Raw genomic sequence first — 125583 nt, forward strand, 5'->3', positions numbered from 1 at the left:
GCCTCCAGCCCTCCCACCATGGTTCTAAAACTCCAGATTCATTCTGTCTGGAAACATGCACACCCCAGCTTGGTCTTACCAAGTGGATCCCTCCAGGTACCCACTGGAGGGAGCAGCTCCCGCTCGCCCACCACCTTCCCCCCCTCCTGCGCTTGCGGATCTCTCAAAAATAATAGGGGCCCTCGTGGATCTCTGTCGCTTCACCAAGAAAGATTATGTTACTTTAAATAACAGAGCAGCAGAGATAGAGATGAAGGAAGAGACGGCCGTGCCCCCAAGCAGGCTTTGGCCAACTAAGAGGGTCTCGCAGACCTCACCTTTACCTTGCCGTCATCACGGTGTCCTCTGGGGTCCTGGCCTCTAGGCTTGGAGGCCAGCTGGGAAGGGTCCCCATCAGTGCTCTAACAATGACCAAGGACATTCAGAGCTGCTGCTCAGGCCCCTGGGGCTGTCATAGTTCATCTGATTCCATGGTTTGGTTTTGGGGAAGTAGAAGACAACCACCCCGCCCAGTCCAAGTGGGTGATGGAATTGTCCCTCGGATCGCTAACCCATCGCTGCGGTGGGGATGCTGGCTAGTCTGGGTCGGCCACTGCTGCTGCTCTGACATGGGGCTGGGAAGGCAAAGCATCAGGGTGTTGGAAAGACAGATGTTTGAAAAGAACCATATTGCTGTGATCTTGAACTTTTGGTGAAGCGACAAAGACACTATCCATTTTCCTTGTCATAAAAAGCCCACTTCTGGGGCACCTGCATGTCTCAGTCGCTGGGCGTCTGCCTTTGGCTCAGGTCCTGATCCCAGGGTCCTGGGATCAAGCTCCACATTGGGCTCCCTGCTCACCGGGAGGCCTACTTCTCCCTCTGCCTCCTGCCCCTGCTTGTGTTCCCTCTCTCACTGTCTTTTTCTCTGTCAAATAAATCAATAGAAATCTTAAAAAAAAAAAAAAAAAAGCCAACTTCTAAGACAAAAGGCATGGTTGGTACACTCCTTACTTATGGCTGCTGTAACAGATTACTATCGACATGGCTGCTTACAACTCAAATTTATTCTCTTCGCGTTCTGGAGGTCAGAAGTTCACAGTCAATGTCACCGGGCTAAAATCAAGGTGTTGGCTGGGCTGGCTTATCTAAAGGCTCTAGGGGAGAATCCGCTCTCTTCTCCTCAAGCTTCTGGAAACCACCCTCATTCCTCAGCTTGTGACCACACAGGCCCAGTCTGTTCCTGTCACCACATCTCCCTGTGTCTTCCTAGGAATTACACTGGGCCCACTGGGATGACTCCAGGTCACCTGGGGAGATGGAAGTGAGACCACCCCATTGTATATGGTGGGGCTCAGGACATGTTACCCCAAAATATGACACCTTGGAATACTGAGTATCTTGAGCTGAAGGAGTTTGAGGAAACATCAGAAACAGGAAGGTCACTCTGATGCCCCCAACCTCCTGCCCTTCTTCCTTGAAACAGGTCATAAAACTCCCACGGGAAAGGTAGCTTCCCAGAACCAGGGGGAAGGAAGACATGCTTACCCCCAGACGGGGAACTTGGGGCTGAGAAAACTTAGCTCTTATCTTCCCAGTTCCTTCTTCACCATTCGTGCCTCTAGACCGAATCCCTTCGCCTCGTCAACTGTTCAGTTGTTTTTGTGTCGAAAAGGCATAAAAGCTTCCTGTTTCTCGTCACTTCCTCAAGTCTTCATCCTCTCATGAAGGCTCCCCCGTCCCTGGGCAAATTCAGCACAACTAGTCTGCGTTTCTCCTGCTGATCCCTCTTTACCATCGTACTTTTCAGGCCCAGCCGGGGACTCTGTGAGGGTCAAGGAGAAGGTTTCCCTCCCCTACGTGTTCTGAGAAGGCAGCATCACGCCAGGTCAAGCTGGTGGATGAAGGCCTGTCTGACAGCAGGAATTTGGGGCTCTGAGAGTGAATCATGGGCACACGGGACAGAGGCTTGGTGGAGCCCACGGCATGGTGTACCTGGGGGCTACAGGAAGCCAATGGGCTTCCCCACCCAGTCTTCAGGGTGCGTGAAGCTAAGATGGGTGGCATAAGAAAAACATTTCACGAACTTCAAGGCCCTGTGCGAACATCGGACCTGAGGTGGCGGGGGCCTCTGCCGCCACCCATGGGTCCGCAGCTCCTCTTCTCTGCTCAGAGCCAACAGTCCTGATGTGACCTCAGAGAGTGTAGGAGGGACAGATGAAACAAAGCGACAGGCTGTGAAAAAAAATTCGTTAAATGCCAACACATAATGTCATGGTCACTCTCTCTGTTAAAAACCTCCTGGAGCTGCCTTCCCTCTACCACGGAAGCTAAAATCTCTTCTGCAGGGGCCCCAGCTCTGGCCCACGCTACTCAACTGGGTGCATGTGATTCCTCCACTCTCCCCCTCACCGGGGCCCCAACTCCTTCCACCTCCAACCACACACTGACCTTCCCTCTATTCCTTGAACACCCCCGAACACATGCTGCCTGAGGATTCTGATCCTTGCTGTGTCCTCGGTGTGCGCGGCCCGGCTGCCCAATCCCCCAGGCCTGCTTTTTCCTTGTTGTCCCTCTTCAGAGGCCTCCTCTGTGGTACCCGTTGCTCCCTATCACTTCACACCCCCGCCACCCTCAGATTCTCTCTTCTTTACCTCATGTAACATTTATCATTGTCTGGAATTACTTTCTCCCAGGACTTACTTGTCTCCTGGTGGGATTAGAAGCTTCAGGAGGACAGGCACCACGCCATGTTTGCTCACCCCTGCCTCCCTGGTGCTTGTATGACACCTTCCAGAGCAAGGAAGATAGTCAAGGTTTGAAAGAATAAAATCCCAAGGGAAGAGATGAATGAGTGTAACAATGCTTGCAGCCCTTATTGGACAAACCAAAATGGCTATTTGTTAGCCTTAGAGCCTTTTTCTATCAAACAGTTAGTTTGGTTCTCCCTTCAGCTGGAACTAATGCCCAGGCATCCTGGAGGGGGAGAAAAATGAGAATATCGCTCGGGAATTTATGAAGAATTTCAGCACATGTTATCTCATTCTTCTTTCCATGGTAACCCATGCGTGTTAGCTGGTGTTTCAACAGATGAGGAAACTGAGGCACAGAAAGGCTGTGTAACTTGCCTGAAGTCACACAGCTCAATCATGGTGGATCTAGGCTCCTAGGAAAAACTGTGTTTGAAAATACCCTACACCAGGCCCATCTCTAAAAACACTGGTATCTGTCTTTTGTTCTGCGAAAATTTCCTCATTAATGCACTCCTTTGGTTGTTGTGGTTGTTACTGGCATTGTATTCTAGAAGCATCCACCCCTCCTTCCTTTGGTCACTGCCCTTGAATTTCTCTTGGGAAAACTCCCCAAGGTGAGCGTATGTCCTTTTCCTGGTCAGTTGAAGGCGCAGTGACTGAGTCAGCTTAGGTCCCTGATCCAAACCAGGCCAGCAAACCCCAGTGCTGGGAATTTTCTGGAAGTTTTTCTTTTTCCAAAGGTATTGCTTATTTGGGGAAATATGAGTTTAAAGTTATGATGGCTATTTGAGAATAAGCCCAATACAATGAAGCAATTTCTCATTTATTTCATATTAGTACCTGGATCAAGCCATGCCTGAAGATACAACTCTCTTGTTAAGGCCAGTCAGAGCTGGGCTTCTGATACTTACAACTGAAAAGAGTCCTGGTGAACATGAGATGTTTGAGTCATCACTATCGCATGCCCTAGGAACACACAGTATGAAGGTTTGCCATTTGGAGGCCAAGGAAATTCTCACAGAGGTGGGGACATTTGAGGTGGAACTCAAAGGGTAGGAAATCTTGGGCATATCTCTAGATGTTGGGACTAGTATACAGAGACACACTGCCATGGGATTCGGCAGGCCCAGTGTTGCTGGACTGCAGCATGAGAGTAGAGCATGAGGAAGGGCCGAAAGGGGCTCTGGAGCCCCTCACCAAGGCCTTTGAAGGCCATGTCAGGGTTTGAACTTTATTCTGTGGGCAGTAAGTTCTCATCTAAGAACATTCAAAAGGGAGGGCTGGGTCTCTGAATCTGCCAACCGTTCAGAAACCCCACTGGAGCAGGTGACCCCAGCCTTCTCCCTCCTGGAACCCTGTCAACCCTGTCATCCCCTCCACGGGCAGGTCCACCACCCCCAGGCCCACCACACTTCAGCAGCTGAATGGTACTGGTGTAATTAAGCCATGCTAGGCCTATTTCCAGAAGAGACCCAGCCGAGGCCAATGAAAACTGTGATTCTATTAGAGTCTCAGATTTCTTTACACTCAGAAATTCTACTTTTCCTCACTTTCACCTCAGAAACAAAACCCAGTCCACCCGAATTAGGCTCTGCCTGAGGTGGGGTGTGGGGCTTTCAGGGACCATGACGAGATCATCTCTCTGGCAGCACCAGTGGGGCTTCCTCTCAGGGTACCTGAATTCTCTAAATAAAGGGTGCGGGTGTCCCTACAGCTGCCCCCCTTTTGACAAAGGAAGCCTCTGGACAGGGAGTGGGCAGATGGGGAAGATGACCAGGCCACACTGCCCTCCAGGGGAAGAGGGTCTTCATTAGCCTTTTACTGGTGGGCACCCGGCTGAGGGGTTGAAGACACAGCACCCTGATCTGCCCTGGGGACAAAGGCCTGCTCTCACTGTGGCTTCTGTGGGTGGAGGAGGCTATCTGTGGTAAGAGCCCGAGGAGGCTGTCAAGATAACCCAGACTCTCTGAGCCTGGGAATTACCTGGGAAGCGTCCTGACGGAAGCCAGTAGTAGGGTGATAAGGCATCATTACCCTAGTCCCCCAAGCCTCCCCCACAGCCGCTCTCCTCTACCCCTGCTCCCACCCACATGGGTCCACTGCCCTTCCTGCAGCTTACTGCACTGCACCTGCCCCAAGCCCGCCATGGATCTGGGATCCCATGCGGATCTGGGGGCCCATGTGGCTGCTGAGCCTGAGAAGAAAACGACCCACAATGCTGGGGCCGGGGGCAGCCCTGGGGGCTTGGAGATGGTGCAGGTGGGCTGAAGATGGAGAAGGTTCCAATCCAAACTGACAAAGCCAGTTGCCCTCGTGTTTGCTCAGCTTACCGTTCCCTCTGCTCCAAACCATTCCTGCCGCAGAAATGCATACGTTCCCTCCTCCTCCTCCTTCTCATTCCTTCTGCATCGCTTCCTCTTCCCTCCTCCTCTCTCAGATCATGACTCAGATGTTCCCTTCTCAGTAAACCACTCCCTGACCACCCTATTCAAAAATGCACACCACCCCCTCCCCACAAAGTGAACACCCCCTTCATTCCCCCCACCGCCCCCCCTCCACACACACACAGCATGCACACACTCCCAAGAACTCCTTCCCTGCCCTGCCTGCTTTATTTGTCTTCCTAGCACTTACTGGCAATATAGAAACCCACTTGGATCATGTACATACATATGTTTCTCATGACAACCACTGTCCTTCATGAGTCACTCGTGGTATTCTGGTCCCTTCCCAGAGCCCCGTGTGCACAGCACGTGCCCTCTGATGGCCTCAGGAGAGAGCAGGCATCACTGCAGGAACTGTCCATGGCAACGTCCCCAAGGATCTACAAGTCCACAGGGTCTCAGAGGCCGGGCCCCAGCCTAGTTGGAGTTTCTGCTCAAGGACTCCGGCGGCTGAGCTCAAGAATGTCACCTGGGGGGCACCTGGGTGGCTCAGTGGGTTAAGCCTCTGACTTCAGCTCAGGTCATGATCCCAGGGTCCTGGGATCGAGTCCCACATCGGGCTCTCTGCTCAGCAGGGAGCCAGCTTCCTTTCCCCTCTCTCTTCCTGCCTCTCTGCCTACTTCTGATCTCTGTCAAAAAAAAAAAAAAATCTAAGAAAAAAAAAAAAAGAATGTCACCTGGGGTCTTATCAGAGGGCTGTGTCTATTCATAGAATCCATTTCCTGTGACAGTAGGTAGGACTGAGGTCCCCATTTGTTTGCTGGCTATTGCCTGGGAGCTGCTCTCTGCAACTAGGGGCTGTTCTCCGGTCCTGGTCACAACCCCTTGGCAGACGCACCCACCACAGGTACAGAGACATCCGCAAGCTCACTTATTAATGCTCTCTTCCTACCCCCGCGTTCCCCTAGAACAGAGATTCTGTGTGGGTGAGGATCTGTGTTGGTTTTGTTCGCTGCCACATCCCGCAGCACCTAAAAGATCACCTGATACACAGTAGTTGTTCAACACGTGTTGTTGGGATCAGTGGCCATGTTGCTGAAGGATGGGGACTCTAGAGGCAGATGGGGCTCAAATTCTAGCATTAGCATTGACTGGTTGCATGGTGGGGGCTTAGCCTCTCTGGGCTCAGCTCCCTCATCTATGAAATAGGGGTGGTTGGAATAATAATCTCTTCCCTCTAGAGTAGTTGAGAGGCTTCATGAGATCCTGCATGGGAGGCATGTGACAGGTGTGCGGCGCCATGAGCATGGGGTACTTTTACCTACTGGTGTCATGACTTACATCCGTCATGTTGGGTAACTGGCCATTTTCTTACAAGCTTTCCGCCTGTAGATAAAGAAAGTAGCATGTGAGAAAGGTCTAGTAGTTTCCTCGAGGTCACAGGCTGAGTAAGTGGCCAACAGAACTAGAACCCGGAACCATGTTCCTCTAGGACAGACACCAGGAAGTGGGGACAGGACATAGGGAGGAGTGTGGGAGGGACAAGGCAGTGGGGAGGCTGTCATAAGAGACAGGAGAAGAGACGTGACCTCCTGTTCCACAGGCGCACTTCAGCCTATCCTGTGGGGCACACGCTTGGAAGGTGGGCTCTTCCCTCAGAGACCCAGTGGAAGAAAGGCCATACCACCATGTTCTTGTACAATGGTCTACACATGTAACTAACTGCATATTGATTCTGCTTCCATCCACTGTGTGTATGTCTTCCTCTGTCTGCCCAGCATCCATGCCCTACTCCTCTGGTCCCAGGGTCCCGATTTTCTTTGTTAACCAGGGTTTGCCCATCCTCATCCCATGTTGATCTAGTGAGACTGATCACAACTTCTCTGCTTCAACAGTGCACCTTGACAGGTATTGGGTCAAGGATAGGCATGTGACCCAGCCTGTGTAGTGAAAGACAGTGTCGGGGTGATTGGTCAGAAGTTTGGAAAAACAGGCTCTGTCAGGGTTGCTAAGCTAGTAGGATATAAGCAGGAGCTATGCAGGATCCCCATATAGAAAGAGTATAATTAGGAAACTAAAAAAGCTCAAACGGAAGAAAAACAATGGGGAAACATGAAGAGAAAGGACAAGTAAGAGAAAGAAAACAACTTGGTGACATCATTTGAGTCCCTGGATCCAGCTGTGCCTGAAGCTAACACTGTCTCTGTGCTTTTCATTTGCGTGAGTCAATACATTTCTTCTTTGCCACGTCAGTTGATAATTGAGTTGCTGTCACCTACCACCAAGAAACTTCTGGTTAATGTACCAACTCCCAACATGACTTAGCTATTAAGCAGTCTGTAATGTGGTCAGAGGTTTAAGAACACTTGAGAGAAGGAAACTACCAACTACTGAGGGCTTATCATGTCCCAAGGCTTTACCAAATCATTGAATCCTTCTCAAACCCTAGTAGCTAGAAGTTGTTACCCCAGCATTACTGACGGAAGAACTGTAGCTTGGGAAAATGATTTCCAGAGCCCAGTTGCAAAGCAGAGGTTCAAATCCTGTTCCTTCCTCTTTCTAATGCAGGCTTCCAGGGAGTAGGGAGGAAGGTCCTTTAAAAGATGGGTCTTTACAGGCTGGTCAAGAAGAAAGAATATTGTCCTTTTAGGCCAAGAGTGGTAGGAAAGGTAGGAGTTCTGAGCAGAGGAAACCACACAAGCCAAGATCAGAAGCAGGACCACTGAGAGTTGTTTAAGAAAACAGCATGGAATCTGAATGGACTGAAAGCTAGAGCTCACAGAGGGACCAGAAGGTCACCAGGTGGCAGAGGAAGGCCTGGAGTATCCCCCTAAAGAACTTGGGCTGTAACCTCTGTTTTAGCAATTTCGTAAGAGCCTTATAAAGCCACCGGGTGGGGTGAGATAGGGTGTGGGTGCTTGTACATGGCCCTGGTGAGAAATCAGGAGGCCTGGACCAGGAAGGGTAAGGAGGATACAGGCGAGGAGGCATATGGAGAAAAGATGTAAAGAAAAAAATATCAATATATCCTAACAACAAATGGATTGGAAAGAGGAATCAGAGACACCTCAAGTTTGGGGTTATTTATGGGAAACACAGTGAGGTTTTTCAGACGTCAGGAAGTCAGGCAAGGTAAGATCAAGCAGCAAAGATGATGATTTCCCCTAGCTGTACTAAAAGACTGGGAGGCAGACTGTCAGGTAAGCCGTGGGATGGGCAGGTAGTAAACAGCTGGACTGGGGAAGGAATATCATGGCCGTGGGGTCAGTCTTGGAAGGCCAATGACTTGAAAGCACACTCATGATCCCTGCCCTTCCACATTGCTGGCAGACTGAAGAAGACCACATGGAGAAAGGAACCAGGGGGTACCCTGTTCTCAGGGTTGGGTAGCAGGAAAGGGCTCCTGCCCTCCCACTAATGAGCGTGTTTCCATTCCAGCCCTGCTGTGTGGGTCCCCAGCTGTATGATCTTGGACAAGTCACTTCCCCTCCGTGAGTCTCAGTTTCCTCCCCTGCAAAATGCGGATCAGAACCCCCGCCTCCAAGGGTGGCTGTAAAAAGAGATAAGCACAGAGTATAATCACAGCCCTTTGAAGACAGTTTCTCTTTCAGCCTTGCTCCCTGCGAAAGAAGGGCTGTTTATTCAGGGACTGAAACTTACCTGCCGACTTGGTCTGGTCAGAACAACATTTTTATGGCCTCATTCCTCTTGCTGCCAGGACAGGAAAGGCATTTTATAGTGCAAGAACATTTTTGCTCAGTTCTTTTAAATCTTCCTTGCAAGGCTCTGCACAAAATCACTCAGACCATAAACAGAATTGAACAAAGAGCTGAGGCAATTTCCCCCGACACTGCGAGCCTCCCACTCACCTTTGCACAATGTTCACATTTCTCCCGCAGCCCATGGAGGACTGTTCCTGGAAGCCCGAGGGCCTGGATGATACAGCCCATGAGGATTGATATATATCTGGTAAAATAATAATAATAATAATAAAATTAAAAAATAAATCACCAGTTATCTGTACATGGTTTGGTCCTGACCAAATAGTTATTAGTGAATGTGGCTTTGACCTCCCAAGGAGCTGCTGTACTTGGCCAGCTATGCCCCTTTAATATGCCAATTTCAAAATACATTTCTTGTTGTTGCAATTTAAGCCCTAAAGCAAGGAGCACCAATTCTTATTTCCACAGGGACCAAATGGAGAAATAAATAGTGCTTACTGGGTGTGGGACAATAGGGCACAGTGGGGCCTCCGGTCAATTACCCAGCTCAGGCTTCTCAAAGGATGCAGCTGCCCCTTGACCCCCACTCACTCCTCTTTAATCACCCTGTATAAATGTGATTCTAGCACTGCCAGAGCATTCCAGTCTTCTAGAGAAACTGGAAATCAATATTTTCCCTTGACTGTGTGCTGCTGGGTAGGTACTGTGTTAAGTTAAATTAATGTTTATAACAGCCTTTTTGAAGTAATTGCTATTATTTTAGGCCCATTTGATAGATAAAGAAATTGAGGCTTATAAGAGGTCAAGTCATTCACCCACCAGGAAGCAGAGGGACCAGGATTCAAACCAAAGAGGTCTGATTCAACGGGACGCTCTCAGCCACCACATTTGACAGGTTCCCGGGACCCAAGCCCAAGGCAAAGGAGACCCCTGAAGAACAGAGGCAATGTGGCTTTGCTTTCCCCGGGTCTGTGTTTGAATCCGGGCTGTGTGACCTTCAGCAGGTCACTGTACTTCTCTGATGTTCCAGTTTCTCACTTAGGAAAAGAGAAAATAGTGGCAATGTTCTTTTTTTTTTTTTTTTTTTTTGGTAGGATTTTGTTGAGTCTTTTTTTAAAATTAACATATAATGTATTATTTGTTTCAGGGGTACAGGCCTGTGAATCATCAGCCTTACACAGCTCATAGCAATCACCACAGCACAAACCCTCCCCAATATCCATCACCCAGCCACCCCATCCCTCCCACACCCCTCCACTCCAGCAATGCTCTTTCAGAGATTCAGCCAATCTGTGCACACATCGTCCAGTTTCTGGAACATACGCAGTGCTCAGAGAAACAGCAGCCCTTGTCACACATTATGAGAATGTGGCCATTTGGCTGGACATTGGAGGGTCCCCAAGGTCATCAGCATTGCCTGTATGACTTAAAAAAGGCTTACCAGATAGGAAGGTCAGCCCCCAGATATTTCATTAATAGCTGTTCAGATCTTTTATAACGTTGGAAGACTATCAGACAGGTTCATCCTCTGCCAATGGGTGGTCCCTCAACCGTGAAAGGACTTGCATTCCTCCACACTTTGTGCTTGCACAGTGGAGAGCTGGTGAGGAGCTGGGTCCGTTAGATGTAAGAAATTGAAGGGAGAGGCTCATCTACCCTCAACCCAAATCCCTTGTCTTATCTGGGAATGCCTTAGCAAGGGAGATACCGAAAGTAAATTCCCCAAACACATTTTCTTTGCATCCTCTAGCTGTTTCCTTTTGGCTCCAGTCAGAGTTGGCAGAATTGCTTTGGGTTTCCAGCCAGAATCATAAAGAAGTTATCACACATGAGCATACACACATACGGTTTTAGTAGTTAGATCTTTTTAACCATTCAGCTTATAAATGCCCCCTCCTCTAACTTTGTACCCCCTGCTCCCTTCTTACCCATGAGTAAACTCTGAATCCAGCTGAGTTCAACAGACACTCATGGCACATCTGTCCAAACCCTGGCCTCTGGTTGGTACAGGGCATCTCAGGGACAGTTCTGAGTTCTTGCCTCAAGCCCCACCCTTGAGGAGTGCATGGGCTTGGGCAGATCAGATCTGGTCACTCCTCTGCTTAAGACCTACCAAGGTGTCATGGAGGCAACTGACTGTTCACCAAGTCAGTTTCCTCATCTTGCTGGTACATCATTGAACTACATTTCCCAGCCTCCTTTGCAATTAGCTATTACTATGTGCTAAATGTTGAACTGCATCCCATAAAAATTCATATGTTGAAGACTTGGGACTTAACCCCCAATACCTCAGAGTGTGACCTTATCTGGAAATAGGGTCATTGTAGATGTAAGTGGTTATGATGGAGTCAGACTGAAGAAGGGTGAATCCCTAACTGAATAGGACAGGTGTCCTTACGGAAGGGGGAAATTTGGACACAGACACATATGCAGGGAGAACACCACAAGAAGATGAAGGCAGGTAGTGCTTCCATGAGGGAAAGCAATGCCAAAGATTGCCAGCAAACCACTGGAAGCTGGGAGACAGGAGACACGACCCACAGATCCCAGAACATGGCCAGGAGCATGGAGCACATTCTACATCACAGCCCTGAGAAAGAGCCAACACACCAGCACCTTGTTCTTGGACTTCCAGGATTCCGACAATGAGACAGTCCATTTCTGCTGCGTAAGCCACCCAGTCTGTGGCACTGGGTCCTGGTGGCCCAGCAAACTGACCACATCACTGAGCTGGAGCCCATGAAACGTGAGGGCAAGCACTGTGTGCCCAGGCCAGCCCATGCCAAAAACACATCTGAAAGGGCCCCTCCCTGCTCTGTCCTTCTCCCGGAAGTGGTCATGCAGACGACTTGGAAGCCGCATGTTGGAAGGTGTCAGGGCCGCTGTCCACCTGGGTCTCTGTGTGACGGCCACCACCCAGTGACTGGAACTGATGGAATAGAGAAACGGACTCTGATTTATTAAAGCCCCAATATTTAGGGGTTTGTCTGACAGCCCTATTTAAAGCCGCCACTCTCACTTCCCTTTGGAGCACGAAGCACAATTTCGGCAATGCGTCTAGTTTGCCAACGTGCCCATTTTCCACCTCTGCTACCAGATCCTCAGCTTCACGAGGGCAGAGGGTCTGCCTGCTAACTGCTCCCAGGCCAGGCACGGCCCCCTTTTCGTTTTCCCGGACAGGATTCAGTCTGGCGGGAGAAAAGGGCAGGTCAGACACACAAGCGCTGCTTGCAATGATATAAAATGACCGGCGTGTGAACAGCTGTGGGGAGCAGATTCTTCAGGGGAAAGGAGAGAGAAAAACTTCAGAGTGGATTCTATAGGAGAGAGTGGTGGGTGGTGGGGGGAGACAGTGTGGCTGGGGATGGATGAGAGGCTCTGCAGGCTGAGGAATGCGGACCCCAAATGTTCTGCAGTGAAGCAGATGGTACACCGGCCACCCGCTGGGAGCAGTTAATTCCGGGGGGGCGGGGTGCAGCTGGACAAGCCTGCGGGAGCAGGACCAGGAAGGCTTGGATGAATTTTCACTTAATCCACCGACCTTCAAACCTCTCAGACCATACTCCAGAGAAGGAAAACACATCTCACATTACGATCCAGGACCGATCCATTCATGTCTGAATACAATAAAAATAACAGTCTCAATAAGTAATACTGGCCCTTATAATTAAAAAAAAAAAAAGTCTTTTATTTCCTTTCCTGTCCCATACTACTTTAAAATGCTAATCTCTGATGCTAAAAGAATTTCATATTGACTATAGGGTTGTGACCCAGAATTTGAACATCTCTGCAGCCAGTGCCTGGTATTCCTTTAAGTGGGTTCAGAGCCAGGGAGGGGGCAGATGAGAGGCTGGAGGGGTGGGAAAAGGGGAGGGAAGGGCAGGGTGGCCAGTCCCCCAGCAGAGGGACAGCAGCCCCGGCCAGGGGGACTCTGCACAGGGCAGGGATGTTAGCAGGCAGGATGAGGGATGGGACTCTGTGAGCAAATGCATGCCTGAGGGTGGGGAGGAACCCAAATACAGGAAACAGCTCTAGCTCTTTCTGAGGGGGAGGAACCCAAATATAGGAAGGAGCTCTAGCTCTTTCTGAGGGCTTGGCTGAGCACTGTGGCCTGACTCCCAAGCCAGGGTGGGGGCCGTTGGTTGGTTGATGCTTGGATGGCTTCTTTGGAGACGAGGGTCTACAAAGGGGCTGGGAGCCGGAGCCAGAGGTACAGGGAGAAGGGAGGGTCTCCAGGGATTCTGGGCACGTTTGTGCCTCAAGAGTGGCTGGGAGGCTTCAGTGCCTACTGTCAGTATGAGTAGCAAACCGTCCACACAATACAGGGCTGGGTGTGGGGGCAGGTGTGCGTGTGGGAGTGTGTGAGAGAGTTGTGCATGAGCACCAGTAAGCATGTGCAAGAGCGCTGTGAGAGTTGCTGGTGCGCGTGCGTGAGAGTGTGTATGTATGAACATGTGAATGTGTGTGTGTGCACGTGCATGTATGAGCGTGTGCGAGTGAGCATGTATACACAGGTGTAGGACCCCCTATGTATACTCAGGGGTCCTCCTCTGGCCATGGGGTATGAGTCACACCTCTGGTGGTGGTCTAACCTGGGGGTAGAGTCAGACAGAATCCTTAGTCAGATCCTGACTGGCCCGTGCTCACATGTGACTTGAGCATGATGCTTCTCTCTGGGCCCCAGTTCCCACACCTGTGAAGTGGGTATAGAAATCCCATTCCAGAAAGGTGGCTTGGCAAGGCTTTTCGAGGTAAGGTGTGGCACAGGCTGGCATCCTTGAAGCAGATGGAGGAAGGTTCTGGTCTTTACCTCATTTCCACTGGGACCTCAATTTGCCTCTTTTCTAAACCCCTCTCACTGTGGAGGCTACTGGTTTAACTGTTTGCTGTCTTGGTGCCTTTCCCCACTCTCACTGGCGGCTCCCTCTCTGTCCTGGAGACCAATGAATCCTTGAGTGGCAGACATCAGGACTCAGGGTTCACCTCTGCTTTCCTGAGCAAAGCTTCTTGAAGCCTTCTCATCTGCATCTGTGCGATGGGTGCAAGACTCAACCCTCCCTTTGCAGCGCTGTTTTGAAGAGCTGATGAATTACACATTTGGAAAGGTTTGCCAACTGTGAAAGCAGCTTGGGTGGTGACGAGATAATCAGAGATCATGGGGATGTTGGCACCTCAGAGAAGCCCCTGGCAAAGTCCCTGGGGAGAACTGGGAGCCCAGAACAACTCGGGTCTGCTCAGGGTGCTGGGTGTGGGTGCAGGCTACTCGAGGCTGCAGAGAGATTTCCCTCCTTCCTGCTCCTCCCCCATCTCCTGGTTATATTTGGGGTTGGATGTGATTCAAAGGAAGGGGAACAGAGATCGCTCCAAAGAGGGCCCTGAGTCCTCCCCGACATCAGCTTGGACCCGATAGTACCCTCCTTTCCCTGGGGGGGGGGCTGTGGAAAGACCTAGAACAGCATCTCCATCGCCCCCACCCCCAATCTTTGCAGCCAGCTCTGCTTCCTGAGCAACAAGGGGAATAAATCTGCAGCCTTCGAAGGGCTAGAATTCTCCGGTTCTGCTGGCACCCGGTTCCCATGGCAACCCAAAGCTCTCCTTTGCCACCCTCGGGAATGTCATTAGGGCTGTGATGGGGAGCAGGAAACAAAGAGAGACATGTCGATCTGTGCAGTGTCTGCTGGGAGCAGAAGCCTTGCATGTAGCAGGGGCTTTTTCCTCGTAAAGAAAATACACAAACCATTTCATTACATCAGACCAACTAAGGCATTTCTTTCCTAAGGGGAAAAAAAACAACAGAACTAATAAAATGCGCCTCAGAGCCCAGTCTGAGAACTGGAAAATACATGCTGATGTGTGAACCACGACAACGCTGAAAAAACAATAAGGATTTTACATTGAACCCTCCCAAACGCATCCTCGCAGAAGAGGAAACTGACTGAGCTCAGGAATGGCCAACACCCCCTTAAGGGTAGGGGGGTGGGGGGGGAGGATACAAGCCCGGCTCTGCACCAGATGCCTCGCCAACACGCCCTCCTGGGAACCCATGATTATGGCATCAGTGCCTGATTTAGGAGCCAGGTGCCTGTGGAGGAAGGGGAGGGATGCTGGATGTCGTCTTGGCCCTCCACCCCCAGGTGAGCTTGATACAAACCGGGATGTAGTCCAGATTCCAGACATCTCTGGAATCCATGTTGATGCCATCTTCCAACTGGACGCCTTGAGCTTTCTCTGCTTTGCTCTCCCTAACTTCCATTTCTTCATCCCAAGCCCCTCTTCACTGAGGCCACAGAATCTGTGCAAACGCATTCGGGCCATGTCCTCCCCAACTCTGCCTAGACGGCACAAGATGCAGTCCAACCCCCTTACCATCAGCCTCTGGGGCCCCCGCTACTGGGTTCACCGTAGACCTTCCAGTGTCACCCTCCAGAGACGAGCCCATTGCTCCAGCCAGACTGAGCTCCGTGCAGCTAACCAAACTGTTCCTGTGCCTTTTGACCTCTTGTCCTTTTATTTAAGTTGATTCCTCGCCTGAATAGTAACCTTCTTCCCTAGAAGCCACGTAAACTCCTAGTTAAATACCCAATTTCAGCCCGTGCCACCTCCTTTGGGAGATCTTCCCTACTTTCTGATCTCCTCCACCTCCACGCTGATTTAGTCCAACTCTCCTCTCCGCCCTTAGAATATTTCGACTCCAAGCACTTTCTTCATTTACTGAGATTACCTACTTAGATCTCTACCCCCATCTCCACCCCCAACTGTGAACACTTGGAGCACAAGGACCACCACTGGTGCATGACTGTGATTTCAGCCTGCTGCAGACGCTGAGGGATTTTTAAATGGGCGACTGGCACTTTTCCATATACAAACACACAGATGGACAGTGGAAAAAGGAGAGCATGCAAATGTGAGTAAAACTTGTTTTAAGCTAAACCAACAAGAAGTGATGCTGGAATGAGCTGCTTTCTGATTTGAAAATCTCTTTGGAGTTGTGTGGGAATGTGATTTGCATGAGATAAGCCAGTCTGATCTGACGCTGGACCCATGACCCGGCTCATGGCATATGGTTATCCAGGCAAGTTGGAGAATTAGCAGGATTAGTCCTATCTTGTTCAGCAACGTTAAGATCTCCGGCCAGTCCACTCACTTAGACGAAAATCTATGGCCGTAAATGCATTTATTAAGAACCACAAAGGTTGACAAGAAAAAGACTTAGCTTGCATCTAAAAAAAAAGCAGAAAAGAACAAAATAGCACTCTCTAACCTGAAGGAAACAATTAAGAAAGATGACAGCAGAAATTAATAAAATAGAATGCAAACCAAACAAAATCCGTAGATTTGATCAGTACAACCTGATATGGTCTTTTGAAAGGACCAATATAATAGACAAATTTCCGACAACTCTTATCAAGAAAATCGGAGAGAAGATATTAAAAAATAACTTTGGAAATGAAAGAAGTCAAAGAACTATAGATAAGAGTGATAATAAAAATGCATTTAAGAATGCTAGGAACTAGTTCTCATCAATGAATGTAAGCATCTCCATGAAATGAATGACTTTTTAGGAAAATATGAATTATTAAAGTTGATTCAAGAAGAGGTAGAGAAGTTAAGTAGAGGGGCACCTGGGTGGCTCAGTGAGTTAAACGTCTGCCTTTGGCTCAGGTCATGATCCCAGGATTCTGGGATGGCGCCCAGTGTTGTCAGGCTCCCTGCTCAGTGGAGAATCTTCTTCTCCCTCTGCCCCTCTCCTTGTTCATGCTCTCCCTCACTCCCTCTCTCACAAACAAATAAATAAGATATTTAAAAGAAGAAAAAGAAAACCTGAATAGATCAGCAAACAGAAGAAAAGTCTTAAGTAACTAAGCCTGTCCCTTAAAAAGAAAATAAACTCAAGCGGTTTATGATAAGTTCCACCAAATCTTCAAACAAACAAACAAAAAGGCTATCTATGATATATAAACTGTTTCAGAGCATAGATTAAGTTGGAGATTATTTCTCTTTAGCCTCTGAGCGAATCCTGATATTAATATTAAAACAAGGAAATAGTAGGCCCTACTCACTCAGAAACATACATATAGATGTGCTGAATAAAATATTAGCAAATAAAATCTAGTATCTTAATATTAACATTCCAAGGATATTTTACTATTCAGTATCTATTCAATGCTACAAAAATCTGTTTATATATTTTACCAGCTTAACAGATAAGGGAAGAAAATCATACAATTGTTTTAATAGATGCTACAAAAGCACAATAAAATTAAACACCTGTTTCTGCTGAAATAAAGTAATGATGTAATAGCTGATGTTTCACAAGCATCAAAATTCTAAACAAAGAAAATTGTCATTATTTGTAGGCAATATTATTATCTCCCTAGAAAATTAGCTAATAACAGAACTAACAAGAGACATCAATGAAGGGGCAGTAGATAGATATTACACAGCATTTTAAAAATTAACAATTTCCTTTACTACATAATAATCAACTCGAAAATGTAACTGAAGTTCCCATTCATAATAAGAAAAAACAAAAAAATACATACAACAGCTAGGAATAGATTGATAAGAACCATGCAAAACCCACATAAAGAAATTTATTAAACCTAATGAAATGAATGTTAACAACAATGAAAAGTCCTATGTAATGAAGATTCACGCCGCAATCCTCGATAAAAGACAAATTACAAAGGTGTCAATTCTCTCCATATAACCTTCATATTTAATGTAATCCCAATCATAATTTCAGTGTGATGTTTAATGAAACTTGGTGAGTAGATTCTGACCTTGACATAGAAAATGCATAAAGATTATAAGGAAACTTTTCAAAAAGAAGAATGATAAAGAACTTGCTCTACCATATATTAAAACATGCTATAAAGCTATAGTTATTAAAACAGTGTGTTTAGTGGCTCTGAAATAGACAATAAATAGAACAAACTAGAAAATATGAAAACCAAACTATATACACTTAAGAATTTTATTTCATGATAATACATGGACTACTCAGTAAACAGGGTGTCTTTCTCAGTAGGAAAAAGTGAAGATGATATTTAAAAATTTATGGAATGCAATCATTGAAAAATAATGAAAAAGATACTTGTGGACATGAACAATTTCCAGTGCCTATTTAAAGTGAGACGAGGTAAGTCATGGAACAATAGGACCTACTGTAATTCCATTTCTGATTTAAGATGCAGGTCATGTTGGAACGTAAAAAGCACAGAAGAGTCTAGAACATGGATTCTTTCACAGCAGATACTTTGTGGGAAAGAACTGGAATGGGGAGGGGGTGTGAAAAAATTTCCCATTTTGTTCTGTATTCTAGATTATTTTCATCTTTCATGCTGAAAATGTATTCATGGATTTCTTATTTTATGCATTCAATAATAAGTATTCAGGAAAAAATAATTTCCATCATACACCACAGAAAAGACCCTGAATATCAGCAAAATAGATTTGGAAGCTACAGGGAGCTCAGGAAGCTCTCCCCCTGAGCCTGACTGCTGTCCCCAGGCACAGTCCGGACCTTCTGGAGACAGTTCAAGTCTCAGCCTGGCCTTCACGCAGAAGACCACCCCATTTCTGGGACTGTCTTTACTGCTGGGCTCCATTCTTCTGACATTCCTAAGCATTATTCCCCACTCCTAAGCTAGTCCCACCTCATCCAGCCCAACGGGGGAAATTCAGAGCCTCCCAACCAAAGTGCGTGTCAAGTGAATGTCAAGGCCACTGAGCCTCAGACACGTTCCCCTGAGGAGAAGCAAGAAGCCATATGGCAACCTCTGAGTTTCCATTTATCGCGTGCTTCCCATTCCTTGACTTTTATGGCATCATGATTTTATAAACCAAACTGTTTCCCGCTGGAATGAGGAACTGCAGGGACTTCATGTTGTTCATGGTCTGTCCTCTCTCCAGCACCTAGAAGGGTTCCCGGCCTCAAAGGCACTCAATGAATACTCACTGGATGACTATTCCTGTTAAGATGCCCGTTGGGGACACTTCCCTCTGACTTGTGACCTCCCAGGGTCAGGGGCAGTCTCCCTCCTCCCTCCTGCAAGGCAAGGCTCATTTCTTCTTCCAGAAGTTTTCAACAATTCTTGAGCCACCAAGATTGTAGGCCTGGGGCCATTTTTCTCCTCTGCGTCTTAGTTTCTGCTTCCCAAATAATGTAATTCCCAAATCTCCATGTCAAGGACAAGTCAGGACTTCCGCAGCTGGCACCATCCGTGGCTTCTGGGACAGCAATCATAGAATTTGCATTTTTCAGCAAGTTTGATCTCATAAATTCTCCCCGCACACCCTGGCTGAAGATTCATCGGACTAAAGATTTTCTCTATCTCCTTGCCACCACCAAACTCAGGGAGAATTTCTAATTTTCCGTGGAGTTCCTGCGCTCAGTGGGTTTCTTCCCCAGGGTTTGGGCTCACTTGATTTTGATAAAGGTGCTAATGAGAAGTGCTTCAACCAACCTGAGCCGCTGTCGTTCTGGGTCATGGTTAACTGCCCCCCTTTGCACCAAAGTGACAGTTCAGGACAAGGCATGGAGAATAGAGGACAGAATAAGGAAACTGAGGCACACGCCCACCCCACCCCCAGGCAAGGAGGCACTGATGACTGTAATTCTCAGAGGGATTTGCAAGAACCTGTATGCGTTTAACTCCACAGTTTAAAGAATAGGACTGTAATTTCATAAACCATAATCACGATCACAGCTAACATTTCTGAACATTTGCCACATGCCAGGCACAGATGGGTTTTATCATTTTTAACCCTCCCCGTTCTGTTAATCCCTTTGCCCACTGTCCAGAATTGGAAACCGAGGTCAGCTCACTTGTCCAGATCACATGCTACATCCCTGGTTCCACTCTTTACACCCAAAGGACTTCGAGTGGAGGAGGGGTGTACAACCACACAAAGCTCTGTCACCTGAAGAAGGAAGAGTACCTGCCAGGGAGACCTGGACCCTGGCCCGTAGCTCAGTGTCACCGCAGACACACTGGAATCAAATGCTTGCCTTTAGCACTGAGTGTATTCAGTGAGATCCAATCCAAAATTTTGCCTTAACTAAGACTTTTTGTGTTTTAGTTATAGTCACTAAAAGTAAAAAAAAAAACCACTTACACACACAAAACAAAAACCTAGTTGCAAAGCCACTGGCCCACGCTCCATGTACCCAGCCCCTGAAGGCATGTTTTCACATTTTGCATTTTCCCCAGTTCGGTTAAAATTGTTCTTTGTGAAAATTGGTAAAGCACTTTCCCTCAACCTAAGAAATCTACTTTTTCTTCCCCTTTGTATCTCCTTGAAAACAGGGTGGGTAATTATAAGAAGCTAATTATCAGCTCTTTCAAAAGAGTTGGGCTGTTCAGGCTGTGTTTGTGGTGTTGGACTTAACTGCTTGAAAACTCTACTGCACAATATTATACTTACCATAGTCAATCATGTTACCCTCAAAGCACGAAGTGCCGACCTTTCTCTGGAAGAAGACAGAGCAAACCCTTTCTCAGTGTTAAATAAGTAGCAGAACAAGAGGCAGTTAGCTTAGTGGTCTGAGTCACACAGATGATGGTTCCAGTCCTGATCCTGTCCTGATCAGCTCTGTGACCTTGGGCAAGTCACGTGACTTCTGAGTCTCAGTTTCCTCATCTGTAAAATGGGGATGAAATGGCTTCCTTCACACCATCCTGGAAGGTTAACAAAATAATGCATGTCAAACATCTCCTAGCGTGTGTGGCACAAGATACAACATTCAGTCAATGGTAACATTATTTCTATCTCTCATCTTTGTGTTTGTATTAGGTCATTGAATTAAGAAGATAAACTCTGCATGCTCTGGGTACATTGTCAACTCCTCTCCATATGTTCTCTGCCAGTGTCTATCTAAGAAGGTTACTTCTTAGACCTGGAAGTCACTCCCCTTGCTTGGGAGAAGCAAGGATCCTAAAGCTGAAAGAGACATGGAAAGACCATCAGCCTGGGATCCCAGGATGCAGATTTCCATCTATAAAATTAGCTGGTCATCTCTACCTCACCACTTTGTCATGACTATTGATGAAAATATATGATGTGCCCTCCTCAGTGCCCAGCACACGGTAACTGTACCAGAAAGGAGTTTTCTTCCTTCTGGTACTCACTAAAGCCAGGCACTCTGTACTCTTAGGCAGGAAGCCAGGCAAGGATATGTGTTTCCACTGGATCACATAGAGAAACTGGCCTGCTTGTGGCCACTCAGCCAGATTAGGCTGGAATGTGAACCCGGTCTCTGAGTTCCACTCCTGTGATCTTTCCAATGTTCTGTTCCCTCACTCAGTAAAAGTCTACAGAGTGCCTCCCCCATGCCAAGCTGTGGGCTGGACTACTGCAACGGTCTAGGCTTGATATAAAGACAGCCTCACCAAGGCCAGTGCAAGAGAAAAGGGCAAGGGGGCAGCTTCTGTGCCTCTTCCTCTCTCTTCCCTGTTTATTCCTCCTCTCTTTTTCTTCTCTCCAGGGCTGCACCACCCACACAACCAGCCATGTTCTGATGAAGTTAATAATCAGGGTGTCAGCTTTAAATACAAGTTAACTCAGGGGAGAGAACCTACTTGCCAAAAAAAAAAAAAAAAAAAAAAAAAGCTTAACAAGAGGAAAATTCCATCTGAGCTAACCCATTACCACAGCCCATGTACCCAGTCTTTAGTACTGTTTATATGCCATTCATTCACTCATTCATTCATTCATTCTTGAAACAAGTATTTACAAGAATCTACTAGGTGGTAACCTTCATCTGGGACAGAAGTGAGCAATTTTTTTTTTCTGTAAATGGCAAGATAGTGAATATCTAAGGCTTTGTGGATCAGACGGTTTCTGTAACAGCCACTCAGTGTGACTGTTGTAACACAGACAATATGGAAACACATGGGGTGACTGTGTTCCGGTCTGACTCTATTCACAGAAACAGGAGGCAGGCTGGGCTGTGCTCACTCCCGCTCTGCACTCTGGGACACAATGCAGAAGACCCAGGTGCCCCCACGGAGATCAGAATAGAGACGTGAAGACAGACAGTGGTGCACTGTGGTAACAGGGAGCATAAAGGAGGCAGTCATGAGGATAAGCAGTAGTTTGCTATATGGAGCACCTACTGTGGGCCAGAAACCTTACCTAAGTTATTTATCTTCCAACAGCCCTGAGAAGGAGGTTTTACATAGGGTCACTTACAGAAAACAGGCTTCAGTGGGTGAGATGCCTTGCCCGGACCATATGACAGGGACCAGGCAAGGGGCCAAGAATTTAAGGCAGGCACATTTGACTCCAGTGTTCACACTCCTGGGTGCAGCCTTTCTGTAGAAGCTCGAAGGAGGGAAGAGTCTGTTGATTTGGGCAGGTCGTGGGAAGCTTAGCCAGAAGGATGATAACTTAACATCTTCAAGGACTTGTTTGATGTCCCCACACAGGAGGGCACAAGGGGTGGAAAGAGTAGACAGGATGTCCAATGATAAGGTTACCTACCATGGACCAGGCACTATTCAAAGAACAATATACCAGAAAGCAAAACAAAGTACCTGCCCTTGTAGAGCTGATATTCTTGCAGGGAGAGACATACAATAAACGAATAAAAATAAAATAGATCAGAGGGTGACAAGTGCTTGGTAGGCAAAGGAAAACTGGTAAGGAGGCAGAAAGTAATCATAGTGGGCCTGTAATCAGAGCTGATACTGGAGAGACACAATGAGAACGAGAAGTCTAATCTAGGTAATGAGAATAGCATGTGAAAATGTCCTGAGGTAGAAACATGCCTGAGTGCTTGAGTAGCCAAGAAGGGTCAGAGATGAGTCTGCCCTTCCACAGCCCAGAGAAACCACACTGTCTCCACCTCACAGACCCAATAGCATGCTGGCTGAGATGGGCATAGCCAGAAATGCTGAGTGACCCCAACACTTCCCTGGCCACCCCTCCATTACCCATAGGGTGCTGAGAGGGAGCAGCCTCCATGGAAGCCCAAATCAGAGGAGAGGAAGATGAGTATGCCCTGCTTTCAGGACTGAAGGCCACATTCGGGGTTTCCATTGAGAGAGGGGGGCCAGGAGCAGGACATGTAATCTGCAAAGTTCTCTGTAGCCTTAGCAGAGCTGTCAGAAGAAGAAGTTAAGGAAGGAAAGGAGAACACAACACACACACACACACACACACACACACCACACACACGTCAGAACACTCACTTCCTAGGAAATCCTAACTGGTAAAAGCTAAGTCAGCCAACACTTCCATAAATAAAACATCACATTTGTCTTTTGTGAATCCATTCTGACTTCACTCTTCCCCAGTACTGCAGGCAGATGTGTGTAGAGTAGAAACAACCCTCTGGGTTTGTTTATTCCTTTCCTTTTGAAAAATGAGCAGACATAGGGGCACTGAGTGGCTCAGTAGGTTGAGTGTTTGAGTGTTGATTTTGGCTCAGGTCATGATCTCAGGGTCATGGGATCCAACCCCATCCGGAACCCCACCTATAGCCCCTTGCTGGGCTCTAAGTTCAGAAGGGAGTCTGCTTGTCCTTTCCCTCTGCTTCTTCCCATGCCCCCCCCACTCTCTCTTCTCTAAAATAAATTTTTAAAAATCCTTTTAAAAATGAGCAGAAACAGTGATCAATTTTTTTTTTTTTTATCCATCAAACATTTTGCTTTCAAAAAATATTTTCACTAAGGTCGGAAATGCACAAGTCAGGTGAAATTAATTTTTTTTTTATTTCTGTTTTTCACTCTGCAATGGCACATTTGTGAGTTTCCTGGGAATGAAATGTAGTAGTCTCTGGTTACATTTCCAGCCCACAGCATTGATTATGGTGAAGACTGCTTTCCCGAGGCGTGTGCTCTATTATGGTGGGTGGAGAGATGAGCAGAAGGCGGGGGAGTCGAAAGAGGGACACATTTTAAATCACTGACTTCAAGCTTGCTGCCAGTCTGTTTCTGAACAAATTCTTGTATATGTCACAGAAATCTGCAAGGAATTTTAAAGAGCTAGAAAGTGATATATTCCTTTTGACAATATCTGGATGCCAGAAATAAGTTTCTGGACCTCATCTCAAGTGGTGAGCCGGAAATATAGCATTATCCTTCAGGACTCTTAGCAAAAGGACTGTGTGCAAGAGCTTGTGTGTGGTAGGATTTGGTCTGTATTCAGAAAGAAGAATTTAATGCATTCGTTATCACAATTCTTCTCTCTAGGGGAAAAGCAGGCTGTAGGGATGCCAAAAACTAGATCTGTGTCTGCTTACAAACCTTTTCTCTTGTATATTTATCCAAAGAAAGGGATCATAGGGGAGACCTGAGCTTCTCAAATTTTCTCATTCCATTCCTTCCTACATGCAGATCCTTTTCCCTTCAATGCTCTTTCCCTCTATTTGCACGTAAAGAACTTAAGCTTTTCCTTTAAAATCCAGCTCAGAATTCTATTTGGAATATGGTGCCTTAACTCTTAGTGGACATCAGTCCTCTCAGAAATAGTAACTGTAGACTGTGGATGTAATACAGAAGGTATTCTATGTGGAAGAGGTAGCTGCTCCGAAGATTCTGGAGGATGGTCAAAGCAGTCAGTTTGGGAGGGGACTCAACATGGAGCAGACCCACAGATGTCCTCATTGTGGCCTCGCTACAACTCTAGGAGCCGAGTGCTATTCTGATCAACATCTCTGTGCACAGAGGAGACATCTAGGGCTCTGAGAGATATATCTGGCTTCCCACCAAGTGCCCCTTGTGGGTTTGGGGTGTCTGAGATTGTACCAATGCCCTCAGGATTGGCAATAGTCCAAGTCCATGCCCGGGAGCAAACTCATCTGTTCTCTCCAGGTTGACAGTGAATCTGAGCTTTCTCTGTGTGGCCTTGATAGGGGAAATAGTGGGAAGCAGGAGGGCAGTCCGTTCCCCCAAGGTCATTCACTGGGCAGTGGTGGAAGGGATTCAATCACACAGCTGGGCTCCCAGGCACCCCCTCCAGGGCAGGGAACCCCGTTGTGCACAACCCCAGCCCCAGGCTCTCTCCATGCCCACCCAATTCTCCTTGCCCTTGGGAGGACACAGTCAGCCATGACCCCCTCAACCCATCCACAGGCCTGGTGTGGTACATGCAATCCCACCCACTGTGCAGACCAGGAAACTGGTATGAGGGCATTCCCTCTCCCCACACATAGAACCTCATCCTGTGACTTCTCTGTCTATCTGGGACAGGGACTGGAGGGTTGGGTCATTGAGCTTGGTTCTAGAATTCCTGGAGCCTTCAGCCAGAAGCTCCTTTGGGTCAATGACCAGCTCCTCACCCACTCTTCCAGGAGAGGCTCAGATGTCTCCCCCTTCATTATAGGATTTGAGTCCCCTTAGTGCCCAGGTTCTGGGTCCCACCACTTTGAAGAATGAAGACGTAGACCAGACGAAGAGTGGTGGGCAATAGAGCAAAGTTTATTCAGCAAGAATTCAAAGGTCCCAGAGAGGGAGGGGGATCCGAATGGGCTTCCCTCAGAGTTTCTAAGTTAGGGGTTTTTAGGAGATAGTTTGTGGAACTATCTTAACCAGTCAGGGTGTGCTGAGTCATGCCTATCAAGGCTCTGGTCACGTATCTGTCTACCTATTAGGTTCATGTCACGTGCTGATGGTCTTTTTCTGCTGACATCTAGGAGCTTAGGTCACTGACTGTACATCAGCAGCATCCCCTCCTGGAAGGAACTTTGGACGGAAAGATGGGGGAGTGGGGGAGCCATGCACGGGGCTGGGCTTTATCGGGAGGCAGAATGTATAGAATGTGGAGATGAAACAGATGCAGGATGCTAGAGAGAGGAGGCAGGAATACATTTCAGGTAAATTCCAGGGTGCATGACTCTGCCATTGGCTGAGATCAGGTAGAAAAGGGTAGCTGGGACATCATGGAGGGAAGGGACAATTAGAAGTCCCCTGAATGCGGGAGTCCTGCCATTATGCCTGCCGACAATCTCACAGCAGAGAGATCTCGACAAGTACTTGAAACCTTTGGAGACAGAGTCCCCCATCTTGTCCCAGCTATTACATATCAAGGACCCTTATTTAGGTGGTGGAAGCACCTGGAAAGAAATGGAAACAGGGCTTATGGGAGGCCTCATCAGGGTTCAGATTGCTGGGAAATCACCTGCATTTTTGATCCTGACTATGTCTAATGAGGGCCCAAGAGTGTGGAGAGATGAATATTTAAAACACAAGGGGACCTGGGTGAAGCAAACAGCCAGCAAACAGCCAGACCTCAAAGCCGGGGGTCTGGGTTCTGGTCCACTGCAACCTTTAATCATGGCCACAATCCTGGAGTCAACATCTCCAGGCCTGTCCCCTGGAGTGCCCCAGCCGGCCTGGAAGCTCTGCTCATTCCAAGATGGTTTTCTGTGACCCTCGTCCTGCTGGAAGAGGTAGACATCTTTCTTCTTGCTCTTCATGTCCCTCTCATTCCTCAGTTACAGCAACTACCACGTTTAATGACGGTCACTCCAGTTCAGTGTCACAAAGGAGGGAGACACAGGAGATCAGATGGTTTGGGGCTCCCTTTCCTAACACTACTTCTCACACAACATGACCTTGGGCAAGTCCCCTTTCTTCTTTAGGTCTCCACCTCCAACTGCTGGGAGGTTTCAAACATGAGAAGAAAATGCCCATAAACTGCTCGTCATCATGACTGGCACATGTGAACAGCACAATGAAGATTAGTCCCCCACCCCAAGAAGATGTTCTGCTCTATGAGGTCAAGGCTCTATCTTGGGCATCTCGAAGGATTTGGACTATGCCACCAGAATGAAGTATGTTCATGTTCTGACTTTGCCCTTGACAGACACATGACCTTAAGGCAAACCATTTTACTACTCTGAGCCTCAGTTTCCTAATCTGTAAAAGGGTGGCTTTTGTTAGGAATAATGCAGATTATAAACATGAAGTGTCTGTTAGTGTCTGGCACTTAGTATTATAAAAGTCTCAAGTTGTTGAATTCGGCCCCCTAAATTGTTCTGATCAGTACATCTGTGAGATCAGGAACTGTTTCTTTCTTATTTACTAACATATCCCCAGGACTGCCAAATACAGTTGTGTAAGTTGTGCACTGAGCTATTCCAGAGCATTCTTCATATAGATTTTGATGGGAACCATGCTCCTTGGAGTTGTACAGTACATCATCCCTGCCAACATAGTTCCTGGCGTTGTTCTAGGTGCTGTAACAGAACCAATTCCTGCTCTCCTAGAGCTTATATCATAGTAGGGAGGGGGAATATTAAAGACAATACATAAGTTTCCAATAAATAGGATGATGTAATAGTTCCCAGGAGAGTAAAGTCCTCATGGCTACAATGACAGGAGCTGAGGCATGAATGTCAGCTGTGTAAACACTGGATGGGGTGTTGCAGGAAGAACATAAAAGCAAGGGCCCTCGGGCAGGCATGAGTGTGCCAGGAAGCAGTTGGAAGGCAAGCCGTCATGAGCACGCAAGCCCAGATAAGGACAGCATGCTCTTCTAAGTGGTTCTTCTGGTTGCCATGGGAAGATTTCCATCAGTGACGGGACATGATTGGATTTGTGATCTCTAAAGGGGAGGGAAGCAAGCAGGGACCAAGAGGGAGGGAGATGCAGTCACTCTGGCTGAAGATAGGGGCCACCAGGACCAGGGAGCGGGTTTTGAAATCAGAAACAATGAATCCAGGCGAGAGGTACCTGGGACATGGAGGAAACAACAGACACAAATGGGCTGCATGTGGAAGAGAAGAACGGAGACGGGCTCTCGTTCCTGGGGTTTCCAATGGAGAGCTACGCATGAGACAGGAAGGCTGGGAGTCTGCCATGCCCAGAAGGCTCCTGAGTGGAGGTGTCCAGTGTTCAACTTGGGTTCAGTACACTTGTCGGACGCGTGAACCGATGAACAACTGAGGCTCCAGGTTCTCTGTAAATGGAGCAAATAGGGCTCCTCGGGTAAAATTGAATGAGCTCTTGGAGATGGTGGGTAGAGGAAGGAGAGGAAGTTGCCTCTGAGGCTGCCCTGAAGAGGCACGAAGGGTCCCTGTGATCTGACCTCTCCTCCCCTCCTCCTCCTGCCCCCCTACCCCCCACATAACCCTCTGACTGTCCCAGAGCCCACCCCACCCATACGCACACACCAGGCTTCGCCAAGCTCCAAACATCTCCTACCCCACTTTGTGAGGAGAAATGCTGCAGCCCAGGGATGGGTGAGGACCCTTCTAAGTCAGGGAGGCCCTGCTGCATTCCTGGGCTGCAGGGTCAGAGGGCCTGAGGGTACAGAAGCAAAAACCGTGATACCAGGCCCCTCGATGTGTCATTGTGCCATGCACTTTGGTTGGGGTCACTCTGAGCATGCTGGGGTGGCGGTAGGGGGAGGTGGGAAGGGTTCTTGCGGTGGCCTGGGGAGGGCCAGCCCCCTGCAGGGCAAACCTGCACTCCGCCACATTTTCCTCCCATAATCCCTCACCCTGCCATTCTCCACACTCCTCTGCTCCCACCCTCAATTGGCCTTTTCATTCTCTGGCAGGTGCTGTCTCTGAATGAAGGTGTCTGCGCATACTATGGATATGTGGAAATGTCAGGGTTCTTATTTCTGCACCGTTTCCTTGCAAATGCTCTCCAGAGACCTGAAAATTCACAGCCGAGGTGTGGGACCAGATCCACTAGAGCTCGGATCCTGGCTCTGTTAATTATAAGCCTTGCTGTCTTGGGCAAATGTCTTCCTATCTCTGAGTCTCAGGTTCCTTGTCTGCAAAATGGGCTACTCGAGGTGTGAGTGCTGACCTAGGGATCTACCCAGCATGAAGTCTGCCCCCCAAACAGAGGCAGTTTAACGTGGAGGAAGTACTCCCAAGGTCAAGGTGGGGCATATCACCTGCTTTGAGGCAATAGAGCATGAAACTTAGAGAAAAGGCATGAAGAAAGAGGAAGGAGCAGGAAGCATGAGTTGGGGGGGAGAGGAGGCGCTGCCGCAGGAGGGCTGGGCCACACACAGCCATACCATTTAATTTAAGGAGTGTGTTGAGGGCACTGGGCAGCACGGGCGGGCCATAGCAGGAGCATGTGATCTGATTTCTGGTTGCTTTGCAGAGAATGAATTGATGTGGATGATGGATGAAGCAGGGATGGCTCAAACCAAATCAGGAGAGAAATCAAAGCCAAACCCCACTTCCTGTCTTGAGCCCTAGAATCAGAGAGATCCAGGTTCAAATTTCAGCCGCACCACTTGGCACCGGGGTGGACTCGGACATGCCACTTTCCTTCTCTAAGTTTTGGGTTTCTGGTCTGTAAAGTGGGAGTCGTTAGAACATGCATGTTGGGGCAATGCTAAAAATTAAATGAGCTAATTCACGGACAGAGGCCCACATAGAACAAACGCTCAATAAATGGGAAGTGCTACCATTGCAACCTTTTTGTCCCCTACCATGCACGTAAACACACGCTGCCCTAATATACCCTTGGACTTGCAGAGAAGCCCCTCCCCATTTTTATAGCCAGCTCCAAATCAACCTTTGTCGGCAGCTCCAGGTTGAGGGGTGAGTGGCACAGAGGCCTCAGAAGATTTGGGCTGCAGCTCGGTTGCCTAGCAACTGCATCAGCATCTGCATCTTCGCAGAGCCAGACCACATGTCAGGCACCAGTCAAAACAAAGTCAGTGGGCAATGACTCAGAGCCAGTCCTGGGAACTGGGGGAAAAAGGGTCTTATTTCTGGCAAGGGCCAGGTACACACAGGATCCAGCTCTGGGCAGGGCCCAGCCCCCAGTTCTAGCTCCCTCCTTCTCTCCTATGAAGCCTATTCCCTCACAGTCCCCTGGGCCTTCCACAACAGGGAGGTGACTCGGGGTTGAAGATGTGCCAACTGCCTGCCAGGACATTCCACGGCATGCTAAGTGTTCACAGTCTTTAGAGCAATGTTTGTCCTCAAGTTACACCTGAGGGTACAGAGGCCGGAGAAGACTAACATCCAAAGTTCATGTCTGTCTCATCAAGACTATGCCCTTTGACTAAGCCACAGAGGGCCCCCCAGCTCGTGCTCCCATGCCCGCACCTCTTACAGAGCTCTAGAGCAAAAGGGCCAAGCACTCCTGGCCCCCTCACAGCTGAGCTATGGTCCCCTCCCCCAGGATGACCAGAGCTGGTCTCCTCACTCTCCCTTCCCCAGGTCCTGCTCTGCCTGGGCCTTCTTCTCAGGAATGCACCAACACTACCCCTGCGGTGTTGGTAAAGCAGCTGCCATCCTGGGCCATTCCCATCCCGCTAGATCTCAAGGCCAACAGTCCCCAAATCCCAGCAACTGCCCCCTTCCCCTCCTCTTCTCCCAGGACTTCTGTCCACTTCAGGCATGGCCGTGGCCTCCTGGGCAGTATGTCCACACCCCAGCCTCACCTGCTCTCCTCCATGGGGTATCTTCCAAATGCCCAGTGAGACCTCAGCACTCCTGCCTTCGACCCCAATGGCTCCACCTGCCGCAACCCAAAGCCCAGACTCTTCCCAGGGCCTGCAAGGCTCCCCACCGTCCAGTCCCCAGGCCAATAGCTCATCACACACACACACACACACACACACACACACTCACTCAGACAAACACAGACACACAGTACAGGCTCACCTTCAAAGACACAGGCACACGCACACACGCACATGCATGCTTTACCTCTTGACCGTGGGTGACCGGACTTCCCCTGGCTCCCTGGTGACAGACGAACAAAGCGTAGCTGGGAACCATCATGACGGGCAGCCCAGCAGTCTTCCAGGAAAAACAGGGCCCAGGTTCCACATCAGGGGCAGCTCTTCCTGATGCTGGACCCTCCAGTCACGCTCAGCTTAATCAATACCACTTACCCAGTGAGACCAGCCCCCCCATCTCATGTTAGTCCGGAGGGGGTGGCAGGGAAGAAGAAGGACCCCAGCCTTGTGGACCATGATGACTTTGCCTTGAGGCCTAGTGTTTTCAGGTATGGACATACATTCTTTAATAGTCCCTCTGAAGGGGGAACCAAAGGCACCTCCCCTTGCACATGGGCTAGACTCAGGGATCTGCTCTAAGACACAGAAGAATAAAAATAAAGAGTAAATGATGAGGTGTGAATTCGGAGACCAGGGGGTAAGGTTGCTCCAGCTTGGCCATGTCCTCGGTCTTGGGTGACTCGTGCTGGAGAAAGACAGCTGCTGTGTCTTGAGCACACGCAAGTGTCCTGAGGAGACTTCCCGTGAGGAGGCACCAAGGCCTCCTGCCACGCGAGTGAGCCATCCTGGAAGTGGGTCCTGGACACCCTTTGTCCTTCCAATGCCAGCAGCATCTGCCAGCAGCCTCTGGAGAGACCCAACCTGGAACCACCTAGCTTATCCCATCCGGGATCCCTACCCCAAAGGAACCGAGAGATAGCAGACCTCAAGTCAGGGCCAACGAGGGGCGATTTATCTCACAGCAGTGGGTAACTTATAAGGTATCCTAGAGTCGATATCTCACGCTCACGCTGCTTCCATTTCCTCAGCTTTAAGGTGGTTTAGTAAGAACCTGTGTCTAGTGTTGCTGGAAAGGTGAAATGAGTTAAAGATCAGGGAGTGTTTAACACAGTGCCTGGCACGCATTCAACATTTAGTAAGTATCAGCTATCATTATTATTATTATTATTACTACTTAAGATTACTTCTTTTTTTCAAAGATTTTATTTATTTATTTGACAGAGAGAGAGCACAAGCAGAGGAAGTAGCAGGTAGAGGGAGAGGGAGAAGCAGGCTCCCCGCTGAGCAAGGCGCCCAATGCGGGGCTCGATCCCAGGACCCTGAGATCATGACCAGAGCCGAAGGCAGAGGTTTAACCCACTGAGCCACCCAGGCGCCCTCTTATTGTTATTTCTTACAAAGTGTTTCCTTTTCACTTCCAAAAACTTGAAGTCAGACCAAAACATCCCGGGCTGTCCTCGTAGCCAGCTGAGGACACCTGCCACAAGGAGCTAGACGCGTGATCCCTGAAAGTCAGCACCTTGCTTGGTTAGGGAAGAATTCTAGCCGAGTGATTCCCATCCTTTTCCTTCAAAGCAATAGAGTCCAGAATGACAAGAATCACAAATAACAACCGGCAGCCCCCAGCAGGCGCCAAGCTCCTATTCCGCAGAGTGCCTCAACTGCTAAGATGGGGGCTAGCTTTCATCGATGTTCTGGCTCCCAGCAGAAGGTTCCAGTTGCCCCTTTGCTAGAGTGTGGCGAGGGGCAGGCTCACTTTTGGTTTGATCTCCAGAAATCAAGGGAGGGGCAGGGGGCACTTTATGCAATATATTCTTTACACTGCCTGAGGATGAAAAAACCAGCATCAGAGCAGTGACAGAAGAGGCCACCTGTCCCACCTCCTCTGTCTCCTTGCACAGGGACGCTCAACCTGTCTTTGCATACCTCTACAGATGGAGAGATTACCACCTCCCAACACAGCCTTTTCTGAAACCAGATTCTGGAATTACAGCCCTGGATTGGACATTCAGTGCCACATATGACCCTGGAAAAGTTGCTTCCCTCCTGGGAGTTTCAGCTTCCTTTTCCATAAATAGGCTCATGATCTCACAGGTCTGCAGGGAGGTTCAAATAGGATATTGGCTACGGATGTAATTCTGAGAAGGCAAGCTGCATGCGGAAGGTGAGGGTTATTTTTGTCATAATTGCCATTATTATGAGGATATCACACTAATTCTTCCAGAGCTTTCTCTGAAGCTTAACCCATATTTGCTCCCCTCTAGTGCCTATGCACGAGGTCTTCCCACCTGTAGGTTAGTCACAGTAGTTGTGGTGATAAAGAGAAGACTTTGTCAGTTTTATTAAGACTCCAAACAAAACCGAGGATTGTCATTCTGGAAAAATATTGAGCAAGGGTGCACTTAGAACCTATGACTCCCCATTAATGAACTTGCTGCTAGTCACAAGGTTGCGTCATCAAAAAGAGGGACTTGCCTCCATCCTCCCTTCTCCTCCTTCTGGTTTCTGTGAACAGTCATTCCAGTGCCTTCTATGGAGGATACAGAGAGACTTTGCCAGCTCACCCAACCCACTCCACTGCTCTATTCTGTCTCCTACCGATATATTCTTCCTCTTTCGCTTATCGCGATCAGACAATTTCTTACTCAGTTATTTGTTTACTCTCTGCACTTTCCTGCTAGAACAGGGACCTTGTCCGAGTCTTGGTCCCCACCCGGTTGCTGGCACCAACCAGGCGCCAGGGATATGAGATGTTGAATCCATGTCTGTTGAATGAATTTATAAATAAATGGTGAACTAAGTACAGCTTCCTCACTCAAAGAACTTCTTCATGGTAAAGAACAACAAACAAGTAGAAGGACAGTATCCATTCCTTGCAATAGGTGTCATGATAACAGATGAACAGGGACAAAGCAAGAGGAGCTCAGGAAGGCTTCCCTCGGGAGAAACTTGAAATGGGCCTTGAGGGATGCATAGGAGCTAGCCAGGTGGATGAAGAAGCCCTACGTACAAAGAAGCAGAGTGTTGAATGACATGACGCATTTTTGGTAGGACACCTCCTGGAGCACAGAGTTCCCAGGGTTCCACTGGGAGAGGAGAGGGGGGAGGCTTATCTGAAATCAGGTCAGAACCCACGTGTTTCATCATGAGCATGGAAGGCAGCTCTCAGAACTAGGTAGGAGTGTGATGGGGTCAGATGGCAGAAGACCACTTCCAGAAAGAATCTGTCCAAGTTTTCACATGTACAGCAAAGCCAGGAATCAAACACGGTTCTTTCTGACTTCAAAACTCAAGTTCCTTACTTTATATCACCTACCTCCCTAAAGACGCAAGGGGGAACAGGTGTTTAAAGGAGGGCAAGGGAAGAAAGGAGCAAGGGACAAAAACACCCTGCCTGCTATGGTGGGAATGTGTTTCCCCAAATTCATATGTTGAATTCCTAACCCCCAAAAGTGACGATATCAGGAAGTGAGGCTTTTTGCCCAAATCAAGCGAAGGGAGCCCTCGAAAATGAAATGAGCGCATTATAAAAGCGTGCTGTTTGTGGTACCATGAAAGATTTTAAATCCTTCCTCATTCCTGGGTTTAGGCACTGTTTTCCCTTTTGAGCACGCAAAATGAGGAGACACACACTTGGATCCGTTTTGCTCCCTCTCTTCCGGCACCAGTTGTTAGAAAAAGCTCTGGATTTAAAATGAGAATTTCAGAGCAGACAGTCCACACACTTACAAGAAAGGAAAAGCCCAGTAACTGAACACCCAGATGAGAGCTCCTGCTCTAGGTGCCTTCTGTGCGGGATTGCTGAATCGTGGCATGTAATCTCTTCATTTTACAGACGAGAGATCTGAGAGTCAGAGGTGGACTCTTTCACACCAGCGTCACACTAGGAAGTGAAGATTGAGTATATCAGATCCACCATTTGGGTACACAGCACTATGTGGCAGAGCCTATGGCCATTTCTTCTCACATGGGTATTCAACAAATGTTCACAAAAATGCATGCATTGGTAGGTGGATGAGTGTGATCCTCATTGATGTTCACTGTGACATCAACTTGCCTACCTGTGTTTTCATTCCAAGTGTAGTGTCTGGTCACCTAACGTTTATGCCATCAACATTTGTAGAGAAGACTGAGCCATCAGTCATGCCCTCCTGGTAGCCTCAGAGAGGCAGGGCCGTCTCCTGCTTGAGCTCTACAATAGACTCAGAAAGGAGTCTATTGTAGAGACCCAGCCCAGAAGGACACAACTGACCACCACAACTGGTGGTCAACGTTGTAAAGTGGGCTGGGTCGGCCCAGTGTGGAGAAGACAGGCTGGGTGCTCACCAGAACCTTTTGTCTCGGGGAGACTCTATCTGCACCCAGGCAAGGTCATGTGACCGGAAGAGGGAGCGATAGGGACAAAGATCTTGAGGCAGGAATTAGCAGGACGAGTGTCTGAGGTACAATAAGAAGGAAAGCGTGGCTTGAGTCCACCATGTAGAGATGACTTTTTTTTTTTTTTTTACCTAACAGGTCTTTTATGAGGGTCATCCAGAGGCAGAAAAGAGAGAAACCTCAGCCAGCAGCCTTCCATTTGCTCCCGGCCTGGGCCATAGGAGGATGGACTGGCTACAAGGATGGGCAAGAACTTGAGCCTGATGGGAAGGGGAGGTTGAGGAGATGGAAGACGAATCTCAACCCAGGGGGAACTGAGAGGTTTTCAGCTGAAGTGACAGAAAACCCCGCTGGCTGTGGCTCCTGTACTAAGGACACTTATTTCTCTCTCAGGAGAGGAAATCAGGATGTCAGCGGCTCAGGGGTGGGGCATCGGCTCCACAACATGAGTGGGATCCCTCAATATCTCTTTGCAGCCTCAGGCATCATGGCCTCCCTTGGCCATATTCACAGACAGAAGGCCGAGACAGTGGTGGCAGGGGACAGAGAGTTCACCCCCACATGCCTCCTTCTTGTTATGGAAAACATACTTTCTAGGAAGGCCCCCGGCAGATTGAACAGACTCGGATCCCTGGTCAGACGCCGGGCCCAGAGGGCGTCTAGCCTGTGGCACACCTGGGTTAGTCTGCGCTGCACCCTCGCTTCCTCCAGTCGGGCCAACGGCTTGGCTGACTAAAGAAGAGCTTGCTTCACGCTGCCCAGGGATCTCCCTCAGAAGGAAGGGGAAGGGAAGGGGATCCCCGGCTGCTGATCCCCCGCTGTGCCCAGAGAGCAGGTACACAGGGAGCGGAGCCATGTGTCTAAATGGTCATTTGGGGACGAGTTCGAGTTCTGGACTCCACCGACCTTCCCCCAGACAGGGAGACGCTGCCGTCTCGCCCTGAGGAGAACTGGGACTGTGGGAGCAGAAATCCTCAGGGAAAGCCACGGCTGATGTACGAGTGATTGACTCCCAAAATAGGCTCTGGAGAACCAACAGGGAGGCCCTGCAGGAGGCTGGGTGCAGAGGTTATGGACTGCGATTTGGGACCGAGAAAGGAGGGACAACTAAGCCTCATCTGCCCCTGCCTGCACCCCAAGCACGGAGGTGGGGGAGCTGCCAGGAGGTGGGAGGTAAGGCGGAGGGCGGCCTTTAAAAGGCTCAAATGCGGGAAGGTCCTGAGACCCGTATGTGAATTTTTCTGCCCTTGAAAAGACTATTGTGAAATCACGGCGTGCTTTTCTCAGACCAACCATTTTATTTATTTATCATTATTTTCATCAATTATGTATCATTACGACTCTATCTTTGAACTTGACAGAGTGTTGGTCTTCCTTCAGGAATAGGATATTCCCAAAAGCAAAGATCTGGAGGAGAATAAAGGAGCTTGCCTTCCTCCAGCCTGGATGGGTTCTCAATCCTCCAGTTTGAGAAGAAAGACCCAGAGGCCTGGGGGCGGGGCCCACCTAGGGCTACAGCAGCCTCCCCGCTGGACTCCTTCCTCTTTGCAGCCTCCCCTCCTGAGGGAATGGCATTAACAATCTACTTCCTTGCAAAAAAGAGAAACACAACAGCCTCGTGGCCAAACACTGAAGTGTATTTTATCTGAGAACCAAGTGGATGAGCACGGTCCCTTCATAACGTGTGCTTAGATCCAAAAAACACTCCTCCTCTTGCTTTCCAGGGAGATAATCTTCAGACGCTGGAACTGACACCCACCTGCCCTGCCCTGCCCGGCTTCTTGTCCTCCCGTCCCTGGCTTCAGGTCCTGGTCCACTAGCTGTCTCCAGTCTCCGGGACGGAACCAGGTGCCTAAAGTAGAGAAAAGGAGCTTCCTTCTGGTTTGTAGTTTCCAGCTTTCAAAAACCTAAACCCCCAGAGGAAGGAAATCTCCCAGCACAGAAGAATTATTTAAGAGAAAATGCCAGGCCCTCTGAACAAGGTCTCCCTTTCTTTGTAGCTGGTTTCTTCAGACTTGGGGGCATCTCCCCCCTGGAGGGAAGATCCTAGAGGAGAAACAAGAAACTTGGAATCCTAAAGAAAGGAGTTGTGATTTCTGTCTAGGCTGAATCCCCCCCGGAGGGTGGCAAAATCCCTAAGGGGTTTGTGGATCCCAGAGAGACGACACCCACCCACTGGCTTCCCACAGGGAGCCCCAGAGAGGTGAGAGAAGCCATACAACAGGATGCAGGCGTGTCCTGGAAACAAGGCTGTGCACCTCACAGGGATGTGTGTGCAACCCGGAGTTGCAGAAGCAATGAAATGATCTCCAAGCATCAAAAGAAGCAAGACAGGGCCAGGGGCCCAGCAGATTTAGCCCAACGGAAACAAAGCAGACTTAACCACCTCCCCCCAACTCCCTTCTTCCCTCCCTCCCTCCCCGTCTGACTCTCTCTTACACACACACACACACACACACAGAAAATCTTGGACTGATCCTTCAAAACTTAAGTACAGAAGGCATTGTCCCAAGAGTATTATTATTTCTAAGCTTCTTCTCACCATTGTCTCTCCCTAGACCCCACCACTGTCTCTCACCTGACCTGCTACAGTAGTCTCCTAACTTACTTCCACCCTTACTTACCCCACTATGGTTCAGGGTGATCTTCTAAAAACAGTTTAGATGATGACAGTCTTCTGCTCAGAATCCTACAGCAGTTCTCAGCTCACTCGGTACAAAATGCCGATTCCCTCTATGACCTGCAGGGTCTTACCTGTCTACCTCTTGAACCTCATCCTCCCCCCGCCCCCCGTCCAGTCGTCTCCTTCTAACTGTTCCTCCAGCACACTGAGCTTACAGCCCACCTCAGGGCCTTTGCACATGAATGAGAATATTTCCAGCTGACGCAGGGTTTGCTCCTTTAAATCATTCTGGCTCAAACCTTACCTGAGTACCTGATCTGATAGTATGACTTCATCTATATCTTTCATGTCTCTGTCCCTGATACTTAGGACAGCACCTGACACTCCATGTATGATTGTTGGCTCATGATCACATGAATAAATTTCCCATGTTGACAGCTAACCAAGGGCCGAGTGGAGTCCAGAGTCTTGATGGATGTTATTAAATACCAGAAGAGCAGCTCCTTCATCTCTGAATAATAGTTGAGTCCTCCCGATTTTAGGTGCCATCCTAGGAAAAAATGGGGGAATATAGGTTGTGTCCACCATTCTAAAGAGAGAGCTAAAAATAAAATTAATAAAAATGATAATAAAGTGAAAATTTTTTGTACTAATTTTGTGGCCTGGGATTCACCATCGGCACTCTTTCCCTGCAACAGAAACCCCCAGCTATTTGGAGGTGGTCCATCACTGTCTTCAATGATGCTGGGCCAGCTCACCTGCTTCCTTCCTCTGTGGGCATTCTTAAATAGCCTTTCTTCCTTTCTCTGTGTTGCACCTGGGCTGGTGGGCACTCGGTTCCTAGCAATAATAACAATTAATTTTTATTGAGCATTTACAGTTCCAGAAACTGAGCTGAAGCCTTCATATGGTTGATCTCCTTAATCTTCCCAACCGTACTGGGAGGTTTGTTAAAGTTTTGCTCCACCATTAGCCTCATGTTGCAGATGGTCTCTGACCTAGAGGCACTCCAAGGTCCATAGGGGGGACAAAGACATGAGTCAATAATTACCATATGGCACAAACTCAAACAGAGGCAAGCTCAGTGCTGTGGGAACACAGATGGAAAGCTGGCTTTTTCTCTTTAGGGTGGGGGTCCGTGAATTCTGACTCCTGTCGTTACCAGAGCCCTCTCAGATTCTGCCTTTTTGGGGTCTCCAGGCTGTAATTCCTCTCTCTGAGACACCCTGCCCTTGGCTCTTCACATGGCTGGCCCCTCCTCCTTCAGCTCCAGGCACCCTCCAATGTTTTCCCCCAAAGAAGGGCGCCCAACTCCCCCACTAGAATGTAAGCTCCCTGAGGGTGGGAATCCTGTCTCTCTTGTTCAGCACTGTGTGCCCAAACCTGGAGGAGTGTTTGACCCAGCGGAGGTGCTCAGTAAATACCGATCGACCAAATTCCTCTCTGAGCATGTGAGTGAATGAATTATGAGAGGCTCAGTATGCTGGAAGGGAGGCGGGGAGAGAACGAGCATTCAGACACATTCGCCATGACACTTGCAAAGCTGGAGAGGATTTGCCAGAACTCGTGGCAGGGGGAGCACCGAGATCATCAGAGATAGCCTCTGCCTCACTCTACTTAGAGAACCTCCTGGGCCATCTCTCCCAGTCCTTCTCCCCCAGGTCACCCCTCAGCAGAGTTCTTAGAACACACTAGATTCTCCTTGATGTCTAAGGAATGAGTGAATGACCAGACATTATCCCAGTGGAACAACCATGTCACTGAACGGAGCAGCGCTGCCTCCCGATCACCTGCCGTCGTCCTCAGCAAGTAGCAACCAGTTCACTGTTTACCTCAAAGGCTCGTGTACTGGAGGTGTTCGTGTCAAGTAGACCACTGAGCCCCTGACTCTGAGCATGTGCGCCTGTCCTGAAAATGACAATGCCTGCAGGCTGGCTGCTGGGATTGCAAGGGGGGAGTGTACAAAGCCCTTTGCATAGTGGCCACTAGAGTACGGGCTCCATAAAGAACCAGTCATTGAATGAGTGAATTAATGGATGAATGAATAAACGACAAAATAAATAGGCATACTGGGTGAGATCTTAGAACTGCATAAATTTAGTGAATTTGAGACAGCCGGATGCAAGAGAGGCTACAAAGTCTCTTCTCCAAACATCTGGAGAATTCACACACGTGAGCCCCGCTGGAGCCTTACTTACCCCTGAACCCATCCCAGCGGTGGTTTTGAGGGTGAGGGCCAGGGATGCTTGTGTGACGGTCCCCACATAGGACCTGTGCTGTCCTGTCCCCACACCCAAGCAGGAATGACCAATACAGGCAGAGGGCTGCCCGCGGCACACAGAGACGGGGACCCTGTAGAGGGGGCTAGGGGCTTAAGGCAGGCCCCGGAGAGCTTGCTGGGCCTTTGCAGACACAGCTTAGTAGCTGCGAGGGAGGGCTCCAGAGCCCAACCGTCTGGGTTCAAAAGTCAACCCTGCTTCTTATTAATTAAGTGACCCTAGACAAGACCCGTGCACTCTGCATGCCTGGGCTTCCGGGTCTGTAAACTAAAAATGGTAACAGCACCTGCCCCACAGGGTTGTGGGGGTTCCAGAATCACTGCTTGGGAAACATGAGAGCAGTCCTTGGGCCACCATGAGTTCCCAAAAGATGTTGGCTGGAAGCGGAAATAAAAACATTCTAGCTTTACATATCTGCTGCTTCCTTAGTGTCTGCTCTGTTCTGGGTTCTGGACATGGAGGGACTAGATATAAACAGGAGGGGACCCCAGCCCCCATAGGCCCCCAGTCTGGTGAGGGAGGCTGCCGTGTCAGCAGACGTGGGCTCCCAGTGACATCATTGCTGTGATAGGAACATAACTGACAGGCTGACTCCCCACAACAAGGGTACCCAAGCCGACCCGGGACGCCTGAGCACCCTTCCTGGAGGACATGATGAACTCCAAGCGGAAAGGGCCACTGAGCCAGCAAGAGGGGAAGGCAAAAGGCTGTGTATGGCATGGCCCAGAGGGAGGTGAGCTGGGGACAGCCAGGGCACAGGAGGATGAGAATCCCACGGGCAAGGGGGAGTATGACTCATGTCAGAGATTTGCAGGCACACACTCTCAGGGCCCAGGGCCCAGCACTGAAGACCCAGAGAGCAGACAGAAGCAGCTCCCGAGGGCATATATTCTATTAAGAGAGATGGAAACCTAGCATGGCAATAATCCAGTGATGGCAGTAATGCTGAGGGGGTACCAGGCACGCCCAGAGGCTGGAGGAAGCCCCGGCTAAGCATAGGAGATGTGTTCTGAAAGATTCAATGACTTTGACACAATGATGGCAGAGGACATAATGACAGCAGCAATGTTCCTTCTTCCCGCCTGCCACCAAGAAGCCAACCACCATGATGGGCTAGGAGGACCAGCCATCTGCTCGAATCTCCATTCTGCCACTGATCTGCTGTGAGACCTTCGGCCAAGCCTCTTAACCTCTCTGTGTCCTCAGTGGGTTGTTATGAGGATTGAACAAGTTAACACATTTAAAGAACTCTGAGCCATGCCCAGCATATAAGTAAATGCTCTATGTGATAGTCCACTAGACCCATCTGTTCGGTACATGGGTTAAGGGTATGAAGCTCCCCTGGCTCCCAGGCATTGTTCTAGTCCTTAGAGACATCACAGCAGCCTAAATAGACAAGATCCTTGCCTTCGCCCAGCTTCTCAGGTTGTGGGGCTCTCAGGATTAAAACCGGAGCTGTCCTGGGTGAACAGAGGCAGTCCGTCACCCTACTTCCGAGCTGTGTAGCCTCAGGAAAAGATTTCCCCTTTCTGAGTCTTGCCTAAAAAGCCTTTCCTGAGTCCACTGTCTGAGTCACCCCTTCCCGGACATGCGCCCCCTTCCTATCCTTATTTTTATTTCTATCATACACGGACCACGAGCTCGCAGCGCATTTCTACATTCGTGTGTTTGTACACTCGCCACTCTTGTCTGCCCACAGGGGAATGCAAGCTGCACGCCGCACACTTCCTTCACTTAGAAAGTGAGCCATCGCCCTGCACCCACCACCTTATGGATACGTGATGAGTGTTCCAGGAAGGTCGTGACTGGGAAATTCTTTGTAAAGGACAGCACGCAGGTAAGTCGATTTTGGACACAGTGTCAGCACCCGGAAGGTTGGGGTACGGCAGAAAGGACTGGCCTTGCGTTGGGGAAAATCCCAGACACCTTTGTGTTGAATAAGCTCATCCTGTTCATGAGGAAACAGGAGACTCAGGGACTGCAGGGGGGAAGAGGACTGACCCCCAGTCCCCCAGGAAGTGTTTTAGCAGGGATCTCTGTGCCCTTCCCCTGCTTCTCATACAGCTGTCTCTCTGATACCTGCCCTCTGTCTACTCTGCTAGCAAGACCCGTGTGGAGTCCAGGACATCACGCCGAGAGGAGTCCTCCTTGTTAGGGGCAGGGGATGGAGATTTCTTGCAAATGGTCACGTTCATGTCCCCAGCCTTCAGCCCTAGCAGTTGCCAACTGCTACATGGATTGAGATTTTGGACAATGAACTTATGATCACTATCAGGAGTATGTCTGTCCTTCAGCCAACGCTGGCATCATATTATGAAGGCTCTAAAATATTGACATTCTTCATGATTTGGAGTCCACAGGGAATAAAAACACTTTGCATTAATCACAAATTCTGAGATTTGAACATGAACGCCAGCATTTCGTTTTACACTTCAACTGAAAATCTCCTCTTCAGCCCAGACCTGCCCAATTTCTAACCAAATGTTATTTGCTTTCTCCTTGAGTCCAGAAATGTGTTGTACCAACGTCACCCTAACCATTTTTTTTAGAAGGCTAATTTAACATGGCAGCATGTGTGTTATTAGGCAGGGAATCTGCTCCACCGGGCTGCCCCAAAGTTTGCCCGCAGTAAAACACTTAGCCGCTCGCCGTGGACCATTGTGTATTGACAACCAAAAGGGAATTCATCATTTCCATTCCAAACCTGGTCCTCCTCCTGGTTTCCCATCCTAGCCATGCCTGCACAGTTTACTTACGTTTCCAGGAACAAAGAAGTGTTCTAGACTCTTCCCTCGTCTTCACTGCCCACATCCGGTTTGTCCCCTGTCCCATCATTTCCACCTCCTTCCATATCTCCCCTAAATCAGTTGCCATCCCTGCTGCTTTACTATATAATTTAGTCCGAGTCTTCTCTTTCCTTCACCCAGACCATTATCATGCATGGTGTCACGACGGGGTCCTCTGTCCCAGCCCGAACCTGCACATGGCCTAATGTATACACCTCCCAGGCAGGTGGTCAGACATGGCTGATTGTCTTCTGTTTCTTCATTTTCCAGTTCTCACTTTCTCTCTGAGTCTTTATTCATATCACTCTTCTTGGCACCCAGCCCGATGTAGCTCATATCTGGCCTTAACTATGCATTGATTCTTATCAGCTAAGTAATGTTGCTTTGTAGGGAATGTGTTTGAACCTAAATAAATGGTATTATGCTGTTAAGGCCATTGGGTTTCCCTTGTCTCCCTCAGTTTTGTTGCATGGAGATCTTTCCATGCCGCTGTATATGCACCTGTACTGTGGTGTCTGGCTCCCAGAGCATATTCTACAGGTGCCTCCCCCCATTTTCTGCTTGTGCTTGCCCCTAATGGGCACCCCAGATCCTCACCTCCCCTTCCTCCCAGAGCTTGGCAAGGATGATCCTAGGACACATTCACTTGCAGACCTTGGAAAGAACTGATCTGAGCTGCACACCCAAGAATGTACTAACTGGGACATGGGACGCATGCGATCCTTAATTTTGCTACGTGCTGCAGGTCCCTTTTCAGAACTCTGCCAACGTGCACTCTTGCTTCCAAGTGCAAGCGCTCTGGTCTCCCCACATCCTCCCCAGCACGTGGAACTATTCACTGACTAATGCTCACTGCACTCCTACACATACCTTGATTGTCACAGTGTTGTTCTCGCTTCCACTCCCCTCGTTGCTAGTGCGATCGAGTCTTTCCTCACATATTGCTCAGCCAGTTGGGTTCCCCTTCTAGGAAGGAGATGTTCATCTTTGTCCTACATCTCCTGAGTTCTGTATTTTCTTTTTAATTGGGTTGTGGGAGTTCTTTGCAGAGCACAGGTACAAAAATCTGTTGACATATGGGATGTCACAACCATCTTGACTCAGCCTGTCATTTGTCAAGTAACATTTCCGGTGGCACCCTTCGTTGAGAGCGAATGGCCTCCATTCTAATGCCAAACTCATCCATTTTGCTCTCTGGCTTGTCAGGACCCCGTTGAGCCTCCCTGCCCCCACCGCCCCAGCGGACCCTCCATCCCAACTGTGTAACTTCAGCCAAGACGGACATTGCCTTCAGCGTCGTCCTACCTTAGGGAATACAAGAGACTAGTGCCCAGATGGGCAGGAACCTGACCCCACGGCTCCACAGATGCCATTCCTAAGGAAGGTGACAGTGGGACTGAGATCAAATGAATCAGTCTCTGCCTTTAGTGGTGGTCAAACTTGGGAGCTGTTGATGACCATTTTCTGGGGGTGATAAAGCCGGTCCGCAGGCAAAGGCCAACATGGAACAGACAAGAGGGGAGAAGCAGAGAGACGACAAAGCTGGAGGGAGTCAGGATTTCCCTTCCCATCCTCTGGCTCCTGAGGCTCGGCCTCTCCCCGGGGACAGCTCGGCAGCTTCCTGGCCTGTGTTCCCCAGCTGTCTTACAAAAAACAGAATTTAGGGATTCAAACACTATCTTTATCTCAGCCTCACCCACCAACCCCTTCTATTACTGCTTACTTCATTCCTTCCATTCAGTCGGCCAGATATGTTTGCTTACAACTTTGCATATTCACGAGAAAACTGTATATCGAGACTACGAACGGAAAATAAAAACCACTCACTATACCTTAAGGTCATGATGGAAAAAAAATATAATTAGAACAATACCAATGCTAGCTGAAGGCAGTGCACTGTAGGGCGTGTTCTACAGAGTAGACCCAAACTGGGACTTTCCTCTTCATGTAATCAGGATTTATAGAGATGTACAAAAAGAATAACCTTTTCTTGGTGTGATTCAAGGTTATGGAATGTCTCTTCTCCAATCTCTTAAAACACCTCCCAGTCCCAGTCATCTCTTTAAAAGCCGATGTTCTAACGAATCCTCTCTCTGTCCCCTGACAAGAGTCCCCTGACAAGATTTTTATTTTCTTTCACCTTAATCTACGTCTGATTATTGGTTTCTGATCATTGCAACTGCGAACTGCAAATGTCATTAAAAAATAAGTGTCTTTGATTAAGGGATGACTGTTCCGATTTATCATTAAGAACCCAGCTTAAAGGAAACCAGCATCCATGCCTTCCTCCCATATTCTGTTGTCCAGAACTCAATCCTGTGAACCTCTCCTAGAAGCAAGGGGTTATGGGAAATGTGGTCCAGAGCTCAGCCGGCTTCCTTGCATCATGGAAGGGATGAGTGAATCTTGTGTGGACACTGTCTGCTGTACGCTGTCACCAGAAGCTGGCACAGGGCCAGACATGCTGCGGGAGCTTGGCTGAGGAAGGGAAAGAAGGAAGGAAAAAGGATAGAGGCATAGAACGTGCCCTATGCTTTCTTTGCCTTTAGGTGGAAAGAAAATTACTTTTTACCCTTAAGCCTCATTATTTTAAGTGAGCATGAACTACTTTTTTCCCCCAGACATACTCAGCATAATACAGAGAAAATCTTATGGTTTTATTAAGCAGTTTTGTTTTCATTCCCAGAATCTTTCTGGGAGGACCTCATCTACAGATTAATTCCTGAAAGGTCACCTGGAAAATACATTTCTATAAATTAAATCTTGTCTTCCCCGGGCCCTCATTACACAGTCAGTCAAGCTTCTCTGGGAGCATATTTCTAAGCCATATTATCTTTAAGAACTCAGCTAAACATACAATATCACACACTGGGGTATGCGTGCGAGATGGGTCTCAAAACAAGCCACGGGATAAAACGCCCAGCACTGAGAATCACCCGGAGGAGGAATGCGTTTCCTCAGGCTGCCGTAACAAAGCAGCACACAGTGGGGGGCTTACACAGCAGAGATGTATTGTCTTGTAGTTCAGGAGGCCAGAAGGCTGAGACCAAGATGTTTATGGGGCTAGTTCCCTTTGTCAGCTCTGAGGAAGAACATATTCCATGGCTCTCTCCTGGCTTCTGGATGGTTTGCTGGTCACCTTTGACATTCCTTGACTTGTAGGTACACCCTTCTGAGCTCTACTTCATGTTCCCATGACACTCTCCCTGTGGACACGCCTGTCTCTGTGTTCAAATGTCCCCGTTCTATTGGGACACCAGTCCTATTGGATTTGAACCCCTCCTTAATGACCTCATTTTAACTTGATCATCCAGAAAGTCCCTATTTGCAAATAAAGTCACATTCTGAGATTCTAGGTGTTAGGAAGTCAGCACGTGAACTCGTGGGGGACACAGTTCAATCCATAAGAGTCATTGTCTCAAAATCAGAACGTTCAAAACAGAAACAGCAAGGGGGGTGCCTGGGTGGCTCAGTGGGTTAAATCCTCTGCCTTCAACTCAGGTCATGATCCCAGGGTCCTGGGATCGAGCCCCGCATTGGGCTCTCTGCTCAGCAGAAAGCCTGCTTCCCCCTCTCTCTCTGCCTGCCTCTCTACTTACTTGTGATCTCTCTCTGTCAAATAAATAAATAAAATCTTAAAAAAAAAAAAGAGAGAGAGAGAGAGAAACAGCAGGGGGCACATAAGGCAGAGAGAAGTCAGTCAACCTCTGAGAGGTCCTCATGGCCCATAGCTGGAGCATAGGAAACACTTTGACGTATCCAGCTTTCTTTCCCAGAGCTTAAAATAGCTACTGACCTTGGAGGAGTGGGCTTGGTGAGATGATGGGAATGTGGCTTCCAGAGGCGGAGCCCTGGGCTGTAATCCAGGCTTACATCGAACCAACTGGATGATTTCATACACGAGCCTCTGTGTTCTCGTCTATAACTTCAGGGGGTGCAGGCTTCATAAGATTGTTACGATGACTCAATGAGCAAAATGTCTGATAAGTAGCTCATAGCAGGCATTGCCCTAAGCCCTGGGTATAGAATAATGTTGAAGACAAGCCTACCTTAAAGGAGTTGTAGGGAACAGCCCTGCACCCAGCCCCTTGAGGTACCTAACTTTGCTCCATTTCCTTTCTCACATCTCTCTCCAGCCAGCCATCCCCACCAGCCCTTCATTATCCCATCTTATTTTGTATGCATTTCAAAAATACTCTTCCTCCTAAACAATTCAGTGTGCCTGTCATTAACCAGTGTTCAGTATCCATGTATAGTTTCTCTTTTTATTGTGAGGTAAACTTTCATATGGCAAAATGCACAAATCTTAAACATTACCTGCTAGTGGGTTTTGACAAATGATACCACGGTGAAGTGTAAGAACTGTCAAGATGCAGAATATGAACCTTCCATTACGTTCCTTCCCAGTCAATCTCCAGACCCACCCACCCTCACAGGCAGCCATTGTCCTCATTTCTAGCATTAGGGACAAGTCTGGGCTGTGGGGAAACTTTATATAAATATATGAGACAGTCTTTCCTCTTTGAAGCAAGCTACTTTTGTGAGACATAATGCTTCTGAGATTCCTCCTTGTTGCTGGATAGACCAGTGTTCCTTCCTTGGCTTTCTAGTACCGTTCCATTGTGTTCCTTTACCCATGGACGCATGCCTGGCTCTCCCCTGTGTTTCGGCTATGGTGAAAAATGCTGCTAGGAAGAATCTTACCTGAGTCTTTGTGTGGATGTGTGCCTTCATATTTCTTAAGAGTGTCATTGCTGGCCATAGGGTAGGCTTATGTTTCGTCTCACTTGGAAAGTTCCAGAAATTTTCCCAAAGTAATTCTGTCATTCTGTCTTTCCAACAACCATTTCCTAAGCTGCTAAAAAAGGAAGGTCACCCTGGTAGCCTCTGAGGAAGGGGACTAGAAGAAGAAAGAGCCCAGACCAGGCAGGTGACCGAAGGAGAGGAATTTGGAATGTTCTGGAACAAAATGACAGAGGCTGAACAAGTATCTCCCAGGTCACAAAACCTCTGTAAAAAAAAAAAAAAAAAAAAAATTATAATGCAGCATGATCTTCATCCTCCGTGTCTGTTCCGAATAAACCCAAATCATGACCAGGACACCCGACAGAGCTCAGAGAGAGAAAGCTCCATTCTTTCTTAAGACAGTAATTTCTTGGGGGGGGGGGAGGCTAACAAATGTGGAATGTTTCAACATCCATGCCAGTGTATTCTTTTATTAACTCTGAAGATGTTTGACCTATTTAATATTGGGGCAGAACAGTCTGCCTGAGAGATGGAGGTCCTCCCATGCGGTTTCTCCATCCCTCCCCTGGCCTACAGCTTTTGCAGGGAATGAAGTGAATTGGCCTCCTTATTAGCCACCCCTGGGAGTGCTGTCCAGAAAACTAGACCTGGAGTTGGGGTCTCCAGACCTCTCGATGAATCTGGAAACTTCTTAGCGAATTGTAATCAATCCCTTTTCCGAACTCCTTATACTATCTGGGAGTCTTCAAACTGCGGAAGCAGAGCCCTGGGGGTACACAGAGACATGGGTGTGTTTTCTTTTATCAATTGCCAGATCTTCAGTTTGCAAAAGCCCGTGTTTCTAAAATGGGCCGTCTGCCAGCAGTCTAGGTTCTCTGCTCTCCCTTCCCCCCACATCTTCCCTTTTCCAAACACCATCCTGCACCTCGCAGAAGAAAGGCTTGCTTCCCCTCCAGCCTCCAGGCTAATTATGACTGTAGCGCTTTGCCAGCATGGCCAGGCCCAAATAAAGGGAAAGATGTGAGAAGGAGCAACTGCAGAGGAAGGGAGAGTCCCTTAGCAAAGCAAAGAACTTCAGTGACAAACACTGGAGCAAATTCCTTATAGGGCTTCCCCTTCTGACTTTATTCAACTGCCTATTAATCTGTCCATTTCCATTCATCTATGTCTATCTATCCAACTTAGAACTGGAGTTCAGAAGGGGGATGGTTGTGTCAAGGTCCATTTTTTGAACTAAGTAGTGAAGTCAGGTGCTTTCTGATAGTTCGATTTGGCCACTAGTTTAAATAAATAGCCTTGCCATTTGAACAGGGTGGCAGACATTTTCAAAACTGAAATAGCTTAAATGTGCAGCTTCAAGGTTCCAAAGAAAATAGATTTAAAGCATATACTTAGCACACAATAAAGAGCAAACTGCCTCTCTTGCAACCATTTAAAATTGTGATTTACATATCAACTTAAAAATGTGCAAGGGAAAACAACACTTTTTAAATAATTATTGTCTTAAGGGGACCTGGAGTAAAATATTTTGAAGCCTTCTGCCTTGCGATGTCACTCTTCATCTGTCCGAGCTGCTTACTCAAGGCTCTTCTTCTAAATAAATACAGTGCCCTTCTTAGAAGGGAATCTGGCAAATTGACTTCTCCCTATCTCATTACAGTAGGCGGAAAAAAATAACAAAACTGTCCCTTTGCTTTTGGAAAAAGAAATTCATATGCAAAAGTTTCCATCAGCCACAGCAAAGCTGTTTGCAGGTCGGGATGAAAGACAGACAGACCTATCACAGAGGGGCAGACTCACAAGGCACACCTCTGGGCCACACGCCTTTTCCAAGCCTTATTTAAAAGAGGTTTGCTTCCCAGAGCTGCAGAAAGAAGGGGCTGCAGGCGGAAGCCCAAGCTAAAAGCAAATGCTGAGTCCCAAGCCCCTGGCCATCTTCCCTGGGAGGGCCCGCTGCCCACAGCCCCAACCCCACCCTTGGCCCCGCCCCCAGGCACCAGCTCCTGCCCTGGACAGGAGGAGAAGATGGGGCTGCCCTGGGGCTGGCTTGAGCAGGCCCCATCAGGCCCCCCCACACACCTCTGCCCCCCCCCACCCCCGGGGTTGCTAAGGAGGAAGCCTAAGAACAACTCATTAAAAGCGCCACTTCTCACACTAGAGAAAATTCAATCATGACTTTAAAAGATTTTCCTCTGTTTTCTTTCCAAACCCAATTAGATGCCAACTACCTTTGCTGATTTCAAGCCCAAATTGCCGATGCTATTTTATCTAACTGATGATTACAAAGGCGTTGGAGAGCTCACAGCAAATATGTGAGGGAAAGGGTTTGTTTCCAGCTCATCTAGTCCAAATGAAGTTTTGCTCCTATTTTTCCCTCCTCTGGGTTGGCTCTTGTGAGCATTCTCGCTGGCCTGATAATGGTTGTTATTATCTGGGGGCTGTGCTCCCTGTCACCACACTGAGAGTCCCTGGGCACCGGAGGCCATGGTGCAGGCCGGGTCCTCCCCTCTGCGAGGTCCCAGCAGCTCTCCTGGGGGCGTGGGCACTGCCCGAGCAGTTGCGGGGGTTCAGCAAGAATGCAGGGCATCCTTGGGGAGCCGTACGTGTTGGGTGTCTTCACTCTCACCTAGAAGCTGGGGGTCTGCATTTTCAGTGGTCCCTGGCTCCCCCGTTCCCGGCAGAGACCTGGCACGAGCTTCAGTGGACTGAACACTGAATTGGATAGACTCACTCAAACCTGTGTTCATTTATTGTAACAACCGCAGGCTAACAGTTGTTGCAGGCTGCTTCTAGACAGAACTCAGCCTCCGGGGTCTCTGTTAGTTTGCTGGGCTGCTGTTAACAAGTTCCACAGACCAAGGGACTGGAAATAACAGAAATGGGCGGCCGGTCTGAGGCCAAGGTGCTGTCAAAGCAGTCACTGCCCCATGGTCCCAGGGGGAGAATGTGCCCCGGGCCCTCCCTGGCTTCTGCTGGTTTGCTGGTAGTCTCCAGCATACTTTGGTTTGTACAGGCTTCTCTCCAAACCTAGACCTTCAGAAGGTGTTTGCCCGTTGTCTGTGCCTCTGTATCTAAATTCCCCCTTTCTAGAAGGATCAGTCATACTCTGTTGGGCCCCACTTTGATGGCCTCATTTAAATTTGATTACCCCTAATACTCCTATTTCTCAACCAGATCATATTCTGAGGTTCTAGGGGCTAAGATTTCAGCCTATCTTTTCGGTGGAGACACGCTTCAAGCCACAACACAGTCTAAGAGACCATGAGATCATGACTCCATGAGTTTCTAAGTGTGGTCTTATGTTCTAGAGTCTTTAAGCAGAAGCACGACCACTTGCAAGTTTTTCTGCAATTTAATGTAAAGGACTCTTCCTCCTGTACTTCTACCTCCATAGCATTACAGAGTTCCCTAAACGTTTGGATACTTTCTCAAATGACCTTCCCAGCAACCCCGTGACGTAGGGATTGGCACCGTCACTCCATGGATGAAGAAAGTAAGGCAAGGGATGGGGGGGCATGGCCTGGCAGAGCTCCCAAGGGCAGGGATCACTGCAGTGGGAATTCGCACCCAAGCCCAGGACTATCTGGTTGGATGCCATTGGTGTGCTGACAGCTCCCTCGTTTTCTCTTTCAAGGGCTCACTGGTCTGAATTGTGTCGGTTTTTTTTCTTTATTAATTAGTTGGACAATTTGCATAGAAGGGAATAAATTGCCAACATAGAGAGACACATCGTCCTCATCAAATGTGTTTGTTTAAAGCTGCGGGGGGGGCGGGGAAGTTCAGCCCCCACAGTCAGCAGATGCTTTCTGTCTGCAGGAGAGCAGGACTGGGGGGCCTCTAAGCCAGAGGGCAGGGAGCCATGAGGAGGCTGGAGGAGGCATGGGTGGGTGCCAACGACTCCATACAAGGGTGCCAAGGCCAGTGCCCAGGAGCTGAAGTAGTCAGGCCAGTTCAAACACCGCCCTTGACCTGTAGGAGCCTCCATTCTTCATCTATAAACTGAAATCACAATGATAATACCTGCCCCATACTCTGCTGAGTGAATAAACACTTATGGAATAAGGAATACACTGGAAAGATAGACGAGATTCAGTGGGAACACAGAGGAGGGGCTCTTGAGGAGAATGTCTGTCCCAAGGGGCTGCTGCAGAGTGAGCGCGGCTGGAGGTGGTGGGAAGGGCAGAAAGAGTGTAAACCTCACTCTGTCAACTCAGGAGGGCAAGATCTTTCTTTTTTTTCCTCCAAACTCAAAGCAATTCCTAATGTAAGGGCCTACTTAGCCAGAGAGAGCCATTTTGTTGTTTATGCAGTAGACTTGGATTGACCTTGCCCCTCCTCCCCACCAGGAACTTACTTAGAAACAAGTCTGGGAAACCAGTAAAATATGACTGACCAGCCCCTGATAACAGAGCTCATATACCAGGGTGTGTCAGGTCAGGGGGAGGTAACAGAGCCCAGAATACAAGGATGAGTCGAGCCAGGTGGAGACATCCAATCAGGAAAGCACCTCCCTAACCACCCAAGAATGTGGGCCCTGCCTATTGGGCGCCAATTCTGACCAGAGTGATAGGCTCGTTCAAATAGCTACTATAGGGTGAATTGTAATTCAGTTGGCCACCTGTGTGTGGCCAGGCTCAACCACATGGCCTTTACTCTATAAAAGTTAGTCTGTGAGGCTGGGAGGGGTCGCCTCTTTGCAAGAGACGGCCCTGGCGGGTCAGTTTGATTCTCAATGCTTGGTGCGAAATAAAGCTTTGCTTGACCTTCGCTTTGTATCAGTCTCGCTCCTTTGATCATGGACCCAACACTATCTGAGCCCCCATTCTGCTGGACCAACAGAATAGGTAACCTCAGTCCTTTGAGGAATTTGGTTCTGGAACTTTAGGCATCTCTTAGAAACAAGTGTGCCTGTCTCTGGGGCCTCTTTCAGTCTGCTTCTGGGCTACTGATGGGCAGGTGCAGGCATTGGGAGCCCATCCACCTTCTTGGACACACGGACACGCCATTGCCAGTCCTCTCTGGGGACTCAGTGCCCCCTGGGTGGGAGACACCTTGGTGCTTAGTGGGGCTGAGGGACAGGCACGGCTCTCCTCTCCATGACTCACAAAACTGTCTATTTTATCTCCTACTCTCTTCAGCCCAGATGATCTTTTCTGGAAGAAGAAAAATCTTTCTCTGTGTTTCTTCAAGACACTTCATCTGTATGCTAGAACTACCTCCCTCTGAGGTATAGATTTTTAGAAACGAAACCAAGAAGGTCAGGAAGGCACTTTCTGCTTCAGGCCCCACTACATCCTTTTCCCACACAATGAGCATCAAGACAATTACGTATTTCAACCAGCCATGGTGAGGAGGATGAGAAAAGGGAGCAGGGGTGGGGGGGTGGGGGGTGGGGGTGGGATGAAACCTTCATCTCCAAAACATTTTCCCAGCTCAAAGGGCATTTGAGGCTTTGGGTGCTGCGAAGGGCCAGGTTGGCGGGACTGAGTGTGGGGGGGAAGGGTGGGTTGTCCATGGAAGACATGAGGTGGTATAAGAAATCAGGTTTTAGGCTTCAAGGGGCTTCTGATGGCAAAGTAAAGAGGCTAGGTTTAATCTTGAGGGCCAGGAGAAGCCAGTGAGAGACTGCACGCAGGAGCATGACAGGATCCATGCAAGCTCTTGAGAGGGACGGAGAGAGATTGGGAGGCCGTGCGTGAGAGAAGTAAGTGAGACACGAACACAGGTTCTGGCAGAGGAAGGGGCAGAATCGAGTCACACTTTGAAAGTAGAATGGGCAGAACTTAGGATCTGACCAAATGCTGGTAGATTTGGTGGGGGCTTGAGGGTAGGTATCTAAAATGATCCCTACGTTCCCAGTCTAGAAAGCTGAATAATTGATAAAGTCATCGTCCAATTTAAGGAACATGAAAAATGAGGCATATTTATGTAAATTATGATGAAGGTTTTGGGGGGCATGTTGAGCCTGAGAAGCAGGCAAGGGTCTTCAGTCCGAGAGGGTTAACAGGAAAAGATACATGCGTCACACATGGGTGTATGCTAGAACTACCACACACGTGGGTATGACTCTCAGAGGGAAGACCAGGATGGGGGATGGACATGTAGGAGTCATTGACATAGAGACGTGTTTCATCCATCAGTTTAACCAGGAGTCCATAGAAAAGGAACCTGATGATAAAAGTAGACCATGTACCTCTGTGATACAGGATTTGGGGGCACAGCAGTGGAGGATCCAACCCAGTTTGGAGAGAGAAAGGAAGATTTCACAGAACAAGCCATGTCTGCTTCCTGAAGCATGAACTAGAATGTGCCTGATGGGTAAGAAAGCTTGGAGGCTGGGGAGCTTTCTGTAGAGAGCTCACCTGAGGGATCATCGATCTGGTGTAATGAGTCCAGCCCAGAGTTAGGTCTAGTCACTGTTGCAGTCACCCCCAAAGAAGGTAATGGCATCCAGAGGGAAAATGAATTTCATTTGTGTATTGGTCTGGGCATTTCTTTCTGCCATAACAAATAAAACCTAAACTTTCGTTAACAGCACCATAAAAGTTGGTTTTCCTAGGGAACAACCCAACGTAAACAGGTGATTGTCCTCCACATGGAGATTCAGGAATCCAGGCTCCTTCCATTACCCCAAGTCCTGGGAGTCCTCGGCTTCAAGACGTTGCAGAGTGGGGAGGAGTGGGTGGAAAGAGAGTAGAGAAGCCCCGTCACCTTTTTGAAAGTGACAACCCAGAAGTGACACACATCCCTCCCACTTACATTTGAAGGGTGAAAACTAGTATGTAGTCAACTTGGATATGATGGGGGCTGGGAAAGAGGACCCCTCACCAGCCAAGGCCCTCCTGATGATAACTCTATGCTCTGGGAGGGGATCATGAGACGTTTTAGAGAGCGAGCAATGTTTGTCACCAACAAAGTCAAATCAAGATGTAGAGGGAGTATGGAGAATGGGTGTCAGGAGAGATGCCTTGGCTGCAGTGGGTCCCAGGACAGAGAGTGACACAAACGATTCACAGCTGGCCATGAATGTGGACAGGAGCAGCTAGGATGCTGGCCATTTCCCTAGCACCCAAGCACACTACTCCCATTTGTCTTTTAGGGTAGACCTCGTGGATTCACACCAGGGCACAGAGGAGGTAGGAGTGCTGAGGATACAATTAAAGAATAAAGAGAGCTATTTTGGTTAAAACTCTGTCGGGAAGCACAAGCCGTCCTGCAGTGGGCCCCTGATAATAGGGTAAAGTTCAAAGGGCAGAGAACACCGTCTTCCCTTATTCCACCAGAGCCTTCAGAAACACACCCACACCGGCTCTAGGGGATCTGCGGCCCTGCCCATCGGTGTCTGAGAACATCTAGGGCACCTGTGGAGCTCCGCAGAGCCCTGCAGTTTCACGTCTGTCCTCTAGCACACATGAGGCTCCATCTGGGCCGGGGATAAAGGTCTTCACAAGAAGCTGAATCCTCCATGAGTGGATGGAAGCATGTTTATAACATTGAAGGTATTGTTGCTTATAAGATCCCATTTTGACTCTCAGGGGTGAGGCCTTGGGAAAGTCAGTTTAAATATAACACAAGGCATTGACCTTCTAAAGTGCTAACCTTCAGAAAACAAAGGGTTCTGTCTGTGAGTCTTTGCAAATTAAGCACAAAGGAAAGGGATATACTCTAAAACACAAAGTAAATGATTTGAAAATTGTCTCTGGTGATGTTAGAAATTCTAAAGGTCAAAAAAATGCATGTACCTGACATGACTTCACCTGTACTAGAGACAAATACGTTCAGTAAACATATGGTAGATAATGGAGTCATATTTTCCATTGTCAGAGACAGAAGTTACAAGCAAGCAAAGAAGCTACTACAAGCTAGCATGAAACTTTTGGTTTTGCACTGGAAACAGAGGTATCAAAATAAATTCGTGTCTGTTGGATTTTTATAGATGGACAGAAGATAAGTAGATGGTAGATAGATGACAGACAGACAAAAAGAGACAGAGAGATATACATATGAGTACATATAAATTTATAGCTTCCTAACTATGCCCACTGAGAGGGTCTGGCAGCAATGACATCTTTCAGGAAATACACACACCTAACACCCAGATCTTGGTTTCTAAATACCATTCCTCAAAAGGGAACCAGGACTCCTTGGAAGCATGGTTGATTCCAGGTCTGGTAAAGGGAATACAAGATTGGCCTGGGACATGCTATGGTGCCAGAAAATAAGGAAGTGCCCCCAATCCCACCCAAAAATGTGTAAAAGAACACAGGAGCTAACCCGAAAGCACTTCCAATGACAAAAGCTGAAACAATTTGAGCAACCAAATAAATATTATAGTATTTGATTATAAGTATAAATAAATATACTATTATATACTATATTAAGATGTAGTCCATACTAATATAAATGATTGAATCAGCAAATAAATGGGAAGGGACAATCCTTCATTACTAAAGAACCCAATTATTAAATGTAGAAGAAATGGGGAAAATAGAAAATGACTATTAGAACACTACTGTTAATAATTGCTACAGGCAAGATCTACTGATGAATGCTAAAATTAGTCTGTGCAAGTTTAAGGAGAAACAGGGTATTTATGCATTTTCAAAGTATCTATCCCAAACTTTTACTAATTACCAAGGGGAAAATAGTAACATTGCAATGGAGAAAGGCTGGCAAACCAATACCACTTAACATGAAGATCAGGGTTAACATCAGTGTTATGCCCCTTCTGACCTGAGGCTCTGAGAACAGCAGTCACATCTGGGCAATTCTTCCCGAAAAGCCATATTCTCAGTGTAACTGTGGAAAACATCTGACAAACCCACACCAAGGGACAATCTTCCAAACATCTGACCTGCTCTCTTCCTAAGTGTCAAGGTTGTGAAAGACAAGGAAAGACCAAGGAACTGCCACAAATCGAAGGAGACTAAGGAGACAACCAATGCAATGTGCTGTCCTGGAACAGATCCTGGAACAGAAAAAGAATTTCAGTAGAAAATTGGTGAAATCAGAATAAAGCCGGTAGTTCAGTCCTATTTAAAAAATACATGTAAGTTGGATCAAAATGGCCTAAATGAATGTTATCATTTAAAAATGATATATTTGTAAAAAAAGAAAAATGATGTATCTGTGTGACTAAATTTACAAATGAAAACCTGTTGGAAGACATGAGGAGAATGGGGACATGTGGTCTGTGTTAGGGCACCTGTGGTGACGAGCTAAGGGATGCCTGGAACAAAAAGGGCGGGGCCTTGGGCTTCCTAAGAGCAGGTGGTTGGTGACCACTTTCTGGGTCATGGGCACGTCACAGTACTGCCTTATTTTAAACCACAGCAGTCTTGTGAGGGGAGGGTTTTTGTTTTTGTTTTGTTTTTAAATAAATAATTCCAATTGACAAATGAGGAAACTGAGTCTGAGGAAGGGAGTTGTTCAAGATATGGTGGCTAGAATTTGTTGAAAAAAAAAAAAAAAAGGTAGGTACAATTATTGTCCCCATTTTAAATACGGAGAGGCTGAAGCTAGGAGGGAGAAATGGAGTTAACTGAGGCCCCGGGTCCAGGAAGGACAGCACAGGGAGGCTGTGCCCCTCCCAGGGACTCTGTACCCCCCTCTGTCCCCCACACCCAGCCCAGCATTCACCTGGGGCGTCAAACTGAAATATAAACTACACCAATTCAGTCCACAGCCTCTGGACATCCTTCCCTTGGAAGGAGACAGAGAGGCAGAGACAGAGAAAGACAAAGACAGTGAGACAAGAGAGAGGCAGAGAGTGTCCAGAGATGGCAAGACCGCCTTTGAGTACAACTTTGACTAATGAACTCTGGGTTTGGGTTCTCAGAAGCAGATCATCGCTGACGAAAGGACAGAATCCGATAAACCCCCCCGCTGTGCCAGATTTGAGGCTGATCTATGGGGAATGACATTGATGTTGCCATGGAAACCAGTCTTTTCCCCTCAATCGTTCAGGAGCACTATTTTTCTAAAGAGGCGGTGGTGTGTGCTTCTTGGAAAAATGATCAGGGATTTATTTTCTTCTTCTTCTTTCTCTTCCTCCACATGACTCCCCAGTCAGTTAGAACCCCATGTCGGGGTGAGGGGAGCAGAAGAAATTGATCAACAGCAGTTTCGGCAGGTAGTTTTTCGATTTTCCAAGAAGAATGTACATCTCTCTAAAGACCCCCCGGCCTGATTGACTGCTGGGATTGCCACCACAGCCTCTCCCCGAGGTGCAGCAATTGGTCTCTTCAGGCCTCTGCCTCCCCTCCCCCCAGCCTGGCTGGAGAGCCGCAGGGCAGGCAGCAGCTGCATCCTGGGCGTGTCATCTCTGCATCCAGCTCTGGTTTGGAGGGGACCTCCCAGAGCCTGTGTGAGGAGCAGCCCTGGGGCTGTCTCCTCCACACTTCTGTCATGCTGGTCCCCTTACCTGGGAGTGCGGTCTGCTTTGTGGCATCTTCTCTCCACCCTCCTGAATTCCCTCCATCAAAACCACAAGCCGTCCTTCAAGGTCCAGTTCTAAGGCTCGTTCCTCCATGGACCCGTGGCTCACAGCCACCCTGTCACGCCCTCCCCTCCACCTCTCCTGCACACTTTCTGTCTGTCTTCTCTCCCCGTCATCTGAAAGCCTCTCAAGAGAGCGGTCCCCCGTGTCGGTGAGTAGGTTAAAAAGCGTGCAAAAGCCAAAAGACTGAGCTTTTCCCATGAACCAAGGTGCTGTTTATGTCATGATTTCCCCCTGACTCTCCTTCAGCCAGCGGTGCCCCTGCAAAACCCCATTCCCCCCAAACCAGAGCAGTTTTCCCTGACCAAACCCTCTCTGGTTAAACTCTTCTAAGACTAATCACCCACTTCTTGGGTCTTATGAGAAGAGTTAGTATCCTTTTTTTTTTTTTTTTTCTGCTGAGAAAGGTATGACTCCACCAAACATAGCATACGGCCCGGGGTTGCCCCTAAAAACAGAAGTATCTGTCACCCAACACCTAGTCCCCATCGTCTCCCTCCTTTCCAGTCACATACCCATAGCCTGTTCCTTCCACAGAAAAGATGGCTTTGGTTTATTTTTTGAGGCAATGGAGTGGCAAATCCATTTATGACAGAATGTTTGAACATGTGTTCATTAAGTCTTTAGTTGACTTTGTGTAATTGAAAAAAATAGTGGGTGTTTACACGTTGGCCATATGGATCAGCCTGCCTCCACGAGCGGGCTGCCCGCCCAGATCCCTGCCCTGGCTTCACCCTGCCCCGAAGAGAGGTTGAATTCCAGGGCTCTGTGGGTGCGGGTAAGATCGTCTCACACCAGCACTCAGCAGCGTGGGCTGCCCCAAAGGAGTCCCGCTAGCTTCCTTCTTCCCACCAGGCGTGCATGAATGGCCCCAGTCCTCAGTGTAGCAATGAACTTGGAGCCTCAGCCTCCAGCTCTGCCCAGAGTCAATCCGAGCCCTTCCCTCAAACATCCTGTCATCTGGGTTTGAGAAGCGCTGTAAACGCAAACCATAAGCTACCAAGCAAAATGCAGGGGTAAGCGGTTACTGCTGAATGGCTCTGTGGTTAGAACACTAGTCCTAAAACCTGTGGGTCGGGAGCGTGGCTCAGCCACTTCCCAACCACGTGACCTTGGGCAGGCGGCCACACTGCTCCGTGCCTCCGTTCCTCCATGCCAAAGTGGGGGTGAGGATGACAGTGTGCCGACAGTGACGTTGATGATGAGGGTGCTTACGTCATGGAGCTGATGGAGGTTTATATGACCCATGTAGTACCTGGCACAGAGCAAGGGGCATTCACATGTTTGCTATTCTTTTTTGGGCCGGGTTGAGGAGGGGGGTGGTCACGGGGGATCCAAATCACAATCCCAAGATCAAGAGTTGCATGCTCTACCAACTGAGCCAGCTGGGCGTCCCGCATGTTTGCTATTCTTAATATTAACCATTGATACTGAGTTTTGGCTGAGAGTGAACTAGTTTGCTTTTATGGTAACAATGACTTGACTTTTGGGGGGAATGAACTATAACCATGACAAGGTGGCTCAGGGTCTTAGAGAAGAAGGCTGGGGGGGGGGCGGGGCAAAGGAACTTCCAAAGGACCTTCCCAAAGGACCTGGGTCCAAATCCCAGCTCATCTGCTATGGCCCTAGGGCACCTCTCCATCCCTCTGGGCCTCAGTCTCCTTATCTGTGAAATGGGAGTCAATAATGACCCCCTACCATGGTTATAATAAACCTCAAAGCTACTTGTGAAGAGGACCCCACTGATGACTCATCACCTTCCTCCTCAAGCTATTGGCTAACAGCCAATTTTGTCACACCGGTGGCATCCTCAGACTCTTCTTTTGTCAGCATCTGTGTCCATGTCCAACTCCATCTCCAGATGTAGGGTGGTGACTATGCCTTGTTCATCACCGAATGCTCCGTGCTCAGCACAGCCTGGCGCTCCATGGGTGCTCAGCAGATACTCAGGGGGACATGGCCTTGTGGCCAGGTATATCATTTCTGGGACCACCTGCCTGAAGATGGAGGTCCCCCCACAGCCCACTTCCAGCCACAGCCTCACAAGACACTCTGCCCCCAGAGCCCACTCTCACCTCGGGGACAGATTTCTGACCCCGGCAGCTTCCCACCAAGCTCACTGAGCAAAAGGTGAGGAAGGTTGCAAAGGAAGGTCAAGAATTTCGGACACAGCTATCTTTATTTGTTTCCTGTCAGAAAAGTTCAAGAATTACACCAAAAAATACTTAGCCTCTGCTACCTACTGACAAAAATACACCACAAAATTATAAAGCGCTCAGCGGTTTTGCTAGGGACAATTTGTTATTCCGCTTCGGATGACAAATGAATTTACAGGTGACTCGAGGTGATGGGGTGGGAGGAGGAAAGTCAGATGATAGCATTTGGCAAGATAGTTTGAGCTATGCTAGTCTTATTACCCAGCTGTTGTGTACAATGATTTCGGCAACATAGCAAGCCAGGAGAGAATGTCTTGTTATCCGGGCTGTCAGGCTTCATGGGGAAACAGTACTACATCTCAAATAACCAACTCTCCCAGCCAGTTCTGTCCATGCAAGCCTGGAGCCACATCTCGCCGGGGGGGGGGGGCGCTCCCAGAAACCTTTGCCGAAGAACCATGTGGGAGTGACTGTTGGGGGGGGAGGTGGCATCCCACCACAGCGAGACGCCTGGTTAATGCCAGACGCTGCTCCCTAGTCAGCTTCTAGAACTAGATCAGGGACTTTGGGTGCTTGTCGGACGGCTGTCAGTCCAACAGGTGGGCAAAAGACGGTCACATTTTTCAGCTTCCTTTATGGGTGACTTGGCATTGTTGCAGATCCAGTCTTAAAGTCTCCCTAGCTGTTACCTGAGGTTCCCGGCTATGACCCTTATCACTACTCCTCCAATGGCTATTAGCACTTTGGGAAACACCAAGCAAACAAGACTTTTAAAATGTGGTGCCTGTGCTTCTAGCTTGGCCACATGCAATACGCCTGTCCCGTGCCTTGCTTTGTCCTGCGGCCTCTTCTTCCTTCTCCCCCATCCTACCCTGCTGTCTCTTAAACATAGGCAGTACCCGGTGTTGATCTAGCCACGCACGAGAAAGACTGAGAAAGTCTGCCTGCTGCTCAGCGTTTGACTGCACCTGTTCCTCCCCAGGCCGCAGGGGCTGGCCCAAGCCCCAGCTCAGATTCCCGTATGGTGATCTGGGCTGGCTTAGCAAAATGCACCCATGGTGGGTGCTCTTGACTTTAGGTTTTGTGAATCCCAGACCTAACAATGCCGAGATCAGCCCTCTTCTCCAACGAGGCCAGTCCAGACTGCCTGTCTTCCCCTCCTGCAGAGCCGAGGCTAACCACATAGCCCCAGCCTGCATCGCTCACATTTCCTGTACCTTCCAAACCCCCCACGGAGGCTACAGCTTCTCAGCGAAGCAGCCCAGAGTCTGTGCTCTTCACGGCCCGCCAACATCTTCCCAATGCAGCCAGTTTAGTCCTTCTTTGTTCATTTTGTTTCCTTTTCTGTTTTTAAATTTTCCTAACAAGTAATAAGCAGTGGCTTCGAAAATATCTTACATGGGAACAGTCAACACGAAACATGCCTTTGTACATAATCCTGACTTGGGGACGAATCAACAATACCAAAGGACGAAAAGAAATATCAATTCAGACAACTCCAGTGCACGATAATTTCGGTGAGATCCCCCCCACCCACCCCGGCCCCGCCCCCACCCCCATATCCCAGGAGTACAGTGGTGTCTTGTAACTGGAGCTTGGCTTAGCCATCAGGGGACCCCCCCGCTGAGCCCCCCATTCTGGCTGGGGGTGGGCCTCTAATGGCCCTGGGTCTTGGGCGGCTTGGGCTCATGGATGACAGCAGCCGCCGACAGCCACGGCCCGATGGCCCGAGCGGTGCTCTGCTTGGCCACACTGTAGTGGCTGATGACCGTGTAGAAGCGGCTTCTGGAGTTGGGGTCCTGGGATGAGTAGTAAGCATCCAGGGAGGCCGGGATGCAGCGCTTGTGCTGAGGACGAGAGAGACAGAGTCAGGGGGAGCTCAGCGGACTGCTTCCAACCCACCCTGCCCCATGGCCACTCCGTCTAGGGGCTTCAGCCACAAGAGGCTCTGAACCAGAGGGTAGGGGATGTCACCTGGCCTGGGCCTGGCCCTCGGCGCTCTTTCCCCAACATCATCACCATCACCACCTCAAAGCTGCTGCCTGCTCGAAACCAGAAAAAATAAACCCGAGGCTAGACTGGTGGTTGCTAGACGCGGGGGGTGTGGGGGTGAAGATGGTGGAAGTGGTTAAAAGGCACAGACTTCCAGAGGTAAAATAAATAAGCTCTGGGGATGTCATGGACAATGGTGACTGTAGTTAAGAACACTGTATTGTATATTTAAACATTGCTAAGAGAGTTGATCTTAAGAATTCTTATCATAAGAAAAAAAATTTTTTTTGTAACCATGTGGTGATGGATGTTACCTAGACTAGATTTAAACATATATGCAAATAATCAAATCATCACATTGATTCTTGAAACTAACATGTTATATGTCAATTATCCCTCCATTTACAAAAAAGAGAAAGAAACCTGAGGTTGATACTAATCCACGGTCCTCTGCTCAGTGAGTATGAGGCTGTAGAGGGCACTCCTGACCCCCCATCCCTCCCATCCCCCCAGACCTCTTGATCCAGCTCATTCATCTCCAGCTGCTTCTCTGGGTCATTGCTGCAGCCTCTGGCTGTTTTTGTTTTAGGGTTTTTTGTTGTTTTTTTTAATTTGTAACTCCTCAGATCAAAATCTTTGGTTCCCAACAAACATTGATAGAATTGTCTATATGCGTTATCCTACAACATACATCAAATGGTCACAAAATAACATGAATATTATGACTGACAGATTGTTGAATCAACTTTCAGATTCCTCTTTCTATATCCTTAGAATATATTTTACTGTGGGTGAACTGTCAATGCACTCTGCTCATTTGGAATATTTATTTTCTTTGTACGTCGACATCCCCAAATTGATACAGAGCTAGGTTCTTTGTCAAGCTTGTTTTTAATTTTCAGGAATGACTTGTGGTTATTTACTTTTTAGATATGCCAGACATTTACAGATACCAAGGACAAATGGATAGCGAGAGGTCTCCAGAGAAGCCCTGCTCTTCTTCCTCATCTCCCCTACTCTTTTCCTTCCTCCCCCACCCCCACTGAGTATCAATTTTCCTAGTTTTTTTCATTGTTCCTTCTAGAATTTTTCCTGAAAATAGAAACAAATATCCTTCCCCCTCTGAGCCCTTTCCTCACACAAAGGCAACGGTTTTTTCCTCTTCATTATTAACCTGGAGGATAATCCAGGCCTGGTTCTAGAGACCTTGTGTGAAATCCCTTGTGTGAACACATCATCATCCATTCAGTTGTCCCCTCTTGAGAGTTGTTGCTTCTTTGAGAACCTCAGCTTTTAACTACCAGGAATGTAGTCTGAGGAAGCCACATACAGAACTGAAGGATGCGTGTTTCCAAGACACAACAGCCCCCATTTGACTACCTCACTTGACAATGTAATGTGCTGCTTTGGAAAGCTCTCTCATCCAAACGTTCTTCCCCTGTTTCCTCATATGCAAAATGGGGGCAATAAAACCTTTTTTTCAGAATGCGTGTACAGCTTGGTTGAGATAATGTTTATGAAAATATCTAGAAAAGGCTGTGACTTTTAATAGGTGCTCAGTAAATGAACCACTCCTGCCACAGGAACTGGGAATCGGACATCAAACCAGGAAGACAGGTGCCAAGGCAGAGCTTTCTGGATGGACCAGCCCCCCTCGGGTGGAAGCAAGCTCTCCCTGACCGCTGACCTCCAGCCTGAAGCGGGACCCCCTCCTACTCCAGACTGTGGAGAGCAACATCTGGGAGGAAGAACTTTACTGCCTACTGGAAAGAAACGAAATCCTTCATGAAATGGCTTGCCAGACACATACCACATTCTCAATAGTCCACAGGGAGGTTGCCCGAGTTTGGAGGCCAGTGAAAAGAAGACATTGATAAACCCTCTAATTGAGGTTGGCGGTCACCTGGGGCCACTCACCTGCCAGAAGCCCCTTACCTTATAGACAAATCCCTCTGGGCAGCTGTGGTCATAGGTGAAGGCTTTGTAAACCACCAGGAACACGATGCAGGCAAGGAAAGCAAGGGCCAGGCTGACGAGAATGGTGACCTAGGAGGGAAACAACGCTGACAGTCATCCAGCCTCGGCCCTACCTGCCTTCAGCCCGGCACACAGGCAGCCTTCGAATCCTGGTGGGCCACACAGTGTGTCAGAAAGAGCAGCAGCAGCCTGCAGCCCGAAGACTGGCTCTGCCTCGCTCTGTCACTTACTCATGGTATGACCTGGAACAAACCACCTGTACTCTTTGGGCCTCAGTTTCCCTCTTCTACTAGATTCTTTCTGAAGCTCCTTCTTGGCCCCAAGGTGTGATTTCCCCCCTTATTTACTTTTCCTGGTTTGTTTTTCACGTTTTCTGTTAAGTGTGTTTGTGCTCAGGTGCACAGCCTGAAGCAGGGGGGTGAAGGAATGTGTTCGGGGGGCATCACTAATCCACCTGTCACTTCCGGTGCTTCTGCCCTCCATCACCACTGCCCTCCTCAGCACTACTGGAGTCCAACCTCAGATACACCTGCCCCTGTCACCTCCACTGGGACATGCAGTAGGCACCTTAGAAATATCAACTGAACTAATCCCCTGCTCCTCGCCGTCCCACATCTGTTCCGCCTACATTTTCCTCCAAGTCCACCTTTATAGTCACTCAGGCCAAACATCTTGGAGTCATCCTTTTTTTAAAAAAAAAAAAATTTATTTTTGTTTATTTGAGAGAGGGAGAGAGAGCGGGCTGGAGTAGGGGGAGAGGAAGACAGAGAGGGAGAAGCAGGCTCTCTGCTGAGCAAGGACTTGATGCAGAACTCGACCCCAGGACCCTGGGATCATGACCTGAGTGGAAGGTAGAGGCTTAACCTTCTGAGCGACCCAGGCACCCCTTGGAAGTCATCCTCAACTCTTTTTCCCATATTCTACATCCAGGCCTCCACAGAAGCTATGGCTTCTGTCTTTGAAAATATCCCAGAGTCTGATGGCTTCTGACCTCCTAGTTGTCTCCAGCCCGGCCGAGTCATCGGCACCTTTCACCTGCGGTCCCCAAGCAGCTTCTGACTAGCAACCTTCTTGCCCTCTATGATGCGGTGCCTGCAGCAACCAGGGAGGTCCTTTCAACATCTAAGTCAGGGCATGTCTCTTGCCTGCTCAGAAGCATCTAATGGTCCCCAAATTGCTCACAGTGAAAGCCCAGCTCCTAACCATTACCTGCGAGCAAACTTTAACAAAATAATACAAGACTCAATAGACAGGATTCACCAGAAAGGAGTACATGGTTAATTTCAAAGGCATGTCCAGGCTTGCACCGGCCCCATCCCACTCCCCGTGTACTAAGAGGTAGGGTAATCCCCATAGCGTGGGGCACCTAGTGTTACACGCAGATTTTTTTTTCATGCTATTTTTGAAAAGCAGGTAGCTGTTTGAGACAGTTGGCCCAGAAACATGGCAGAATTCTCCTCGTGGAGAGGAGGTTTCTTTTGTTTCAGAAGAAAAATAAAATCAACCTTGGGTGTCCACATCCCATCTCCTTCCCACCCCAGGTTGTGGTTTATAAGGACCAGAAAACACGGAAGTTTATGTTGCTCCAAATGAACAGAGTTGTTTGCTGGCAGCTTTAAATACTGGGTGGGAGGCATTTGAAAAGGACAAGAAGAAGATGGAAATGGGTGGTGTCCATCCAAACGTGATGGGCAGACCCCCTCCATTAGAAATACCTTGTGCCATGTGTATGAAGTTTTAGGACAGGCTGCTATTATGATAGAAGAAAATATATATTTGGGTCTTGTTCCCAATTCCTGGCACAGAGCTCCTAAAAACCCTTATAATTTCCTAAATAATAGGAGCACTAGAAGAATCTTTTGCTCTAATATTTGGGTTTTGTGCCCGGTTCTTGAAATAGCCCAGATCCATAAAGACGAAAGAAGCGTTTTTTATTATTCATAAGGAGCCCCTTCCAACCATACTTGAGTTTACGTTAATAATGTGACTTTTGGAAAGCCTCTAAGGAGGGGGGCCAGTCGCAGGGGCTGGGAGGCCAGTCATGGGATTAGAGGGTTGGAGCTTTCCACCCCACCCCCGCACCCACAGGGAGGGGAGAGATTGAGTTCAATCACTAATGGCCAGTGATTTCATCAATCATGCCTATGTAATGAAGCCTCCATAAAAATCTTAACTGAAGGGATTTAGAGAGTTTCCAGATTGGTGAACAAGAACATGTCCATATGCCAGGAGTGTGGCTTACCTCATTATGCTACACGGGGACAGAAGCCCCAGTGCCCAGGACCCGTCCACACTTCTCCCTGCGTATCCCCTCAGGGTGCTATTCATTTGTATCCTTTGTAATAAATCAGTAAGACTAAGTAAAGCACTTTCCTGAGTTCTATGAGCTGTTCTAGCAAACTATTAAAACTGAGAGGGAGGGGCAGGAATCACCAGTGACTGGCCAGTTGGTCAGGAGCACAGATGCAGCCGGGACTTGCGACTGGCATCTGAATTGGGGCAGCCTGTGGGACGGACCCCTTCCCTGTGAGGTGTGAGCTAGCTCCAGCAGCTAGTGTCAGGGGTGAGCTAAATTATAGAACATCTAGTCACCATCCATTGAGAATTGGAGAATTACCTGATGAAGGGAAAACCTTGCACGATTGATATCGTAAGTATTGTGGAAGGATGGGGAAAAAGCAGTTTTCCTGCTTTTTGAATTTGCGACACGCAAATTCACATCTAAACTCCTGTCAGCACAGTGGGCTGTCCGCCCCCTTCATTTGCACACCAAATCCTCAGCTGCAGTCTGTTGCACACGCACCAGCCTCCTGCCCAAGATTGGGGTGCGGGTAGGGTGGGGTGAGACAGTGCAGAGACGGGACTGGAATCACCCAGGTAGGATGTGGAGAGAGTTGGAGATGTCAGTGGAGACGGGAAGCTGGAGCAGGAGATGACCCACATATGCCTACACTCCCTTAGGAACTGAAGACAGTATTTGATTAGTACAGGGAAGGGGACCACCATAGCCCACAGGCTAATGCTAAGGACCTAGGAATACCAGTCAGTAGATGTTTGGAGTATAGATGTAAAGAATTGTAAATGCCCAGATTTCCCCATAACAAAGGGCAGAAACAATACAAATGTCCATGGACTAATAAATGAGTCAACACACTGTCCAGCCATATAATAGAATATTATTTATCTGTGAAAAGGAAAGAAGTACTAGTAGATACTACAAAGGCCGATGGACCCTGCAAAAACGCTAAGTGGGAGACGCCAGACATAGAAGGCCACATATTATATGACTCCATTTATAGAAACATCCAGAATAGGTCAGTTCTTAGAGAGAATGCAGAGTGGTAGTTGCCAGGGGCTGGCGGTAAGGGGAAAGAGAATAGAGTCTCCTTTTGGGGCAAGGGCAATGTTCTGGAACTAGGTAGAAGTGGTACTTGCACAATGTTGTGAATGCAATAAATGGCACTCAAGTTTTCACTTTAGTTAATTTGATATGTGAATATTATCTGCATTTTTTTAAAAATGCCCAGAACCCAGGTTGATACTTTCCATCAAAAGGACCTTGAAGTCCTGCTGGCATGCCCTCCCCAGAGCCGTGCGTAGGACCGAGACACAGACACACTTACAGGTGCAGCCGCAGACAAAGGATGGCTGCAGAACTCACGTGCACCAAGGAGAGAACAAAGACCCGCAACCCCCAGTCTGCCACTACCACCAGCCTCGTACAGGGTCCAGGGAAGCCCCCCAGAGAGCCCCCATTCTAATGTGATCGGACGAAGCAGAGACCCAGTCTCTGGGCTGACCCAGCATGGGCGTCCCCGGGAAAGCAGCGGTTGGTGAAGAGGAGGCGGCCCTGGGAGCCAGGGCAGGGCCCCGTACACCTGTCCATGGGACACATTCCCTTTAGGGAGCAGTGGGGGGGGGGGCTTCCCTTCCCAACAGCTCTGAGTTAAGCCCTATTGAGCCCCCACTGAGGAGGGGTAGGGTCTGATCCACCTCAGTGCTCCCAGAGCTTGATAGGTAAGCCCAGTAAATGCTTCTGGAACAAAGAAAGGGAGAGAGGGAGGGAAGGAGACAGGGAGGGAGGGAAGATTCTGTAGGATTCAATGCTGATGCCAAGATTGCTACTGCCCAGTGGATTCTCATTTACTGGGTCAGGGATGGTAGGTCCGGGGCCTGGGCAGTCTTATGAACTCTCTGGGTGATTATAACATCCAACAAAAGACAAGGACATCTACTCAAGGATGACTAGGCGTGAGTGGTTGTCAAGCTGGCTACACATTCTTAGAGTCACCTGGACAGCATTTTAAACAATCCTAGTGCTCTGGACCTGCCCCAGACCCACTACAGCAGAACCTCCAATGGTAGGGTACAAGCCCCAAGGTGGCTGTCATATGCCCACAGGGTTGAGAAGACTGTGACACATAGACGGTGGGCAGGGTGCCCTGTACCATTGCCAGAGACCAGAGTCCGGTGCTGAGAAGGGTGCTGGGAGTGCAGCCACTGAGGGATTTTGCTGAGCCAAGCGAAAGAGCCAGGAACGAGGCCGAGCAGAGGCCATTTCAAGGGAAGGAGGCTTTGTCTCCCTGTCCTGAATCTTGATGACTTCTGCAGCTAGAGGCCAGTCATTCCCTAAGACCCCATGGAGGTCAGAGAATACAGGGCTGTGAGTCAAGCCCAGGCCCTCCCTGGAGCCTCACGGCCTATAGGGTGAGGGGGAGCTGGACAGATGGATATGGGTACATGCTCACCAGGGATAACACCATGACTGAGGGCATCGGCTCAGGGGACTGCTGGGCCTAAGTTCAATAGGGGACCACAGAAGGTCTCCTGGGGGAGGTAATGTTGGAAGTGACTTTGGGGAAGAAAACAGAATAGGGAAGGAAGAAGGTTCTGGGCAGAGAAGTCGCGTCTACCGTAGACAGGAAGCTGGGGCTGTTCTGGAAACATCATCTGGTTTGACATGGCTGGCCCAGAGGTTATGAGTGACGGAGAGAGAGGTCTGGGAAAATGGGCAGGTGGCAAGGAAAGACCAGGCTACAACTTGGACTTTATCTCCAGGGAAACAGGGAGCCCCTGAAGGTTTTAAGGAGGGAAGTGACGGGATACAAACTCTGTTTTGAAGAGATGTCTTGGATGCAAGGTGGAGGCAGGTTTGCAGGGGCATGGCTGGAGGGAGAGAGGCCAGTGGGGAGGCTGAGGCACCAGGGCGTGCCCCAAATGCAGAGGCTAGACATGGGGCCATGAGGGTGGAAGGGGTGCATGGTTTGAGAAGCGCCTAGGAGGTGAGCGGGGTGATGTGAGAGGGGAGGAGCAAGGGGCTGACTCTGGGGACAACGGGGGAATTTTGGGCTGGTCTGGATTCTAGTGCACAGCTTTGGTTGTTAGAAGGGTCCCCAGAGAGGACCCCAGCGAGAAGCTCCCACTTCCCCCCAAAGAGCGCCTTACATGGGGAAGCTTGGCTGCACATCCATAATGACAGACTCAGTTTGCATAACCTCAGAGAGGTCCTACGACCCTCGGTTTCTCTTCCTGATGTAACAACATGGAACTAGAAATAAATCCCGTGCTAGGTTCGGGTTTCCTGAGAGGTGCAGTCCTCCCTGCTAGGGATGGTCCCCGCTCCCCGTCTCCTGACACCTCCTACCCCCCAACACGTTCATCCGCGCAACCACTCAGCACGGACTGATGAAGAGCCTATCACGAGCCAGATGCTGCCTGACAGTCGTCACCTCAGGACCTTACGGCAGAGACAGGGTCAGATGCAGAACAAGTACATCACCAAGAAATAATTCTAAACTAAGCCCCATGTGGGATCTGGAATGGCACATAGCAGGGATAGGGTGGTCCGGGGAGCCCCACAGAAGAAGACTCTGGCCAGAGCCATCCAGGATGAGGCACCAGCCCAGAGACCCACTAAGGGAGTAGCTGGGTCCTAGGGGGTCTGGAAGGAGCAGGGGAGCTGAGACTGGGGACAAGGGGAGAGAACACTGAGACAAGATGCCACAGGGCTTTGAGACCAAGGTCACCTTTGTCCTGCTCAGGAGAGCGACTTCCCACAACATCGATCCCATATTTCAGGTAATGTCCTGCTCAGCCTTGCCTGTCTCTGCCACCTCCAGCCATGCAGGCCGCCATTCCCTGGCTCGCATGGTCCCCTCCAGACACGCGCAGCCCACTGAGCCTTCCTGCACTCGTGCATCTCAACCTGGAATTCCCATGTGTCCTCCCTCATCACAGAGAATGGTCCTCAGCCTTCTGGTCCAGCCTGCTATGCCTTCCCTGCCCGGTCCTGTACCAGGACCTGCGCTGGCCACCTGAAGGCATTCCTTCTGTTGTGGTGACCTCTTCATACCCCTGAACCCTCCCTTCCCCAGGGAGTGCCTTGGGCAGCGAGGGTTTCTCATCACCTACTCCATGCCCGGCACCATGACTCCCACAGAGGCGCATATACTCCCAAAGCCCCAACCCCTCTGGAAGACTGCCATTTTTCTCAACATATGTTCCTCTTATGCCCCCTTTCCTCTCTCAGTGAACTCTTAGACATGCTTCAAAACCCAGCTCACAGCATGTTGCCTTCCCTGGCGAGGCTTCCCTTGCCTACTTGTGCTCTCATCACACTTTCTTTCCTCCACCACTTAGCACTTGGCCCCATACCAGGATTCTTCATCCTGTCATGTGTGTCATGGGACAGGGGCCGTATCTCGTTTGCCTCTGTGGTCCCAGCTTCTGCTCCTGGGCTGGCACTGGGTAGAGGGGATGCTAATGCAAATTGCACACTCCCTGCTCCTCACCCTCTTTCTCCTCTTTGGCACAAAGCACTACCAGTAGCGAATTTTCAGGGCCCTTCGTAACGGTTTCACTGCCTTGCAGGTTGACTGGATAAAATCACTGCATAAAGTCATCGGAGAAATTCGTCTGGCGCTGGAAGAATTATTAGTTGCCTCTGGAGTGAACTCCTGGTCTGTCTCCTGTGGCCATCAAAGATGAGAGCTTCTCTCTGATGGCTGGGAGGACTGGGCCCCGCCATTCTGGGCACTGCCCATGAAGTTCTGCGCAGCAGTGGTGACCCCATTCCAAAAGGGCTCTCAGCCTGCGTCTGCCTCCGATGAGCTGTGTGACTTTGGGCAGGATGCTTCACCTCTCTGAGCCCATTTCCTTATCTGTTAAATGGGGGCAAAACTCCCACCCTACAGGACTGCTGTGAGGATTCATTGAGATATTGTCTGCGAAAGTGCCCGGTGTGGTCCTGGTGCGTGGGCTCAGCCAAAAGTAGCCGTCATTTACTGACTGTTGCGGAACGTACAGAGTACTGTGTCCAGCACATTTTACGTATCATCTTTTTTAAATCTTTCATGGAAAACCTGTAAACCCAGTTATGACCCCCATTTTACAGCTGTGCAAACAAAAGTGTAGAGACACCAAGTAGCCTGCCCAAGGCTTCCTGGTAATCGAGGCAGCAGAGCTTGATATTCCAAAGTTTCTCCACGCTGACCACTACCTTAAGCAGAATTTTGGTAAACATTTCCCTGTGCTGCTGCTGCCTTTGCTTGCAATAATGCAATGAAAGAAGACAATCTGTACTATTAACTTATTCAAGGGGGTATGTCACCTGGATGTGGAAATCCCAGGAGTCAGGAAGACAGAGGAGAAGAACAAAAGCCTCCCGCTGTCTGCCGAGCAGAGACACTGATCTAGGACCCTCATTATGGCAAGAAATGTGAATTTCATTCACATTCGTGTACTGCAGCCTCGCGGCATCACAGTGCCCAGGAAACCAGCCTTTTTATGAAGAATGCAAACCCTGGAAACCTCAAAGCAATCAAACCACTCGCATCGGGGAAATTAAACTTTGTGGGAAGATAAAAACAGAGCTACCCGACAGACATTCATCTTTGGTATGTGACAGCTGGAACCTCCAGAGACAGAATTAGGCCACCGGGTGCCTTGCTCCTGGCTCGGTCCCAAAGATCCTGACAATAGGGCTTGAGTGGCAAGTGCAAGGGGATGGCAAATTCTCCATAAACCCTGCCTCAATGACATCCTGCATTTGCTGGCCCTGGCCCTAGCACCAAGCATTTAATAGAGTAGAGCTTTCAAGCCAGAATGTCTAGAACGAAAACCCAGCTCCATCACTAACTTGCTATGTGACCTGGGTGAGCTGCTTGGCCTTTGGAATCCCTGACCTATCTCTAAAATGAGGGAGACACGGATGGCTACTAAGACAGAACGTGACAATGCATGAAGCCTTCAGGCTAGGCCCCGCCCGTGGTAATGACCTTAGTTGGCACCTATGGAGCACATTCATGGGTCACATCACTTCATGTCCTTGAAATTCCGTGTGGAAGGTACTAACCATGTGCCCATTTTACAGATGGCCATGACTTGACATGTATGAAGGCCGAGTGATAATTTAAGCTCAGGTCTAACTCAGAAATACAGCTGCCTCACCATATGTTACCCTGCTGATAGATCTATAGCTTATAGTTTATTTTTATCCAGAGTGCGCTGCACCATTATAGTAAGAACAACACTGGAAATCCAAGGGGAAAACACCCATTACAATCCTGCCATCGTCTCGAGTCTGTTTTTACACACTTTCTATTTATTCTTATCCATGTGCATCCCCGCATAAATTCTGATTCCTTCCGCTTCTTCCCATTTTACCCATTCGTGGCCCATCCAGCTCTCTACGATCACAGAGGAAGTATCCCCACATACCAAGTCTGGCCCCTCTCAGCCCCGGACAGACCTCCACTTTACCATCTACCAATGGCTCAGAGTCATTACACTGATGTACACAAAAATGTCATGAGGTGCAACTAAGATGAATAATGCAAAAGGCCAAAGTGCCACATAAACGTGAAAGTGCTGAACTATTACTGCTCGTGGCCATCGCTGTTATTTTTAGAATTGTGCATCCTCAGAGCTGAGTTTGGTCCAGCTGTTTCTGCAGCATGAGGACCATCGGCTATTAGACTGTGTTGCCATCTCCAGTGACCTGTGCTCCTGGACGGACAGCCCCTCAGGAGCAGCGCTGTCTAACTTTGGGCTTCCAAGGGCCTGAGGGTCCCACCAGTGATTCTTACTAATGAGACAGAAAGGGGGATAATGGGGATAAACTTTTCTCTGGCTTCTCCTGCCTTCCCCTCCCTGTCCATCTCCCCGTCATCTCTGCTGGCCTCCAAAGGGATATTCTTAAATTATTCCCCAGCACACTTCGTGGGAGCACCTGCAGGTCCCATCTCGGCCCATGGCAGGTCTGACCTCATGCCCAGACACAGTGTGACGACGATTTTGAGCACCAAGATCGTCTGAGGACACTGAGCTGATGTAGGGGCCCAGACTTAGGGTCCTTCAGACTTCTCTGACACCCAGAAACCAGCATTTCCACATAAGTCCAACAAACTATAATTAGATCAAGGCAAAGACCAAAACTCTTTGCCTGGCCTCCAAGAGAAGAGATCAAGGAGCTCACATCCTTGACTGACAGATACTCGGCACTTTACAAATATTAGCTGACTCAGTCCTATCCAGTATCCCAGAAAGTGGGTATGGTTGCTATTCCTGCTTTCTAGACAATGAACCTGAAGGTTGCAGGTAGGTACTGGGTAAGTTTCCAGAGTTTTCCAGCCCATCAGTAGTGAAGCAAGACCTAGAAGCCAGATCTGTTTGGATCCAAAACACATTGTCTTTCCTCAGCACTGTACTGTCTTCATCATCTGGCCTCTGCTGACCTGTCCCAGGAACCCTGTGCTGACCTTGCCCCAGAAACCCTCACTCACACACACAGACCCACACACACACACTCACACAGACCAACATACTGACACATGTAGACACACACACACACATAGACACACATGGAAACCTATGCACCAACACACAGATATACAAATACACACACACACACACACACAGTCCCTTTCTCTCTCATTAGTTCCTGAAAGTTTTAGGCTTCCTGCTACTGACATGCCTTTCCACTGCCTTCCCCCTGGACATACAGGAAGCTTTCCTAGACCTTTCCCTCAGGAGTGAGGCCACTCTGAAGCCTCCAGGTGCTGGGTTCTAGGCATGGTCACTTAGCACTCTGTGTTGTCACAACTTCTTGCCCCATCAGCCTACCCCACTAGACCAGGAACTTTCCAGGGGCAGGGGCCATGCCTCTGTGACCTGCCTTAGTTCTTGTCCTGGTCCTGCCACAGAGAACACAGGAGGGATCTGTGAAGGACTCACACCCATTTGCTTCAGCTACACCTGGAGCCGGCCCAAGCAGAGTAGGGCAGGTCTCGTCCAGCCAGGGGGTCCTCCATGCACCTCATAGCCACAGTCGGAGGCACACAGCCATCTCCCGGCGTCCCAGCCAACCCTCGTCTACACTCAGCCTGCAGCCCCATCTCCATGGAGACGCTGGCCCTGCAGCCCAAATAGCAGTTCCATTAGCTACTTTCATTCCTCAATCCCCTTTCTTGGCAGAAGAGTTGATTTTAAAAGAGAGAAAGAGAGAATCGGGTCAGCAAAATTGGTTTGGTCAGCAAAATTGGTTTGGAACTCACCCTTCATGTTCCAATGCATGGCACCCCTAGGAATGCCGGTGGGGATTCAGAGGCAGATAAGCCGCCCCACGTCTTCTTATAAACCTTGCAAGGGTGAGAAACCAGGCCTACCAATGCCACAGTGGCCCCATAGCAGAGGGTCCTGGGACAGGAAGCAGCTGTGTTTGGGGGAGGCGTCATTTCAGCTCCTCTCCTCAATTTGCTGCCTTTGTCCAGGAGAAGGAAGGAATCTGTACCCGCATCTTCTACCTCCTCTCCCCTCCCGCCCCACACAGACTCATAGACACACAGACATGTGCGCCTCCCCACCTGGAGGAGTCTTGGGAAAGAGATGCCCAAAAAAGAGTCAAAGCTCCAAGTCTGAGACCTCTACCTCTGGAAGGTCTACTTGCAAGGCAGGCACTTGGCTGGTGCCTGGGAACTGGCTCATTCCAGAACCAGTAAGAGTAGGCTCACTGTGCCTATCCTACACAGAGAGCATGGGTGATGCTGACCACCTGACTTCCTTCTGGGAGTCTGGAATATGGGTACATGCAGGGGACGGGCTGCCTACATGACCAGCTTCCAGTAAGAACCCTGGGAGTTGCCTGGTAGACGCCATTCCCTGCATGTTACAACTCGTTGCTGGAGGAGCTACGTCCAGCATGACTCCATGAGCAGAGGAGACTGGAAGTCTGTGCCTTACTGGGTCCTTTCTCCGTTGCTGACTGTGCCTTGTCTCCTTTTCACTGTAATTAAGCATAGTGCTGAGTACAGCCCTATACTGGGTCCTGGGAGTCCTGCTTGTGAATCACCAGCCTGGGGATGGTCTCAGAGACTTCCAGTACAGCTCCCCTCACTGTCCCCTTTTCTGGTTCCCCTAAAGGAGAAGCACTGTGGACCTCATTTCTCAGAGCTTGGCAGGAATGCCCATGCTTTACTATGGACCCCATGCCTTAAAGACAGGCACCAGGTTCCAGGCTCCTGCCTCTCCAGCTCAAGCCCCCGAATATTGCTTCTTTACTTCTTGCCTCGTGGATCAGGATGGGGTAAAGGTCTTCTTCTTCCTGACCAGGAGGAGCCTGTGCCATCTCTTTTTGAGTATATACCTCCTCTCCTTGTGGCCTCTTGACCCAGGTCAGGTCATCACTGGGTGAGCCTGACCTTAGGATTTGACCTTGGGATTTGGGAACAAACACACTCTCTCCTATCTTCCAGCTTTCGTGTTCCTCCCTCTGGTGGTGGCGATTGTGCTTTGGATGGCCCTTTTCTCAAAATGCAGTACATGCTCCCTCCTTGGGGTGAGGGTGCACAGGCCATGATGAGAAGCCAGAGACTGTCCGAGACCTCCCACCCATAGCCTCAAGCCCACTTTGCTCACAGAAGAAGCTGTCTCTCAGGATGTTGGCTCACTCCAGGGGTACTTTGCCTCCTTCCCTACAGACGTCCTTGGCAGGGAGCCTCAGAAGAAAAAAGTGGAAGGATTCTGGCACTGAAATATTTGTCTTCCCAGCTCTCGGTGAAGTACACATGTGGGTACGTAAGCTGACTCCACAGTCACATGGCCCAGTCAGGATGCTCCCCAGTTTCACATTTAGGTCACACCTAGGAGCTGAGTCCATCCTCGAGACCCAAATATTCCCAAGTCAGCCACGGAGGTTTTAGTGTGGCCCCAGGAGGAACACTTTATCATCAGTCTATTCCGTCCTGATAAAGAGGGAGAAAGGCACTGGTGGTCCCATTTAGATTTCCCAGGCCTCAGCTTTCTCATCTGGAAATTGGGATTATAATAACTACTTCGAAGCACCAGGGGGAGGATAAAATGAGATCACTGTGCAGAAATACTGAGCCCAACGCCTGGGCTCAAAATAAAGATGTGTCCAGGTTTAAAATCTGATTTCCTTTGACTGTCCCACAGTTCCATGCTTTGAATGATTTTTTTTTTCCCCATGCCAAACAAACCGCATTCATTGAATATTAATGGATTCATTCTCCTATTTTAGATTCCTTGAACTCAAGGACATACCTGTGAATGAGAGATTTTCAGAATGACCAAAACAAAGACCTCTGATGTCTTCATGGGTCTGTTCAGCCTAATCAGAAGGAAAAGAATTGTTTGGGTTTTATGAACTATCCAGACAAGACTGAAGACAGCCATCACTAGTGTCCCCATCACTAGTAGTAGGGGCCAACCAGAGGCCCGTGTGAACTCAAAACAGACATCCCTCTCCACTTCCAGCTCCTCCCCCTGCTTTCTGCATGGCTTTGGGCAAGTTCTATGACATCTCTAAGCCTCAGGTTCTCTGCCTAAAGATGGGAGTGATTCCCTAGCTCCCAGGAGCACTTAAAGGTACCATGCGATCTTACAGATCACCAGCCCAGCTTTGCTCTGGAGCAGTGCATGTTCAGTGGAGGGCAGAACAATTTCTGTCATAGTACCTCTGGGGTAGAAATGCTAACCCTGATGGGGCAGAAGAGGTCTGGAGAATAAGCGCGTGTTTTGTTCACTCCCATGCTCTGTTTAATTCCTTCACTGGAGTCAGTTCCTGGAGAGGGAGTTGGCTGTGCTTCAGGGCCATGCTTCCACATCCAAGATGATTTCATTGGAAAGGTTTAAGATGGGCAGTAAGAGTATTTAAATACAGTTGGCTGTTTTGACTTTATTTCTTCTTGATAACTTTTTAAAATCAACCCTATATTGTAGGTCTTCTCAGTTTTCCTGTTTTATAAATGAGGAACGTAAGACCCGAAGAAGGTAAATCGCTTGCCTAGTTAAACTCAAATAATGAATTAAGAAGCAGAATTTGAACCCAGGTTGACCCCAGAGGCTTGTGTACCTTCCACTCACACTACTTCCTCTGGAGTGGCCGCTAGTAGAGTGGAAGACAAAGGTTCTCTCCATCCCTAAACCAAAAAGATGGAATTATTACATTGTTAGATCAGCTCCCTGTGGAAGCCCCCAAAAACCCATTAAAGAAGCCTATTCTCTAGGACTCCAAATGAATCCCGCTCAGTAAATTGCCTTTTGAAAGAAAAAGGAAACTTCTGTGGCCCCAAACTTTATATGAACAATGATTCGAGACTCTCTTTTGGAACCCAGGAAGGGGAATTCCCCCACAGAAGGAAGAATGTGCCCACGTGTCGACCCAGCTCAAGCCAGGAATTCATTAATAACTGTGGGAGGCTTGAAAAAGAAAAAGCACAATTTAAACTGGAACATTCCAAAGCAGAAGCTTATTTCTCAATGTAATTTGCTGTTGGCATAATCCTCAGAAAGAAGAAAGGAGGGTCTGGTGGCCCAGCTTCTGTGGGAGACAAATCTCTGGCCTCCCAAAGTATTTTGCATTTCAGAAGTTCAAACCATGGTTTGTTTTGGACCAGAGTATGTTAAGACGGTGATGTTTTTATAGGATGGAGAGGCTGAGGCCCTACTTCACAAGGTTGTGTCTTTCTAAGCTGATAAATACAAATGTAGAAGAGAGACATAAACAAATGCAACTTGATCTAAACGATGTATCCAGGGGCAGGGAGTCAACGTTTCCTAGTCTCCCACTAGGTGTGAGCACAGAACAGACAAGCAACATAAATGTGGGAAGAGGGCAAGGGCACTGGAGGGAGCACATCCCACCAGGGACAGCAGCCGCTCGGCCCCAGGAAAGTGGCATCAAGGACAGGAAGGAGGGCCTATCACAGCTGATCTTCTGCTTTTTCAAGAAAACACAGAGGTCCTGAACTTTAAGTGAAATTTCCCAGTGTTCAAATTGGGGGCAGCAGACACAAAACTGTTTTCTTTTATTATGCCTTTTAAATGTGCCCTTATAAAATTAGTCTTTTAAATCTTATTTTACAGGAAATAAGGTTCCAAAAAGTCACTGGTTCAGGGTCAGATAGCAGCAAAGGTTGAAAACAGGGCTTGCTCCCAATTAGTCCTATGAAGGAAAAGACTAATTACTGCACAGGACAGGTGGGGGGGATTCAAGGGGTCCGGAGCATGTGTCCACAAAACCTCTCCAGAGAGGCCCAGCACCTTCTACCCCAGGGAAGGAAGGGAATTTGCAGGTGTGGATAAGAAGGACCTAACATTTATCAAGCCTCTGCTGTGAGCCAGGCACAGGGTTTTGCACCCGTTGCTTGATCGAGTCCACACAACTGTTTGATGAAGTTGTTATTGTCCCTGTCTTATTGAGGTCAAGCTAGGGCACTTCCCAGCGTCCCACAGCAAGGCTAGGTCAAGGCCTTCTAACATTTGCTCAGCACACCTGGGCCTTTTTCCTGCTTGGGCTGCTGAACAAGGGGAGCCCTGGAGCTTTTCCTGCAACCTTGTCACTCGCCTGCATTTTGTAAGTATGGTCCAGACAAGGAGACCCTCGCAAATCTTGCCAGGGCTCTTGGGCACCCAGGGAAGCTCAGTAAATTAAGATGTCACACAAACCTTGCTGCTTCCACAAGGAGTGATTGCAGCTACAAATCTGTCCCAACATGCAGGCAAATGGGCTTTGGGCGGATAGGACACGATGTTGATCTACTGCTGCCGTGATCACGATTTTAATTTATTATGAAGAAAACAAAAGGCTTCCAAAGGATCAGGGTGCAAGGGGCATAGCAATTCAGTTTTGGCTCTGCAGGGACTGGGATGCAGGGGTTTAAAAAGGGAGCAGTGGGAGGCAGGAGAAGGAGCCAGGCTCTGACACCAGACTGGCCTGGGATTTAGTCTCTGCTCCACCATTTTCTGGCTGTGTGACCTTAAGCAAGTAGTACCACCTCTCTGAGCCTCTATCTCCTATCTGCAAAAATGGAAATTCATGACACTACCTACCAGACACATTGGAAGGACTCCCAAAGACACTGGATGTAAAGTGCCCAGCAATGTTGGATATCATTACTGTCATTATTACTGAAATATATTCCTTAAGCAGTCGCCTACAGAGCCAACTGCTTGACTTCCTGTCACTGAAATAGCCAACGCTTAGCTGAACCTCTTAATTTCATCAAAATGGTCTGGTGAGTCAGAGCCTTAATTAACTTTTGCATAGTGTTCTCGGGGCAGGAATCAGACCCTTGCATTTCGCCCACTCTCCCTGACACCAAATAATGGAAACGCATGTCCCTTAAAAATTGCTCTGACTCTACAAAGGCAAGCAAATCACCCAGCAGACACACAAGGTTGAGCGCACAGCCAGCCTGCAGGGCTGCAGAAAGACCTCTCTATAGAACACTAAAGCAAGGGCTTGGAGCCTAAAGAAATTATCATCCCACTGCTGAGTTCGCTAAGGAGATTGCAATCTGGGTCCCTGTTTGTGGCTTATCCAATGGCGACCCGGGCCCGACCCCTCCCAGCAGTCCTGGTTGGAGGAGTCGGGCATCGTGACCCAGAGTGAAGGGCCAGTGTCATTTCCTCAATGCAGTTCTTTGCCGGACTGCAGAAAACCAAAGTGTTGGGAGTGAGGTTTAGGTCAGGGCAGCTTCCTAGACACAGAAATCAAGTAGGGCAGAAGATATAGAGTGTGGGATGTTCACAGTGACAGGTTCCATGGCTAAGCAAACCGGTTGGATATTGGTCCTGTGCTGTCTGTTCCTCGAGGGTCTCCAGCCTCAAGGATTCATCTTGGCAGCCCTTGTACCGGGCCAGGGCTTCACTGCAGTAGGTGTTCAATAAAATCTGTGCCGAGTAAATAAAGGCACCTTACTAGTTTCATTCGTCTGATTTTTATTACACCCTCCCCATCTTTTTCCAGAAATGATTTAGGGCAATTTCTGAGTTACATGATTTAGTAATCACTACTATTCACTGAATGTTCCCAATGTGCCAAGTTCTGCTTTGAGGACTTTATCTGGTTTCTCCAGATAATGTTGCGTCTTCACACAACAGTCCTCTGTGCTAGGGATTACGATGATTATCCGCATTTCACAGATGAGGAAAATAGTAATGAAGTAAGTGGAAGAAACAAAGATGGGCATAAATTGGAAGCAGGTGTTGTAACAGTGCCTGTACTCAGAGCAGGGGGCAAAAATGGGCTCAGTGTTTACTAGAGCCTGACAAAAGAAAGGAACTGGATCTGTTAGAACATTCAGAGTCCAGACGATAGATAGGAAGGAAGGGGGGGGGGAGGAAGGCAGGAGGGGGAAAGAAGGAAGGAAGCAGGGGAAGACGGAACGGAGAAAGACAAGAAAACTGACTGCTCCGAAGATACACAAATGGCTCCTATCTGACTTGTGTGGCCTTGGACAAGTCACCTCTCTCTCACCCTCTGTTTTGTCCTCTGTGCAAAGGGAGTGATTACAGTGATGTCCCCATCACAGGGCAGTTAGGAAGGTCCAGGATATGATAAAGACAGCAAGCCCAGTGCCTGGAACCCAGAAGACACTCTGTCAATATTCACCCTCCTGTCTCTTCACTGACCTTTTCGCCCCATCCACTTATTGAAGGAGGTATCTTGGAGCGTAGGCGTTTAACTGTAAAATCATTGGCAAGGCTGCCCAGCCAGCTCATTATTACTTAAAAAGAAGAAAGGAGCTGTGCAAGGCATCTCGGGGGCTTTTCAAGCAAGCCTGCATCTGAATTTCATGAGCAGTGGGTGGCTGAATGGTTTGGTGAGTTCCAGCCTGGGCCCTGCTTGAAATCCACGTTAAATGAAAGGTGCCTCCGACTCCCCATTATAGTGCTGTGCCCTGGAGGCTCAGGAAAGTCACGCATTTCCGTCATCTCCTGCATCCGAGAAATGCAATTGATTTTCCTGGCCTCATTTTCGTGTTTTAAAGAACTATTTCCCCAGGGCTCCTCTGAGAACTGAAACGGAGAAAACCTCATTCATATTTTACTATGTAACCCAAAGACTAATCACACACCTGACAACAGATACTGGCAGAACACCCAGTCCACAGCAGACCCAGGGCCAGGCACATGGGACGCAGAGATGACAGACACGTGGTCTCCACCCTCAGGGGAGCCCCTTAGAAGACAAGCTGTGATGAAGACCGCACCGGGCAAGAGGGTTCTTGAGCCAGCCTGGAAGGATGTGGGGAAAGGTGATACGGGCAGAGAGAACAGCCAGTGCAGAGATATGGGGGTGTGGACGGTACGTGATGGTGAACGAGGAAGCTTTAAAGGTAAACAAGCTCAAGAAGGAGCCCAGTGTCAGACTAGAGTTTACTGGGAGAACCAGAGAGCTAACCTATGTTTACTCTCCAGTGTTTACTGATGTGGTTCCATTCAAGCACTAAATATTACTCTGGCATTTTGGATGGAAATTGAATTGGAGGTAGTAAAATTGGGAGGTAGGAAGACCAGTCAAGGACTCTAAAAATAATCTAGACCTGAACACATATTCCATGAGTACCTTCTTCATAGTCTAGTACTGAGCTGGGTATTTGGGAAAATACCAAAATAAGGAGATAAATTCAGGTTTACTGGGTGTCCATTGCATTTTGACACTACCAATGCTTTCCCATCCATGTATCACCAAACAAGTTTGGTATCTCCATTTTACAGGTTTGATTTAAAAAAAAAAAAAAAAACTTAGCTCAGAGAAGTAAAGAGAGGTAATACCAGGAGCTCTACCTGTGGACAATCAGCATGGCCTTGCTCGGAAGACCCGAGTCAGAGACGGAAGACAGCACGCTCCAGCCCAAGAAGAGGAAAGACAATTTGCCATGTGATGGAATGAGCTGTTGCACTCTACAGCCAAAAATAATTCTTGTATGCCTAAAGGGGAAACTGTAAATACAGAGCCCTGAGCTCTATTAATATTCAATGATAAATGATGTTGCTTTAAAATCAAATAAATGCACAGAAATGGAGGTTTCAGTTGGATGCTGGGAATATAAGATCGTCCGCCAAGTCTGGTACCTCCATGAATCACCCACACCACCTACCCCAAGGCCTGGGTCATGGTGTCTATTCTGTAAATATTTATTGACTGAATGGGGCCACTTAGAGAAATATTGCTGAAGGGAATTACAATCAAGAGAATGACAATGAACGCATTTCAAAAGATAAGATAAGCTTTCAAGGCTTTAGAGAGGAAGCTGGGTACAAATGAAATTTGCTTATTAGTTCTTCACATATATACTGATAACTACCCACACCCTCCCAATAACACTAAGCCAGATGAATTTATGTGTTCATTCTTAGGGAAAAAAAAAAAAACTGAAAGAAACGATATTTCTCTATTCCTTGAAATTTTCTAGAGCATCGAGAAAGAAAAAGGCATATACATTTTCTTTACAAAGGCACATAATAGTACCACACTGACAAAGACAGCATACACACAAAATTACTCAACACAAATTCACAAAATGACTAAAGCAAAATTTCCAAAGAATATATTATCAAATAGAATCCAGTAGTACACCATGACCAAACATGGACATGTACGAATGGCTTTGTAGTTAAAAATCTACTCATATAATTTTTCATAATGCCAGGTCAAAGAAGACAAACCATATGACCTTCTCCATACATGCAGAAAAGACATTTAGGGAGAAAAAAAAACATCAAAATGTAAGTGACAAAGGCACACGTGGGTGGCACATTTGGTTAAGTGTCTGACTCTTGGTTTCAGCTCAGGCCATGATCTCAGAGTTGTGAGACTGAGCCTCATATCAGGCTCTGCACTCAGTGGGGAGTCTGCTTAAGACTCTTTCTCCCTCTCTCTCTCTCTGTGCCTCCTCCATCTCTCTAAAATAAATTTTTTTAAAGTGTAAATGGCCAAATGTTAGAAATAGCAGACTTGAAAGTATTGAGCCATGCAATTAGACAAGAAAATGACATTAGGAGTCTAAAAACAATCTTCAAAGAAGTAACACAAGAGAACTAAATATCAGAAAGGGGAACAATATCAGCATTATTGACAGATGATATTGGCATATATATTGATATATGATATTGATATTGGCATAGATATTGATATTGGCATAGGTATGCCAATATCATCTGTACAGAACCCAAAAGATTATATATGTACAGAACCCAAAGGATTATTTTTTCAAAAAATTATTAAAAACAGTAAGATACGTTAGTAACTACGTAGTGACAAGTAAAGGTATAAAATTCAAAACCATTTTTGTTAAGTGTAAATAATGACCAGTTATAAAATATAATGGAAGAAAAGGTCCCTCTTACAAATATCAACAAAAAATAGGTAAATATTTTGGAATAAATTTAATAAGAACTATAAAGATGATTTTAAAGTTCAACTAGAACCTCTAAAAAAGACTTCAGCAGATGCAAAGTTAAATTTGTGTCTACATAGACTCTGTATTTTAAAGATGAAGCTTCTCCTCAAATTAATCTATAAATTCTTATAACCCAAATGAAAGAGTAGCATGAGTTTTTAGAACCTAAAAAATATATTTATCTGGAAAAGCACACATCCTAGAATGGGTAAGGGGTTTCTGAAAAGTCGAAGGATTAAGGAAAGAACAATTTACACAGATTATAAGATGTATTATAAAAGTTTGTAATTAAGAGGGGCCTGGGTGGCTCAGTTGGTTAAGCATCTGACTCTTGATTTCAACTCAGGTCTTGATCTCAGGGTTGTGAGTTCAAGCCCCACATGGAGCTCCATACTGGGTGTGAAGCCTACTTAAAAATAATAAATAAATAATAATAAATAACAAAACCATGTAATTGCGACAATTTGGTATTGTCTCAATTTTTTACATCAAATAATTGTCAGATCAAAGGAAGAAGAGAGAACCCAGAAGTAAACTCAAATACAAATGGGAATGCACTATCTAAAAATGGGGGTATGTCAAGTCAGAGAGTGGAAGGATTAACTAATGAATGTGGAAAAAAATGGCAAACTGCCATTTACAAAGAAAGTTGGATTCCTACCTTACTCACAGTAATTTGCACTTACTTACAGTACAAATTTCAAATTGACCAAAATTTTAATATAGAAAATAAAATCATAAAAGTACTAGAAGAAAACATGAGTTTAGGGTGGGAGAAGGCCTTGATTTTTATAGAGTTAAATGTATCAATATTTTCATTTATGCCTTCTGGAGTTGGTGATTAATCTAAGTTAAAGCAAATGTAGGAAATCCCGCAGGCTTAAAAAAGAAGTTACACCATAAACAAAACCAAAAGGCAAAAGACAACTAAGAAAGCACCAAATAAATGAGAATGACTAAGTTCTTAGTTTTGGGAAGAGGCCACACAAATCTGTAGGAAGGAAAAGCAAGTGGTCCAACCAAATAGGGTAAGGAAGCAAAGGTCACACAGTCAACTGCTACACAGAAAGGGGCTCCATCTCACTGATAATGAAAGACATACACACTTAAACAAAGAAGAGGTGGCATTTTCTCTATATCCAATTGGTAAAGCTTTTAAAGACTGTTAAAACTAGCAATGTGGGGAAGAACACACTTGTAGCCATGATGGAGGAAGTATAGATTGGTCGGAAAAATTTTGGTAGATAATTTGGTCCAATCTATTAAAAATTGAAAATTCACAGGCTCTTTGGCAAAGCTTATAAGATGAAAATTCTCAAAGCCTACAAATATACTTGTAAAATATATGAAAGATGGGTGGGAGTGTGTGTGTGTGCTCATGTGTGTGTGTGTGTGTGTGTGTGTGTGTGTGTGTGTAGATACACACACAAGGAAGTTCACTGCAGCAGGGTTTTTAATGACAAACGACTGAAAGTTAGAACAATAAGAGACTGATTGAGTAAGATTATGAAAACCCTCATTCTACAGTCATTAACGAGAACACAAAAGATCTCAATGTACTGATGTAGAAGGATCTCTAAGCTATATTATTAAGAGAAAAAAGCAAGGTACAGAAGAATATATATGAAATGGTCCCATCTGAGAAAACAAAAAGGATATCAAATGTATACATGCGTATATAATTCTATATATGCTGACGTGTAGAAAATGTCTCTAGAAGGGAACATAAACTCTCCTGGGCCATCCAATGGAGCTTTCTGCAATGATGGAAACATACTGTAAATCTGAGCTATCCAATATGGTAGTCACTGGACTCCTGTGGCTGTTGAGCACTCAAAATGCAGCTTGTGTGACTGAGGAATTAAATTTTGAATTTTATTTCATTTTGATCAATTTAAATGAGTATAGCCACATCTGGCTAGAGGCTTCTAATTTGGACAGCATAGACATCGATGATGGGTTTTTTGAGGTGAGAAGAATTACGAAAAGAGAGAAATGGAGACATTCCTCAGTTTATGCCTTTCTATACTGTGGGAATTTTGCACATGTAAATGTGTTACTCTTGCTTAAAAAGAAAACTTACTGACCACCCATGGTTTTCAAAACCCCATGATTAATAGCTCTAGGTGATGCAGAACTCAGCCAAGGGTGTCATCTGTCTCCAAGAGCCCAGGCTTTCACAGGGCCATGGAAAATCCCAAGTAAGGGAATACCTGCACAAAGGAGGTCAAGTTGACAAACTCTGTCCAGTGAGGAAGATCCCAGAGGAAACGGTCAGTTCCACAACTGACAACAGGGAAGAGAGGACGGGCTACCAGGACTGGCTTCATCCAGGAGGTGATGTTTGAGCCAGACCAATGAGATGAACAGGTGTGCACTAGACCATGGGGGAGAGAAAAGTATCCAGGGTGCAAGAAACAGCTAAACTGAAGAGTGGAGGAGATAGGGCAGAGTGTGCCCAGGATTCCATGAGTAATATGGGTTGGCAGGAGGAGTTTGGTTGCAGGAAGGAAGAGATGAGCAAAAGACAGTTTCTGAGGACCAGGTACAATGAACAAAGGGGTTCAGATTTCACCCTGAAGGCCAGTGGAACCCTCAAAATGATTTTAAGCACAAGTAAGGAGGGATCACAATGACTCTGAGAAGAGACACACACTAGCTGTGACTTGAAATGTCAAAATCAAAGGCTGAAGCTAGAAATGAGGGTGCAGTTGAAATATATACAAAGAGTTATTTTTATTCTCTATAGAGAAATAACAATAAAGCTAATTATGGGTCCAAAATTGCACCTTGTTTGCCCATGAAACAATCATATTTGTTCTGCTTAGAGTTATGCAGTAACCAGGTAAAAGAAAATTCACATGACCACATTTTCCCCACCTCCCAAGGCCATCCCATTTTTTCTTAAGCCCCTGGGATCTTGTGAAGTCTTTGGTCTTTACCTTAACTAATTTTTCTAGGGCCTCAAATCTCCAGGAGATAGCTAGGATAAGAAACTGAATATTCAACAAATCTGACACATCTCAGTGAGGTGACAGGGGCATGATTCCTGTTTCTAGAACAAAAAACATGGTGGTAAGTCCTAGACCAGTGTTTCTCAGACTTGGCACCCACGACGTTTGGGGCAGGATAATTTTTCATTGTAGAGATCATCTAGGACATTACAGGATGTTTGGCAGCATCTCTGCCCTCTAACTACTAAATGTCAGTAGTACGCACACACACGCCACAGCTGTGATGAATATGAATGTCTCCATACATTGCCAAATGTCCCCTCATTGCAAAATCATCCCTGGTTGAGAACCACAGTAAGAAAATCAAAGACAGGAAAGCCCTTGTGGACAATCCCACCCGATTGCTTCATTTTACAGATGGGAAAACTGAGGTCCAGAGACTGAGATAGAAGCTAGATTTCCCAACATAAGTTAGAGATTTTTTGGAGACTAGAGATCTTTTTCTTAGCTTCAAGGAAATGTAGTTTAAAAAAGAAAATCGGAAGACTCTTCATTCAAGTCAGTTTCTCCTAGGTGTATATTCATTTATCTTTCCTCTCTCTATTCTCTCTTTCCATCCCTCTTTCTTTCTATCCCTCATATACATGATTCATCCTAGAGTGTTTTATTTATGAATTTGGTTTTCTAACCATAAATGTTACCAAAATTCTTATTATTACTGTAATTCCACTATTATTAGAACAACCACCCTTTCTAAGTCAGCATTTTTAATTTTTCATTTGTTCACAGTGAAGCCGTTAAGGGGAACATATCTAATTTTATCAGGGGACCCTGATAGGTACACCACAAACATAACCATTACAACAATCCTCCGAAGTGGACATTAGCATCCCCATTTTGCAAAAGAGGAAACTGAGGCTCATGGAGGTGAGGTGACTTGCCCAAGGTCCAACAGCCAGTGAGTTCTAGAATCAGATTCGAACTTGCATCTGTCAGATTGCATAACACGACTGAGTTCAAGTTGTGGAGAATCAGAGTGAGCTCACGATTAACATCCAAGTGAGAGTTGAATGTTCTCAGGGAACCAAATTCCCTCCCAATTTCTCGGATCACGGAGCTGAGGAGCTTGTCAGCATCTCCAGGAGGAAGCTAGGCCTCTATGGCAGTTGCTATGGCAACTGGTTTTCTTATAATTATAGAACATGGTGGTGACACACAAGCTGCACATACAGTCACTTTGTTAGGACCTGTCTGCCTCTGACAGTTCCAGGAGCTTAAACATCATAAATTTTTTTAAAAATCACATTTAATATAATCACGCATTGCAGCAGCGGAAGCCCAGAGAGCAAGAAAGTCAGGAGATCAACCCTCCCACTGTGTGATGGGACCACGAGACCAGCCACATGGCAATCAGTGAGGAAAATGGCATTTCTCCCTTGGGAAATTTTGCTTCTCCTTTTTTTTTTTCTTTTTTGGATCAATGCATTTCAGGGCTTGGCCAAATAGTGTATTCAAAGAAAAGAAAGAAGGAAAGAGCCAAAGCAAAATTAGCCTAATTCTTGGCAAATAGCAAGGAAAGGCAGCAAAATTTAGAATTCTAACAACCACTTTTCAGTTTAGTGTAATTTAGCCAATTCCCAAAATGTGCAGGGTTTCCCAATTTGGAAGATATCTTATGACAAAAGAGCACATACACACACTCACACATACACTCAAAAACATCCATAGTCACCCACACCACTCTGGGTCAGAAAAGCCTGATTCTGTCCCTTGTTGGCTGTGTGATCTGAGGTACCTTAACTAACCTCTCTGCTCCCCAGTTTTCTCCTCTGTATATCAAAAAAGGTGCCTCCTTCATGAGTTAAAGTAAAGATGAGATGGAAATTGAATAGCAAACTACCTGATACATACAGATGTTCAATAAGATAAAAGTTATTAATTAATTACAAATAATTGTAAATACTGCTTTACTTTCTCCAAACATCTTCCTCTTACTACCCCCACATGGGATTCAAGAAAACATTATGAAGCCCTGCTTTCAGTGTTACTGTCAACAACCCAACCAGGTTGCCGGAGAACTCTGCCAAGCAGAGACAGCTACAGGGACCATGGGTAATGCTGGGATCTTGAGACTCTCAGATGAGAAATGACTTGGGGAATTGAGGACTGGTTTCTGTAAGTGATAGTTGAGCTGGGTCATCAGAGAACATGGAATAGAGAAGAAGGAAGACTGTGCAGGCAAAGACCAGAAGGTGGGAAAAGGTATAGTGGCTTTATAGAAGTAAGAGAAGGCTGAAGTTCCGAGGATGTAGGAGGTCAGTGGCACAGGGACTGGAACTAGCAACAAGGACACCTTTCGACAAGTCTGCAATGCCATAGTAAGGACCTCATGGTGTTGCCTGTAGGAAGTGGGGAGGCAAGATCAACGATCCAATCTGATGTTGCTCACGGTGGGTGGAAGGGGTGGGATGGAGATGGAAGGTCAAAAGCTAGCACAGTGGAAAGGGTGAGTAAGGAGGGACAGGTGTGCCATGGCAATGTCAGTTGAGATGGAGGGCTCACGGAGATGGCATGAGGCAAGCTTCCCACTGATGCCTGATCTAGGTAGATGCATTCCATCCGGTCAGATACCAACTCCCCGGAAATGTAACTACTGTGTAAGTATAAGAAGCAGCTACATTTACTGAGCTCTCATGGGACAGTGTTAGTTTCTGCTATTTCAGCCCTCATACCAGGCTTATAATGTAGATATCACTATCTCATTTTACAGCTGCTTTAGTTCACAAAAATCCCCAACCAATGTATTCCCCTTCTTCCATATTTCCTTTCCTATTGCTTCGGGGGTGGGGGTGAAAATTTGTCTATGTTTGCCCATTTCCATGGTGTAAATACTCCCACTATGTTTGGCTACAAGCTTGCAACGGCTTAACTACTGGCTTGTAGACTTTTCATAACTGGCCCCCAGGAGAGTGTGTAAGCCAGCTCCAGCTTCCGCGGAGAAGTCCCATAGAAAAGAAGAATATTCACTAAACTCTAGCAACCTTCTTATATATCCAACATATTAACAAGTCACTTGCTTTATTGCAGCGTTTACTCACCAGTGTCTGTTTGAATAAACAAGCATGAAAAGTCAGCAATTAAAAGCAGCTTCAGTTACTGGGCTGTGGAGTGGTCCTTGAGCCACCCAGCCACCCAGGCCTTCACTGAAACCCTGAGTACATTACATTCCTTCTGAGACAGCACCATGGGGGCTTTTGTTTAAAAAAAAAAAAAAAGCCACATTTGCTTTTCAATGATCAGTTTATAACAATATATATATATTATCAGGCACCCAGACAAAAACATAGGCCAGCATCTTTATTCTGATTTTCAATAAAACCCTAGCCAGAAATGCAATAATAAACATCAAATATGAGAAGGGCCTTTCTCAGATGCAAATTTTTTCCTTCCATGCCAGATAATGACTCTGCTCTTAACCCAGCAGGCAACGTTTTTAATAACTCACCTAGAATGTTCCTCAGAATAAAAAATTAAAATAGGAGAGCAATAAAAACCAAGACAACAGATAATAAAGTAAAATGTCTTATCTCCATTTGCTGCTGTCAACAAAGATTAGAATCCCACCCAAGGAAAACAGCCCCTGGGGTTTTGATGAAATGCTGGCAGAAGCAAATGGCAAACGTATAAACGCGGTCTCACCTCCCTCAGAATGTGGCATCAAGAAGAAGACATTTATGAGAATGTGTCATCGTCAAGAAGCTTAGGAACAGAGATAAGGCACTGATTTTAAATAAAGATATTGAAAACGAGGCAGCCAGAGCTCCAGTGTTATTTAAATGCAGAGTTTCTTGGTCAGCCAGGGGGATTTTTTTGTTTACTCATACTCGTTCAGTTATTAAAGTCATCTTTTGGTTCCTAAGGTAGTCGGGCACTGGCTAGGCTCTTGGGGTGCAAAGACAAGAAAGACACCATCCCAGTCCCACGTCAGTCGGTAGGTTGATGACGTCAATACTGTGTAGCTGGTGCTAGAACGGAGGCTTGTACAACAGGTGCAGGAAACCAAGGAGGAGGGACAGACCATGGGGCCAGCTGGCAAGACCGCAAAGGACAGGAGCCATTTGGGTTGGGTGTTGAGGGGTGAGTAGGGAATATGTGCAGTGGTGAAGACAGGAAAGGCATTCCAGCAGGAAGGGACAGCATGAACAAAACCAGGGAGTTAGACAAAACCAGTGGACAGTGTCGTAAGGAAGTGCTTTGGGCAGTCAGAATACTTTGGAGAGAGGCAGGTGGTGGGGGGAGGTGCTGTGGAAGGGTTTTAAAGGTGGCAAAGCCCTTATAGGATATGCGCTTTAGGAAGAATCCTCCTCTGCGGTGGTGAGAAGAATGGACTAGAGTCTGACAAAGGAGGCAGAGGGATCCAGGATGAGGCTGGGCGATGAGAGGATGGGCGAACAGAGAAGAAGGTACAGTAATAGGAGTCTTTCAGGAGGGAGAGGGGCCTGGAGTCTGCCAGCTGTCAGATGAGGCAACAGAGCCTGGCGAGGCTGGTTCTGGCACTGCCCCAAGTCTTTTCCCATGTTAGCTTGGGAGGGGATGCTAGTGGAGCAGAGGCCCGAGACAGAGAGCCAAGGCCCCATCCCTGGCCAGACGGAAGAGAAGGAGGAAAGGAGCAACTGGCAGGGAAGCTGGCTGGGTACCATCCCCAGAGAGCTGCTCATCGGTAGCCCCGTTCCCATTCCACTGCAAGCAGCTTTTCCAGACTCCTGACTTCCTGCGTAGGGTCTGGGAGCCCAGACCAGCCACACAGCCTCCTGGTGTGGAACTTGGGGGAAGGATCAGCCTCTCTGAGTCTATATCCCTCACCTGCAAGGGGGCAATGAGCCCCCCAGCCCCGTGTGCTGGGATCATTCAGTGAGATAACATACATAAGGCAGCAATCACAGGTCAGGAGCAGAGCAGGAAGACAAAGAAATGAGTAGATCACAGCAGATAGATAAACAGTGAAAAATTGCCTTATAATGAATGCACCAGCACCCCATGCAGACCAGCGTCCTGCACGGACCAGTGCCCTGCAGAGCGCCTTTCTTGGCAAAAATCCGCTTTAGAGTAACATGCAGCTCCCAAGACAAGAAAGAAGGAGGAGCACCTCTCTTCATGTTCCTGTCTTCTTCTTAAGTAGCCTGGTGGACAGTTTCTCAAGTCTGTGACTTCTCACAAGAGCCTTCTTGGTTTTAGAAAAGACAAAAAATCCAGTCAGTTCTTTAGCCAGTCTTTCTCAATTCATCTCCCCCCGCCCCACCGTTCTCTCCTCTCGTTCTCTCTTGCAGGCTTGGAGCTGTTCTGTCCAGGTCGGCTCTGAAATGTGAGGTAATAAGTTTTTCCACCCCTGTGAGGTTCTTGGCATGGGGGACGGATACTTCTTTGCCCTCCCCAAGGTTCCCTCTGCCATGAACAAGGCAGACCGGCCACTATTTGGCAGCATCACACCTTCTAACGCTAACTGGGAATTCTCTGACTTCTAGCCCCCGGGGTTTCCAGCACAGAGCTTCATCCTGAGCCCCAGCCATTTACATACAAGGGTGACCCAGCCACCATCCATGGCCCATATGCCCCAGGCACCTCGCACTCAATGCATGTCCCCAACCTAGGCCCCCAGTTCCTACTTCGGTGGACAGCATCCCCTTACCCAGCCAGCCAAGCCAAACACCGAGGAGTATTCTAACTGCCCCCTCCTTTTCCCACCAGGAGCAAGTCCTATAAATTCTGTCTTCAAAACAGCCCACCTGGGCCCCCCAAGCCTTGTTGCAGTCAACACTTCACACCTTCAGTTTATCCCCCAAAGCCATGCTCATCCCAACAGATAGATCCTCCACACAACCCAGAGGCAGCTCTCTTTAAGAAAGCAAAAAAAGGCTAATGAATGCTTACAGCTTTATGTAAACAAATGGATTTGCTCTGTTCCTCCCATTTCGTTCTGAGTGGCAGGGCCCCCTGCTCAGCCCTGACAGCCAGTTCCGACAAGGGACTGCTGCCCCCAAACACAACACAACACCCTTCCTTCTTGACCCCCAGGACAAATCGAGTCAAGCTGCATGGGGGGCTTCAGCAGCCCCAGGCCTGAAGGCATCCCTCCTTTTCTCTTAATTGACTCACTTCTGTTCTGGTGAATGGGGAGTGACAGGCTACAGCAGGTGCACGGCTGAACAGAAAGGCTGATCTGGCTCCTCTCTGAGTGCTGGCCTGGCTACTTGCTGGCTAGAGAAGCAGATCACATCACTGCTCCGAGCCATGGCTCCCCTTTGAGAAATGGAGGATTACCATCAGTCTCTTTAAATGCCTACAAGGGTTTGTGGGCATTAAATATGATTAAATATGATTAAATATTTATATGATTTATTTCATAGAAATATAAATATACTTATTAAATATATTTTATATAATTAAATATATGTATAATCATATAAATATAAATATTTATATAATTAAACAGCAACATCACCAAAAGTGGTCAAAGAAGAGAAAAAAATCATCCAACACCGCTGCTGTAATGCAGTCACATATGTTTTGTTTTTGTTTTGTTTTTAAGATTTTATTTATTTGTCAGAGAGACAGAGAGAGAGAGAAAGCACAAGCAGGGGGAGCAACAGGCAAAAGGAGAAGCAGATTTCCAGTTGAGCAAGAAGCCTGATGGGGGGACTCATCCCAGGACCCTGGGATCATGCCCTGAGCCGAAGGCAGACACTTAACCAACTGAGCCACCCAGGCGTCCCCAGATGGCATATGTTGATGCATTTCTGCCATGTCCTTTTTCCTCTGTTTACTTGTGGTTTTTTGCATAGTTCCAATCCTGGAAAACACACAGTTTGAATCCCTGCTTTCTTCACTCAACTTTCCTTGTGAAGTATTTGCCCAAATTATTGTGTGTCTTCATAACCATCATTGCAAAGCAACTGATAAATAAGGAATAATTCCATCAGAAGCTTGAAACATGTTATTTGGTAAAAAACATAAATTTTTAAAAATAATTCTACCTTTTTTCTGATTATCAAAATCATGCATGCTCATATCTAATTTGGAAAGTACCAGAAAGTAAAAAGAAGATGAAAATATCGGAGAAGCCCATAATTCAGAGTAAAGGAAATACTTTCTGAGAGAAAGGAAACCTTGACAAACTGCGAAAATAGTCCATCATATGGCTATGGTCTTATTTACAAAATCATGAGGAGGTTGTTGAAAATGTAGCATTATTTCCAATACTTTGATTTTAGAAATAGCCCTGCAGGGACACCTGGATGGCTCAGTGGGTTAAGCCTCTGCCTTCGGCTCAAATCATGATCCCGGGGTCCTGGGATTGAGCCCCGCATCGGGCTCTCTGCTCAGCAGGGATCCTGCTTCCCCCTCTCTCTCTGGCTGCCTCTCTGCCTATTTGTGATCTCTCTCTGTCAAATAAATAATTAAAATCTTAAAAAAAAAAAAAAACACAGCAGTAAACATTCCTGTACGTGAATCTGGGCGTATTTCTAATGGTCTCCGTTGCCAGGAGCACAGGTCAGCTTACTCTCTGGCCCAGTGCATATACTTTATGCACCAAGGTGCCCCAGCTCTCCCGCTGAATCTCTGAGCTCATTCTTGCAGGTGTGCAGTTCAGGCTGGGTCCATATTCACAGGACCTATTCTGTGAGCCAGACACTGAAGTACAAAAATAAGGGCAGCCCCTGCCCTCAAAGCAGGCGTCAGCATCCAGGGAACTCCTACACTCCGAGGGATGCATAGAGAGGGGCCACACTCCCTCTCAGGCTCACAGGGCCAACTGCTTAACCCAGATTTAGCAGGGAGACAGGGAGCAACGGGAAGAGACCAACATGTTTATCCACGTACGTACTCCGACCAAGAGCTGTTTTCATTTTCAAAGCCTCCAGTCACAGCTGACACTGAAGAGCTACTGTTCATTTGTACTTACCATGTACAGATCACAGTACCCTGCATGTCTTCTGCCCTTGACCCTCACAGTGACCCTACTATTACCTCCATCTGATACATGAGGTTTGTGGCCTTGTGGTGGCCGCTTGGCTGGTATAAGGTGGAAATAGGGCTCATACCCAGTCAGACTGCTCCAATATCGATCTAAGGAACCACTTGATCTAGTAAAATCATGGCTGATTTTGCCTCTTAAATATCTTTTAGGTCTTCCCGTGTCTCTCTGTCTGCTCAACATTCTTGTTTCAGCCACCATCTCTTTCTCTTGGGATAACTGCAATAGCCTAATAGCTCCCCAAATTCCCACTTGCCATCTACAGTCCATGGACCACATAAAAGCCAGCGTGCTTTATTTGAAACCCAATTAAATCATGTATCTTCTCTTCTTCAAGTCCTTCGGTGGCTTCCTTTATGCTTCTAGCACAAAGCTCAAATTCCCCCATATAGTCTACACAGCCTAGAATTGTCTGCTATCTGCCCACTTCTCCTATCTCATATCTGGTACTCCCTACCCCCTTCTAAGAGCCTAACCTCACTGCACTTATACCTATTCAGAGTTGGGACCAGCTTCAGGGCCTTTGCACAAGCTGTGCTCTTCTCAGCTACCTAAGTGACTACTCCACGGTACTCCCCTGAAGTTTCTATCCTCATCCTTGCAGAGAATATCTCATGACTCCTTCATGAGACTTATCACAATGATATATATTTATCAATCTTCCTAGTAACCCCTCCACCAAGAAACAAAAGGTCAACCATTTGGGTTTTTCCCACCAAGAAGCCAGCTTTTTTTTGCCCTTTGTCTTTTTTGTATTTTGTTATAAACATCCACTGACCAAAGTTTGAGGGTTTTTAAAAATAGATTTCCATCACATTTCCAGGAGATTATGATGGAAATGTAGAGAGATGGGGACAGTGGGGGAAGAAGGAAGGAGGCACATTTATCAATTTTCAAATTATCCGAGCATTCCAGAGCAGAAGAGAACATAAGTAGTCCTCATGAGGCGAGGTTTTGTTGTTTGATTAGACTTAGTGAGCCAGATAGTGTGACCTCAAGAAATCCTCCAGAAATAGTCTTATGTAATTTCCCACTTGCCAGTAACACCTGCTCTACTAGCACAAGGAGTCTTGAGCTGGCTGAAGCCAGCCTTATCTTTACAATTTGTGTAAAGAAACTGACCGTAAATTCGGCGATTTTCGGCACCCGGAACTTTCCTTTGTTCTTCTGTTCAGGCTGATACTCTGTTCTTGTCTTCACAATCACCTGAAATGTTCAACCAGTGTTAGCACAAATGGAGACTTGAAACACTTCTTTTTTCTTTTCTTTTTCTGAGTAGCTAGAATTGTTACACATTCCATAAAGATCAGAAAGTAAAGAATCTCCTTCTCAAACACACAAGAAAGCAGAAAATTTGAATTACCCATACTTCCTATTCCAACAGAGACAGCCATAGGAGACAATTCGGTTCACACCTTTCCAGATGTTTTTATATGCATATATATGCATATATTAGATATACATGTGCTATTCATATAAACATATATTTCCTCTTCATGCAATAGATTCATACTTCATGAATTATAACCTACTTTAAACATACAATATACTAACATATTTTTATAGAGACAAATACACAATTGTATTTTGCTTTTTGATGTACCATAATATCTCGTTGTACACATATGCTACAATGAAACCGATGAACCTCTGTTGTTGAACATTTATAGAGTTTTTACACAGTTTGGGTTACGTAAACAAGTTATGATGGACATCTTGTAGACCATCTTTATACATACACTTAATTCCAATTTAACTTAGGGACTTGTACAGAGGAAAACATCAAGGTCTTGGAATCTCCTGTATCGTCTTGTTTTTCTAAAGTCTGCATATTTTGCAGAGGTGGTTAATATCTTATCAAGATATGCTGTCAACCTGCCAAGACATTTATGGAATTCCATCCCACTGTGTAGGCAAAGTGGAAGAGACAAGAATCTGACAGACAATCAATAACCATGGCCAGTGCCACAGTGTCAGGGGGAACACAGAAGCTATCTGAGACTCAAGGTCTCACCTGTAAAATATGGGCAATAATCATAATCATCATCCCTATTTAACAAGATTGTTTTGAGTGTTAAGTGAGATGATAATGGGTAATATTTTGGAATTATTTATTATGTGCTAGAACTAGATCAAGCATTTCATATGCCTTTATCTATATACCACTACCATTTCCATTCTTCTGACAAGGAAACTGAAGCTCAGAGATACTAAGTCATTTGTCCAAGATCACCCAGATAAAAGGAAGCTGTCTTCTAACTATGATCATCCTTACTTCTCATTGGAGCTTAAATTAACTGAATCTTCACTGAAAATTCCCACCACATTTTCCTGGAGACAGCAGTCAAGTGGACTGACTCAAGCAAAAAATTCTGCTATAAAGAATGTTCTTTAAGTCTATGAGGCGTGCCATTGACTAAATGTAGCCCGAAAAGGAAAGGATGTGGGAAAGTACTGCTATTACTGAGCATTCCAGTGTGGCACTTACATATGTTGGTTAAGGGGGCTCAGGGACCAGCCCATCTAACACTTCTCTTCCTCCCCATCATCTAGAACCCAAAATTTGCAGATGTCATTTCTGCTCTTGTGTCCTGCCCCTCTTTGTAATCTTCTCCTCCAAACAATGGAACTGAGCCCTGGCTCCTTCAAATGGGAACGTAGGGCAGCCAAATAAGGGTGAGGGTCTTTTGGGAGATGGAGTGAGTTGTTAGTTATTTTTATTTTCTTTCTACCTCCTGTTCTGAGAAATAGGAAAACAGAAGCTTCCTTGGCACAGGTAATAAAAATAATTCTCATGCCTTGCAAATTTGCCGTACGGCAGGTACTGAACATTTGATATGCACATCTCACTTAATTCTATGCTGTGGGTCAGGCACTGATTCTGTCGGTACTGTAGGAAGGTGTAAGCTCTGTGCTGGGTTTCAACACTAGCTCCACTACTAAGCCTTCTGTGTCTTTGTTTTCTCATCTATAAAGTGGGGCAATAACCATCAATATCTCATTGGGTTGTTGTAAGGTTTAAATGAGTTAATAGAAGCACTCAAACCATTCATTCAATAACAAATGTTTGTTTTCTCACTGCTTCTGGGTGCTGCTCAATATTCTTTTAGGGAAGTTCAAAGCAAGTGTGGAATGGAGCCTGGCCTGTATTAGTCAGCCTGCAGGTCCTCCCTATCCAGCCCATCAAGAGCAACAAAAGGGCTTCTCAAGAACAATGCTGTTCAGTCATGCTCCTGACCTCCTTGTCTGGGGTGTGGGGGGAAGTAGGGAGTGATAGAGGAATAGAAGTTCACTGAGTGACGGGCGCCTGGGTGGCTCAGTCAGTTAAGCATCTGCCTTCAGCTCAGGTCATGATCTCAGGGTCCTGGGATCAAGTTCCACATCAGGCTCCATGCTTGGTAGGAAACCTGCTTCTCTCTCTATCTCTCTCCCTCATTTGTGCTCTCGTTCACTCTTTCTCTCTCTCTCTCTCAAAAAATAAATAAAATATTAAAAAAAAAAAACTCCATCATAACAGACGGGAGAGAGATTCTCCTACTGGCCTTGAAGAAATAAGCTGACTTGTTACAAGAAGACCATGCAGCTGGAAGGCAGACTCGAGATGCTGACAGTGACCACAGCTGACAGCCAGCTCACTCAAGAAGATGGGGATTTCAGTCCCCCAACCATAAGTAACTGAACACTGCCAACAACCTCAGCAGACTTGGAAGAGGACCCTGAGGGCCAGACCAGAAGGCAGCCTGGTCAATACTTTGACTTCAGACCAGTGATACCACAAGCAGAGAATACAGCTACCCTGTGCCTGGACTTCTGACCTGCAAAAACTGCAAGCCAATATATTCGTGTTGTTTTAAGCCATCACATTTTTGGAAATTTTTTGTACAATGATAGAAAACTGATACGCTTTCCCACACTGCCAAGTCCATCTCAACTATTGACCATCTCTTGGGTTGATCCCTTTGGGGCTAGATCCTTAGCCATCAGATCTCGGGCATGATATCACATCAAATGTTAAAAAGCATTTGCTTCTTAGTCCTTCCCTCTGCCCCTCAGTTTCTATAAACATTTTTTCCAAAGTTTCTCAAAAAGTTCAAAACCATTTTCATCATCTCACATAAATGTAAAAGACCCTATGCACAGATGATTATTTTGAGACAGGTGACAGAACTTTAAATACATACTGTCAGAATGAGACACTGAGTAATCATTATAGGCAATACCATTCTAAATATCATATTAAACATTTTGTGGTTGGTTCCCTAGCATCCATTTAGATCAAAAGTCCCCAGATATTCCTTTTGGGAACTCACCACTGCCACTTTGTGTAGCAACCATGTGGTTTTGGGGGCATAATGCCTCCCTTCATGATAGGAATGGTCCCTAATTAGGTTAAGCCAATCAGGACCTACTATCTTTTTTTTTTTTTTTTAGATTTTATTTATTTACTTGAGAGAGAGACAGTGAGAGAGAGCATGAACGAGGAGAAGGTCAGAGAGAGAAGCAGACTCCCCATGGAGCTGGGAGCCCAACGCGGGACTCGATCCCGGGACTCCAGGATCATGACCTGAGCCGAAGGCAGTCGTCCAACCAACTGAGCCACCCAGGCATCCCATGGACCTACTATCTTTTTGATAATAAAATTTGATTGGCTCAAAATTTGAACCAATGAGATACCAGGTAATATTGACCAGGGTAAAGAAGCCTCCTTGCTCCTTATGGGTGTTCTTCAAAGAACATGCTCTTACTCTGGCTGGTGTGGTGAGGACTTCAGGTCCAAAACTTCTGTAGAGATTGTTGTCACAATAAGGAGCCAAGATGAAGACAAAGGTAGCATATGAAAAAGGGCAGAGCCAAGAGAAACCTAGAGAGATTGAGATGGGCCTTGATGATGCACTGCCCTCTGGATCACACCTCTCTTGAAGTTCACATTGAACTCGCAGTTACAGGGGACTATATACACCCTTTGGGCCTTAATCCAATTTGGATTAGGTTTTCTGTTACTTGAGGTAAAAAGTTCTATCTAATAAAAATGTGTTCCAAGAAAAATGAACGGAAAAGCTATTAGAATTTAGTAAGATGGCCAAATACTAAATAAGCATAACAAAAGCAGTAGATGTTTTTTGGCATGAGAAAAAAAAAATGTCCACCAAATAAAATGTTCATGGCCACTCTTTTCATAACATCCCTGAGTTGAGAACAATCCAAATATCCATTAATAGGAGAATGCATAAATTGTGGTGTATTCATAAAAATATGTATTCATAAAAATATGGCATGCCACACATATGGGTGAATCTTACAGACATTACTTTGAACAAAATCTGACATGAAATTTCTTTGTATATTATATGATTTCATTTATATCAAATTCAAAATATGTATAGAATAATTTATATATTACTTTATGTTACTTACATATAATATTTAAAATGAATAAATAATGTGTAACATTTATAATTATATATGTATATATATATATATATATATGTATCTCATTTACCATTTGCAGTAATGGGCAATGGGCAATGGGCAGCCACTGAGTTTAGGCAGAGTTGGGAGTCATAGCTCTCCTTCGAATCCACCTTCTGCTTTGCCCTGAACCCCTATGACAGGCTGCTTGTGCTCTGAGTGACTTTCTAATAAAAATAGTTCTTTTGCTTTGAGCCCCATTCCTCAAACCACCAAGTTCAAACACAGGCCACAGGTCAGGTGGGTACCTGACCCATGCTGGTCCCCAGTCTTCTCTTCTCTTTAGCTAAGCCACATTTCTCCCAAAAGCCACCCAGGTCGATACTTAATATTTTAACTTCTCCCCTAAGGAAGGGTTAGCTCATTAGAACCCCATCGCCACATCAAAAGCAGGTCTTTGCCCATTTGCCCAGAACAAGTAGACAATCCTCTGGTCTCTTCTTTGACCTCTCAGCAGCAGGCCTGTTTGCTCCCTATCCTTTGAAATGCTCTTCTCCCTTGCATCCATGGTTGTATCTTTCTTGGTTCTCTTCCTGTTCACTGACCAGCTCTCCTCAGTTTCCCTTTCAAGATCCTCCCCTTCTTCTTGACTTCTCAATGTTAGAATTTCTCAGGGTGAGGTCATGGGCACACTTCCCTCCTACATACTCTCTGAATGTTCACACTTGTATTACTTCCAAGTCCATCTTTATCCTTAGAACTTAATTCAGACTTCATCCAGCACTCAGATTACCCTAATGGACATTTGCCCTTGGACCAACCCTCCTAAATAAACCATGTCCACAGCAAAGTCCTTGTGATCCTAGATCCACCTGCCCCTCAACATTTCTTCCCCAAGTCATCCCCCCAAAATAGCAGCATTACCCATGCCAGTGCTTATGTCAAATAAAATACAGGAATTCTCCCATGACTCCTCCCTTTCCGTCACCCTCCAAATCCATTTCAGTACCAGCTCTGCTTCTCAAAAACTTCTCTCAGATCAACCCATCTGTCCAGTCACACAGCCACCACCCTAGTCCAGAGCGTTGTCCTCTCTCCCTGAGTGGTTTCTCTGGCCAGCTTCTTGTTTCCATTCTTGCCTCCCCAAATTTAGGGAAAAGGGTTTTCTAGACCAAGGGAACAGCATATACCAGCATACGTTCAGAAGACACTCAGGAGGCTGACACGTGGAAGAGCCACAGGGAGTGGTTTTGAGTGGCCAGAGCACAGGGCAGGTGGAGTGAGGGGTAAACAGAGGCTCCGAATGCCACACCAAGCATCTTGAGCATTAACCTGAAAGCAGTGAAAATCCAAAGAAGGATTATAAACCAGAGAGTGGCTTTCCAGATGCCTATTATAGGTAATGGAGAAGCCTCTGGCCACAGTAGGATACACTGGAAAGATGTAGAGAACAGGAGAAACACAACCCTCCAGAGTTACTGGAATCGACCAGCTACTGGGCGTGTCACAAAATTTGGTGTTCTGTTCCGATGGAGGGGAGCCAGAAACATTTCCCTTCTATAAAAGAAGATATGGCAATAATTGCTTTTTTTTTTTTTAGCACTGTGAAAGGGGAAGCATAAAAAATGTTAGCCAATCATTAATTGTACCTTGGAGGAATCAGCTTACATAAGCAAAGAAAGAGAGAAGAGAAAATACATTTGCAAAGAAAGGCTCTATTCTCTGCAGCTGAAAAAAAAAGTGGGGAAAAATGAAGCCCTGAGCTCTTGATTAATGATAGAAGGGTTGGGGGGAGTGGAGAGAGAAGAGGAAAAATCCTTTCTACTCTTTTTATCATTTAAAGTGGGGTTTTACAAATATTTGGAAAAATGAACCTCCAGATTCTCAAATACCATTGCGGATTTGGGAAAGAGATAAATTTGTTTTCATATTTATCCATCGGTCCCCATTGTCCTGTCAGCGGCTGATATGAAGAACATAATTTAACATAATTGGCATTGTGAAAATGGGATGAATTATTCATCCCAAAAGGACCCCTCGTCTGGATATAGTCCCCCTTCCCTGGCAAGGCCAGATAATACATGGTGGTTCAGATGGCGCAAAGTACAGATCATAAAAATTTAAAATACTACTTCCCAGGATTATCAATAATAAAGAGGTTCCCACATGGAGAGGCCCTGGGATTGGCAAGAACAATAAATAAAAGTGCAGAAGTGCTGACAAGGAGCAAGATTGTATTTTTATGAGCTGGACTTGCGCAGGCCAAAAATAGATCTAAGCTGTACCATGCGGCTCATCCCTGCTGCGAAGGGAGAAGTTCAGAGCAGGACAGTGAATCTGATGAGCACCTACTATGTACCAGGCACTGTTCTAAGGGCCCTACTGAGAGTATACTGTTACTTCTCATAACTCTCCTCACAATCTTCTCTCTGATCTTCATGTTTCTCCTTTAAAATCATTATGATTCCCATTTTTCAAATGAGACAATTTAGCCTCAGAGAATTCAATCCCTTGCCTATGGTCAAATGACTGCGAAGTAGCTCAACTGATGGTTCAAAGTCAAGATTACCCTGCTCTTTCTTATCATTGTTTTAAAATGGGTACCCAGGAAAGCTTGGGTGGCTCAATTGGGTAAGCATCTGACTCTTGATTTCCATTCAGGTCATGATCTGAGGGTCCTGGGATCCAGTCCTGAGTTGGGCTCTGTCTCAGCAGGGAGTCTTCCTGAGATTCTCTCCCTCTGCCCCTCCTCTCTCTCTCTCTCTCTGTCCCCCCAAATAAAAAATTTAAAATAAAATAGGTACCCACTACCATTGTGCCAAAAGCTTTACATCCTATATCACAGGAAACCCTCTCAATCACTCTGAATTAGGAATGATTATCCCCATTCTACAGATGGGGAACCTGAGCTTGGAGAGCAGAAAAGACCTCATAACCTCACAAGGCCACTAAGAAACAAAGCCAAATCTTGAATCGAAGCTTCTGGTTCAGATCCAAGTGCCACCCACTAGGAACGTCACCATTCAAGAATCACCACACTCAAACTCTGATCTTGTGGCACTTGGTACATAAGAGGGAATCCATACATCCTGTTAAATGAATAAATCCTATCTGTAAAGAGACAAGGTGAAATTGACCAGATGGGGCTTGAATACTTAGTTGAGAAATTCTCCCGTTTCCCCTGTTCACCACTCAACCCATGCTCCATCTTTTTGGGTTTGAGTCTCTTTCTTTGGGCCCTCAAAGCTTGGCAAGGGCCCAGAACACAGGGCTCAGAAGACATTAGTGGTAGAGTTGTCCAACCCGATCAACCCTCAGATGGGGAAAACGGAGCCTAGAGAGGGGAAGGAATTTGCTACACGTCACAGAGCAAGCCTGGATCAGAAGCAAGACTCTAGTAAGGGCCTGCTCACTCCCAGTCTGGGGCTCTTTCCACAGGATCAGGTTTCTTTTCCTTGCTGGACTTTTATTTTTTCAGAGGCAGAAGAGAAGGTGGGCCGATATGGCCTCAAATGCACCAGTCAGTCCACTATGTCCATGACTGTCCGACCCGATGGCAGGGTATAGCACCCGGGGAGATGAGGGACTCTCCATATGGTCCTCTCTAGGGTTGGGGGTATGGGGCGGGCTCCAGCTCCTGCCGTGAAAGGAAACTAGCCACCGGGGCTGGCATCTTTAGAGTAGAGATCTGCAGATCTGTCTCTGGGCCTGTCCTCTGTGGTCCAAAGGCTCAGCCCACTACACTGCTCAGCACTCCTCGAGGCCTAGGGCCAGCCCTGTGCTCTGCAAAGTGATCCTGATTCTGGGACCAAACTGCTGACAATGGTAACAAGCAACAACAGTAATAACAACAGCCTTGCTCTGGCATCTACTCTGTGCTGGACACTGGGGTGAACAACTCGACATGCATTTTCTCATTTCACCCATAAAACAGTTCTTACAGGAAGAGATTATTGTTTTCATTTTAGCAGCGAGGAAACAGAGGAACAGGGGGGTTAATAAACCTTCCCAGGGTCACACAGCAAGTAGATGGTAGAGTTCGTGTTCAAATTCAAAGTGCACTGCTATAATGCCTTCCTCTATGTGCAAGGATACCAGTTTGCTCCATGTGTGAGTGTGAGCAAGTCCCTTCCGTGCTCCAAGCCTGTCTCACCATCTGTGAGAATGGGGAGGGGGGTGGTTTTTTTTAAGTAGAAAATTTGATACATGCTCATGATAAAAATAAAGTATGAAAAATATGGAATGGAAACCTTCAAACAGTGCACCCTCCAACCTCTATCCCTACTCCCTCAACGTTTAATGGTTTCTTGTATGTCTGTCCAAAATTGTTTTATGAATGATAAGAACAAAACATACACACAGATGTGTTTCCACAAATGGGATGACTCCGTGCCATGTTCTTTAGAGCTGTTTTAACAGAGCTGTTGTGTCTGTGGCTCCTCCCACATTAGCACAAGCAGGAACGCTTCGTTCTCCTAGCAACCACTTAGTATTCCACACCCATGTGCTAGGGTTCATCTAATCAGCCCAGTCGCATGGAACATTCCAGTTGTTCACAGGTTTTCTTTTTTATTCATAAGCCTTTGCATACTTGAAAGAATATACCCATAAGATAACTTCCCAATCGAATGGTACATATAGTTTAAATTTTATAAACAATGTCAAAACACCCTCTGCAAAACATTGCACCAAATTATATAACCAACAACAGTGTATTAGATCTGCTCTGCCTCAGTGCTGGCAACACTGGGCGTTATCAAATGTTGTGGAGTCGGGGTTTTTTGTTTCATTTTTTGGTTTTCAGGGTGGGCTTTTTTGTTTGCCAATCTAATAGGTAAAAAGTTATGTTTTGTTTAAAATTATATTTCTAAAATTAGAAAGAATTTTAAATATGCTTCGTGGTCATTTTTATACCTATTCGCTGGAATTGCCTGGTTGGAACCTTTGCTCCAGTTCATGGTGGTTTATAATCTGTCTCTTGACAGTGTCTGAAGAGTGGAACAAGGGGCTCTGTGAACCTCAAATGTGCAGAGACAAGCATTTTTGCTGCTCCCTAGGGAATGGCTGATGATTCTCTGATCCTGTGCTTCAGGGAGAAAAAGAACCCTCTGATAAAGCCACCAGAGAAGCCAAGAAGACACGCAGGACAGACTCAGTGACAGGAGAGGCATCTCCTTTGGCCACATATGTCCAGGTCCACATTGCTAGATCCCATGTGCCATCACCTTGGAAACCCCATTTATAGCATGTTTCATTTTTTGCAGTCATCTTTTGAAAACATGAACTTTAGGACATATATTCTGGATATCCAGTGAAAGATAAAAAATTATATCAATAAAGTACCCTTTGTGGGGCTCCTGGGTGGCTCAGTGGGTTAAAGCCTCTGCCTTCAGCTTAGGTCATGACCCCAGGGTCCTGGGATCAAGCCCCACATCGCTCTCTCTGCTCAGCATGGAGCCTGCTTCCTCCTCTCTCTCTGCATGCTGCTCTGCCTACTTGTGATCTCTGTCTGTCAAATAAATAAATAAAATCTTTTTTTTTTAAAAAAGCACCATTTGTTTGCCATTAGACAATTTTCATGCTTTTTCCTCACAATAACCCTAGTATGTAGATATTATACTCATTTTACAGTTGTAAAAAAAAAAAAACCAAAAACAAAAACCAGAGATGCTAAGTGACTTGCCTAAAGCCACACAGTAAGAAAATAGCTTAGCTGACATCTGAACCCGGGCCTCAAGGATGGCAAAGCTCATGTATCTTACCATGCAAAATACAGAGTGTACCAAACCTCATTACTGGACCTCCAAATAACTGCATTTTTTTCCTCCCACAAGCTGGTGGGCCAACCTCATCCAGGACATGCAAAGACTTAGGAATCAGTAGATTACTAAGGTTGCTGGCTTGTCGAATACATGATTCATCTGGGGGTTGCCCAGGTGGGGCTGTGTCCGTTTGTGGCTTGCTTTCTGCAGACCTGCCACCCATAAGTTGGCATCTCCCAGCACACCTGTGTGTAGATCTGGGATGCACCGTTTTCTTTTTGGAGTCCTAAGACAGCATTTCACCTCTCTGCATTAGTCTCTGCATCCATAAAATGGCAATAATGGTTGCAACCTCACAGGTGGGTTGTGGGGACATCCAGGTTAAATGTGCTCACTTAAACACACCAAAGGCAACGGGGCCCCATGGGCATGTCCCAGAATTTGGTATCTGCTGACTGATGTTTCAGCTTCTCAAGAGCTTGCATTCATGGTTTGAAAGAGTCGCCCAACTGCTTAGGTTCAAGTCTCTTCCTGCATCTGTCAAGTGGAGAAACCAAGCCTGCTTTAGGCTAGATAAGGGATGGGGGGTCTCGCTCAGTCAGTACTTCCCACTGCTCATTGCATTCCAGGATGCACAATGAGGCCGAGCAGGGCCCTCAGGCCTAGTGGGCAATTCTCCTCAGTGCCAACCGGACACCAAATCAGCCTAAATGCACCACCTCCTCATTCCCACTGCTACTACCCTAGCTTCCCCCACCCTCCTTCATGAACATGGCAGTGGCCTTCCAGCTGACCTCCTGCCTTCCACTCGTTTCTCTCATGGTCGCATGCTGCAGGGAACCAGTCACCTCTGTCTTAGGGAAACTACACTGGTGCTGCGAGGGGGGTACCTTAGGAAGAATGAGGAAGAGGAGACCCAGCGTGAGTCCCTCATCCCTAGGGTGGCCCACAGGAGCCAGAAGAATCCTCCTTAAATACAAATCTGATCCCATTACTCTCCTGCTTTAAACCCTCCAAAAAAAAAAAAAAATACACTTAGCCTCCCTGAACTGCTGCTCACCTCCCCTCCCCTCCCAAATCTCTCCCCCTCACTCAGTGTGCCCAGCCCTGCCTATTTTTCCAACTCCCTCAATACCTGGCCACATACTATACACTTGGCCCCTACTCCTTTGACCACCCAACCTCCAGGTGTCAGGCGAGGCTCCTTCCTCAGGAGGACATCGCTGATCAGCCTCCATCACAGTTAGGTCTCTCGAGTCCTATCTTCTCTCACATCACCGCTCTGTAATCTTTCCCTAATAGCCCTTCTTTTAGTTTGTGTCTCTGTGCGTCTGTTTGTATTATGGCTTGTTTGGAGTCCCTCTTCCCCACTGGACTGGCCAATGAAAGCAGTGGCGAGGCCTGGCTTTTTATGCCTGGGTATACATAGCCTGGCACAGTGCCTGGCACATAGAAGATGCCTCACAAGTTGTGCCGGATGAGTGAGTGAGTGAGAGGGTAAATAGATACCTTCCATGGGGATAAGTAAAACCATAGCTATAATTATGGGCAGCTACTGAAGGCGCCCAGGAGAGCTGCCTTCTCAGCTGGGTTTAGGAAGATGAGTACTGGCTTAACAGACAGGCAAGAGGTGAAAAGGCCATTCTGGGTATAGGGAATAGCATGTTCAAGGAGGAAGAAGCATGAACCAGGTGTAAGAAACTCTAAGGCAGGGTTTCTCAACCTTGGCATTGTGCAGTGTGGAGGATTTGATCAGAGTGCTAGACAAGGTGGGAAGCTAGCCCATCTCTCTCCTGACACAGGCAGCAATCCTTCCGGTACTAGGCAGGGCGGAAGCATTGGAGGCTAGGATGTTCTCTCTGGGGGGTCACACCCAACTCCCACCAGCTGGCCCAGGAAGACTAAGGAGGAACATGGCCATGGATGAGGGATGTAGAGCTGAAGGAAGCACTCTTGGAGATGGGAGGCTTCTTGTCATTGAGGGCAGCACAGTGCAGAGGGAAAATTAGGGTTTCAGGTGCACTTGGGCAAGCCACTCTATTGATGTGAGCCTCAATTTCCCCACCAGTAAAATGGGAGCACAAAAATCCCCCTCATAGGACCATTGAGAAGATTAAGTGAAGCAACAGATATGAATACCTTGTGTGGTCCACTCCAAGCCCAGCGCAAGGGCTTCAGACATGTTCATTTCTCCATTTGGCCTCCAAAAGCTTCCCCCCCAACCCTGAAACTCACAGACTCTATACTAAAATGCATTTAGTGTGCAAATCCAAAGATTATTACCAGTATCACACACCAAGGACACTCTGTATTTTACATTTTCAAAAAAAAAAAAACCTCACATGATTTAATAGTGGGGTCAAATATGCTTCTTTCTAATGAACATTTCGGCTTCAAACATTTACCATCTGACTGGAACCTAACCAAAGAGTGTGTCAGGACTCACAAACCCTTTCCTACAGTCCTGTGACCTGCGTCCCAATATTATCATCCCCACTTCACAACGAGGAGGCTGAGGCCGTATAGGAAACTTGCTTCAAGTCATCAGCCAAGGTAAAATAGTAAGAGGGGGGCCGAGATGGGCACCCTCCCAGAGAGGTAGCTTCAGTGTCTGTGTTGTTAGCTAAACATTTGGAGGACCCGTTTGGCTTCTTGAGTACAATTCACTTCTAACACATCTGTTCTAATGTCAGGGGAAAACTTGTATACTCTTATAAATATTAGAAAATCAAAATACTAGCACAGAAAACTGCTACTACCATTTCCCACTCAGAGAAGAGTAGACAGAGGCCTGAGGGAGGAAAAACAAGTTACACGAGTCACACTGTGGGCTGGCAACTGAATTTGAGCTAAAGCCCAAGTCTGTGGACGCCCAGGCCAGCTGGCTTCTTTGTTCCTGCTGAAGTGGAAGTCTCTGGAACAACACTGCCTGGGTTCTGAGTTCTCTAGACATCGCCAGAATGCTTACTATATGCTTTGGGAAGTTACCATTCCATTTCTGACTTTTGTCATCTTTAAAAATTGGATTAAAATAGCAACTTCTTTATTGAGTCCTATTAACTATTGACAGGGTGAAAGAAAAGTGTGTGTGTGTGTGTGTGTGTGTGTACACATGCGCACGCTTTGGGGGTACATGCACGCATGTACATTTGTCTTAGAACAGAATCTAGTATTTAGGAAGCACTTGAAAATGGTCATTATTATTCTTTTATGCTTATTTATGAGCCTGTATCTAACTTTGTTCTGACCATTGTGAGGTAAGGATGATCCCCCCTTCACAAAGGAGGAAATGGAGGTGCCTGGTAGGAAGACTTGGTCATGAACATCAGAAAGAGCCTGTAATGTGCCCCTGTGAGGATGTGCCACTGTAGGGAATTGCATCTTTTGGGATGCATTGCTTCCCCTTGCCATGCATGCAGGTCCCCCGTTTGTTTGTCTTTCAGGTTTTGGGACACACTTTTTGTTCATCTGGACTAAGAACTCCATGGTTATCGTGTCTTTTCCTCTCTAAAGAAGAGAAGGGAGCCCTTGAAGGCAAAAAGGTGGGATGGGAGAATGAAGAGAGACAGAGGCCATGGGTTATGAGGATGACTTGCCTTGTGTCTAGGGATGGTGAGAAGGGTGATCTCACCACAATCCCTTTTCCTTGCATCCATTTTAGGGACATGCAGATCTTCCAGGTGGTAGCAGTTGGCAGAAGGGTGAAGAATCTTCCTGAAGCCTCACAAGACTTCAAGAAAATATCCCCTTGTTCCTTTCCAATTTCCATTATATCTGGGTTCAAATTCTAGCATTGCCCCTTACTCCTTCTGTCAGCTGGAGTAACTAACCAAATTTCTCTGATCCTTCACCTTTTCACCTATAAATTGGAGTGCATGATCCCTGACTCCATAGGGAAATGTGCACCTAGGGCAGCAGTTCTCAACTTTGGCTGTAGGCATGAGTCACCTGGGGGAAATTAATTAATACTGATGCCTGGTCCTCGCCCCCAGAGCTTCTCATATAATTGTTCTGGGGTGCAGCTTAGATATCAAGATTTTCAAAGCCTCCCCCAGGTGATTTCTAATATGCAGCCTCAAACTGAGGTTCTGCTACCATGTAGCAGATACCTAATTAATACTGTTCTTTCACATTTCTTTAGTGTTAAGTGTCTGTTCACATTTTATTTTTAAAAGCCCTATCAGTCTCACAGGATGGCTCAAGGATTCTTTATTTCTGCCACCCCCATGCACATTCTCATATTGACAGCCTCTGCACTTTCAAAACAGATGACTCAACCCCCAGCCAATCAGCCAGTCCCTTTATCTAGCTTTGGCTCCTCTTCTGTTCATTGGATAGATCCAATTGGTTAAGACACACAATGCCCTCCTGGAGATGCCAATGAGAAAATCAAACAGATGGAATGATCCATTGTTTGCTCTTCAGCCAGGGAACTCCATCATTTACCTCCAAATCTATCTCTTACAGTGTGCAAAAGCTCACATATAAAACCCCAAGTTCTTTCAACTGGATCTTAAACAATAATGTTTCTCCCAGCTCTGCCCATGGGATAACTTTTGTATCAGTGCCCACCTTTGTATCAGTGCCCACCTCCATTCTTCATGGACTACTCCCATGTCAGGAGATGTGCCATCAGCCACTCATTCATTGCCAGCCACGCCTCCCCAAAGACGTTCTACACTAGTCATGCTATTTCTCAAAAGCTCTCCATGCTTTGCATATGTCTTAAATGTCTTTTTCCTCCTATGGTCTATCTGGAAGCTTTTTACTCACCTTTACAAGCCAAATTCAAATGTTCTCTTCTGCAGTTTACCTAACCCGTCCTTCTAGTCCCCTCCTACCCCTAGAGAATTTAATTGTTTCCACCCCTGTGCTCTCATAACCTGTGAAATTCTCAGGTATAGCATTTATCCTGATGCATTATATTAAGCATTGCACTAGATAGGGATTTTGTAATTTGCCTTTTCATAACCAACTTGTAGCACAGGGATAGGGCTTAGCAGGTGCAGACTAAATGCTTGTTGGACTGTATCCAATACTCTGTCCTCAAATCTATACCAGTGAATTTTTGAAATACCTCCCCCTGATAATCAAGACAATGTTCTCTGTCACCATCCACAAGCTTGTTAATATTCATATGCTATGATAAAACTTCAAAAAAGAAAGATTAATTTTCTTGCCCACATATATATATGTGAACAAAAAAATGAGTAAACACCACAAACCTGAAATAACACAAGAGATGTCATGTGTCTGAAAGGAATGAATACATTTTACAAGAAAGGGGACATATTTGGCTGAGGGAATGAAAGGGTTTGGAGAGGTGGAATTTTTTTGCTGCTTTATTTCCTGAGATGGGGGGAACATGAGGCACTGATGGGGAGAAGAGCAACTGCTTTACCTTTTCCGGAGCAGGCAGCTGTAAGTGGTTAACCTCCAAGGGAGTGATGAGAGGGACGGTCTGGAAGCCATCCTCAACCGAAGGCGGCTTCGTTCCCTTCTCACTGGGGTTACTGTTCAGCTTCACCATCCTTATGCCTTTCTTCCCAGACCTAAGGAAAACAGTGGGGTTCTAGTTATAGTGGGAGGTGAAGCAGGGAAAGAGAGGGCTGGCTGACGACAGAGAAAACAGCAGTGTCCTAAACAGGTCCACTCGGCTTTCAGTGTAGAGATCAGTCATCTATCTATCTTCTGCTAGATTTCATGACATGATTCTCATTATCCAGAAAAACTTCTCTAATCATCAAAATATCCCACCTGCCGATGAGGTTCAACAGCCCCCAAATTCAGGAAAACTCAAGGAAATCCCAGACTTATACAAACAATATGCAAGCTTTAAAAAAATAATCCAAGACACTAGAACTAATATAGTCATATAATCTCAGTGAAAAGCTTACTCTTACTCCAAAATTAAATCCTATTATTCTGGGTCACTCTGCAGTATGATAAATTTCACCTTACCACCACAGCTTACCACTTTGCTTTTTTATTATGTTGGCTTTTCTTCAGCAATCTCCCTACACCACAATAAATACATTCAGTGTCTCCATGTGTACTGTACCATTTCACATGATACATAGGTTGTACAGGAGATACAAGTTCCTAAAACAAAAAAAGGCTGGCTTGAACATGCTCCTGTTATTCAGCCATGGAATGCCTCCATTTCCTCAATAGCAAAGGGCCATTTTTTTTTTTTTTTTTTTTGCTTCCATGGAAAGTTAGCAACCCCCGTATTGCAAGACTGCCAACTAAATAAACAAATCACATTTATTTCTCTCAAGCTTCCTTGGAAGTCAAACGGTGCTCCCACCCCGCCCCTAGAAAACCAGACCACTGAATTTCTCTTGTCAATCTTGCTGGTGGAAAATTATTAGACAAAATAGGATTGTTGTGGAGATGAAAGGGATGGTAAATGGTCAGAGGATATTGAGGAGTGGTTATAACAAAAACAAATGCCTACTTACTGTGATGCACTCTTGGGGGGTCAGAGCAGATTCAAGCCAATTTGAAGAGGAGGAGGACGGCCAGGAGTCCTCCCTCCTCAGCCCGAGCTTGTGGTGCTGAAAGGACAGCGCCTTGCCTGTGTCTGGATTGGGAGTTTCTGAGAGCGAGGCGCAAGCAAGAGGGGAAGAGCTCCTGGCAGCTGCCTGCCTGCTCCCTCGCTCGCGCCCCCTCCCACCGGGGAACGGGCTCCCACACCATCTGTCATCTGGCACCACCTGCTGTTTCTCATGCATGGCCACAACCAGGGCATGGCACAAAATTGGTTTCAAGAAAGTGGGAGGGATTCTGGACATTATAATAATAATAACCATACAGTAAGTAACCCTTGAGCCTTTAGAAAAACAGAAGAAGGAGACCTATTCATTAGAAGGGATCACTTTTAAAAATCTCCCAGAGCAATATAATGAAACCCAAAATAGTTCAGGACCTGAACTGTGCTCTGACCTGTAGTAAGGAGTGAAGGGAAACTTACATTTATTGGTTCCCATGCAGTGGGCACTTTTCCAGGATCTTTCAGACTATTTCCCTCATTCGCAAAATGCGATGGGGTTAGTGTGAGGTGGGAATGTGATAACAACAGGAAAGCCCCTCGGAGCCAGGCACATGGCAAGCACTGCTTGTCAGAAGCTACTATTCTCACAATGCTACTCTAAGTAATCACACAGGTCAGCTAAGGTCGCACAACTGGTAGAGTACCAGGAGCTGGAACTTGAGCCCTGATCCAAGGCCACTGATGTTTGCATTCGTATAGCTTCCAGGTTGTGTCTGGAATCAGGGAAGGCGAAGTCCTAGTATTATATTAGCTCTATGAAGTTCTGGCTGTGGAGATCTTGGACATTTTGTATTCCCTCTGCAAGCCTCCATTCCTTTATCTATGTTGTGGGAATAATAGTATCTCCTTTGCAGGGTGATTGTGAATAAGATGAGACGTGCTCAAGGAAACCTCTTCTAGTTCAGGGATAAGGTTCTGAATGACTGAATTACTTCATCTCTGGGGATTGCTCTTACACTCTTAGGATCCTCTGAGATTAAGACTATTGTCACGGATTTCTCCTTGCTGTGGTTCAGATCATGGTTGGTCACTTACCCCAGCTGCAGTGGTGTTTATGATGCACGTCATGAGGTCCAGTGGTCTTGGCATTAGTAATAGCATCCCCTTTCACTTTCAAAAATATCCTGCTTCCCATGATAAATGGTTTGGTCACTTTAATTAGTGCTCACATGATAAGCATACACTCTAATACCTACAAGGCCAAGAGAAAACATGCATGTCATCTGTATTGTTCAGTAATGAAATGGATATGTGTGTTCATCTATGCATGTGTGTGTACAAAGAGAGACGTTTCTAAGACAGGAAGGTCTGTAGCATATCAGAGCTTCACAGGGTACTATTAATAGAAGTAGGCATATATATGATAGGAAGTCACTCTAATATTGGTTTCTCACTTTCTCCTTTCCAAAGACCAGGATGATTTTCAGGTGCAAGCATCCTGTGGGGACAACACAATGTAGATATCCACATGGAGCCACTTGTGAACATTTGTGTCTGATCTGATTATTGCTGTCTCCAAAGGGGGAAAAAAACCCTTTAACACAGCTTATGATTGTTTCACAAGCAGGAATCACACCTTTAATAACTCCAAGCCAGAGGTCCTAACAGTTTAGTAAAAGGTCCAAGAGTAGTGCCTGTGTCATAGCAATGTGAAATCCAGGCTTCCTGGTATGTGATGCCAGGAGAGAGGCTGCAGGAAGAAACGGGGGTCCAGAGTGATGTGGGAAAGCCCCTTACGGGAGAATGATATTAAGAGGTGCTTAATATAATAGACTCTCATTCTCCTGTTGAGTTCTGGGAGATATGCTTGACAGTTGAAAACAAAATAGGACATTTTTAGGAGGTTCTCTATGTGTGTAGATGTGATATATAGGATAATGGCACCACGAAGAAGAGAGGATAAAGGGACCACTACAGTGGTAACGTTTCTATACTCTAAATGGTAAAGCATTGATTCCCACTAAACAGTGAAAAGTTAGCTATGTCTATTTTAATCCCCATAATAACCAAGAATATACAAAGAAAAGGTCAAAACTGCAACAAAGAAATATAAATGGAATACTAAGAAAAAAACAAATAACCCAAAAAAGATAGGGGAAAAAAATAAAGAGAACAACAAAAACAAAGGAAACAAAAAGCAGAAAACATAATGAAATCAGAGGCTCAAAGCCAACCATAGCATTATCATCCCAAGTTCATAGTTTGCATTAGAGCTCACTCTTGGTGTACATTCTATGAATTTGGACAAAGGTATAATGGCATGTATCCACTATTAGGCTATCATACAGAATAGTCTTACTGCTCTAAAAATCTTGAGTGCGCCACCTCTTTATCCCTCCCTCTCTTCCCTAATCCTTAACAACTACTGGTCTTTTTACTGTCTCCATAGTTCTGCCTTTCCAGAATGTCACATAGTTGTAATTACATGGTAAAATGCCTTTCAGATTGCCATTTACATAGTAAAATGCATTTACAGGTCTTCCATCTCTTTTCATGGTCTGCTAGATCAACCTTTTATTTTTTTTTAGCACTGAGGAAGTTTCCATTGTCTGGGTGTACCACAGTTTATCCACTCACCTACTAAAGGACATTGTGGTTGCCTCCACATTTTGGCAATTATGAATGTAGATGCTGTAAACATTTGTGTGCAGGTTTTTGTGGACATAAGTTTTTTTCTCCTTTAGGTAAAAACCAAGGAGTGTAATTCCTGGATCATATGATAAGAGTATGTTTAGTTTTGTATGACACTGCCAAACCATCTTCCAAAGTGTCTGTACCATTGTGCATTCCCAAGAGCAATAAGAATTCCGGTTATTCCATATCCTTGCCAACATTTGGTGATTTCAAGACTCTTGAATTTGGCTATTTTAATAGGTATGGAGTAGCTTCCCATTGTTGTTTAATTTACATCTCCATGTTAACATATGATGTGGAATATCTCATGTGCTTTTTGCCATTTATCTATCCTCTTTAGTTAAGTGTCTATTAAGATCTTGGCTCATTTTTAAGATTATTTTCTTATTGTTGAGTTTTAAGAATTCTTGTGTATTTTGGATAACAGTCCCTATCAAACATGCTTTTTGCAAATATTTTCTTCCAGTCTGTGACTAACCTTTTCATCCTCTTGACAATATCTTCTGCAGAGCAGAATTTTTTAATGTTGAATAAATTCAACCTATCAATTATTTCTTCCCTAGTTCATACCTTTGATGTTGTATCTAAAACACCACCACCAAATCCAAAGTTATCTGGATTTTCTCCTATGCTATCTTCCAGGGATTTTATAGTTTTACAATTTACATTTAAGTCTGTGATCCATGTTGAGTTAATCCATGTGAAATGTGTAAGTTCTGCACCTAATTTTTTTAACAACTGGACATCCAATTGTTCCAGAACCATTTAAGAAAGGGCTGTATTTTGTCCATTGTATTGCCTTTGCTCTTTATCAGAGATTGGTTGACTATACATTTTTAAATCTATTTCTAGGCTCTCTATTTTCTTCTATTGGTCTATTTGTCCATTCTTTCTCCAGTAACACACTATCTTGATTACTAAAGAGTTATAGTAGGTCTTGAAGCTAGATAGTGTCAATCTTCCAACTTTGTCCTTCTTTTTCAATATCATTGGCTCTTCTGGATCTTTCCTTCTCTGTATAAACTTAAGTGTTAGTTTTTTGATATCCATAAAATAACTCGCTATTTTTACTGAGATTGCATTGATCCTATAGCTCAACAGAAAATCTGGCATCTTGGGAAAAACTGCACACTTATAATATTGAGTCTTCCTATCCATGAACATGAAATATCTCTCCATTTATCTAGATCTTCTTCAATTTCATTTATAACATTTTTGTTTTCCCCATATATTTGATGTATTTTTTTTAGCTTATACCTTTGCATTTCGTTTTTTGGTTATACTGTAAATGGTATTGTGTTTTTAATTTCAAACTCTACTTGTTAATTGCTGGTGTGTAGGAAAGCAATTGACTTTTGTATATTGACCTTGTATCCTGTAACTTTGCTACAACTGCGTAGTAGTTCCAGGAGTTTGGTTGTTGATTCTTTCAGATTTTCTATAGAAACTATCATGTCATCTATGAACAAAGACGGTTTTATTTCTTCCTTCCCAATCTGTATACTTTTTATTTCCTTTTCATGCCTTACTGCATTTTATAGGACTTCCAGTATGATGCTGAAACATAATAATAAGATATCTTTGCTTGTTCTTGATCTTAGTGGGCAAATTTCAGTTTGTTGCCATTAATTATGATGTTAGCTTTAGGGGTTTTTTGGACAGTGTTCTTTATCAAGGTAAGAAGTTGCTCTTTTACTGGAAGTTGTTATAAATGGGTGTCAGATGCTTTTTCTGCACCTATTGAAATGAACATGCAATTTTTCTTCTGTAGCCTATTGATGTGATGGGTTACATTAAGTGACTTCCAAATGTTGAACCAGTCTTGCATACCTGGGGCTAAATGGTTGTGTATATAATTGGTTGTGTATATAATTATTTTTATACAAAACTGGATTCAATTTGCTAATATTTTGTTGAGGATTTTTACATCTATATTCATGATATTAGTCTATAGTTTTCTTCTTTTATAATCTCTTTGCCTGATTTTTGTATTAGGGTAATTCTGGGCTTACAGAATCAGTTAAGACATATACCCTCTGCTTCAATATTCTGAAAAATATAGATAATTGGTATGATTTCTTCCTTTAATGTTTGGCAGAAATCAGCAATGAATCCATCTGGGCCTTGTGCTTCCTGCTTTGAGAGGTTATTAGTTATCAATTCCATTTCTTTAAGAGATATAGATTTATTCAGATTGTCTATTTCCTCTTCCATGAATTTTGGCCACAGTGTGTCTTTTATGGAATAGGTCCACTCTATCTACATTGTTAAATGTGTAGGCATAAAACTGTCCATAGTACTCCTTTATTAATCTTTTAATGTATATGGAATTGTAGTGATGTCTCTTCTTTCATTTTGATATTAGTAATTTGTGTCCTTTCTCTTCTTTTCAGTTAGCCTGGTCAGAAGCTTCTTTATTTTATTACTCTCTTTAAGAATCAACTTCTGGTTTTATTGATTTCCTTTCATTTTATTTCTTCAGGTATGTACTGGCCCTGTTTGTTTGTTTGTTTGTTTGTTTCCTCTTCTTATTTTCTGGGATGCTAATTACATGTGTGTAAGACCTTTTCACAACATCCCTTACAGCCTTTTCTGTATTGTCCATCTGTTTTCCCTTTTCCTCTTCATGCTTTAATCCAGATATTTTCTATTTGAACTATCTTTCAATTCCCTAATCTGCTCATCGAATTTTTGTGTTTTTTTTAAACTTGTACAATTTACTGCTAAATTATCTATTGACTTAGTTAATTTTTGTTATTTAGAGATCATCTTTATAGTTCTTCTTATAGATTTCAGGTCTTGGTGATATTTGCATTTTTCACCTGCTTCTTTAATGATACTATTTGCAAATATTTTAAAGTCCATATTTAATAATTCTAGTATCCAGAGCACATATGGATCTGGGGTCTATTACCCTTTTTGTCTCACTTGGTTGACTCTGACATACCTGTTAATTTTTTATTGATTATTTTGTACTGTGTATGAAAAAAAATTATAGAGGCTATAGATTCTATTATCTTCCTAAAAATAAATTTAATTTTATTCAGACAGGTAGTTAAATAGGGGGAAATTCACTTTTGTCCAATTAGGGATTGAGGTAATTAGAGGCCAGATTTCAATTCTTATAAGATCTGGTGTATTTTTGGTTTGAACTGTCCCTTGGTGTGGGAGGTGGGGAGGCTCTCAAATGAAAACCTAGGGTATCAGTCAGGATCCTTCCACCATGGCAGACACTGAAACTCCAATTGTTGTTTCTCTGGGATACCATGAGACTTCAAAGGTTCAATTTAGATTCTTTAGGTTCTTCATATCCATTTTCTATTGGGGTCATCACCTTTAAGTACATATTAAAAATCAGAAAACATCTGGAGGGAAAAATGTGGTAGAAAAGGTTGGGCTCGGGTGCCTGGGTGGCTCAGTGGGTTAAAGCCTCTGCCTTTGGCTCAGGTCATGATCCTGGGGTCCTGGGATTGAGCCCCGCATTGGGTTCTCTGCTCAGCAGGGAACCTGCTTCCCTCTCTCTCTCTCTCTCTCTGCCAGCCTCTCTGCCTACTTGTGATCTCTCTCTGTCAAATAAATAAATAAAATCTTTAAAAAATTTAAAAAAAAATAAAAGTTTGGGCTCTCTTCCTAGCAGTTCCCTTTTACCTAGGATTTTGTCCCTTCCAGTTCTGAGTATTTTGGTAGCAAAGAACTCCAAAGTTTGTTTCCCCAACTCCAACAGACCAATGAAAGCTCTAGGCCATTGCTTTCTGCTAAGCTTCTAAACATGTCATTAAGAATTGGCAGTGTGGGGGCACCTGGGTGGCTCAGTGGGTTGAAGCCTCTGCCTTCGGCTCGGGTCATGATCCCAAGATCCTGGGATCAAGCCCCACATCGGGCTCTCTGCTCATCGGGGAGCCTGCTTCCCCTCCTCTCTCTCTGCTTGCTTGTACTCTAGCTCTCTGTCAAATAAATAAATAAATAATCTAAAAAAAAAAAAAAAAAGAATTGGCAGTGTGAAGGGAAAAAACAGTGAGAATTTGGCATTTGCCCCAATCCATTACTAATTTCTCTCTAGAACCTTAGCTCTCCAAGTCCTTGCTTCACTGGTCCCTCCCCTCAAACAGCAGTTTTGTTAGTTTTATTTTTAATTAACAGAATTTATTTTTTAAAGCGGTTTCAGGTTTACAGAAAAATTGATTGGAAATTGCAAGTTCCCATATACCCTCGCCACCCCCCATCCTGCGCAAATACACAAACGGTTTCTCCTACTGTTAATACTTGACATTAGTATTAAACATTTGTTACAATTTATAAGCCACTAATGATACATTATTATTAACTAAAATCCATAGTTTACATTAGAGTATACTTTGTATTGTACACTCTGTGAGTTTTGGCAAATGTATAATGTATCCACCATTACATGTATAGAATACATTCAACATTACAGTATCATACAGAAGAGTTTCACAGTCCTAAAAATCCCTTGGGCTCTACCTATTTGTCCCTCCCTTCTTCCCTCTAAACCCTGGCAACCACTGGTTATAAATTTGCCTTTTTCAGAATGTCATATAGTTGGAATCATACATTATGTTGCCTTTTCAGATAGGCTCCTTTCACTTAGCAGTATGCACTTGAGTGTCCTCCATGTCTTCTCATGACTTAATAGCACATTAGTTTTTACCACTAAATAGTATTCCATTGTTTGGATAAACCACAATTTATTTATCCATTCATCCAGTGAAAGACATCTTGATTGCTTTCAAGTTTTAGCAATTATGAATAAGGCCACTTTAAACATGTGTGTGCAGGTTTTTATGTAAACATGTTTTCAACTCATTTGGATAAATACCAAGGAAAGGAAATGCTAGATCATATGAAAAGAGTATGGTCAGCTTTGTGAAACACTACCAAGCTCTTCCAAAGTGTTTGTATTATTTTGCAACTCCAGTAGCAATGAATGAGAGTTCCTGTTGCTCCAGAACTTCACTAGCATTTACTGTTGTCAGTGTTTTGGATTTTAACCAGCTCAAAACTGTATAGTAGTAACTCATTGTTTCAAATAGCTGTATTCTACTTTAGCCAAAATTTTAATTGTTCTCAGTTTAGAAGTATTGCTAAAGCAAGCTTCTCCAACATATGAAACAAGAATTTGAGACTTGCCCTCTCAGATCCTAGGATCAAAATTTTCAGAGAAGAGCACTGATGGGCCCTAGTAGACTCCAGTGCCCACTTCTTTCCAGCAGTGAAAAAGATGACAATCAATTCAAACCATGTGGTCAAAGTGGACTAAAGCACTTCCTGGAAAAAAGGAAGGGAGCATTTCCAAAAAGTGAGAAAGAAAGTTGATCACTCAAAACAACAGCTATCTAAATACTATAATAATATGCTTAAGAGGCTTTTTATTTTTGTTTTGTTTTTTAAGATTATTTATTTATTTGATAGAGATCACAAGGCTGGCAGAGAGGGGGGTGGGAAGCAGGCTCCCCGCTGAGCAGAGAGCCAGATACAGGACTCCATCCCAGGATCCTGGGATCATGACCTGAGCCAAAGGCAGAGGCTTTAACCCACTGACCCTCACATGCTGAAGAGTTTAAACTTTATCAGCGTCACCCTTAACCTGCTAATATACCCTTAAGACAGTGTATTGGAATTGTCCTGAATGAAACAAAGAAATAATCATTCTTTTGAACATTATCTGACAATTCTAGATGGCTTGCACCATAAGTTACTTATAAAAATATTTTTAAAACATCCATGTTTTTAGCATAATGTCATATGCATTTTTTCACTTGTGAATGTTTTAATTGGTATTTATTGTTCTATGCGTTTGTAACCATTTTCCTTAATAATTGTGTGTATACTATGGAAATTAAGGACAGTCTTTAGAGCCAAACTGTCTGGGGTCAACATTTTTGGTCTCAGGTAAGTTACTTAATTTTCTATGTCTCAGTTTCCCCATTATAAGTCAGGATACTACTACTACTTGCTGCATAAGGTCATTTTAAGAAGTTAATATATGTAAGGAGCTTAGAACAACACCTGTAAGTCCAAAATAATATTTATTCATGTTTTCCAATTATTAGATACACATTTTTTGGACCCTATGTTAATCAGTTCTGTTTTTATTTTCCTAATTTACACTTTAAAAAGTTTTCCTTTTCCTGATTTCCTTAAATTTATCTCATTTTTGTCTTTTGAACTTCCTGGAACAAATATCTAGTTAATTGATTTGCTTTCCTCCTGTTTGAAAATGGGAAATCAACATTATTATTTTAATTTATCTCTGATTACTGCAGGTCTTTCATTATTAATCTTCAAATATCTTATAACTGAAGATTTGTTTCACTGACTGGAGTCATTTAGTAAAATAGTTTTGTTTTATTTTAATTTCTACATGCTTTTCATCATTATTAATTTGTATCTTTTGAGACCAGTTTCTAGTTTTATTTTGTGTAGTCTAGGAGTGTTTTCTGTACATTTTCTATTTTGCAGAATGTATTAAATTTGCTTTGTGGCCTAGCATATGATTTATTTCTTTTAAATTTTCATAAGGAAGTAAGTGATTTTCTATTCAAATACATATGATTTTTATACATAACTATTAAGTCAAATCTGTTATATAAGATACTTAAATCTTCTGTACCCTAACTGATTTGTCACTTGCTTGATCTGATAAGAAATGAAAGGCAGGGTACTTGGGTGGCTTAGTCAGTAGGGCATCTGACTCTTGGTTTCAGCTCACATCATGATCTCAGGGTTATGGGATCAAGCCCTGTGTGGGTCTCTGCACTCAGCAGGAAGTCTGCTTTAGATTTCTCTCCTTTCCCCTTTCCCCTCATTCGCTCTCTCTCTAAAATAAATAAATCTTAAAAAAAAAAAGAAATTAAAGGTGTTACTATTTTCTATTGCGTTGTGATGTTTCTCCTTGCATGAAAGCTATGTTGTTTGACATATACTTTCACAATGTCACATCTTCTTGTGAATTTTGCTTTTATGGATATAAAATGAGCTTTGAGTCCTTTTTAGTGCTTTGTGATTTGAATTCCTCTATCTAAAATACAAATGCAAACTCTTTTTTCTATGATTGTATTTGCTCTTTCCAGCCTTTTATAATTAGACTTTATTTTTTACATAGGTCATTATAAGTAACCTTTTTAATGTGGGAATTTAAGTCCTTAAAATTAGCTCTTATGATATGTATGGTCTTGTACTTGTTATAATGTTTATTTTTCTTTGTGACCTCCTTCATTATTTTTTACACAAATTTTCCTCCAATAATTTGAAAGGCACATACAGTGTTTTAAAATTATGTCTTCAGTTATTTTTTAATATGTCCAAAACATATTTGAGTCAACTTTCATCTCCCAGCTTCAAGAATAAAACAAAATCTTTCAAATATCCTTCCATGTAAAATGAGATAATTAGCACACATTTTTTTCACATCACGTCACATTTTTTCTCCTCCTCCTGCCTCTTACTTCTCTCATATTTATCAGATATTAAACCCAAGTCTTTACCTTCACTGATGCACATTTTCCCATTTTACTTCCATTTCCTGAAACACTCTTGTCAGGATTCATAGTGGGAGAAAAGTTAGAATACAGTGTGAATCTTTTCCCAAAGGGCTCAATAATACTTTATCTGAAAATAATTACTTTACATACATAAGTTTCAAAGGATGTGTGATGTTTCTGTGATAGGTTTTCATTGCATCCTAGCATTTAATGTTTTGTTTTGTTTTGTTTCCATGTATAAGATATACCTCCAATGAAAGAGATGATGAAAGCACTTTAAATGTCAAATTATAAATCTTTAAGATTTAAGAAGTTGTCAGTTTAAGAACGTTATTCAAAATTTAATGGTGTGATAGGAATGTAAGCTTTTTAGAAATCTGTTCTAAGAATCTCCCAGAGGCCAGCATAAAAGGAAGCTATGCTCATATTATTGCTAGAGCTCTATATTTAAATTTCAAACAACAGCAGTCCGAAAGCTATGAAAAGCATGAGATTCTCTTTCTTCTTAAAAAGGGAAGAGGGCATTGCCTACTTTTGATTTGAAGGAAAAACGGACAATAGAGAGGCCAAAAGGCAAACAATAGAAAGGCTAGTCCACATCTCTCCTCAGATTGGCTAGAAACAGATGAAGAAGACTTTCTTTAAAAAGCAGGCAAGCTCTGGGGGTAAAAATTGACATCAGCTTAATTCAAACAGGATGACTTATGAAGAATCCTTCCAATTAAGGCTGAGGATCCACTTAGAAATAAGTTGATAAGAACAAAGCCTTTTTTTTTTTTTTTTAAGTTTTAAATTGTGCCTAGAAGCATATGTCTTTAAAATGAATTCCAGGGGATTTTTTCCTGTTAAATGATCCATTCATCTGTCTTTTCCAACAAAAGTTTTCCCAGTCTTTTTTTTTTTTTTTTTTTGTAAAATGAGTCACAACTGAGTGGATTCTGAGAACTTTGAATGCAGGAAACTTATTAGGGAATGCTCAGGATGAAGAGAGGGAGGGAAGCAGGATTGACCAGAGGGAGAACTTGAACTGTGATACGATCTCAACAAAGCCCTCAATCTCACAAGTACCTGTGAAGCCAGGATGAACTTTCTTAGTTGTTTTGAATTCAATTGCAGGTGGACACCCTTCTCCAAGAGAGAAGGAACTTGGGCAAGGGGGCTCTTCAGCCAAGGGCAATTCCTGGAGAGGGCTAATAGCTAAGGCTGTCACCCAACACGCAAGGGGCAAAAGACCTTCAGTCCTGTAGGGGGACATAACTGGACAGCACAGCACCCACCACAGGCTTTATCAGCGTGAGGCTGTCCTCATGCTCCCTCTCTTGACAGTCACACCTGTGACTTTAAATACTGTTCCTATACTGGTAACTCCTAAATTTATGTCCCAAGCACAGAGATTTGTTCTGGACTCCACACCCATATATATAACTGTTCCCTGGACATATCCATTCCAATGGATGGGCACTTGAATCTGAGCATGTCCAAAACTGAACTCCTGATCTCTCATCTCAAATAGTCACCTCCTCTGGCTTTGCCTCTTGGTGAACTGTGCCATTATCTACCCATTATCCAACGAGAAAACTGACAGGAATTCTTGACATCTTATTCCTCACTCCTATATCTAATCACCAAGTCCTGATTATTCTCCCTCCCACATTTCTCTCACATCAGCCCACCCCTCTCTCTCCATGACTCCTGAGTCCACTCAGTCACCCCATCTAACAATTCTCCTTACAACTGTGTTTTCCTCCCCACCAAGCTATTCTTTATACAGTAGTCCAAGCAATTTCTGTAAAACAGAAAGTCTAGTAATGTTATTTCCTTGCTTACAATTCCTTAGAAGGTTTTCCTCTTCTTCTTCTTCTTCTTCACCCCGCCTTCTTCCTTTTCAAGATAAAGACCAAAATCTCAAACTCAGTCTGAAAGGCTCTTTATAGTTTGTCCCCTGCCTATTCCACAAACTTCACCTCCTGCCACCCTTCCCCTTACAGCTATGCTCCAGCTTCCCCGACCTCTCAAACACACTCCTTCCCAAGCCAGCGACTTTTCACATGTTTCCTTTGTGACTCCCTCTTCAGGGAGTGCTCTTTCCTAGTCCTATAATAATTTCTTATTATTCTTCAGAGTCACTTTAATATTACCTTCTCAGAGAAGTCTCCCCGAAACCCCAGACTATATTTTACTGCCCCTTGTACTTCCTGAAAAATAGGACTCTGTTTTCCTATGTTGAAATACCTATCAGTCTTAGATATTATATGATTATTTGTGTAATCATGGTTTAATGAGAGTAGGGATTTAGTTCTCCCAACCTAAACATCAACAACAAGGAGGTAGATGGGTAAATTTTAGTTCACATCATATAATGAAATCTTATGCAGTCATTAAAATAATGTCATAGAATTTTAGGTAACATGGGAAGTGTTTATTATGTTGAATAAAGAGAGGAAATCAAAATTGAAGAGACATTATGATTTTGACTATGTGAAAATATAAAGACTGAATACCAACTAGAAAGAGAAACAACCAGGGCATCAGTTAAGTATCTGACTCTCTTGATTTCACCTCAGGTCATGATCTCAGGGTTGTGAGATCAAGCCCCATGTGGAATTCTGTGCTGGGCACAGAGCCTGCTTAAGATTCTCTTTCAGGACACCTGGGTAGCTCAGTTGGTTAAGCATCTGACTTCAGCTTGGGTTGTGATCTCACAGTCCTGAGATCAAGCCCTGCATCAGAGTCCCCAGTGGGCAGGGTGTCTGCTTGTCCCTCTCCTGTTGCCCCTCCCCCTGCTTGTGCTCACTCTCTCTCTGAAATAAATAAAATCTTTAAAAAAATTGTCTCTCTCCCTCTCCTTTTGCCCCTCCCTCCTCTTTCTCTAAAACGAAAAATAAAAAAAAGAAAGAATAATTGCAAAATGTGACAGAGGTGCTAATATTTCTACAATGGCGATCATATTACAATATATGAATGTATCCAATTAGCATGTTGTATACCTTAAATTTACACAACGTTGTATGTCAAATTATATTTCAAGAAAAAAGACTGAAAGACATAAAAATGTTTATAGGGTTTTTCTGCAGGATTTTTGGCTGATTTTCATTCTCTTCCTAACTCTCCCTTCTTTGTTCGTCTCCCCCAAAACATTACTTATTTTTAAATCAATAAGGAAAAATGAATACTCTTCTGCTACAGAAAAAAATCTACTGAGTCTAAAAAAAACAGGCTTAAAAAAGTAATTTATAAGAGATAAGTAAGTTAACATGGTGAAATCAGATAGTTGAGTATAAGTTCACTAGATGTTACGAACAC

General features: G+C 45.9%; 1 protein-coding gene and 2 long non-coding RNA genes across 4 annotated transcripts; 2 read left to right on the forward strand and 1 right to left on the reverse strand.

Annotated features, from left to right (window-relative positions):
- The first annotated feature begins 12968 nt into the window (after positions 1-12968).
- Positions 12969-18122, forward strand: LOC309860645. The gene is made up of 3 exons (XR_014309513.1): positions 12969-13048; positions 15518-15742; positions 17867-18122. It is a non-coding gene; the product is annotated as an uncharacterized lncRNA (long non-coding RNA).
- Positions 18123-52006: 33884 nt separating this feature from the next.
- On the forward strand, positions 52007-54581 carry LOC309861030. 2 transcript variants are annotated; one of them, XR_014309740.1, is made up of 4 exons: positions 52007-52058; positions 52241-52448; positions 53309-53420; positions 54202-54581. It is a non-coding gene; the product is annotated as an uncharacterized lncRNA (long non-coding RNA). The 2 variants fall into 2 exon arrangements; XR_014309741.1 differs by lacking the exon at positions 54202-54581 and having other exon boundaries at positions 53309-53625.
- A 5179-nt stretch (positions 54582-59760) lies between these two features.
- NSG2 (neuronal vesicle trafficking associated 2) lies at positions 59761-112222 on the reverse strand. The gene is made up of 5 exons (XM_082725852.1): positions 112053-112222; positions 110990-111140; positions 95540-95623; positions 63684-63794; positions 59761-61603 (listed from the first exon to the last, which is right to left on the reverse strand). Exons 2-5 carry the CDS (start codon positions 111116-111118, stop codon positions 61412-61414), a joined length of 516 nt encoding a protein of 171 aa, XP_082581978.1. The 5' UTR covers positions 111119-111140; positions 112053-112222; the 3' UTR covers positions 59761-61411.
- Positions 112223-125583: the final 13361 nt, after the last annotated feature.

Source organism: Mustela nivalis, assembly GCF_964662115.1.
Source record: "Mustela nivalis genome assembly, chromosome: 3".
NCBI classification, from domain to species: domain Eukaryota; kingdom Metazoa; phylum Chordata; class Mammalia; order Carnivora; family Mustelidae; genus Mustela; species Mustela nivalis.

What these genes read in the sequence shown, in the direction of transcription:
- NSG2 (XM_082725852.1), bottom strand. Translation starts at nt 111,118, where the DNA reads ATGGTGAAGCTGAACAGTAACCCCAGTGAGAAGGGAACGAAGCCGCCT. An exon ending in CGAAAATCGCCGAATTTACG is followed by an intron (nt 63,795 to 95,539) that starts GTCAGTTTCTTT and finishes TTTCCCTCCTAG; the next exon opens with GTCACCATTCTCGTCAGCCT. An exon ending in CAGAGGGATTTGTCTATAAG is followed by an intron (nt 61,604 to 63,683) that starts GTAAGGGGCTTC and finishes TCTCGTCCTCAG; the next exon opens with CACAAGCGCTGCATCCCGGC.